Source organism: Lampris incognitus, chromosome 20, assembly GCF_029633865.1.
Source record: "Lampris incognitus isolate fLamInc1 chromosome 20, fLamInc1.hap2, whole genome shotgun sequence".
Taxonomy (NCBI): domain Eukaryota; kingdom Metazoa; phylum Chordata; class Actinopteri; order Lampriformes; family Lampridae; genus Lampris; species Lampris incognitus.
In genome coordinates this window covers 15,160,225-15,304,403 of record NC_079230.1, presented here as the reverse complement: position 1 = coordinate 15,304,403, position 144,179 = coordinate 15,160,225, and the positions used below count along the sequence as shown (strand labels likewise).

The 144,179-nt window shown below is 44.0% G+C and overlaps 3 protein-coding genes across 3 annotated transcripts; all 3 read left to right on the top strand.

Moving 5' to 3' along the window:
• The first annotated feature begins 61,174 nt into the window (after positions 1 to 61,174).
• lratb.1 (lecithin retinol acyltransferase b, tandem duplicate 1) lies at positions 61,175 to 98,813 on the top strand. Its single transcript, XM_056300154.1, has 19 exons — positions 61,175 to 61,539; positions 62,002 to 62,102; positions 62,329 to 62,398; positions 66,261 to 66,391; positions 67,305 to 67,393; positions 68,773 to 68,872; positions 69,477 to 69,520; positions 70,311 to 70,507; positions 73,423 to 73,487; positions 73,822 to 73,928; positions 74,118 to 74,220; positions 75,515 to 75,614; positions 79,847 to 79,886; positions 81,881 to 81,932; positions 82,228 to 82,336; positions 88,568 to 88,651; positions 88,843 to 88,960; positions 92,394 to 92,484; positions 95,754 to 98,813. The coding sequence occupies exons 1-19, from the start codon at positions 61,269 to 61,271 to the stop codon at positions 95,826 to 95,828; spliced, it is 1,947 nt and encodes a 648-aa protein (XP_056156129.1). The 5' UTR covers positions 61,175 to 61,268; the 3' UTR covers positions 95,829 to 98,813.
• An 11,458-nt stretch (positions 98,814 to 110,271) lies between these two features.
• Positions 110,272 to 116,143, top strand: LOC130130813 (lecithin retinol acyltransferase-like). The gene is given in 3 exon segments (XM_056300647.1): positions 110,272 to 110,761; positions 110,764 to 110,876; positions 114,581 to 116,143. Coding segments are annotated over 3 exon segments (708 nt in total). The 5' UTR covers positions 110,272 to 110,319; the 3' UTR covers positions 114,734 to 116,143.
• A 5,076-nt stretch (positions 116,144 to 121,219) lies between these two features.
• On the top strand, positions 121,220 to 126,060 carry lratb.2 (lecithin retinol acyltransferase b, tandem duplicate 2). The gene is made up of 5 exons (XM_056300742.1): positions 121,220 to 121,428; positions 122,319 to 122,424; positions 124,074 to 124,148; positions 124,394 to 124,546; positions 125,905 to 126,060. The coding sequence occupies exons 1-5, from the start codon at positions 121,220 to 121,222 to the stop codon at positions 126,058 to 126,060; spliced, it is 699 nt and encodes a 232-aa protein (XP_056156717.1).
• The last annotated feature ends 18,119 nt before the right edge of the window (positions 126,061 to 144,179 follow it).

Sequence of the window (144,179 nt, the reverse complement as noted above, 5' to 3'; positions counted from 1 at the left end):
ACTTTTTCAAACTCCCTGAAACCACGATCAACTCTCTGCTCAGACAGGACACTTCCACCAGAATGCCTACAGAAATACCTACCACCAGCAGGGAAATCTGCTCTGCCACCAGCAAAGCCATAATTGTGGGGTCTTATGTATACTTTAATTCTATATGCTACTGAGTTTTTGAACTGCTCAAGCACAATCAAGTTACACAAATCCTTAAAATCACTCACCTCGGACACAGAACACCAGTGATTAACCCGGTTCAGCAAATCACGGACAAACTCTATATGTTTTGTCACCCTTTCTCCAACTTCTAAACTGCAGGCGGTAAGCCTCGGGAACCAGTTCATAGGCTTTTAACACAACACATTTAAACTTCAGGTAATCACTACTGTCACTTGTGCTCTTCCAGAAAAAAAGCCTCCTGGGTTTTAATCATTCCAGCCCTTTGTGTCTGCAATGTGCTCAAACAAAGTGAAAACATTTCAACATCCTTTTTGTTAAATTTAGGCACCAGGTGAAAACTACTCAAAATGTCAGCCTGATTATCACTGCCACAAGACGACTCACTCCCAGACACACCTGACAATTTACCATCCTTAATTAACCTCAGTCTTTGGTGTTCCAAATCCAATTTTGCCCTTTCCGTCTGTTTCCTCATTTTTTCCAATGTCAATGCTTTATCAAAATCCGCTTGCTGACGTATTCTTTCCAATGCTAGTTCCTTTTCCAGCTCCAGTTGCATCCGCAAGAACTCTTTCTGTTGATCCAAGTCAGATCAGATTGGGATTCCTGATACAAAGAGACACCAGCCAAATCAGTAGAACTAGGTGACAGTTCTGGGGATATCAAAATGTCCATTCCATACAAATTTGCCTTTACAATATCCTTAATAGTATGTTCTTTTAATCTCTTATCACCATCACATTTTATAATGTTCGGCTATCTTCATCAACTGCTCTCTTGTACACTGATCCAGAAATGCCTCTGATGGAGGTTAATAAAGTCATCTACACCCACCATGACTAAGGAAATAAATGACAAATGTTCAAATAGTAAGTCCCCAGTAAACAAAAGAAAGTATGGTATTGACATTCCCAGTGCACAAACAGGCACCAGAGCAGCCTCGTAAATTAAGTGTTCCCTCTGACTGCCTACCCCAATCTACCTAGCTCAGCCATGGTCTTCAAGGGCTACTGACGACGGGTATTTATGCACTAAAACCTGCTGGTGTGGCAAAGCAACCAGTAAATGGCAACACTGCCAACAACCAGGGATGTGCTCCTGAGCCACTGCTCCAACTGCTTTCATCCCACACTACATATGTGAACAAGCAGATCCCAAAGGGGAACACCTTATTCTTGACAGGGGAGTAACTCAATCATGGTACATTGCGCTACAAACAGATCAATGCTTACCTTCCCTTGTCATGTGACTCACTTGGCCGAGCAAACAAAAATTTCGCAGGCCCAATGTAATTCTCTCACCCTACAATCGAAAAAAAATAATAATAAAAGAAATAAAACAATTCCTACACTCCCAACGCAAGTTTCCCACACAAGTGCAACAAAAACGAGTCCCAGTGCAGACATCACTACATGGGGAACCCAATCAAACTAGGTCAACCCCTAGCCAGCATCTATAGGAGGTGTGAAATTATAACAAAGCGCTCCACAATAACAAGACCAAAGTTGCCAATGACTCTCTTTCCAGCAACAATTTATCACTTCAAAAAGTTAACAACCTAGTTCGCCAGTTGAACGGGCCCCCAATTTGTTATGTGTCGGCCATTTATCTCCAACGAGCTTTTGGAAAATGAGCAGCGGCGGTTCGGCAAATTCGCCGGTGCTTTCAAAACCGTCAGTCTCGGATGTAAAGATCCAAGGCTGAAGCATGTTCAGTCACTCAGGAGGCAGGTGTTTGCGTTTTTGGAGTCTCCGACACAGAGTTTGGAAGTTTCGTTTAGAGTTAAACATGGTAATGGCTCAAAAATGGTGTATGTTACTTCGGGACAGTTGAAATGTTTTGTGTGTGGCGATGTAGACCATAAGCGGTTCACATGTCCACATAGACAGCAAGCAGAGGCAGACACCACAGATGCTTATACCCCCCCCCCCCATGTCTCTGAGGCGTTGAGAGGGGAACAGAGTCAGTTAGAGGAACAGTGTGCTCCGCTGGTTGTACATTAGGAAATACCCTCCCAGACTATGGCCTTGGAGCTGGGGGCAGAGCTTGCAGAAACATCTGTAGCTGAACAGAAGGTTGCATGCATCCAGCAGCTCAGCAGGGATTGAGGATGTCTTCAGTGGTGAGTGAGTGACAGAGTGTGAAGGGTGGCGGTATGTCTACAAACGGAAATACCGAGTGTAGAGAAGAATCCCAGTAGCCAGGAAACAGGTGAGGCTGAGGATATGGAATATGATTCAGAGTCTGATAGTGTGTCAGTTGGTGAAATATCATACCGCAGCACAGATCTCTATGCTCTGGAGGACATAAATGGTCAGCAAAAAGAAAAGATTATTTTAATAATACAGAGAAGTTCATCAGGTCTGTTAGTTTTCTGCAGAAGCTGGTTAATTTTGAGTTACTTGATGAGAAAAAAACGTTTTCACCTTAAGAAGTGTCACAGCCTTGAGAAAGGCAGTAAAGGACAACATTTGTAAAATACATTATGATCATGTATCACAAAGTGCTTTATTCTTTTTTTCTGTTCCGTGCCGGTCTGTTTCTGTCCCTCTCTCTCTCTCTCTATCTCTCTCTGCTTTATCCTTCCTATGCGGGGGCTCAGGGTTGGATCTCTCAACATTAATGGAGGGAGGGACAGATTTAAGAGGGCTTTAAGTGGCTGAGTTTGTGAAGCAGAAAAAGATGTTTTTCTGCAGGAAACTCATAGTGACCAAACTAAAGACATAGATTGGGGACGGTTGTGGAAAGAGTCGTATACACTCAGCCACGGCACCAACTTCAGTGGGGGGGGGGGGGGTAGCAATGTTGCTAAATAAAACAACCAGTCCAAGGGTTTTATCAGTTGTAGAGTTAGTTAAGGGGAGGTGTCTGGTTGTAAGGGTAGACATTTAAGGGTGCTTTTCTGTTTGGTCAATGTCTACGCCCCAATTCAGCGAGCTGACAGATTAGAGTTTCTCAGTGTTTATAGGGATGAGCTGCAGAAATATGGACAGGAGCAGCTGAACATAGGTGGGGATTGGAACTGCAACATTGATTTAAACATAGACAAGACAAGTGAGGAACCACCACATATTCAGTCATCTGGTAACTTAGGTAGAACAGTCACTAAGTTAGACTTGCTATATGCATGGATGTTGAAATACCCCACTGCTAGACGGTATACATGGGTCAAGATGAGCAAGACAGGGTAAGTGCAGCCAGACTAGATAGGTTCTACATTTCAAAGTCACTTGCATCCAGTCTAGTTAGTAGTGCCACTATTCCAGTTGGCTTCACTTATCACCATCTCATCACTGTAGATTTGATAATTTTTCCTTGGCAAAAAAGTCAGGTCATATTGGCATTTCAACAACAAGTTGCCTAAGGATAGCGTTTTCTGTTAGAGCTTTGGTTTGTTGGCAAAGCAAAAAAAGCTCATTTTGATTCACTGAGGCAGTGGTGGTAAGTGGGCAAGGCACAGATTCGTATGTTCTATAAGTAGTATACATCTCACTCCACTGCTAGGATTAAAGCAACATTTCAGGAGCTGGAGGACAGTATAAAGAACATTGAGTGTGCTATGAACAGTAACCCAGACTTTGCTGCTGACAACCTGCTGCAAGAAGAAAGACTGGGGCTCAGGACTTGCATGCAGGAGAGAGTGAAAGGAGTCCTTGTTAGGTCTCTTTTCCTCAACATCAAAGACATGGACGCTCCAAGCTCCATCTTCTTCAGTTTGGACAAAACTGTTGCCAGGGGCAAGCTGATGGCATCCCTAAAGCTACCCAGTTGCAGGGTGACGAGCAGAGGAGTGTGATCAGGACAGTGCTGCACAGCTGTTGAAGAGGCATCCTCAGCTCAGTCCTGAGGAAAAGGCAGACCTGGATAGAAAACTCAGCTTTGAGGAGCTGACTGTAGCTGTTGGTGAGATGGTTTCGGGATGGGCTCCAGGAATAGGTGCGTTCACCACTGGCTTTTATAAGGCTTTCTGGTGTTCTTTTGGATCTGATCTACATGAAGTACCCTTGGGGTGCTTTCATGCAGGGAATATAACTGTCTCTTGTAAGAGGGCAGTTCTCCCTGCTCCCTAAAAAAGGAGATTTAGCTTTGCTGAGAAACTGGAGCCCAGTGACCCTTTTATGCTCAGACTATAAATTGCTTTCTAGAGCACTGTCAAACCGATTAAGCTACTATCTGGATATACTTGTTCATATAGACCAAACATAATATGTACAGGGCAGAACACTAATGGAAGATCTCTATTATTCGAGAAAGGATTGACCTATCTGAACTTTATGAGCTTGACATTGGTATGCTCTCCTTAGATTAAGAAAAAGCCTTTGACTGAGGGGACCATTGCAATTTGTTTTCAGCACTTAAGGGTTTTGGTTTTGGTGACTATTTTGTATCATGGATGGGTTTATTGTAAAGTGGTGCTGAGTGTTTGGTGAAGGTTGAGGGAGGGTTGAGCTGAACAATACCTGTGCAGACCGGTATAAGTTAGGGTTGTTCCATCTCAGATCAGCTTTACAGATTGTCTTGAACATCTGCTGTGTTGGCTGAGAAGCAGAAAACAGAAACGGAAAAACGGAAATGGAAAACAAAACAAGCAGAAGTCCGTGTTTGATGAGCAGTCAATGGTGAGCAGGTATATGCACTGCAGGTGAGTGGCGGGGGGTCGGGGAGATTTGAATTGAGGGTGGGGATAATTTGCATATTCACAAATTTTGGAATTTAATTAGGGAGAAGGAGTAGATGTGATTTTGGGGATTTTAACAAGATAATTGAATTTATTTTGCAGGAAAGAACACATCAGGCAATTTATATATCAAGCAGAGCATTTTCAATGTCTTAAAACATGACTAGAGGGGGGCTTTAAATAAAGGTGCTTGAAACCATTCTCTCTCTCTCTCTCTCTCTCTCGCTGCATTTTTGGCTCAGGAGCTGCGGTAGAATGCACGTGCTGCAGTTGTCATGGAGAAGGTGTGGAGTGAGCTGGTGAGAATTAGGGAGAGAGATGATGGGGGAGAAAATGTGGTACAGATTATTATTCCTCTAATAATAGAACCTCCTGTAGCTTTGACTGCAGTCCTATACCTGCTCTTTATATCTGTGCTGATCTCGCTCTACCTCCATTAGTCATATTAAGTCGAACTATTGCTGTTATCTTTTTCGTCTTCTCTCTATCTGCCAACATTTCCTTGTCTCTCGTCTCCCCCCTGGTGTCTGCCTCCCGATTCTATACTGTCTCGCTCTCTCTCAAATTGTCCGTTTTCATGTTGTTATCCCTCCTTCCTCCAGATCCCCTCTTTTCTACTTTTCTTCTGGTCTTCTTTCTCTCTCTACCCCTTTTTGGTTGTCTCTCTAACACGCCAGCCTCCTTGGCTCCTTTCATTCTCAGTTTTTTTTCTTTCTGTCTCTCTCCCTCATTCTAACTACGCGGCAGTTCCAGATGATCTCTATGCCCCATAGAGAATACCAGTAGAACCCCAGAGTGCACGTGTGTGTGTGTGTGTGTGTGTGTGTGTGTGTGTGTGTGTGTGTGTGTGTGTGTGTGTGTGTGTGTGAACTTATGAGAAAAGGCTATTAAGTACTAAGTTATTACCTAGTAAGTACATGGAGACATACTAGCAAACTATATGGGAAAAATGGCTATTAAGAAAGTACTCAAATAAATGGTCAGTAAGTAGGGACACATTACTTACTTACCATAAAAATTATAACCTTAAGATGGTTGGATTTATTAAAGTATTAAACTGTTTTCTTTAACATTTACACTTCAGATAATATAACCTCTTAAATTATGTCACCCCTTGTAAAAAGCTCACATATTCTTTCTGTTTAACTGAACATTGCTTATAAAATACAAACTGACCTTAAAACTTTGTTGGGCAGGGTTACTTATCGTACCCTAAATAAAGAGGGAAGAGTATGGCGCGATTTCTGGAACTTCTTTGTGAAAATTGATTTTGTGCTACACCTTATAGTCCTATCATGCTATCCTTGTGATGCCTTCTGAGCCAGTGGTTTCACACTATGAAACGCAAATTCATTTTCAAAGCCTTTGGAGTCAAATTCCACCTGTTATGCCATGCATGTTCAACATGCTGTGTTTGCACACCAGTCTGTGGATGCACAAAGTACCACCTGCGGTTGACCTGGTAGTGGATATAGCCTTCCTGGGATAACCTTTGATAGCCATACCAAGAGTCACTGATGACTTCACTCCGCGCAGGTCGCACATGCTTTCTAATAATTGGCAGTAGCTCTCTGCTTGACCTCTGTCTGATTAGTCTCAGCATTGGTCTTCTTCGCTGCCCTTTGACCTCCCAAGCATCCCAAAAACTCATGACCGTCTCCTCCATGTTCTTCTGACACATTCCCGTGCATACGAATAAAAACATAATTTGGAGACTATACAAAACATCAATCATGATGTAGAAATATCAAGTCAAAAAGACTACTTTTAAAGTGTGACATGAACTAACAGTAATACACTAGTCAACTTACCTTCCTTACATGCCTGAATTTGCTCTCATCAATTGCTGCAAAAGCCCTCCTCCCTCCAACTCTGCCTCTCCAGACATTTGATTGCGTAGCATTGTTGTCGTCTTGCGGCACGGTGGCACAGTGGTTAGCGCAGTCACCTCACAGCAAGAAGGTCCTGGGTTGGAGCCCCAGGGTAGTCCAACCTTGGGGGTCATCCCTTGTCATCCTCTGTGTGGAGTTTGCATGTTCTCTCCGTGTCTGCGTGGGTTTCCTCCAGGTGCTCCGGTTTCCTCCCACAGACCAAAGACATGTAGGTCAGGTGAATCGGCTTTACTAAATTGTCCCTAGGTGTGTGTGTGTGGGGGGGGGGGGCCTTGTGATGCCCTGGCAGCCTGTCCAGGGTGTCTCCCCGCTTGCCGCCCAATGACTGCTGGCATAGGCTCCAGCATCTATGCGACCTTGTGAGCAGGATAAGCGGTTTGGATAATGGATGGATGGATGTTGTCATCTTCGTGATTGAGATGATACTGCCACATACACCATCCTCTATCATGTCTAATTGTCCTTTCGTTAACCACTGAGCTAAACTGTTGGAGAAATAAAGAAACAGTCTTGGAAATGTGCATATTATCATCCTTGACGTCATTTCCCAATGGACTGGCGGCCTGTCCAGGGTGTCTCCCCGCCTGCCGCCCAATGACTGTTGGAATAGACTCCAGCATCCCGCGACCCCAGCTGGGATACGTGGCTTGGATAATGGATGGATGGATGTATTCAAGTGTTGGTGTTTGTTGGGGCAGTGTGATAGTGACTGTTAGTTCCCCCAACAATCTGTCACCCAGCTGCCAACACTAGATAGAACAGGGGTGTTGGTGTTCATTGGGGAACTGTGGAATGGTCCAACAGCAATGACCAGACCTGTAGATTACACAGGGAATCATTTAATACAAGTACTCATGAAAAGTGTGCATTCAAATAATTTACTTGGTCATTTATTTTGATAGCTAGGTGTATGTTAAATTTCAAATTAGGTGATGATTGTTATTCTAGGCATTGATTTGGAAAGGTGAGAAGGCTGATATTATGTCATAATAGAGTACTCAGCTAAGCCATCGTGTGTGTGTGTGTGTGTGTGTGTGTGCGCGCGCACGTGTGTGTGTGTGTATTTCTTATATGTGTATGCGGTAAAGGTAAAGAAAATACTAACCTGTGCATACACGCTAACCATGATGGCACAGTGAGATGAGATCTGTAGAAAATAAAGCCCTTTCTGACAGAACGTGAAATGCTGTGATAAGATTGCCTGCGTCTCCTGAAATACATGAACAATTAATGAACTTGCGTTGTTATCGTAAAATCAAGTTACTGGTGCCAATTAAAACTGGAGTTATTAGGCTACAACAGACCATCTATAACCATCCTTTGTGGTATTGGTCCTTCTAAGCTTCATTCAATGGTTGCACTCAGGGCATCTCCTTTTGGTGTTGGAACATCTGGAATCCATCCCGTGGGGGAGGGGTCCTGTTCCGATGTCTCCTAGTTTAGTCTCCCAGTTTAGTTCAGTCAGTTATTTTCAGCATTCATTGTCTTCTATAGTTTGAACCAATCAGCCTATATATCCTCTATCATTGTCTGTTGTTTGTCCAGTTTTATTTTGAGGCTCACCTGTCTTGTTGTGTCAATTCCTACCCCTGGTTTTATCCTCAGTCAACTCCGTGTATCCCACACCTGTTCCCCATTCCCATCATTTGCTCCCCAGCTCTTGTACTCCCCTGGTTTCCCTGTTCCCGTCAGATTGTCTTGAGTCTTTTATGTATAGCCAAGCTATCTAGTGTTTCATTTACTCTCGTTCTACCAGTCTACCCATGTTTGAAGTCTTTTGCCTGTTTCCATGGCCTTGTTTCTCTTGTCTGCCCCTTGTTTATCTGGTCTCCTGTCAGACTAATTTCCTATGTACTGACCCCTGGCTGCCTTCGACCATTTAACTGAGTGTTACTGTAACCTCCCTGTCTGTGAGTCATGCGTTTGGGATCTTACCTGTCGGCAGCCAATGAAGACAATCGTAGTAAGTTTACTGTTCATTTACTGACACTTCCTCATTGACATTTTAGTGAAAACTGCAAACAAAAAACTACAAAATATTCAGTGTCCATGCCTTTCAACATTACTTTGTACACAGCTGTAAATATGAATACACACTGCTTCACACAAGTTTTAAAAATGACCAATCCAACATAAATGTCAACAAAATCCTTACTAATACACATTCTTTAACTTGTCTTATGTAAAATGCATCTACTTACGGCATTGCGACTATGATGCTTGACAGTGGATGCAAGTGGATTATCTTTAGAGTATGCACATGTCTGTCTCATTTGCCGTGTCCCAATTCAGGGTCTGCATCCTTCGGAAGGTGCATTCTTCGGCCAATTGTGTCATTGCGCTGCGCAAAGGCTGTCCCAATTCGCAGGCTCCGTCAGATGCAGCCCACAAATGCGGCCTTCTTTCCCTGTTTTGGAAGGATGCACTGCTACTATCCTTCGCGGACTTCCATATCCCAAGATTCTTTGCACGCTGCTGCTCCGCCCGTTCTCCCCAAACACACAAAAAAAAAGAATGGACGGTGGACGAATGTCTAGTCAAAGCACCGAGCAAGATTTCACTTATAAATGTAAGTATTGGGTTTCTACTCATCTGAACATCTAACGCCAGATATGTTAAACTTCAGGGGACCTTAAAACCTCAAAATTTCTGTTAAAATACGTGATGTTAGATGGAGAGGCTCTTCTCCCTGCTCGAGAGGATGATAGAGAGGCGTTGATTTATTTTTGTTTTTTGTGTGTGTATTAATTTTTATGAATAAGTTTATTGTGCAAAATGTTAGATGTTTTATAAATTAAAATATTGTTACTTTGTTATATGTGTTATCTATTCTTTTTACTATTTACAACTAAAGTACAACCATTTATAAAAGGGTTAACAAACATTTCACAGACAACAAAGGATTAATTTTTTCTTTTATTATAATTAATAATTAAGCAACAGTCTTAAAATATCCAACTATTTACAAATTAGAGAAAAAATTACTATTTATAAATTACTTATTTAAAATTACATATAATTAACATGATTAGCTGAGCATGATTAGCTGAGCAGGAGTCCCTGGCAGTGCTGCTGGACTGGATGGAATGCCACAAGAAAGGCCCTGGTGTCTTCTGGCTGCCAGTGGGACTCATAAAGGGCGGTCCCCAGAGTTTGTTTGGGGGTGCATGTCTCCACTGTCCACCACATCATCCATCTACCTATCTAATAATAACATTACCATAGATTAAAATAATAGGTTTACCTCTTCACGGTCCTCTCTCAGCCGGATATAAATCAGCCACCGGCTATGACGGCGGCGCAACTCCTCTTCCTCCAGCATGAGGCAAATTAGAAAAACCAAAAGCGGCAGCTCTGGTTCCATAATGTTTCAGTAGTAACTCCCAAGAGTAATCGTGACGTAAGGATAGGTGACACAATCAGGATATCCACCGAAGGCTAGACCGTCCCATTTAACAACCGTTGACGTGGTATACGGAGGAGCCTCCGGAGAATTCGGCTTCGTAGACTGTGAAGGCTGCACCCTCCGAAGCATGCAGACCCTGAGTTGGGACACAGCTACTCTCTGCCGAACCAGGAAGGTGCTAAATAGAAAGTGACTACACCAGACGTGACTAAACAGGAAGTAGCACCACAGAATGCTGCAAGTAGAAAATATCAATATTATAAGTTTAATAATTATCAACTTCTCATAGGTACCAACAAATTATTTTAATTAGACATTTGAGAAAACAAACGCCTTAATGGCAACACACTCCTCGCCTGACCTATGTGAGGTCACTATGAACTTGCGTGAGTCCAGACCATTAGTCTCTAGATTAGTATTTGGATAGGAGAAGAACAGTTTCTGCAATTGGTATAAGAAAGGTTTTCACATTGTCTTGGTCAGTTTTCTTCACGTTGATCGTTCTTACATGCCCGCCCTTTTCCAGGGATGTAGCGGTGATCCTGGCCATGGGCCAGCAGTTGTGGACAGGCTGCTTGTTTCTGAGCAGGGCTAGATCTTCAACTTGAAGGTTTCTGTGATGCACTGTCCACTTATGTCTGTGTTGCAAGGACGATAAGTAGTCACGGCTCCAGTGAGTCCAGCACTGGTTTGCAAAAGCCTGAACTTGTGTCCATTGCGTTGTGTACATGTCCTTGTCCGTGAAGTCTCCAGGTGGAGGTTGAACTCCTGTCTTCTGTGTAAGGAGCATGGACGGTGACGGTATGAAGGGATTTTCTGGATCCACAGACACAGGTAGGAGTGGTCGAGCATTTATCATGGCTGTGACCTCTGCTATAAGTGTGCAAAGCACTTCATGGGTTAGGCATGTCCTCCCTCACCACATCTATAAACCTCCTCTTCGGCCTTCCTCTTTCCCTCTTCCCTGGCAGCTCCATATTCAGCATCCTTCTCCCAATATACCCAGCATCCCTCCTCCGCGCATGTCCAAACCATCTCAATTTTGCCTCTCTTGCTTTGTCTCCAAACCATCCAACCTGAGCGGTCCCTCTAATATAATCGTTCCTAATCCTGTCCTTCTTCGTTACTCACAGTGAAAATCTTAGCATCTTCAACTCTGCCACCTCCAGCTCCACCTCCTGTCTTTTCGTCAGTGCCACTGTCTCCAAACCATGTAACATAGCTGGTCTCACAACCATCTTGTAAACCTTCCTTTTAACTCTTGCTGGTACCCTTCTGTCGCAAATCAATCCTGACACTCTTCTCCACCTACTCCACCCTGCCTGCACTCTGTTCTTCACCTCTCTACTGCACTCCCCATTACTTTGGACAGTTGACCCCAAGTATTTAAACTCAAATGCCTTTGTCATCTCCATTCTTTGCATCCTCACCATTCCACTGTCCTTGTTCATGCAAATGTATTCCGTCTTGCTCCTACTGACTTTCATTACTGTTCTCTCCAGTGCATACCTCCACTTCTCCAGGCTCTCCTCAACCTGCACCCTACTCTCACTACAGATCACAATGTTATCCACAAACTTCATAGTCCACAGAGTCTCCTGCCTGATCTTGTCCGTCAACCTGTCCATCACCATTGCAAACAAGAAAAGGCTCAGAGACAATCCTTGATATAATCCCACCTTCACCTTGAACCCATCTGTCATTCCAACCACAAACGTCACCTCTGTCCCACTACCCTCATACATGCACCACTCCTGCATACTTGTCTGCCACTCCTGACTTCCTCATACAGTACCACACCTCCTCTCTCAGCACCCTGTCATATGCTTTCTCTAAATCCAAAAAGACACAGTGTAACTCCTTCTGGTCTTCTCTATACTTCTCCATCAACATTCTCAAAGCAAACATCGCATCTGTAGTGCTCTTTCATGGCATGAAACCATACTGTTGCTGGCTAATCATCACCTCTCCTCTTAACCTAGCTTCTATTACTCTTTCCCATGTCGTCACACTGTGGCTGATCAACTTTATACCTCTATAGTTGCTACAGTTCTGCATATTGCCTATTCTTGAAAATTGGTACCAGTATGCTTCTTATCCACTCCTCAGGCACCCGCTCACTTTCCAAGATTGTATTAAACAATCTAGTTAAAAACTCCACTGCCAACTCTCCTAAACATCTTCATGCCTACACAGGTATGTCATCTGGACAACCGCCTTTCCACTCTTCATCCTTTTTATAACATTCCTCACTTCCTCCTTGCTAATCCACAGCACTTCCTGATTCACAATCCTCATATCATCCAAACTTCTCTCTCTCAGTTTCTTCATTCATCAGCCCCTCAAAGTGCTCCTTCCACCTTCTCAACACACTCTCCTTGCTTGTCAACACATTTCCATCTCTATCCTTGATTGCCATAACTTGCCGCACATCCTTCCCAGCTTGGTTCCTCTGTCTAGCCAATCGGCACAAGTCGTTTCCGCCTTCCTTAGTGTCTGACCTCTCATACAACTCACCATATGCTTTTTCCTTTGCCTTTGCCACCTCTCTCTTCACTTTATGCTACATCTCCTTGTACTCTTGTCTATTTACTTCATCTTTCTGACTATCCATCCCACTTCTTTTTTTGCCAACCTCTTCCTCTGTATACTTTGCTGTACTTCCTTATTCCACCACCAAGTCTCCTTGTCTTCCTTCCTCTGTCTAGATGACACACCAAGTACCTTTCTAACGGGCTCCCTCACCATTTCTGCAGTAGTTGCCCAGCCATCCAGCAACTCCTCACGACCATCCAGTGCCTGTCTTAACTCTTCCCTGAACACCACACAACAGTCTCTCTTCTTCAACTTCCACTATTTGATCCCTGGCTCTTCCTTCACTGTCTTCCTCTTCTTGACCTCCAAAGTCATTTTACAGACCACCATCTGATGCTGCCTAAGCTACGTTCTCTCCTGTCACCACCTTGCAGTCTCCAATCTCTTTCAGATATCTCCTGCATAAGCTATAGTCCACCTGTGTGCACCCTCCTCCACTCTTATACGTCACCCTGTGTTCCTCCCTCTTCTTGAAATATGTATTCGCCACGGCCACTTCAGTTCTTTTTGCCAAATCCACTACCATCTGTCCTTCCACACTCCACTCTTTGACACTATACCTACCCAGCACCTCCTCCCCACCTCCGTTCCCTTCACCAACATGCCCATTGAAGTTCACGCCAATGTATACAGTGCTGATATGATGGGATTTTCACAGTATAGTACTTACTTGCAAATATTCATAGTGCGGTTCTTTAACCCTCTCTGAGTTTCACTCAAATGGCACCCTGTTTCTTCAGGATTCAGGATCTGTTTCTTCAGGATTCAGTTGCGCTGTAATATGCGGTCCAACATAGACAAGTCCACTTGGTGAATGCTATTGAATATTGTGTTCTCTGCAATTATATGTGGTTCTGGATATCTCGTAGTCTAATGGTATTGTTTGCCGCCACCATATTTACAGTAGGGGTCTCCTGTTGTGGTGTGAACAACCAGTGTCTTCTACCATGGCCTGGTCATCTCTCAGTTCTGCAGAAGATCCAAAAATGTGTTATGATGGCTTACAGTAAGCTAAAATAACTTTATTTTTTCAATATGAAACGACATTATTGTAAGATTTGCCAACAACCACTGAGTAACAGGCCTACTGATATGTCGGACTGCAATTCTATACTACGGTACACATACATAAAGATTAGTGGCATAGTGTAGATAGTAGGTAACTCGCCAGTTCTCATTTCTGAATTTAAGAATGATAGATGCAACCATATAGCGGCTCAGTTTTGACTGAACTCTCTGCCCAGCCTCCCTCATACTCAATCCATTGTCAACCAGTATGGCCCTGATCTCATCTGAGACAGCTGTCCTCCCTCATGCTCGACCTCCTCTTACTCTTACTCCTTGACCTCTAGCTCTTGCTTCACCACTGACATCCATTGTCCTCCAAAACACGAAAGTTCGTCTGTGGCCTTTTTGTAGTGCTAAAGCTCTGATTTCTAAGTGAACCTGTGAGGAGTGAGTCTTGCCAATTGGTAAATAAAGCTTTGCAGGGCATCCGAGTAGCATGGCAGTCTATTCTGTTGCCTACCAACACGGGATATCACCGGTTCGAATCCCCATGTTACCTCCAGCTTGGTTAGGCATCCCTACAGACACAGTTGGTCATGTCTTCGGGTGGGAAGCCGGATGTGGGTCCTGGTCGCTGCACTAGCGCCTTCTGTGGTTGGTTGGGGTGCCTGTTTGGGGGGAGGGGTAGCTGGAGGGAATAGCGTGATCCTAGCACACGCTATGTCCCCCTGGCGAAACTCCACTGCCAGGTGAGGAGTTGGAAAGAAGCAGCTGGTGACTCCACATGTATTGGAGGAGGCATGTGGTAGTCTGCAGCCCTCCCTTGATCGGCAGAGGGGCTGGAGCAGCGACCGGGACAGCTCTGAAGGGTGGGGTAATTGACCAAGTACAATTGGGGAGAAAAAAAAACAAAAACAAAACCAAAGCTTGGCATTGTGATTGACGTTGCTTTCCAAAGGAACTCAAGAGATTTTAATTTTGAATGTTGTGCCTAATGAAGACAACTGTATGTAAAGTTTTGCAAAAAGTGGGATTTAGAGTTGAAAACTGAGTGTTAAGCAAAAATTGGGCTTGCAATTGTGCAGACTTGGTTCAGGGATTTGGTACATGAATTTCAGTTTTCAGTGAGTGTGTTTCAAGTTCACATTTTAGTATGTAAACAATTGTGAAGAACTATAAATCAAACCACCCAAGAGCATGGAACTGTGATTGATTCCTAAAAAACATTACATAAGCCCCTATGACACATCATCAAATAACAACAGGATATTTTTGGATTGGCAGTAAATGGTATATGAATGTAAGTAACTCTGAACTCACCACTATATTGAAGGAACATTGAAACTTATGCTATTCACATGTAATACTGGGGTATTTCTTAGTAACTTATATGTACCTAGTGGGTAATAACTATGTACTTAATAACCATTTATTGGGTACTTTCTTAGTAACCACATTTTTACCATCTACCTAGTAGGCTTCCTTATACTTACTAGGTGTAATTAAGTATTTAGTATCTTTTTCTTATGAGTACTTCACTAATACCTAGATTTTATTACCATGTAGTTTCCTGGTAGGTTTCCATGTACTTACTAGACAATAACTTACTTCAAACTCCAGTTCTCTTGTTATTTTTTTTTCGTCCCCTTTTTCTCCCCAATTTTACATGGCCAACTACTCCACTCTTTTGAGCCGTCCTGGTCGCTACTCCACCCCCTTTGCTGATCGGGGGAGGGCTGCAGGCTACCACATGCCTCTTCCAATACATGTGGAGTCACCAGCCACTTCTTTTCACCTGACAGTGAGGAATTTCACCAGGAGGACATAGCGCGTGGGAGGGTCACGCTATTTCCCCCAGTTCCCCCTGCCCCGAACAGGCACCCCAACCGACCAGAGGAGGCGCTAGTGCAGCAACCAGGACACATGCCTACATCCGGCTTCCCACCCGCAGATACGGCCAACTGTGTCTGTAGGGATGCCCGACCATGCCGGAAGTAACACAGGGATTCAAACCTGAGATCCCCAAGTTTGTAGGCAACGGAATAAATAGCTACGCCATTTTTGGTACTTTCTTAGTAACTGTATGTTGATACCATCTAGTTTCCTAGTAAATACCAGGTAATTAGGAGACTGTAAAATAAATGGTTGCTGAAAAGTTTTTCGGGCAGTATTTATGCACTGCCAACCACTGTAAAAGTGCTTAAGCCGCCGTCCCTGCTCCATCGCCACTATCTATTGTCACCGATAAGAACCTCCCCAAGGGCATTACTGTCACATTCATATTCCAACATGTGTGAATATACCCATGATTACTCTGAGAGCCAGTTTTTAATCTTACGCAGACACAATCTAGATTAAACAAATCTTTTTATCTGATTTTGAATTTTTTTGACGACAGAATTAAATGGGGTTTGCGTCCAGTTCGGTCTATGTAAGACGTTTGTTTCCAAAACAGAGATATCTATCATCTGAAAAAAAAGATGCCATCCAATCTTACAAAATGATTGATAGCTCAAAATGAAACCAGCTGGTGGGGGTTTACATGTAATAGGAAATTTAGTTTCGTTGTTGACAAAATGATGAACAATTCCCCTGCATTAATCCTGTAGATTTTAGAGATATAATGATAAACTTTAGCTAAAAATTTGCTATATATAGTGGATATAAGACATTTTGAAGGGATCAGGAAGCAAAGATAGCAAGTAATTATAATTTTAGATTTCCAAATGAGTCGTGCTTTTGTTGCATTGGGGAAGAGGGTTGGATATTTTTCATTTGGTTGATATCTCACTTTGACAGAAACCCTTATCTGTTCCAATTTGATTTAATGGTTCTGCCATTCATCCTCTCCACACTCACTCTTATATCTACACACACACACGCGCACACACACACACAATATAGTCGCACTTTATTTTACAGTACATTAATAAGATGTAACAAGCCGTACTTTGTATCAAATTAGACAAAAACTAGAAATACTATGTTCTTTATTAGACAGTAAACAAACGGTTATACCGTAATTACACACCATTCCTAAATTATGCTGTAATTGCAAACACTATATGATGCCATATTAGACCCAAAATATACTATAATTAGATATAATTATAGCAAATTATACTCTTAATTAGAAACCAATCACATCTGGTCACTACTTCAAATGTCCCTCGTAGCCTGGATGTCATCTGGAGTCCCGTGGAGTTTGTAGGTAGTAATACATATAGTCTTAATACATGCTTCCTCGACACTCCCATACCAGTTCAGACATCAGACCATTTAATGCCATGTCACTATCCAACCCCAGTAGCATTCGGCTATGGAAGCTGCCAGGACACTGCATCTTTATTCCCCCATGAGACACTCATCAGACTTTCTTAGAGGGTAGTTTGCGACACATTACAGCAGAAATGTACTGTAAACTAAAGCAGGGTTACTACAGCTTAAAACATGTTAGATTTAAGACTTTTTTTCATGCCACTTGGAAGTTTAAGACCAGTTTTACAATAACCAAAATTGAAAACAAAAAACAAAAAAAAAACACTTCAATTACTTAGGGCTAGGGACAATTTTGCCCAAATGTTCTTTGTAATGTAAAACGTGACTCTTTTGGTACAGTGAAAAAGTTAGATGATCTACTTCAATTGTTAAGAAAAAATGTGACACTTTCTAGAGTGGAACACATTGAAAACAACAACATAAAAAAGTCACAATTGGCTGAGAATTATAGGATAGTTGCACTACTGCATTCATCAAGTATTTTGTCTTTTAGTGAAGCCTCACATCATAGGTCAACATGCTTGCAAAAAAACTGAGAGTATGTCCTGATCTGCAGGCTTTCGCCAGTTCTCGGTCAGCCGGTTGTAATTTTGCCATTTTTCGTGCCAGCCTTTCCCTCAGCTTGTGTGGTGAGCTGGTTGGCATCATCCTGCAGGATGTTTGCCACCTCAATTTGTTTTTTGTTTTTTTTCCCATCATGCTGAATTTGAAACAGTTCTTGCACAAAACACACTGTGCCTTGTATACATTGCCTGGTTCTGGTTCAGCCATGCCACGATGTCGGTGAAGAGCCAGTTTTCATTGAATTTGCGCTCACGGTGTAGAGACAGTGGCTCTGCTGCTCTGAGCGTCACGGCCACAAACAAAATATGAGTGTTGCTGGTTCCACTACCCTGAGCTGTGTGATGTTAAACTAACGTATGTAATTTCCCGTGTTCTCGCAGATCCTTAAAAAGTCTAAAAAGGCATTGACTTCTACCACTACTACTTTTGGCTGCTCCCGTTAGGGGTCGCCACAGCGGATCATCCGTTTCCATTTCTTCCTGTCTTCTGCGTCTTCCTCTGTCACACCAGCCACCTGCATGTCTTCCCTTACCACATCCATAAACCTCCTCTTTGGCCTTCCTCTTTTCCTCTTCCCTGGCAGCTCCATATTCAGCATCCTTCTTCCAATATACCCAGCATCTCTCCTCCACACATGTCCAAGACATCTCAATCTTGCCTCTCTTGCTTTGTCTCCAAACCGTTCAACCTGAGCGGTCCCTCTAATATAATCGTTCCTAATCCTGTCCTTCTAAATTACTCCCAGTGAAAATCTTAGCATCTTCAACTCTGCCACCTCCAGCTCCACCTCCTGTCTTTTCGTCAGTGCCACTGTCTCCAAACCATGTAACATAGCTGGTCTCACAACCATCTTGTAAACCTTCCCTTTAACTCTTGCTGGTACCCTTCTGTCGCAAATCACTCCTGACACTCTTCTCCACCCACTCCACCCTGCCTGCACTCTCTTCTTCACCTCTCTACTGCACTCCCCGTTACTTTGGACAGTTGACCCCGAGTATTTAAATTCAAATGCCTTCGTCACCTCCCCTCTTTGCATCCTGACCATTCCACTGTCCTCCCTCTCATTCACGCATAGGTATTCCATCTGGCTCCTACTGACTTTCATTCTGCATACCTCCACCTCTCCAGGCTCTCCTCCATCTGCACCCTACTCTCACTACAGATCACAATGTCATCCGTGAACATCATCGTCCACGGACACTCCTGCCTGATCTTGTCCATCAACCTGTCCATCACCATTGCAAACAAGAAAGGACTCAGAGCCGATGCTTGATGTAATCCCACCTCCACCTGGAACCCATCTGTCATTCCAACCACACACCTCACCATTGTCACACTTCCCTCATAAATATCCTACACCACTCCTACATACTTCTCTGCAACTCCTGACTTCCTCATACAATACCACACCTCCTCTCTCGGCACCCTGTTGTATGCTTTCTCTAAATCTACAAAGACACAATGCAACTCTTTCTGGCCTTCTCTATACTTCTCAATCAACATTCTCAAAGCAAACATCGCATCTGAAGTGCTCTTTTGTGGCATGAAACCATACTGCTGCTCGCTAATCATCACCTCTCCTCTGAACCTAGCTTCTATCACTCTTTCCCATATCTTCATGCTGTGGCTGATCAACTTCATACCTCTGTAGTTGCTACAGTTCTGCACATCACCCTTGTTCTTGAAAATCGGTACCAGTATGCTTCTTCTCCACTCCTCAGGCATCCTCTCACTTTCCAAGATTGTGTTAACAATCTAGTTAAAAACTCCACTGCCATCTCTCCTAAACATCTCCATGCCTCCACAGGTATGTCACCAGGACCAACTGCCTTTCCACTCTTCATCCTCTTCATAGCTGCCACCACTTCCTCCTTGCTAATCCACTGAACTTCCTGATTCACAATCCTCATATCATCCAAACTTCTCTCTCTCAGTTTCTTCATTCATCAGCCCCTCAAAGTGCTCCTTCCACCTTCTCAACACACTCTCCTTGCTTGTCAACACATTTCCATCTCTTTCCTTGATCGCCCTAACTTGCTGCACATCCTTTGCAGCTCGGTCCCTCTGTCTAGCCAATCGGTACAAGTCCTTTTCTCCTTCCTTAGTGTCTAACCTGTCATACAACTCACCATACGCCTTTTCCTTTGCCTCTGCCACCTCTCTCTTCGCTTTACGCTGCATCTCCTTGTACTCCTGTCTACTTTCTTCATCTCTCTGACTATCCCACTTCTTCTTTGCCAACCTCTTCCTCTGTATACTTTGCTGTACTTCCTTATTCCACCACCAAGTCTTCTTGTCTTCCTTCCTCTGTCCTGATGACACACCATCTACCGTCCTAGCTGTCTCCCTCACTATTTCTGCAGTGGTTGCCCAGCCGTCCGGCAACTCTTCACTACCACCCAGTGCCTGCCTGAACTCCACACAACAGTCTTCCTTCTTCAACTTCCACCATTTGATCTTCGGCTGTGTCTTCACTTGCTTCCTCTTCTTGGTCTCCAAAGTCATGCTACAGACCACCATCCGATGCTGCCTAGCTACGTTCTCCCCTGTCACCACCTTGCAGTCTCCAAACCCTTTTAGATCGCACCTTCTACATAAGATATAGTCCACCTGTGTGCACTTTCCTCCACCCTTGTATGCCTCTAAAAGGGCATTTACTTCATTAATCTAAAAATAAGACCTTAATTGGTATCAAAATGTCTTAAGTCAATCTTTCAAAAGTCTTAAAAATGCCAAGACGTGAAGTAGGATTCAATAAAAAAAAATTCTGGCGTTGCAACTTAAAATGTCAATGTAATTGTTGCTATATAAATATCAATGTTGTTGAATGAGCTGCACCACATCATTACAACTTTAATATCTATTTCTTAAATAATTTAGCAAATGTCTCTCTCTTTAATGTCACACAGCTCAGGATAGCAGAACCAACAACGCTCATATTTTGTTTGTGGCCATGATGCTCAGAGAAGCAGATCCACTGTCTCCACACTGTCTCTATACAGTCTCCACACTGTCTCCACACTGTCTCTACACAGTCTCCACGCTGTCTCCACACCGTCTACACAGTCTCCACACTGTCTCCACACTACACTGTCTCTACACTGAGTGCAAAATCAATGAAAATTGTTCACCAAGATGTCGCATCGCAGCATGGCTGAAAACGGTACCAGGCAATGTTTATAAAGCACATTGTATTTTGTGCAAAAAGTGTTTCAAACTTGGTGCAATTGGAAGAAGAAGGGAAAAAAAACAAAACAAAAACAAACTCTGTTTGAGGTGACAAACATTCTGCAGGAAGATGCCCATCAGCTCACACAAGCTGAGGGAAAGGCTGGCACAAAAAATGGCAGATTACAATAGCTGTTTTTGTTGCTTTATGTCATTGTTTTTCATGTTTTCCACTTTAGATAGTGTTACATTCTTTTCAACAATTGAAGTAGATCGGGGTGTCCGGGTAGCTTAGTGGTTGCCTACCAATGTGGGGACCTCCGGTTTGAATCCCCATGTTACCTCCGGCTTGGTCGGGCATCCCTACAGACACAGTTGGCTGTGTCTGCTGGTGGGAAGCCGGATGTTGGTATGTGTCTTGGTCACTGCCTCCTCTGCTCGGTCGGGGCGCCTGTTTGGGGGGACTGGGGGGAATAGCGTGATCCTCCCATGTGCTACGTCCCTCTGGTGAAACTCCTCCCTCACTGGCAGGTGAAAAGAAGCTGCTGGTGACTCCACGTGTATCGGGGGAGGCATGTGGTAGTCTGCAGCCCTCCCCGGGTCGGCAGAGGGGGTGGAGCAATGACCGGGATGGCTTGAAAGAGTGGGGTAATTAGGCAAGTACAATTGGGGAGAAAAACAGGGAAAAAGGCAAAAAAAAAAAAAATCAAAAACAATTGAAGTAGATCATCTAACTCTTCACTGGACCAAAAAAAGTCACGTTTTATGCTACATTAAACATTTGGGCAAAATTGTCCCAAACCCAAAGTAACTGATGCGTTGTTTTGGTTTTCGTTTTTTTCCAGTTTATGTTATTGTAAGATTAGTCTTGAATTTCATTTCGAGGGGCATGAAAAAAGTCTTAAAAAGTCTTAAATCATGTTTTAAGCTGTAGGAACCCTGCTTTACTTTACGATACATTTCTGCTGTAATGTGTCACAAATTACCCTCTTAAGAAAGTCGGATGAGGGTCTCACGGGGGAAATAAAGATGCAGTGTCCTGGCAGCTTCCATAGCGTGATGTTACTGGGGTTGGATAGTGACATGGCATTAAATGGTCTGATGTCTTAACTGGTATGGGAGGAGAGCATTGAGGGAGCATGTACTAGACTATGTATTACTACCTACAAATGCCACGGGACTCCAGAGAACATCCAGGCTACGAGTGACGTGTGAAGTAGCAACCAGATGTGGTTGGTTTCTATCCATCCATCCATCCATCCATCCATCCATCCATCCATCCATCCATCCATCCATCCATCCATCCATCCATCCATCCATCCATCCATCCATTATCCAAACCGCTTATTCTGCTCTTAGGGTCATGGGGATGCTGGAGCCTATCCCAGCAGTCATTGATTAATTGATTGCGTGGTTGATTGAGCAGTGATTGGTTTCTAATTAGAATATAATTTGGTATAATTGCATCTAATTATAGTAAATTTTGGTCTGATACGGCATTATATGCGGTCTCTAATTACAGTATAATTTAGTTGTATGGTGTCTAATTAGGGTAAAACTGTTTACTGTCTAATAAAGAACATGTTATTTCTAGTTTTTGTCTAATTTGATACAAAGTATGGCTTGTTATGTGTCATTAGTGTACTGGAAAATGAAGTGCCATCTATAATACCTACACCATTACACAATCCCATCCTCCCCAAGTCTCTTGTTTTGGACAGTTTTGGCCAAACCAACACAATGATAACCAAAAGTTTTAGTGATACCTAGAAAGACTTAAATTAAAAAGAAAAGAGAGAGAGAGACATCCATCATCAAAAATCAGCAGTATGAAGTCACACACAATGCCTGATGAAGTGCGATTACATTTTGACTTTTTTTGAACTTTCCAAAATTACTTTTCAGGTACTACAAAAGGATATGAGTTGCATTAACTCTCTCTGACTGGTAAAACGACAACCCGTTCAACTCTTTGTTTGCATGATACTCAACAATACATTCCTGATAATGACTTTCTCATTGTCACTCTTTTTACTTTTTATTGCTGTTTTTGCAATAGCAAATATAGCGTGCTGGAAATGAACTCTTTTCATACTGCATATTCTGTACCGACCTGGATATCAATCAAACACATGGATTCGATCCCTGTTGTCCAGCCCCATCTCTCCGGCCTGCAGGAGATGCATCTAAAAGTTGCCCATATTTTATTTCATATTAATACTTTGGGCTTCTGCCAAAGACCCAGTAGCTGGATGAGTACTGAAGCTGTGAAAAATTACCTTACAGTTCATCCCCTGTCGCAAACAAAGAATTATAAACTCAGAAGAAGACATGAGCGTAATTTATCTCTTAAGCACATGGAGGTTTTCAGTGACATGACATATAAAGCACAAAGTGTAGTAAAGGTTCAGTAGTCGCTGCTTTTTGCCTTTGCAGGGCAATAAGGGTGTCAGTACTGGTGTGATTTCACTTGATGGGATTATATTTTTTATTCTGGCATATTTGACTCTATTCCATGTAGCGGTTTGTATAGTTCATCCTCTGAACAAGATGATCAGATCTCACCATCATCTCCATCTTGCAGAGAGAGAATGGTGGTTAAATGGTCTACGCAATGCTCAGCATTTTACCTTTCATAATAAAACATCCTGCACGATCTGCGCGTTCAACACTTGGCAGAACACGACCACTTCTGTGTGTGTGTGTGTGTGTGTGTGTGTGTGTGTGTAAACTGTTGAGAGGGACACTGCAAATAGCCTGTTCTCTCTCATTCTCCATCTGGTCACGAAAGACTGTGTGTGTGTGTGTGTGTGTGTGTGTGTGTGTGTGTGTGTGTGTGTGTGTGTGTGTGTGTGTGCGCGTGTGTGTGTGCGCGCGCGCGCGTGCGCGCGTGCGTGCGTGCGTGTGTGTTCATAAGTGTAATGTAATCCATCATAGCACAGACACCTGGTGCCTCTGTCATCCCTCCTACTTCAGTACAGACAATGTGTGTGTGTGTGTGTGTGTGTGTGTGTGTGTGTGGGGACACCTGATTCAATTACTAGATCACCACAGAAAGATAAATAGTTTGATGGATGAGGGAAGGAGGAGGATAGAGAGATGGAAGAAAGTAGTGGCGGAGGGCCGAACAGAAGGATGGAGGGAAGGCAGTTCAGTGAGAAGGAGAGAAGTAGCAAATGAACCAGGTGAGTTAAGCTGGTGAGAGAAATGAAAAGCTGATGAAGAGGAAGGAGGGAGTGCTGTTTGGGCAGAGAAGGACGGAGAGAAGAGAGGAAAGGAGGAACAATATCGGGGGAGGATCTATGTGGGAGACGGAGGGGAAGATAGATGAAAGATAGGAAGGATGTGGCGATAAGGATACATGGAGGAATGTGGAAAGGAAGGAGTTGATTTAGAGATAAATAGAGGAAGACTAGGAATTTAGGCTGGGGTTGGTAAGATGGAAGGGGAAAGATGGACAGATGAAAGGGATGAATCGTAGACTGAGGGGAAGACAGGAGGATAGGAGGATTTGACATACGTATACAAGTATAAAAGAAGAGTGATATTGAAATGAGGTGGAAAGAGAGGAGAGACAGAATGAAGAGAGAGGGGCAGAGGGAGGGATTAGGGACAGAAGAGATGGCAGGAAAGATGAGAGAGAAACGAAGCATTGATGGAAAACAAACTGGTGACTTGATAGATGCTGAGATGGAGGGATGGTGACAGAGGGAGAGGGAAGGGGGTCTGACAATAGAGTAAGGAATGAAGGGTGTGGGGGAGAGAGGAGCAGAGAGAGGATGGAGAGAAGGTAGGGGACAAGGAGGAATGGAAGGAGGGAAGGAAGAAAGGATGTGAAGGGACGCAGGGAGAATGGAAGGGAGCAGAGGAGAGGTGGATAACATGGCGAAAAGGACAGAGGGAAATGGAGGGATGATACTGATGTGGTTTGGAGAGAGAGAGAGGCAAAATAGCTAAAGAGAGGAACAAAAACAGAGAAAGTGAGAGAGGAGAGGGTGGGTGGTTGTTCATCAATGTGCATGTGACATTTTCCAGAACATGCGCTCAGTGGGATGAAAGATGTGTGTGTGTGTGTGTGTGTGTGTTTTGCGTTTTGCACTGGGTGAAGTGATGCATCTAGTGCAGTAGTGCAGTAGTTAGAGAAAAGTGCATGCTTGTTTACCGCCTGCTTTTCTAACCTCTTGCTTACAGCTCGCTTCCGTTGCCTTGCCCTTGTGATGAACAAGGAAGCAGCCCAGTGCGTAAGCCTTACCCCACCAGTACATAGCCTCTCCTTCGCCAAGACCTCTGCCAGGCCTCCTCGTGGTCACACATGGTAACTGGGCGCCTCGCGACCTCAGGCAAACTTGGAAGGGGATCTCAGAGCTGCAGTGGTCCCCAGAGGCTGTTCATGGCCAACCACTGCCACCCTGCCTTGTGGGAAGTCTATTGAGACAAAGGCTAGGGGAGAGCACCCTGAGAAAAAAGCCAACATGTTTGGTGGCTCGCATTAGATGGTTCTTCAACAGTCTGAAGTTTCTGGCAGCCTCCTTCAGTCATGATGGGTGACTGGTTGTCCTGGGTGTAAGCCCTTGCCACCAGGACCGATCTGTCATGGCAAAAGACAGTGCTACTGTGGACTGTGCAACCCCTGTGGCACTTTAAAAACCTCCTTGCGTAGGTCTCCACCTCTGACCATGGTGTATAATATCTGGCCTTATATCCGGTTGAAGTCTGGTAACGTTGGGGTGTCTGGCGACGGGAGCAGGGTAGAATGGCCTGGGAGTTCCTAGTCAGAGCCCTGCACATCAGTGGCATGGGGTATATGGTCGCTAGCAGCTGGATTGAGTGGCAGATGCTTTCGGCAGACCCCTGTAGACTTAGCACCCCTATTTGGGGACCACACGGCTCACCCCAATTGGGGAGGGTCCTAGAAAAGGGGGCCTAAAAATTGTCCACTCAACCAACCTCCTGGGTAGGGTACCACACCTACCAGGAATTCCGTCCTGCGGTAAAAACAAGAAAATGATCCCGTTCAAATTGGCAACATGTAATGTAAGGACTCTCCTTGATAATGATGGCAACAGACCACATCGAAGGACTGCACTGATTACTGAGGAACTAAGACGCTACAACATAGACATCCCTGCTCTCAGCAAAACCAGGTTCCTGGGTGAAGGCTCCCTGAGAGAGGAAGGTGGAGGGTACACCTTTTTCTGGAGAGGCTACCTGGGCAGCATCTTTTCTGAGGGCTGCAATGCTGATCACGAAACTCACAATAGAGTCAAACAAGCCTCTGTAGCATTGGACAGACTCAGGTGTAAGGTCTTCGAAAACAAACACCTCATCCTGCACACCATAATTGCCATATACAAAGCCATCTGCATCACAACTCTCCTATACAGCTGTGAAGCCTGTGTCACATACAGCCACCACCTAAGGTTGCTGGAGCGGTTCCGCGCAAGGTGTCTGCAGCGAATCATGGGGCTCACGTGGCGTGACCGTGTTCCCCGTGCCGAGATTCTTGCTAGAACAAACTGCAGGAGTTAGAAGCCACAGTCACTGAACACCAACTGCGCTGGCTTGGGCATGTCATCAGGATGCCTCAAGAATGCCTGCCACGTCAAGTCCTGTATGGACAACTTCATCTGGGCCGCAGGTGGTCAGAAGAAGCGATACAAAAACCAGCTAGAAACATTGCTGAAGAAGTGTTGTGTCGACCCCTTGAGACTGGAGCAAGTTGCCATCAACTGTTCCAACTGGCGGGGGATCTGCTACAGAGGTACAGAACAGCTGGAAATTGAGAGGAATGTGAAAAAACAACAGAAAAGACTAAGGAGACACATAACCATGCCTGACCATGCCTGCCCCCACTAGCTCAGACTTCATATGCCCAATGTGCAGTAAAACTTGTGGATCAAGAATTGGACTCTACAGTCATCAAAGAATACACTGTTAACAAGGAGGGATGTCATCATCGGACTCGATGGACTAGCAGCAAGTGTGTGTGTGTGTGTGTGTGTGTGTGTGTGCGCGCGCGCAAATGGTTGTATGTGTGCAAAATTTGTCTCCAAAGGATTAGTCCAACCTTGTGTATTATAAAGTTATACACTCTCTCTCTCTTGCTCTCTCTCTCTCTCTCTCTCTTGCTCTCTCTCTCTCTCTCTCTCTCTCTCTCTCTCTCTCTCTCTCTCTCTCTCTCTCTCTCTCTCTCTCTCTCTCTCTCTCTCTCTCTCTCTCTCTCTCACTCACTCACTCACTCACTCACTCACTCACTCACTCACCTCACTCACTCACTCACTCACACACACACACACACGTGTCCCTGTACTTGTGGGGACCTCTCAGTCCCTCATTGACTACATTCATTCCCTAGCCCTTAACCCTAACCTTAACCATTGTGACTACATGCTTTAACCCTTACCTTAACCTAATCCTAATTCTAACCTTAACCCTAAACCCAAGTCCTAATTAAGTTACAGGTTCCTGCTTGTAACATACCTGTCTGCCCGTCTGTGTATCCATCCATTTATCGATCGATCTATCTTTGTGTGTGAGTGTGTGTTTACTCTCTCTCCAGTACTGTCGGTGTGAAACTCACATGAGCATGAAACTCCCTCTGCTGGTGGCAGTGTTTAGTGCCACTCGAGCCGTCCCCGTTCTCCGCGTATTTCCCTTTGTAAACATAGGTCGTGTTTGACCTTTCTCTCCATCTTTCATTTCATTTCCTACTCGCCTGTGATAATTCTACGATCACAGTACGGCGAACAGGATGCCATGCACTCCTTACTGAAGTGAAACTAGCTTTGTGGCTTATACAGTCTGGATGAGATTGTTAGCCAAATGCTTTTAGTATAAAGGAAAAATGTTTTTATTGTGTGTGTGTGTGTGTGTGTGTGTGTGTGTGTGTGTGTGTGTGTGTGTGTGTCAGTAGGCATGTTCCTGATAGTATGGCATGTATGCAAAGTATGGGTGTAAAATCTCATTCCATATTCACGGTGTTACAGGAATCATTAATACAGATGGTTTCTTATCATCTGTCAGACATGGCACGCGAAGCATTGGCATTCAACCAAATCTAATGTCCCTATTAAACATACATCTCTCGCTCTCTATCTCTCTGTCTCGGTCCCTGTCAAAAGGACAATTCTATTCCTTTCATCTCCGCCCCTTTGTCTTTGTCCTCTCTTTCTTCAACTTTCTTCATCCCTCCATCTCTTTCTGATTGTCTGTAACGTTCTCCCTCCCACTTGCTCTATCTTTCATATGGGTCTTGCCCCCCCCCCCCAGATTCACTCTCCATCTTTCTGCACCATTGTGTCGTTTCTCTTCCTCTTTCTCGTCTCTTTCTGTCTCTTTACCGCATCTCTTCATCTGTCTCTCTCTGTCTGCCTTTCTTTCCCTTTATCAACGTCACTGTGTGCCTGCCTCCTGTCTCTTTTGAAAAATGGCAGTTGTCATTAATGCAAAGACTGAACGCTTGAATTTGTCGAGCTTTTTTCTTCCTCATATCTCCCCTCCTCCCCTCCTCCATCTTATCACATACTATCTCCTTCTTGCCTCCTCATAGCACTCATTCACGACTATTCCTTCTCATCTCGGCCTTTCTTGACGTTTGGCATATTTTTCTCTTCTCTCTTCCCCACTCCAAAATCTTCCCCTCATCCTGCCCCATCACTCTCTCCTCTTAACTCTTTTCATCTTCCTTTTTTGTTTCTTTTCCTCTTTTCTCCTCACTCACTCTTTCTCCGCCATTGCAACTCCTACCCTCCGTAAACTCCCTCATCTCTTCCCCTGTCACTCCGTCTTCTTCCTGTCCCTGTCTTCCTGTCTTCTTCCTCATTATCTTTCCTCTCTTATTCCTACAGGCAGAAACTAAAATCTGCCAGGCCTATGGTTAAAACTGTGAGGAAATGGCTCAGCGAGTCAAAACTGGAGCTCCAGGCCTGCCTTGACTGCACTGACTGTAGTGTTTCTGAGGCTGCAACTACAGACTTGGATGAACTTACTGACACTGTGACCTCTTACATCAGCTTTGGTGAGGACGTGTGTGCCCACCAAAACCTCCTCTACCTTCAACAACAATAAGCCCTGGTTCACAGCAAAACTCAGGCAGCTTCGTCAGGCCAAAGAGGAAGCCTACAGGAGTGGAGAAATCACAGGCCCCCTGCTTGACCCCCTGCAGTTTGCCTACCAAGTAAACAGGTCAGTGGATGATGCAGACAACATGGGATTACACTACATCTTCCAACACCTCGACTCCTGTTTGTGGACTTCAGCTCAGCATTCAGCACCATCGTCCCAGATATCCTCCACTCCAAACTCACCCTGCTCACTGCCTCCCCCATCTGCCTGTGGATTAAAAACTTCCTGACAGACAGGAGGCAGTGGTGAGGCTAATCACATCCAGCATGTGGACAGTCAGCACTGGCGCCCCCCAGGGATGTGTGCTGTCCCCTCTACTCATATCCCTCTACACAAATGACTGCACCTCAGATGACCTGTCTGTTAAACTCCTGAAGTTTGTGCACAACATATCCATCATTTGCCTTAGCTGGGATGGTGATGAGTCTGCCTATGGCCCGCTGGTGTGGCCATAACAACCTGGAGCTGAACACGCTCAAAACAGTGGCAATGGCAGTGGCATTCAGGAGGAGTCCCCCAACACTGCCCCCCCACCATACTAAACAGCATGGTGTCTACAGTGAAAACCTACAGATTTCTGGGTTCCACAATCTCCCAGGGCCTAAGGTGGGCATCCAACATAGATACAATCATCAAAAAGACCCTGCAGAGGATGTACTTTCTCCACCAGCTCAAGAAATTGAACCTGCCTCAGGAACTGTTGATTCAGTTCTACACTGTAATGCACGTTCATCACTGTCTGGTTTGGTTCGGCCACCAAACAGGATAGGGACAGACTACAGTGGACGGTTTGGTCTGCAGAGAAAATCCCTGATGCCAACCTGCCCTCCATTCAGGAATTATACACCTCCACAGTCAGGAAACGGACAGGCAACATAACTGCAGACCCATCACACCCTGGCCACAACCTGTTCCAACTCCTCCTCTCTGGCGGGCGCTACAGAGCACTGTACCCCAAAACAACCAGATATAAAAACAGTTTCTTTCCATGGGCTGTCATTCAAATGAACACTTAACACTGTCAGTAAATTTAACATTTTGTATATATTGTACTGTACATTTTACGTATACTGGTACGCTTTGTCATCTCCATCTACCTCAGACATGTAAGTAACCTGCTTACATCTATTTCAGCATCTTTGATATATTGTCTGCACCATTGCACTTTATCATCTCTTATTTCACCTGTATATAGTCAATCCCTGTGTATATATCTGAAGATTGTTGTGTTGTAGAGTTGTTATTCTATGTTAAGTACACTGAAGGAGCTATGAAACCGGAGTCAAATCCCATGCATGTGCAAACCTACATGGCCCATAAACATGATTCTGAACCTCATTCTGATTACCTCTCTTCACCTCCTGGTCCTGTTTCTCTGCTTTGTTCTCCTTCCCGTCTCGTTCCTCCTCCTATTCCTTCTCTTTTAAGCACGGTGGTCTTGCATCCCCGTGTCACTGAGGGGGGAGTTTCATCATAACCTCAGGACACGGTGCAAGGTGACTGTTTACAACCACTTATTGAAATCAGCTGGTTTGGATCAAATTTATGTGTGCGTATGACCCTCAATGCTGCATGGCCAGATACCTCCGATTAAACGGCTGAAAATATTACAGTGAGAGGAAACTTGAAGGCAACTCAATATCGTTGCCTCTTTTACCCGTCCTCCTCTTCACCTTCACCGATACCCGGCAGGCATTAACAAGCCGTGACGCTTCAGTTGAATGGCGAGATTTACCATGCTAACCATTTAGCTGTAGTCCGCCAAGCAGCAAATTAGGCCTTCACATGTTTATGCTTCTGTGTGTGTGTGTGTGTGTGTGTGTGTGTGTGTGTGTGTGTGTGTGTGTGTGTGTGTGTGTGTGTGTGTGTGTGTGTGTGAGTGAGTGTGAGTGAGTGAGTGAGTGAGTGAGTGAGTGAGTGAGTGAGTGAGTGAGTGAGTGTGTGTGTGTGTGAGTGAGTGTGAGTGAGTGAGTGAGTGAGTGAGTGAGTGAGTGAGTGAGTGAGTGAGTGAGTGAGTGAGTGAGTGAGTGAGTGAGTGAGTGAGTGAGTGAGTGTGTGTGTGTGTGTGTGTGTGTGTGTGTGTGTGTGTGTGTGTGTGTGTGTGTGTGTGTGTGAGTGAGTGAGTGAGTGAGTGTGTGTGTGTGTGTGTGTGTTAATGTGCTTGTGTTAACAAAACAAAAAAAAAGGATGCCTGACTTGGGAGGTTATCATGTTATCACGGTGACATCCAATTAAGGAGAGGAGAGGAAGAGATACAGAGCGATACTGAGAGAGACAGAGAGAGAGAGAGAGAGAGAAAGAGAGAGAGAGAGAGAGAGATGGGGGGGCAGAGCCTGGTGAGTTGGAGATAAACAGGTGAGAAAGAGAGATAAAGATGCAAAGATATGGAGAGAGAGGGAAGCAATATAGGGAAGGGTGTGTGTGTGTGTGTGTGTGTGTGTGTGTGTGTGTGTGTGTGTGTGTGTGTGTGGCATGGGTAAAAGCGGACAAATCTTGGATCTGTCATTTTCCAGCACCGTTGCAAAAGGCTCTTTAGAAGATGGCGTACTACTCCCGAAAATGAGAAGCTGAGCGCCAGGCTCCTGGATGATCTGATGATTTATGTTTCATAGTATATCATGGCCGACCAGAGAGGTCGTCCGAGTGTGTTTTGCCCTCAAAACCACCCGAGTCGCAGAGAGATAGAGGTAGAGAGAGAAAGAAGACCAAAACCCTTTGACTCGCAGTGAAATAAACGCTAAAAGAAAAGGAAATGGATTAAATTTAATGGAGAGATATTAGAATGCACAAGGGAAGATGGAAAGTGGCATAGAGGGAGATGGGGGTGAGGGGGGGGGATAGGGAGCGCAATCCTCATTCTTTGATTATATCTTTGGACGAAGCAAGCTGAACCAATTTGCCGATGATGAGAGGCTGCATGTGTAGAGGAGGGGACCAGACGTTGATTAAATCACCATGGTGACGGTGGTGGTGGTGACGTCATCAGCAAGCCGACAAGATGAGGTCGGCAGGGGGCATCCACTACAATATACTGCTGCATGTCACTCTGGTCTCGAACTGCAGCAGCTTCTTCTGTCTCCACAAATACATCACAGCATTGTAAGATGGTGACAGATGCACTCTTAGCCCCCCCCAGTACAGGGATGGTCGTTCTCTCTTAATATAGATGGCCTCTTTGGCTCCCCGTTCAAACCGTCGTTCCTCCCTATCAAGGATGTGCACATCCTCATCCCTGAAGGAGTGGCCACTGACCTGTAGATGGGTGTAGAAAGTGGAGTCCTGGCCTGATGCGTTAGCTCTCCTGTGTCATGCCATCCTCTTGGCCAGCATCTGTTTAGTTTCTCCAATGTGTAAGTCACGGCAATCCTCCTGGCACTTAACAGCGTACACTATATCGCTCTGTTTGTGCCGGGGGACCTGATCCTTGGAGTGGACCAGTTTCTGGCGCAGCGTGTTTTGGGGTTTGAAAGCAACTCAGATGCGGTGTTTTTGGAAAATACGCGTCTCAACTTTTCCGACACTCCCACCACATATGGAATCACCACTGGTTTGAGCTTAGACAGCTGTCGTCCTTCTCTCTTCGATTGGCTGGTGCACTGTTTGGGCATCTTCCTGGCTTTGACAAACGCCCAATTAGGACAACCACACTTAACCAGGGCCTGTTTAATGTGGGGTTTCTCCACTTCCCCGGCTGCTGTGTCGGTGGGGACGTTGTCAGCTCGGTGGTACAGCACCCTGATGACTCCTAGTTTGTGCTCCAGTGGATGATGAGAGTCAATCCTTAAGTACTGATCAGTATGTGTTGGTTTGCGGTAAACATCAACAATCAAGTGTCCCCCATCATCAGTTGCAATTTCACAGTCTAAGAAGGCTAACCTGTCATTTCTCACATCCTCCCTGGTCAACTTGATGTGGTTGTCCACAGAGTTAATGTGGTCGGTGAAATGTGGTACATCCTGAGATTTAATTTTAACCCAGCTGTCGTCCACAAATCTGAACCAATGGCTAGGTGGTGTCCCTGGATAGGTCATCAGCAGCCTCTTTTCCACTTCCTCCATGTACAAGTTGGCCACTACAGGTGAGCCTAGGGAACCCATAGCACACCCATGCCTCTGCCTATAGTACTGCCCCCTATAGGTGAAGTACATGGACTAAAGATGCACTTGTTCAGTGTTAAGGGTGGTCCTAGTGCCAAGGGTGGGGTCGTTTTGTAATTTCACGCAGACTACGTCCACTGCTTCATCATGCACTACACCCACCTGTATGGAAGCACCTGCATTTGTCATGTTTCTCCACTCGTTTATTCGGGTTTTCCCCTTTAATTTTTCACCCATCTGTATATAAATAAAACATTGGAAATCGTGATGGATTCCCTTTAAGTTCCAAAAGCACTCACGCGAAAAGTGTAGACGTTAATGTGCATATTTTAGAGCATTTTTTGCAGAGGACAGTAACAGTCTGAGACAAACCAATACCAACAGGAGTCGCATAGGAGGAATTCAGCCTAGTAGGTTGCTCACATTAAAGAGGATGGATGCAACACATGACTGTGGGGGTGGTGTACCTACCTTAAGGAATGGGAAATAAAATAAATGATGGTGTAACAGGAGTCTCATGAACAGTGTGTGGACAGATTGACGGGGGGAAAAAAGTCGAGGCAGGAAATTTCAGGTGTCACCTGTGCCTCATTGAGCACACCGCCTCTAAAGGTGCAATAAATCCCGACGAATCAAATGCCCAGTGTCAAGCGCTCGGTAGTTCTTTAACCTCGGGAGAAGGCAGAGGTTGACGGGGGTCATATCTAATTCCAGGAGGTCCTTATGTAATACCATGATACAAGTCTCCTGTGGATTGAGACGGATAGAAGAGGACTTCATAGGGGACACTCAGTCTGTTTGAAGATGAGAAGCCGCAGTGCAGCTCGCTCTATCGCTCTATCATGCTATCACTCACTCACTCTTCCCCTTTTTGCCTCATAGCCTGCTACTGTCTCTCTCTCTTGTTCTGTCTCGCCACTGCTTTTCTCTCATTCTTTGTGTGTTGCTGTTTCTGTCTTTCGTGAGCTGCGTCTCATCTTTCTGCCTACATTTCTCTCTTGGCATTTACCCCTCTCTATCCTTCCCTCTTTCTCTCCTCCTCCGCCGGTCATTTTGTGTGTACCTCTATTTATCGGGCATACTGTCCATCGTGTCTGTCCTTCCTCCTGCCTGTCTGTCTATACCTCACACTGTCATTCTGACTGTATTTTTCATCTCTTCTCACCTCTTCTCCATCACTCTGCCTAACTTTCTAACGCCATTTATTTTTCTGTCTTCCCTTCCTTCTGTTTTTTTTTTGTCCCCCCTCTGCATGTTTCTCCCGTCTCTGTACCTCAGTCTGCAGCTGTCTATCCTTGAGTTCGTCCCTTGGTAGGTTTCTGTGTGCAAAAAAATAAATTACTGGATTACACAAAAGTCACCTTGATCTCCCCACTCTTGCATAATGATGCATGCACGCACACACACACACACATGCATGCATGCTCACACACATTCATGTATGCACACACACACGCATGCACACACAGATGCATAGACATGTACAAATACATAGACTCGTGGAGACACTCCTTCTTCACCTCCATCTTTCACACACATGCACACACGTGCAAAATCATAAACACGCACAATATAACATAGATGTCCACGGAGTGACACAGATATTCATGGGCAGACATAAAGATTCACTCACACACACACACACACACACAGTCCCAGGGGGGATAAGTGCACTCAGTGGGGAGCCGCAGCGGGGAAGGACAGAAGGACAAACTTTGAAAAAACAAAGACAACAGAACATGTCACGGCCGAGCTTGTTCAGCCACATTATTACCGAGAGAGGTTGATAGCAACAAAGGAAAGGGAGAGAGAGAGAGAGAGAGAGAGAGAGAGAGAGAGAGAGAGAGAGAGAGAGAGAGAGAGAGAGAGAGAGAGAGAGAGAGAGAGAGAGAGAGAGAGAGAGAGAGAGAGGGTGAGAGCAGTGTGAGATACAAAGGAATTAGGGGGGAGGAAGAGAACAAGTGAGAAAGGCAGAAAGGGCAGAGATTATTTGAAAAGGGGAGACTTAGCCACAGAGAAGTGTTGTGAAAGGAAAGAGTGAGAAACCAGGATGGACGGCACAGACAGGAAGGAGGGAGACGGAGAGACACAGAGAGGGGAGGACAGGATAGGGGAGGGGGGATGAGAGAGCGAGAGACCGTTAACTAAGTCAAGTTGAGAGAGGGGGGTGGCATTATAGAAAGAGAGCAACAGGGAACAGGGATGACCCGCCTTCAACCTTCTTCAAAACAAAACACAGTTTGATCCAAAAGGGGCTCTGCATTGTTTTCTCCTTTCACATGTGTACCCCCATTTTGATCCGATGTTAAAACGGTAACTTCACATGCATTTCTCTTAGGAGTGCTTCCTTCTGTCAAACAAGCTGCGCATTTTGTCTAAAAACCGAACAACACGGGGTTGTTCCTTCTGTCCAAAGCATTTGGACCCTAAGCAGGAAGCACAGCGCTGACAGCCACTCTCCTCTGTCTGTGGATGACCATCGTTTAGATCAGCGGTGGGTTGTAAGGTTGGTGTGATGGCGGGACTTCGCATGACATGGTTAAACTGTGTCGAGTAGTAAAAAAGGCTGTAAATGCAGTTGCAAGAACAATACTTCCCACTCATATCTTGGGGACGTTTGACTTGAAAGAGAACTTCTGCTGGTGTAGGACACGGACACTCGGCCCTCGACACCAGGCGGTGGAGTTCTTCCATTCAGTATTATGCTGCAACTTTAGCACACCTTCTACAAATCAGTTTGCAATATTCACCACATCCAAATTAATTTGCAAAAAATCAAAACTCAAATAAAAATCAAAAGATACTTGGACTTCAGGAAACTCAGCAGTCTCCCTCCGTTGAGGACAGAGGGGGAGACCTCCCCAGTCACAGATGGAAGAGACTTATGAACATCTGTAGGAAAGGACAAGGCCTTCTTTGTCTGGTTTCTTACTGTTAATAGTAATCATAATAATGGATTACATGTATATAGCGCTTTTCTAGACACCCAAAGCGCTTCACAGAGAAGGGGGGTAAGTGACTTCAGCTACCACCAATGTGTAGCACCACCTGAGTGATGCACGGCAGCCATTTTGCGGCAGAACGCTCACCACACATCAGCTTGAGGTGGAGAGGGGGGACTCATGGAGCCAATTACATGGGGGGACGATTAGGTGGCCAGATAGCGAGAACCAGGTTGAGAATTTTGCCAGGACACCGAGGAACCCTCTACTCTTTGAGATAAGTGCCATGGGATCTTTATGACCACAGTGAGCCAGGACCTCGGTTTAACATCTCATCCGAAGGACGGCACCTCCTACAGTGTCCCTATCACTGCACTTGGATATTTGTTGTTGTTTATTATTAGGACCAGAGGGAAGACTGCCGCCTACTGGCCCATCAACACCACTTCCAACAGCAACTCAGTTTTCCCGGGAGGTCTCCCATCCATATGATAAGAATAAGATGCTTTATGGTCATGTGTGCACACAACAAGATGTTGTTTGGTGACTCCCAGACCAGCAACACTAGACAAGGTTAATGATTAAAAGCAAGATAAAAACAAGGACAAATAACATTTAATATAACAAGTGAGGTAGTATATACTAGCCAAGCCCATACCTGCTTAGCTTCTGCCATTCGGCAGCGCCAGGGTACATGTTGGCATGGCTGCTGGCATTTTGTTGTCCGAAATCCAGCAGCGTCGAGACACCTGAAGATAAGTGCTTGGAAATCGGGTATTTGGCGTGTTTTGATACCTTTGACAGTTTTCCACAAAAGGGAACTCGGGTCATCCATTGAATTTGAGACTGAATCAATAGACTTAGACTGAGACGTAACTCTCAAATCTAAGTACTCTCACGCCCGTGGTGCCCTGTCATTTTATTCTTAAATCCTATTAAACATTTAGTCCCGGTTAATTGTGGCCATCTTTATTGATTGTGCTTCTCTGTCTACTTCTGTCTGACTCTGCAAAAGCTTCTTTTTTTTTCTTCTTCCAAATTGACCATCATTTGCAGTTCATCTCCCCGATCAATAAAGAGTTCTCCTTCCGCTAAGAAGACTTCATCATCCTCTCTGGTTTTACTGTCACGTTATCGACCTCATCATCATCATCTTGTGGGTACAGCGTGTTTTCCTATATTGACGTGGAAGTTATTTATCAGAATCAGAACACCTTATTTCAGAATCAGAGTATTCTGATTCTGATAAATGAAGGGTCTTATGGAGGCTCTGCATTACGCCTCTCTTGCATAGGCCTCCATTGTTAAGGCTGAGGGCCCTCCCATTTGAAACCGAAGGAATACTTGTTGCTACAGTACATTCTCACATGATTATGACATCATATCTACAGATAGCTAGCGTCTTCATATGATTAGAAAAATGAAGTTATGAGCACCTGAAAGTAGAAAGCACAGGTCAATAGAGGAATTTGATTTCTATTTTTTTTTCCATTTTGGAATCCCGCAAATATTTTGGCGTATCTGTCTGTCAAGAGAAACTGGGACTACAGGCCGGGAACAGTCATAACTTCCCATCTCACTTTCAGTTAAAGTCCTGAGCGAACTGCTTGGGCCTGATTTTCTACGAGAGGCCACAATGCTAGGTGAGATTTGATTGTTTAGAAGGGAGAATATGAGAGAGAGACAGAGAACAAATTAAGAAGGAAAATACACAGAAAAAGGGGAAAGATGAAAATGAGAAAAGAAGAAGGAGCACTGCAACAGATACTTTTCACTTTCCCACTTTCTTTTTTCTCTCTCTCATTCACTTGCTTGACCTCCCTCGGTCCCCCTAAGACACGCTCCTCATCCTCATCCCTCGCTCTCACTCAGACGGAGAGGACTCTTGCTTCCCCTCCCCCTTGCAGGGATGTGCAGTGAATGAACTCTCTCAAAGGTGGTTGGACATTTAACGAAGGAGAGCGAGTCGCACACCGTCAGTGTGTGTGTGTGTGTGTGTGTGTGTGTGTGTGTGTGTGTGTGTGTGTGTGTGTGTGTGTGTGAGTGTGAGTGTGGGAGAGAGAGAGAGAGAGAAATTTGGGAGTGGAAGAGAGTGTGAGATGAATGTTTGGTAGCAATGCATTTTTTATTTTCCATTTTCATCAAAATATATTGTATAATTGTCTTTTCTATTCTGCAGCCATGGCTCCCCCATGGCATTCGTCACTTTTCATTTCCTCTCTTGTTTATATTCTATTCTATTTTAACCTGTTATAGCAAGATGTTATCCCGGCCTAACCTAGCTTGGCTAACTTGATGGAATTGTCCATATGAGCCCTGGTCCTGAAGTTTCCCAGATACGTGCTTCAAATTTTGAATCGCCATGACTGTCAATGCTCAATGTGTCTCTGCCAACAGGGGGAACAATAACAGCGATCTTGCTGTTGCAGCCCGGCTAGCCGAGCCTTTCTGCTGCACCACTTAGGAGAGAAAGTTTGGGTGCATGTCTCACCTCCTTCATTTACCTGCTGCTTGATAGTAATGCCTGATTTATCTGGTACCAAAGTTTTACCACCATGTGACCTCCTTTAAAGAGTAGTATTGGGGGGTGTCCAGGTAGCGTAGCAATGTATTCCATTGCCTACCAACACGGGGATCGCTGGTTCGAATCCCCGGGTTGCACCCGGCTTGGTTGGGCGTCCTTACAGACACAGTTGTCCGTGTCTGTGAGAGAGAAGCCGGATGTGGGTATGTGTCCTGGTCGCTGCACTAGCGCCTCCTCTGGTCGGTCGGGGCGCCTGTTCGGGGGAGAGGGGGAACTGGGTGGAATAGCGTGATCCTCCCACACGATACGTCCCCCTGGTGAAACTCCTCACTGTCAGGTGAAAAGAAGCGGCTGGTGACTCCACGTGTATCGGAGGAGGCATGTGGTAGTCTGCAGCCCTCCCCGGATCGGCAGAGGGGGTGGCGCAGCGACCGGGACGGCGCGGAGAGTGGGGTAATTGGCTTGATACAATTGGGGAGAAAAGGGGGGGTAGTATCAAACAGGGATTGGATGGTGTTAGCTGGCAGTGGTCCTGAATCATTGGACCACTTTTTGTGTCTCTCTGAAACAAACAAGCTAGCACCTTGTCTGTCCTCGGAGCAGAGTTTAGCTCCAACTAATTGTGAATTGTCCTGTTGCAGGTCAAGGCGAGCCATTCAGCACTTATTTTCTTATTTGGTTTACACGCTGCTAGCTGGTCTAATTCATATTGCTAAACTCATTGTTTAATCCACTTATTGGTTTACCTGTGAGAAACACATTCACATGCACCAATCAAGGATGCCATTTGAATTGCCCCTCTCACATAGTCAGTGAAGACACATGGGCACAACAGGAGACTACTGCGAAACCTAGTGATGTTTGCAAAGTAGCAGATAATTTTCTGCTATTTTAATTATACAATAGCTCACAGGCGGCGGTATAGTGTGCTTATATAACCTCTAAGGGGCGTTGTTCGGCCCGACAGGAACTGGAGCTAAGGATGATTATATCATCCCTTAGCTGTGATATAATCACAATATATCATTGCCTGGAGCGAGCTATTGCTTTTATAAAAAGGTTACCAAGTATGGCGATGTGAAAGATAGTTTTTATTAGCATGTTCGTGGCGTGTTCATAAAACGTTTTTCTTGAGAGAGAGGCTCGCCTGGCTGTTTGCACATAGTGCAAGGTGGTTGCTGCAACATGCGGAGTGATACTGAATTGCTTGATTTGAGCTATCGATTTATAATTATTCTATTCTATTCTGCTGTCTTCTATTTTCTAGAAAAGGCTGGACTGCAACTGTGCAAAATGGCAAATGGACCGCGCTATATAAAATGGAGTCCATTTGCCATTTTGCACAGTTGCAGTCCAGCCTTTTCTATTCTCTTCCATATTCATCTTTTTTTTAGGTTCCTTTAGGTCAACCACTTCTTTATCACTCTGTTCCGCTCTTGCCTGTTTCATCGTGTCTATTTCTCCTCCGATCTGGTTCATCTCGCCCCATCCCATCCCGCCCTGTCCTGTTCTGTTCCAGCCTCACGCATGACACTCGTCCCCCTTTCACCTGAGCTGTTAAACAGATTAGCGCAACCCTCCTGAAAACACCATGGCACCAATCCCATCAGCTGGCACTTCCTCTGCCCGTTACATCTGACGCCCCCCCCCCCGCTTATCCAGAGACAGAGAGTCTGTCCTCATGCGCTGCCTCGCTGTAAAACCACGGTACAGATATTGAGTTGAAGAGTGGGTTTGTGTGTGTGTATGTGTGTGTGTGTGTGTGTGTGTGTGTGTGTGTGTGTGTGTGTGTGTGTGTTTGTGTGGAGGGGGGGCAGTTTCATCTGATCAATGGAGTTTCAATTTTTCATTTCCGCTGGGTGAAAGCACACAGTGATCAAGGATTGAAAGATAGAGAGAGGGACAGGTGGATGGCGCACAAAAGTTGTGTGTGTGTGTGTGTGTGTGTGTGTGTGTGTGTGTGTGTGTGTGTGTGTGTGTGTGTGTGCGTGCGTGCGTGTGCGTGTGCGTGTGCGCGCGCGAAGAAAGAAGATGGAATGAGTGAGTCAGCTCATTTATGAGTGAGCGAGACGGGCAGATAAATTCTATAGGGGGCATGACAGGAACGGGAGACTGGCAGACAGACAGACAAATAGTCACAAAGACAGATAGGTTGTCAGTCAGACGGAGAGTTGGCAGACAAACGGGCTGACAGAAAGCCAGTTTGACAGACAGAATGGAGGGTCTATAGATAGATGCTGACATCTACGGTCGTCTACTGCAACTGCCTGTTTTTCACAGCGTGGAAGTAAAGCCTTCTGCGACCGCAACTGTGATTTAGGGCAACACAAATAAACTTAACTCGATATGAAGATGACCAGTCAGTCAGACAGTTGGGACAAACGGCCAAACAGATGTCAGTCAGTCAGACGGACAGAAAGACAGTTTGACAGACATCTTGAGACAGATCATCATCATCATCGTTGTCATCATCACTGCATAGGGCCAAAGAGTTTCATTCCAAAATCATTTAAGAAAAATATCATGCAAGTCATTTTACAGCATCATTCCAGCTCCCACATACACTCACCGGCCACTTTATTAGGCACACCTGTCCAACTGCTCGTTAACGCAAATTTCTAATCAGCCAATCACATGGCAGCAACTCAATGCATTTAGGCATGTAGACATGGTCAAGACGATCTGCTGCAGTTCAAACCGAGCATCAGAATGGGGAAGAAAGGTGATTTAAATGACTTTGAACGTGGCATGGTTGTTGGTGCCAGACGGACGGGTCTGAGTATTTCAGAAACTGCTGATCTACTGGGATTTTCACGCACAACCATCTCTAGGGTTTACAGAGAATGGTCCGAAAAAGAGAAAATATCCAGTGAGCGGCAGTTCTGTGGGCGAAAATGCCTTGTTGATGCCAGAGGTCAGAGGAGAATTGCCAGACTGGTTCGAGCTGATAGAAAGGCAACAGTAACTCAAATAACCACTCATTACAACCGAGGTATGCAGAAGAGCATCTCTGAACGCACAACACGTCGAACCTTGAGGTAGATGGGCTACAGCAGCAGAAGACCACACCGGGTGCCACTCCTGTCAGCTAAGAACAGGAAACTGAGGCTAAAATTCGCACAGGCTCACCAAAATTGGACAATAGAAGATTGGAAAAACGTTGCCTGGTCTGATGAGTCTCGATTTCTGCTGCGACATTCGGATGGTAGGGTCAGAATTTGGCGTCAACAACATGAAAGCATGGATCCATCCTGCCTTGTATCAACGGTTCAGACTGGTGGTGGTGGTGTAATGGTGTGGGGGATATTTTCTTGGCACACTTTGGGCCCCTTACTACCAATTGAGCATCGTGTCAACGCCACAGCCTACCTGAGTATTGTTGCTGACCATGTCCATCCCTTTATGACCACAGTGTTCCCATCTTCTGATGGCTACTTCCAGCAGGATAACGCGCCATGTCATAAAGCTCGAATCATCTCAGACTGGTTTCTTGAACATGACAATGAGTTTACTGTACTCAAATGGCCTCCACAGTCACCAGATCTCAATCCAATAGAGCACCTTTGGGATGTGGTGGACCGGGAGATTCGCATCATGGATGTGCAGCCGACAAATCTGCAGCAACTGCGTGATGCTATCATGTCAATATGGACCAAACTCTCTGAGGAATGTTTCCAGTACCTTGTGGAATCTATGCCACGAAGGATTAAGGCAGTTCTGAATGCAAAAGGGGGCCCAACCCAGTACTAGCAAGGTGTACCTAATAAAGTGGCCAGTGAGTGTATCTGAATACATTCATCTGGGGACAAAATGGGATGGGATCAACAGTATTAATGAAACACGGAGTCATTATTTTCTGAGTAAAACACTTTTATTTCACTGCTTACAAATGAAAACCTCACATATCGTTTTTGAGTCTGGTCTCGGGAATCCTCATCTTGAACTTGGACGATGTGGACTCGGGATAATTTTTTAAGACCGGTTGAGTTCAAGACTATCATGCATGTTTTATATTTTTTTAAATGAATACCCAACATTAGAGTACAATCTAATTCAGTTTATTTTTGCTCTGAAACATTGGAGAATTAGAATCTGAAACATTACTAATTCCTTGGCGGAAGAGTCTAAATAGAAATTGCAGTGAAGTGAAAGTTTAACTTTTATTACCTCGATGTAAATACTAACTACAATCAGAGTCATAGATGGGGTTTCATTGGACTTGCACTGCTCTGTTGTCATTATTTACACAGGTTTTGGCCCCAATCGCCATCTTACAGTAGTGGATTTGACTTGGTCTCGCCTTGGGTTGTCTTGACTACAAGGCTACTACTTAATGCAGTATTTATGGAGGCTGGAAGACTTACACTGTAGTTACTACTGTTGTATCAATGCAACATCAATGCCCCGAATTACCAAAGTAATTTTATTGTATAATATATTCATTCTAAAATAATCTTTCTTGGTCACATTGGGGATGAGAAATGTTACGGGGAGGACCCAAACACAGACACAGGCAATTGAACTAAGTGATAAAAAAGGGGTTTGTTGTTGGAATTAAGGGGCATGGGGAGGGCAGGCAAGGCAGGAGGTGGAGAGGCGATGGGGGATGGCAGAGTTCAGCTGAGCGGGATGGTGGACGAGGGAGTGGGCGTGGCTGGCTGAGGATAAACTCGGGGGTTTAGGAAGCGAGCGGGCGAGGCAGGCGGACTGGAAGGTAGTGCACAAGGAACCACGGTAAATACAGGTTACGCAAACAACACGAGGAAGAACGCTGAATAATCGGCTCTGTGCATAACTGTAGTCCGCTGACTTCCGGTTTCTACTGCAGCGGTCATACCAGTTTCCTGTTTGTTGGCACATGCTATTGACAATGGCACATTTTTTCGCGATGCCTGCAAGATTTACCATGGATAAATGTCAACGACATGCACAGAATGGTCGACAAACTTTCACCTGCACCTACCAGCAAACGGGTGAAACGTTTTAAGTTGTACATATCAAGTTACAGGCATTGCGAAAAACATGCCATTGTCAATAGCGCGCGCCAACAAACAGGAAACTGGTATGACCGCTGCAGTCGAAACCGGAAGTCAGTGGACTACAGTTACGCACAGATTAGTTGAAACAACAATCTGGCGATGAGTGGATGGAGAACCGGATCACATATACTGATGAGTTGATGAAAGGCAGGTGTGCAGGCTGGGCAGGTGAGGTGAATGAGCCGCCAATCAGGAGGGAGCCGGAGAGTGCCAAGGAAGGAAGCCACACACACACACACAGACGGACGCGTGATTTTTTTTCCGTACCCGTTTTCCGAAATCTCTGCCTCTGATTGGCTAATACTCGTTGCCTCCGTTGATTAGGTTTGATAGAGTAGGTGCGGGTCTTCCCGGAATCCAGCCGTGACGGAGGCGCGTTCTTGCGGAAAACGGGTACGAAAAAAATCAGGCCAGACGGACAGGTGAAAACAGGGGACATGGAAATAAAAGGGAAATAATCGGAGGCACGGCTTGGGCCGTGACAACATATTTAAAACTCAAAGGGTTTGACTGCACAAAGATAACAACGGAATTCAAATTAGGTGCAACTCCTTCACCACATGGGTCAGTGCTTAATCAAATCAAACCTCAGCCACACACTTGTTCACTGTGTATAGAATGTGTAAGTGAGTCTGTGCAAAGCTCTCCCACTCTTGTGTGTGTGTGTGTGTGTGTGTGTCTCTCTCTCTCTCTCTCTCTCTCTCTCTCTCTCTCTCTCTCTCTCTCTCTCTCTCTCTCTCTCTCTCTGATAAGGAGAGATCAGTTGATCAGTTTCACTCTTCATGGTTTTCCTGCTCAGTCTGGGACGTTACGCTCAGAAGCCTGAACCTTCAAATGAAATCTTCTCGCCCATGATTATTGATTGTGAGAAAAGTAAGAAAGTGTAGCCCTGTTTTCATTTACCGAATCAGGAGGAATGTGCATACATTAAATGGAAACTGATTCACTCTGTTGTATAAAAGAATGTGGTTTTGTATAACAAAAAGAGGTGTGGAAACCCGTCATTCTAAGGATTCCCTGTCCTAGTTGTTATCCAGGGGACTGAGCTTCATTCTTGCAGTTGAACTTGTTTCTATACTACAGTAATCTACTGTAATCTAATATCAAATCAAACTAGAAGTTATGTAATCTAATTTAATTTTATCTAATCTCACATGTCTACGTCAGATTCGGATTCAGACAGCTTTATTTAATCCCATAAGGGCAATTCAATTTCACAATCTACCCAGACCATACACAAACTCATAGACAAGCGGCAATCAGCAGCGTGTCAGAGACAACAGACTGAGCAGTACATGGGCAGGAGAGGCACACCGTCACCCTCGTGTGGCCATGCATGCAGACTCACACCAGGACCAGGTGAAGGATAAAAAGTCACACAAAAGAATAGAACGAATTAATAAATAAAATAATAAATGATGCATCCTAAGATGCATTGCACGCTACATTCCAATGCAACATTCCGGGACGTATGGGCCCACAAGCCATGTGAAAAACAGACAAAGGTATAAACCAACTGTTGTGGTTTAAAACAAAATAAAGCATTCATTTAAAATGACTACTCTCGGCATTTAACAGCCTAATGGCAGAAGGAATCAAGGATTTAGAATAGCGATTTGTTTTCCTAGGGGGCGCTATATAGCGCTGGTCTGAGGGCATTACAGTGAATTCACTGGACAGGACGTGGTCAGATTGGCTAATAATTCCTTTTGTTTTCTGGGCCACACGTTTCCCCCAGAGGGAGCACAAAGCTCTCTGCTGGACTCCCATTATCTTGGAGCAGACCTTAACGAGACTGTTGAGGCTATTCCTGTCCTTCACTGTCAACCCATTAAACCAACAAATAAAGGGAAAAGTTAAAAGACTTTCAGTAGATGACTGGTAGAAAATCCACGAGATCATGTTACAGACATTGAAGGAGTTAAGCTTCCGCCGTAAGTGAATTCTTTGTTGTCCACCTGGACAATACAATCTGTGTTCACGTCGAACTTGAGTTGGGGGTTGAACACAATTCCCAAGTACTTATAAGTGTCAACAATTTGAACATCCTCGACATGTATAGTGCTAGCTTTGGCTTTATCGCTGTTTCTCCTTAAATCAGTGATAAGTGCCTTAGTTTTAGGCACGTTAAGGTCAAGGAAGTTGTCACCGCACCAATCAACAAAGGCAGGTAGGGCACAACCGTGATCTGACTCCGAGCCCTGAAGAAGAGGCAAAGGTGTGGTATCGTCAGAACTTCACCAGGGAGCTACCCTCTTTAGAGGATCTGCAGCTGTCTATATACAAATAAAAAGTAAAGGGGGAAAGAACACAACCCTAGGGTGAGCCTATGTTTGAGACCAGGACATTGGACATGACTCCATTAACTAAAACCTGCTGGGTTCTGTCTGTTAAAAAGTTTAAAAGCAACATTAAAAGCTGATCAGGTAAATTAAAATAAGAAGCAAGCCGCTCGATCAAAATGTGAGGTTGCATCTTGTTAAAAGCCGAAGAGAAGTCAGCAAATAAAGGTCTCACATGAGAACTGGGTTTCTCCAGGTGCTTATATACTCTGTTGAGGATAAAGAGTTTTGCATCCTCCACACCCATGCCAGCTTAATAAGCAAACTGCAAGGGGTCTAAGTTTGCCATCAACTAGGGAGACAACCTCATCTTTTAAAAATGTCTCAGGGGCGTCCGGGTAGCGTAGCGGTCTATTCCATTGCCTACCAACATGGGAATCGCCAGATCGAATCCCCGTGTTACTTGGTCGGGCGTCTCTACAGACACAATTGGCTGTGTCTGCGGGTGGGAAGCCGGATGTGGGTGCGTGTCCTGGTCGCTGCACTAGCGCCTCCTCTGGTCAGTCGGGGCGCCCGTTCAGGGGGGAGGGGGAACTGGAGGGAATAGCGTGATCCTCCCACGCGTTACATCCCCCTGGCGAAACTTCTCACTGTCAGGTGAAAAGAAGCGGCTGGCGATTCCACATGTATCGGAGGAGGCATGTGGTAGTCTGCAGCCCTCCCCGGATCGGCAGAGGGGGTGGCGCAATGACTTGGACAGCTCGGAAGAGTGGGGTAATTGGACAGGTACAATTGGGGAGAAAATGGGGGAAACCCCCCCCTCCCAAAAAAAATCTCAAAAGTTTTTCATCGTAATTGAAGCAAGTGCAACAGGTCTGAACCCATTTAGTTCTCTGGAATTTTTTGATTTTGGAATAGGGATTAAAGTGGAAGTTTTCCAGATTGAAGGTAACTGGCAACAACCGGCACACATCTGAAAGAGTTTAGTAAAGACCTCAACTGTGGCATCGGGGCCAGTAGACTTCCTTATGTTCATTTTCTTAAATAAGTCCGACACGTTCTTGAGACATCACATTGTTATCCTGAGGTACAACAGACTCCCTCAACCTGGAAACATTATGAGTAAAATCACACCTTCAGTTCACTTTACTTGCTGTAATCTAATCTAACATTTTTTTATGTTCTAATGTATCTAATTTACTCCAACCCATTGTAATTATCTAACTCTGTCTGCTTTTTCTCTTTTCTAACCTGCTCTACTCCAATCTAAACTAATTTACACCCATCCCCTCAAATCTAAACATTATGGTCCCACGTTGTTGCAACACCAGGGGAGTTTCCCTGCTCTATGCAGGAACAACAGTGGTAACACCATAGTACTTGGCAGGGTAACCCAGTATACAGCAATCAGTAGCACGCAGACTTCCTTTGTCTTGACCATGATATAGATCAAACAGCTGATCAGGAGCATCGCAAATTTAACTAGAAGCACTCCCCATATGGCTCCCATTGTGCGGAATACCCTCCGCTTCAGCTGGTTGGCCTTCTCTCGGTCCCTAGGCCCGCGGCGGTGCAGTGCCCTGAGAACGCTGAGGCTGAAGAAGGAGACCAAGAGCAACAAGATGGAGAAGATGCTGAAAAATGAGTATATCGGATAATATGGGCTTCTGTGCACAATCAGAGCCAGCCATCCGAGGCACAGCAGCCAAACACACCCAATGAGGACATTCCTGAGCCTGACCCTGCCAGCCGTCCTCAGACTCTGGTAGGTAATGGGGTGCAGCACAGCAATGTAGCGCTCCATGCATGTCAGGCAATGGAACAGCGGCCGTCCAATTAAGGAAGTACCAAAGATGTATACGCCTATCATGGACATTAGCTGAATGCTCACATAGACTCCAACACAGTATAGCACCGATCCCAGGCAACTAATCAGCTCCATGACGACCATTTGGAAGGTTATGAGGTCCGTGGAGTTCATCACAGCGGTACCCTGTCGCTGCCGTCGTTGGAGGCCAAGATGGAGAATGAAGGCAGAGAGAGGGAGGTGGAGGAGGGCGTTTATGCAGGTGAAGACGATGATTGCGATGTAGCTCATCACAGAGTTTAGACACAGATAGAACAGTGGGAAGGAGGAGTTGAAGGAGTCGGAGGAGATGAGGGGTGAAAGATGGGGAAGGGACGGCTCGTTTGAGGAGGAGGAGTTATCGAACATGGCTGGTGATACGGGGACCTGAGGATGAATGAACGATGGATGAACAACAAAATTCAGTCATTCAACTTCAAATGTCAAGTCCAGGTAAATAAGATATTCAGGATCAATACTAAAAGTACCAGTCTGTTTTTGCCGTGTACTCAGGAAAGCAAATAAAAGAATAGTCTGTCACACTCCTTTTAATAGCTTAACCATATCTGAACAATGATATCTGTTCAGATATGAGAAGACAAAGAAAGATATGTAACATTAATACCACAAGGGCAGTGATTAGTAATCATTTAGGAGTGTATATTCAGTGTTTATAATTTGGTATCAGATATTTCACCATTTTTTTCCCTCGATCTAAGTAAAATGCCACTAAAGTGGCTTCTCCCTGTACTATATTTACTCTCCTGATTTTGGGGAGCAGCTGGTGATACAGACCAGCACATCTGCTTTAACATGTAAATCTGAAGATTGACTTTCTTAATCATAAATGATGTAGCTTCGTTTTTATCTCTGCAACTGCATTTTTCTCATGTACAGTTGTTATAAACGGTAGGTCTACTTGCATATGCTACTCTTTGTGCTATATTTGCACAACCCATCCAATCCGATAAAAACACAAATATCCCACAGAGATCATTTAAAACGACATTATGTAACGTTTTACCTTCAAATAACAGCTTCGGAATTATTTTGATGGTACACTGACTTATAATAGGAAGAATGGTGCCCCTTTCATTCCCACTCGGTGTCCTGAACGCCTCTTCTTGCACTGTGTAATTTGGGTTGCGCGGTATGATCTGCCGCAAGTGATATTGCTTTTCGTAGGATGGTGAAGTCATGACCTGCCCGAAACTGCCTCTGATTGGCTTACTCTGATATCCTAACGAATGTCACTCGTGTGACCAACCAAGAACCAACCAATCCAAACAACAAAGGCAACGAGTACTAGCCAACCAGAGGCGCAGTAGGGCGGGTCATGACTTCGCCATCCTAGGAAAAAAATCGTGGAGATCACACCAGCTAATCCCAAATTACATAGTGAAAGAACAAGCGTTCAGGGCGCTGATTGGAATGAAAGAGGCACCATTCCCCCTATTACAAGTCAGTGTGCCATCAAAATTATTTTGAATGTGTTATTTTATGGTAAAAAAAGTTACATAAAGTTGCTTTAAATCTCACCTGCTCTTTTTTGTGTGATTATTACAGCTGTATTAAAAGAAGTAAACGTGACCAACCTTCTCAGAAGTTATCATATAATATGCCCTTTTCCCTGCACATATATGTATGGCTGACCCCTCTGTCTGCATCCACAAGTTGTCCAGCCAGCTATGCACAAGTGTCCTGTTACAACAGATTAAAACTGATGCATAGATGGATGGATGAATGAAACGTGTGTGTGTGTTTATATGTAAAGCACCGGGAGCAGGACTGTGGGGATTTTGCATATTACATAGCGAGAGAGAGAGAGAAATAACAACAACCTGTCGGGAATCTCATCTCAGTGAAACCTCTTTGAGAATGGAAACATACAGTGTCATTAATCTTGATCACTGTTTCTGCACCTTTTTTTCCAAAAGCAATGCACAATGTTAGGGTCATGTTCATCTTAAAACAACGGTTTTTCACCCACTATAATTCTCTATAAATGCACAAAACACAAGATTTACAACGAAGATTCAAACTTCTGAGCGTTTCAGTGGCAACATGGTGAATAGTACACATGGCCATTGAAACCCTAGTTACTGCTCACGGCGAAATGCATACGAAACCGATCGTTGGTTTCGGTCGTTATGCCGCTGTGTTGTTTGTCAGGGTGGGGGTACACGCAGTCAGGTGAGACTGAAGAGGTCACTTAGATGAGTGATGAAACGTTTCTCTCTCAATAAACGTTGTGTCCAGATGATCTGATTCAACTTTCTTTGAGCATGTGGCTCGTCTTTCTCCAACCAATCATTGTTGTAACTTCAGCAAAGCTATCATCGACGAGGTTAGAGCATCTATCTGACACACGTGGGGCTCTAGTTAACGCAGAGGTTTGGCTTCATTAGAAAAATCATCACAGATTAAACTCATATTTTGCCATACACCAGTCTCAAGAGAAGAGAAGAGGGAAATAGAATAGAATACCTGTATTATCAGAACTGTGACAAAAGCCGTTCTTTTGGCAGGCTCAGTCTTCTCTCTGCTGCCCTCCCGTGGTCCAGACGTGCATACAACATGCAAAAATGCTTTTTTTTTTTAACTTTTCCTCAGCCTTCATGAATTTAATCTGCTATCAACACCAATGTTAATGTCATGACGTCCTCTCCGGTTATTTGTTTGTTGAGAGGGGGGTTGTTTGCTTTCACACACCCACACATCACCTCAGTCGCATATACACCATATTGCCTCTGATATAAACACTCAGGGCTATATTTTAATGATCTAAGCACATGGTTTAAAGCAGGGGTTTTCGAAGTGTAAGATAATGAGCATCCCTTCAGAGAAAATCTACTCTGTTTTAAAATAAAGGGTTGTAACCATAAAGGGTTCGAAAATGTTTATTTTGAACGCTCAGTCCTAGTACAATCTCTCGCATTTTAATTGACGTGTTCCCTTGTTTACATGCGCCAAATGTGCGTGCGCAGATTGTGAGGCAAAAAAGGGGCCGCGAGTCTTGTGTTATCCAAAGGAGTTGAATCAAGTGCAACTGGACTTGGTATATATCCGCGAAGACGTTTCGCCTCTCATCCAAGAGGCCTCCTCAGTTCGTGCCTTTCTGACTAGACCAAGCTAGCCTGACTGGTTGGTGATGAGACTCACAATTTATCCTCTAGGAGTCGTTGTCAGAGCTATTGATATGCGTGGCTCTTTGTGATCCGATGTTTACCAACGCCCGTCGCTAACAGAGCCATAGATATGAGTGGCTCTTTTGTGTGCCGATGTTTGGCCGTGCCCGTCGTTATCGGAGCTATTGATTTGCATTTGTTTAGCAGCGACGGTCGTTGGGGGTGTTAGTTTCGACTTCATTATTCAGTGGTCATGAGAGTCGTTGGAGCCGTTAGTGGCCGACTGTTGTTCTTGGAGGCTAGGCTTCTTGAGTCTCCTGGGTAGAGATGACCACTGAATAATGAAGTCGAAACTAACACCCACAACGACCGAATGGGGTTAGGGTTTTTAGAGAAAAAAATCAGAACTAAGGAGCTGTAATAAATTCAGTTCTAGTGTACAATTCAAAGTGAACTGACTCAGTTCCTGGATAATGCTCATGTAACACATAAATGGCTGCGTTTTAGTGTCTATTATGTGAGTTGTCAGTGTTTTTTTGTAATGCTGTTGGTTTTAACATGCAACTGGTAGTCCTAACCAATTTAATGGTGTCTTTATACATTTTTCTTTAGGTAGAAGTCAGTATCTCAGTGGATGAGTGGCAATGAACCATCAGAGCCAGACCAGGCTGGCCCATCATCTGCCACATCTGAAGAAGAAGCCACACCAATGCTCAAATGTGCAATGCTTGATGGGAAATACTTCCAAATAGTGAAGCAGATCCCAAACGGAAAGGTAGAGGCTGAGTGTCAGCTGTGCACTAACGAAGAGGTCATAATATGCGGCTCTTTTGCAGCGACATCAAATTTTAAAACCCACTTGAAACGAAGGCACCCTGACAAAATAGAGGAATTTGAAGACCACACAAAGGAATTTGCCAGTGGGAAAGCAAATAATCCAGGACCTCATGAAAACCAACTACTCTCTTTGAACGTGGTCCAGTAACACAAAATAAAATGGACTCTCTCATCACATCCTTTGTCACTAAAGGCATGTACCCATTGACCAATGTTGAGCATAAAGAATTTATAGACTTGGTACAGGGACTTTGCCAAGATGCTCAAATTATGTCCAGGAGGACACTTGGGGGAAGAATCAATGAAGACTTTGATAAGGCAAAAAATTTGAAGGAGAGACTTAAGTGCATACCACATGTTTGCAGCACTGCAGATATCTGGTCAACTAAAAAAAATAAGTTATATGGGAGTCACTGTACATTGGATACAAACAGACACACTAGAATGTGAATCGGCTGCTCTTTCTTGCAGACATTTTCCCAGTCCACATACCTACACAATCGCATTGCAGAACTACTGGAGGAAATCCATTCAGAATATGGACTCACAACGGACACTATTGTGGCTACTGTAACTGACAATGCATCAAAGTTCTCAAAAGCATTTCGAGAGGTCGCAGTCGTTTCAGAGGAACAGGATGAGACAGATGAGCAGGAACAGGATCTTTCATTTGTAATAATAGATCCAGAGGGAGAAGAAGGGTCAGAGTGTGCTATCGTTCTACCACCTCACGTCAGGTGTTCCACTCACACACTGTTTGGTTTCAACCACTGATGCCAAAAGGGCAATTAAAGACAATTCGACTCTCTCCAGACTGAATCATTCATCCATGGCAAAGTGTTCCGCCCTATGGAATGCTTCTGGCACACCAAAATATGGGGAAATACTCAATGACTTCACCAACCAGCAACTGAAGATACCCTACATTTCTAGGTGGAATTCTCTTCATGACTGTCTGAGTCAGCTGAGATTTATTGGGGAGAAGCTTCCTGAGATCATGCTTGCCTTGCAACTCCCATCGTTCAAATTTTAGAGCTTGATTTCCTTGAGGAATACTGCGGAGCCCTCAAGCCCATTCCCATTGCAATTGACCGCCTTCAAGGTCAGACCTCATGCTACTATGGTGAGCTCATACCTACCGTCTTTGCTGTTCAGGCTAAACTACATGACCTGCAAGCTTCAAACTGCCTCATCAAACACCGCTGAAGAGAATGAAGACGATTTCATCATCTTTTCTGACCAGGGTACTCTCACTTCATTGTCTTAAAGTTAAACTACAATTTAATGAATTAATCATCAAAAATGAATATTCATCAATTAAAAAAATAAATGAGTAGCTATGTCTTTATGCATGCTCAATAATCCAGGTAAGAAAATCAAAGAAAGTTGATTCAGTTCATCTGGACACATTTATTGAGAGAAATATTTCATCACTCATGACCTCTTCAGTCTCAACTGACTGCAGGTATCCCCACCCTTATAAACAATACAGTGGCATAACCACCGTAAACAGCGATCAGTTTCATATGCAAATTGCCGTGGCCATTAACTAGTGTTTCAATGGCAATGTATATTATTCACAGAGGATTTGGGAATGATTTGCAATCACAGCATTGTAAAATGGCAGCAAAAGGTGTCTTTGACTCATTTCGGCGGGGATTGCCTTACAATTGTATGTGAGTACCAGCGAATGGTGTGTAAGATGGCAGACTACAGGAACCACCTGAGATGCAGACAGAGCGGGATTACACCTAAGAGCCTGCAAATGAAATCTTCGGTCAAGGGCCACTGAGCTAACGAGATCCTGCAGCCCACTAAGGCAAATTTGTAATTTGTGATAATGGGCTGTATATATGAAACTGACTTGACTTATAGCTTCTTATTTATTTTTACAGTTGACAGAGTTTTTGGAGTTTTTTTCATTACCCAACACAGAGTTCAAATTTTCAAGCAAACTGTCACGTAAAAGTAAGAAAAGAAGTCATCTCCCTTCTCGCTGTAGATCCTCAGGATTACCATGTCCTCTTCTGCAAACACTACAAAATCACACCACTCCATTCTTGTAATCAGGAGCTGGCCTTGGACTTGCCAGTAGTAGCTGTGCTGCTTTTTCAATTTTATGGTGTCACTTTGCAATTTCAGGTATCTAGTCAGCATAACTTTTGGCATTTGGACATTTGACCTCCAGCAGGCCAAAGGGTGAATTTTCAGTTGGGTCAAACACAACCCTGTTAGGAGATAACTCCTGATACTAATTCAGCTCTGTCTGACAAAGATATACTGTAAAAACAAGATGTCTGTGAATGTTCTCATTCATCCAGGTCATGGTTATCCAAAGGAATTGAATCAAGTGCAACTGACCAAGCTAGTCTGAGACTAGCTTGGTCTAGTCAGAAAGGCACGAACTGATGAAGCCTCTTGGATGAGAGGCGAAACGTCTTCATGGGTATATAACCAAGTCCAGTTGCACTTGATTAAATTCCTTTGGATGTAAAAGCAAGGCAGGGAACATTTATGTTACCTACTTCAGACCTTAATGTTATAGAGTTACAGAACCTATCCTAGCCACATCAAATCCCCAGAGCACAACTGGAATTGGCTTGGAACTGACAAACAACTGAACCTCACAAACCTCACAACTCTGAGGTTGTGAGGTTTCTCATGTTTCCTCACAGACCCATGACAGGTAGCTTGAACACCCACACTCTCTGTTTGTTGATCTTTATTTGATACTGGAGACAATATCACGTTATCATCAACATTTAAAACTGGGTCATATGAATCAAATTGTTGTCAGATTATCAAACGCAAGATAGCAAAGTTAGCTGGTTAGCAAGATAGCTAATCCTCTGTGGCTTACTAGCTTAGTAGTTACCTAACAAACAGTGGCCCGTCTCAACTACTATTACTACTACTTTCAGCTGCTCCCGTTGGGGGTCGCCACAGCGGATCATCCGTTTCCATCTTTTCCTGTCTTTTGCCTCTTCCTCTGTCACGCCAGCCACCTGCATGTCCTCCCTCACCACATTTATAAACCTCCTCTTTGAAAGAAAGAAAGCCCCTTTATTTTGTCATTGTATTGTTAGAACAAATTGTATTGTTACAATACATTTATTCTCTTCATTTAACCCATCCTATTGTATAGGAGCAGTGGGCAGCTGCAGCACCCGGGGACCAACTCCAGTTCTTCTTTCCATTGCCTTGCTCAGGGGCACAGACAGGAGTGTTGACCCTTCCTCTTTTGATGGAGCATTTAATAGAATGGAGCATATGATAGACGGAGCATTTAATAATGGCATCAGAGTTCAGCACAGGTCTTCTAGCACCAATTTTCCCTTTTTTGGATGCTTATTCTTTTTCTCACCCACATACGTACATCTTGACGGGCCTGTTTGCACCTGATTGTGAGCCACTGAATTTACATTAGCTTTTATCAGTTTTGATATCGAAATTGCATTCATAGTCAATTTTCTGAGTCTTGATATGATGGCGATGTCATTTGAAATAAATATAATTTCAAACTAAACCATTTTACACACAATTTTTTTTCTTTAGTTGTCATTTTACGCTTTAACTTGATTTCTAGAATGGTCTTTATACTTTGCAAGAATGGAGTACCTTAATTTTTACATTAAAATGGAAATCCTAAAGTCAAACAACTGCACTTTCAAAGTTAACTTTCAACACAACATAACATGCTGAAAGCAGGGGTGTCGTTCAATGATAAACAGTCGGCTTTGAAGATGGCCTTTTCTGAGGTCATTATGTGTACATAATGATGCTATATCAGTACTGGATGAATGAATTAACAGCTCCGTCTTGTAATGTAGAATAACATTCAGTCAGAGATTGATACAGTTTAGTTGAGCCACAAGCTATGTTATATATTCACTGTAGTGTGGAATTGGGAGGATGACAGAGCTATATTTTTTTTTTTCAAGCAGTTTGACAAAGATGATAATTCAATGATAATTTAGCCCTTTTGTGATTAATTATTCTGCGGATGTTGTCTGGATATGTTTAAGTAGTTCTTTCAGTTTGGGGGTTTTCATGATGCAAATGCTTTGTTGTGAGGCCACCCAGCATCGCACTGCCTCCAATAGAGAAGTAAAGTGACATTGACTGTCATCAGTAACCAAACTTCACACCTCTCAGTCACTCCATTTATCTTCCTCAACCCTCTTTTCCCACCTCGTCATTCCCCTCTCAAGACCTGTTACACCACCATGAAAATGAATACATTGCTGTTAGCATCCATCACCATGCCTGACTTTTAATCTTTCAGTTAGTATCTAGTACTACTCGATATTGTTCTTGATGTATAAACTGTTCAGTTATATGATTTACACCCAATCCGTTTGCAAAAATATTAATTACACAGGCACTTTTCAAATCTGTATGGCAATATTCACATTCCCTCAGATCCCTTTGCATCTTCAGTGTTTTCATAGAGAAACACTGAAATGTGTGTGTTGAGGTGTGTGTGTGTGGGTGGAGTAGATAATCAACAAGCAGTTGCAATGCCTCTGTTTTTGTGGACCAACATTTAAAAGATAAGATTTTGCTTGGAGAATGTTGATTGAGAAGTATAGAGAAGGCCAGAAGGAGTTACTTCTGGCCTTCTCTATACTTCTAAATCAACATTCCACCTTTATTTAGAGAGTGCACATGACAGGGTGCTTTCTCTAAATAAAGTGGATTTAGAGAAAGCACATGACAGGTGCCGAGAGAGGTGTGGTATTGTATGAGGAAGTCAGGAGTGGAAGAGGAGTATGTAGGAGCGGTGCAGGATATGTAGGAGGGTAGTGTGACAGTGATGAGGTGTGCAGTTGGAATGACAGATGGCTTCAAGGTGGTGGGATTATATCAAGGATCGGCTCTGAGCCCTTTCTTGTTTGCAATGGTGTTGGACAGGTTGACAAACGAGATCAGGCAGGAGTTTCGGTGGACTATGATGTTCACGGATTTCATTGTGATCTGTAGTGAGAACAGAGAGCAGGGCGCAGATTGAGGAGAGCCTGGAGAGGTGGTGGTATGCACTGGAGAGAAGAGGAATGAAAGTCAGTAGGCACAAGATGGAATACCTATGTGTAAATGAGAGGGAGAACAGTGGAATGGTGAGGATGCAAGGAGTGGAGGTGATGAAGGCATATGTGTTTAAATACTTGGGGGTCAACTGTCCAAAGTAACGGGGAGTGCGGAAGAGAAGTGAAGAAGAGAGTGCAGGCAGGGGTGGAGTGGGTGGAGAAGAGTTTCAGGAGTGATTTTTGACAGAAGAGTACCAGCAAGAGTTAAAGGGAAGGTTTACAAGTTGCTAGTGAGACCAGCTATGTTATATGGTTTGGAGACAGTGGCACTGATGAAAAGACAGGAGGCGGAGCTGGAGGTGGCAGAGTTGAAGATGCTAAGATTTTCATTGGGAGTGACGAAGAAGGACAGGATTAGGAACGAGTATATTAAAGGGACAGCTCAGGTTGGACGGTTTGGAGACAAATCAAAAGAGGCAAGATTGAGATGGTTTGGACATGTGCGGAGGAGAGATGCTGGGTATATTGGGAGAAGGATGCTGAATATGGAGCTGCCAGGGAAGAGGAAAAGAGGAAGGCCAAAGGAGGAGGTTTATGGATGTGGTGAGGGAGGATATACAGGTGGCTGGCGTGACAGAGGAAGGTGCAGAGGACAGGAAGAGATGGAAACGGGTGATCTGCTGTGGTGACCCCGAACGGGAGCAGCCGAAAATGGTAGAAGTTTTCTCTTCTACCCTCAGTAGCTTCATGTAATCGGAAACGATTGTTTTCAGGTTAGTTTCAGTCAGAGAAGCACTTCTCCACGGGAGTGTGTAGGGACCATCATAAAAGTGCTATTTACGTATATTCAACTTGCAATAACTTTATCTAATTTATCAAAACAACACAGACCAGTTATGCTTTGATTCTCCCTCTACCTTTCACAGCCATTGGATTGCCACTAGCCCATGTTTTATATTATAAATAATGGGCATTATATGTTATAACCCAGCCACTGAGGATGCACAAGCCAGTGCATCCTTAGTGCCGGTCCCAACCCCCGACAAATGGGGAGGGTTGCGTCAGGAAGGGCATCCGGCGTAAAATCTTTGCCAAATCAAATATGCGGATCATAAATAAGACTTACATACTGGATCGGTCGAGGCCCGGGTTACCAACGACCACCACCGGTACTGTTAACCAGCAGGGTGTCGGTGGAAACTATGCCACTGTTGGGCGAAGGAGAAGGAGAGGGGGAAAGCATGTCCAGAGGCAGCTAGAGAGGAGGAAGGGTAGGCATGTGGAGGTGAGAGTTGGAACTTTGAATGTTGGCACTATGACTGGTAAAGGGAGAGAGCTGGCTGACATGATGGAAAGAAGAAAGGTAGGCATACTGTGTGTGCAAGAGACCAGGTGGAAGGGGAGTAAGGCCAGGAGTATCGGAGGTGGGTTCAAACTCTTCTACCATGGTGTGAATGGGAGGAGTAATGGGGTAGGGGTAATTCTGAAGGAAGAGTATGTCAAGAGCGTGCTGGAGGTGAAGAGAGTGTCAGACAGAGTGATGAGTATGAAGCTGGAAATTGAAGGTTTATTGCTGAATGTTATCAGCGCATATGCCCCGCGAGTTGGGTGTGAGATGGATGAAAAAGAAGAATTCTGGAGTGGGTTGGACGACATGGTGGAGAGGGTACCCAAGGAGGAGAGAGTGGTGATTGGAGCGGACTTCAATGGACATGTTGGTGAAGGGAAAAGAGGTGATGAGGAGGTGATGGGAAGGTATGGAGTCAAGAAGAGAAATGTGGAAGGACAGATGGTGGTCGATTTTGCAAAAAGGATGGAAATGGCTGTGGTGAATACATATTTCAAGAAGAGGGAGGAACACAGGGTGACGTACAAGAGTGGAGGAAAGTGCACACAGGTGGACTATATCTTATGTAGAAGGCGCCATCTAAAAGGGATTGGAGACTGCAAGGTGGTGACAGGGGAGAACGTAGCTAGGCAGCATCGGATGGTGGTCTGTAGGATGACTTTGGAGACCAAGAAGAGGAAGCGAGTGAAGACACAGCCGAAGATCAAATGGTGGAAGTTGAAGAAGGAAGACTGTTGTGTGGAGTTCAGGCAGGAGTTAAGACAGGCACTGGGTGGTAGTGAAGAGTTGCCAGATGGCTGGACAACCACTGCAGAAATAGTGAGGGAGACAGCTAGGAAGGTACTTGGTGTGTCATCAGGACAGAGGAAGGAAGACAAGGAGACTTGGTGGTGGAATGAGGAAGTACAGCAAATTATACAGAGGAAAAGGTTGGCAAAGAAGAAGTGGGATAGTAAGAGAGATGAAGAAAGTAGACAGGAGTACAAGGAGATGCAGCGTAAAGCAAAGAGAGAGGTGGCAAAGGCAAAGGAAAAGGCGTATGGTGAGTTGTATGACAGGTTAGACACTAAGGAAGGAGAAAAGGACTTGTACCGATTGGCTAGACAGAGGGACTGAGCTGTGAAGGATGTGCAGCAATTTAGGGCGATCAAGGATAGAGATGGAAATGTGCTGACAAGCGAAGAGAGTGTGCTGAGAAGGTGGAAGGAGTACTTTGAGGGGCTGATGAATGAAGAAAATGAGAGAGAGAGAAGGTTGGATGATGTAGGGATAGTGAATCAGGAAGTTCAGTGGATTAACAAGGAGGAAGTGAGGGCAGCTATGAAGAGGATGAAGAGTGGAAAGGCAGTTGGTCCTGATGACATACCTGTGGAGGCATGGAGATGTTTAGGAGAGATGGCAGTGGAGTTTTTAACTAGATTGTTAACACAATCTTGGAAAGTGAGAGGATGCCTGAGGAGTGGAGAAGCAGCATACTGGTACCGATTTTCAAGAACAAGGGCGATGTGCAGAACTCTAACAACTACAGAGGTATAAAGTTGATCAGCCACAGCATGAAGATTTGGGAAAGAGTAATAGAAGCTAGGTTAAGAGGAGAGGTGATGATCAGCGAGCAGCAGTATGGTTTCATGCCACGAAAGAGCACCACAGATGCGATGTTTGCTTTGAGAATGTTGATTGAGAAGTATAGAGAAGGCCAGAAAGAGTTGAATTGTGTCTTTGTAGATTTAGAGAAAGCTTATGACAGAGTGCCGAGAGAGGAGGTGTGGTATTGTATGAGGAAGTCAGGAGTTGCAGAGAAGTATTTAGGAGTGGTGCAGGATATGTACGAGGGAAGTGTGACAGTGGTGAGGTGTGCGGTTAGAATGACAGATGGGTTCAAGGTGGAGGTGGGATTACATCAAGGATTGGCTCTGAGCCCTTTCTTGTTTGCAATGGTGATGGACAGGTTGACGGACAAGATCAGGCAGGAGTCTCCATGGACGATGATGTTCGCGGATGACATTGTGATCTGTAGTGAGTAGGGTGCAGGTTGAAGAGAGCCTGGAGAGGTGGAGGTATGCACTGGAGAGAAGAGGAATGAAAGTCAATAGGAGCAAGACGGAATACCTATGCGTGAATGAGAGAGAGGACAGTGGAATGGTCAGGATGCAAGGAGTGGAGACAAAGGCATTTGAGTTTAAATACTTGGGGTCAACTCCAAAGTAACGGGGAGTGCAGTAGAGAGTTGAAAAAGAGTGTGCAGGCAGGGTGGAGTGGGTGGAGAAGTGTGTCAGGAGTGATTTGCGACAGAAGGGTACCAGCAAGAGTTAAAGGGAAAGTTTACAAGATGGCTGTGAGACCAGCTATGTTATATGGTTTGGAGACAGTGGCACTGACGAAAAGACAGGAGGTGGAGCTGGAGGTGGCAGAGTTGAAGATGCTAAGATTTTCACTGGGAGTAACGAAGAAGGACAGGATTAGGAACGATTATATTAGAGGGACCGCTCAGGTTGGACGGTTTGGAGACAAAGCAAGAGAGGCAAGATTGAGATGGCTTGGACATGTGTGGAGGAGAGATGCTGGGTATATTGGGAGAAGGATGCTGAATATGGAGCTGCCAGGGAAGAGGAGAAGAGGAAGGCCAAAGAGGAGGTTTATGGATGTGGTGAGGGAAGACATGCAGGTGGCTGGGACAGAGGAAGACGCAGAAGACAGGAAGAGATGGAAACGGATGATCCGCTGTGGCGACCCCTAACGGGAGCAGCCGAAAGTAGTAGTAGTAGTAGTAGTAGTAGTAGTAGTAGTAGTAGTAGTAGGGCATTATATGTTACAATTGACTGTCGGCTTTCAACATATCAACCTTAAATCACCTCTTAACTATTTCACGTCTAGTTTATGAGTGTTACTGGCTGTTAACAAGTCTAAAACCACACATCAGTTCAATAATCCCTAATTATGAGTATTCTTTGCAGGTTTTTCCCCCAATGGCTTTATCAATTCAAAAGATCATTATATCAAATCACCTCTTATATGTTATTCAGGTCCTCTCACAAGTTTCGCAGCTGTTACTTTGTCCAAAAGCCTTTATTAACTGTCATAAGATCCCTCGGGACAGAGGTCATATACCCAGCATTGCACAATGACAAACAGTGAGCGGGCAATAACTACTTAGCGTCGTGATTTCACCCTCTTGCGTGGATCCAACCTTCACGGAACGATTCCGACAAGAAATTGTTCCACATCGGACTGTTTATGGCGACGGACAGCTGTACCTTGAACTGTAGAGTTGACTTTCTAGCGTTTTTCGACTTTTAATAATCTAACAGCAATGTCTAACTTTCCGAATTTATGCCGTGTCGCACATCCGTTGGCTTTGAAACGTTTTCCGAACGGAGGAAACACAAAATCTTTGGTCGTCTGTTGTAACCCGAGGTATTTGCAGTCTAACTCAGCTGTCAGGGAATCGCAATCCACATACACGAAAAGCTGTCAAAGAAGATGGAGCTGCTACCGGAGTATCAAACATTACACAACCTCCGTCAATAAAACTGTCAGGATCGGATGCGCCTCTGGGTTTTGGGGAGACACTGCCACATCAGGTAAAGTGATTTTAATCCTCAATGTTGGCAATACCCCCCCCCCCATCTGAATGTCATGTGACGAACGGGTTGCCAATTGGAGGCAAAGTTAACGGCGCTTCACTTCGATTTCAACCTTCATGTTAAATTAATAAATTAATAATTCAGTTCTGTCGACGTACTCTCCCGACCCATTTTGCAACTTTAACGTGTATCAGTTTCATTTTCCGTCATTTGTTTCGCCCTATAATAAGTTGTTATGCGCTTATGGTTGGTCCAACAACTGAAGAAGTGACATTTGCTGCTTTCAATGACGTGCTGTACAATTGGAGCTACAAACGACCTTAATGTCCACTCAATAATTCAATTCATCGAGGAAAGTGAATAAACATGAGATGTACGAGACTTAAACCTACTATATTTATATTTGTGTGTGTGTGTGTGTGTGTGTGTGTGTGTGTGTGTGTGTGTGTGTGTGTGAAGTGCCCCAGTTGATATACAGTGGGAAGCTGGATTTCCTGGTGTTTGACTACCTCAGTGAGATCACTATGTCTCTGCTTACCGCAGTCAAGGCCAAAATGCCTGTGAGTTACACATTATGTGCACAGTGGTGTGTGTGTACCCTGTGTGCTGAATTATCTAAAAGGAAATATAGATTCATGTTTGTGTGCATGACAAATGGCTATAGCAGTATGTGTGAGTTCTATATAGGCCCTGTCACTCATTGTGTTTTTCATGCTTCCTTACCAAATGATGAGCTAACATAAGTTTTGTAACTTGGTAACTTAATGTATTCCTCTCATCCTGCAGAATATGGGTTATGCACCTGACTTTGTCCAGATAGCTCTGGCCCCCTTCATCAATGACATCCATAAGAATGGTGGGTTAGTTTGGTCTGACAAACAAAGATAGATGAACACACAAACACACACACACACACACACACACACACACACACACACACACACACACACACACACACACACACACACACACACTTTTCATTCACAATGTCCTGAATTAGTACTACAGTCGTGGATACAATATCAGCCGCCTTGCTGCGTCTGTCTTTCATCATGCAACAGTGGTTGTATTATATCCTAGAGCAGGGGTGGGTAATCTTATCCAGAAAGGGCCAGTGTGGGTGAAAGTTTTTGTTCCAATCAACCAGTTACACACTTGATTCTACTAATCAACCAGTAGAGTCTTTGCTGAGGAACTTGGATTAGGAGACACAGGTGTGTAATTGCTTGGTTGGAACAAAAACCTTCACCCACACTGGCCCTTTCTGGATCAGATTGCCCACCCCTGTCCTAGAGTCTACTACTACTACTTTCGGCTGCTCCCGTTAGGGGTCGCCACAGCGGATCATCCGTTTCCATTTCTTCCTGTCTTCTGCGTCTTCCTCTGTCACACCAGCCACCTGCATGTCCTCCCTCACCACATCCATAAACCTCCTCTTTGGCCTTCCTCTTCTCCTCTTCCCTGGCAGCTCCATATTCAGCATCCTTCTCCCAATATACTCGGCATCTCTCCTCCACACATGTCCAAGCCATCTCAATCTTGCCTCTCTTGCTTTGTCCCCAAACCGTCCAACCTGAGCGGTCCCTCTAATATAATCGCTCCTAATCCTGTCCTTCTTCGTTACTCCCAGTGAAAATCTTAGCATCTTCAACTCTGCCACCTCCAGCTCCGCCTCCTGTCTTTTCGTCAGCGCCACTGTCTCCAAACCATATAACATAGCTGGTCTCACAACCATCTTGTAAACTTTCCCTTTAACTCTTGCTGATACCCTTCTGTCGCAAATCACTCCTGACACACTTCTCGACCCACTCCAACCTGCCTGCACTCTCTTTTTCACCTCTCTACTGCACTCCCCGTTACTTTGGACAGTTGACCCCAAGTATTTAAACTCAAATGCCTTTGTCACCTCCACTCCTTGCATCCTGACCATTCCACTGTCCTCTCTCTCATTCACGCATAGGTATTCCGTCTTGCTCCTACTGACTTTCATTCCTCTTCTCTCCAGTGCATACCTCCACCTCTCCAGGCTCTCCTCAACCTGCACCCTACTCTCGCTACAGATCACAATGTCATCCGCGAACATCATCGTCCATGGAGACTCCTGCCTGATCTTGTCCGTCAACCTGTCCATCACCATTGCAAACAAGAAAGGGCTAAGAGCCGATCCTTGATGTAATCCCACCTCCACCTTGAACCCATCTGTCATTCCAACCGCACACCTCACCATTGTCACACTTCCCTCATACGTATCCTGCACCACTCCTACATACTTCTCTGCAACTCCTGACTTCCTCATACAATACCACACCTCCTCTCTCGGCACTCTGTCATAAGCTTTCTCTAAATCTACAAAGACACAATGCAACTCTTTCTGGCCTTCTCTATACTTCTCAATCAACATTCTCAAAGCAAACATCGCATCTGTGGTGCTCTTTCGTGGCATGAAACCATACTGCTGCTCGCTGATCGTCACCTCTCCTCTTAACCTAGCTTCTATTACTCTTTCCCAAATCTTCATGCTGTGGCTGATCAACTTTATACCTCTGTAGTTGTTACAGTTCTGCACATCGCCCTTGTTCTTGAAAATCGGTACCAGTATGCTTCTTCTCCACTCCTCAGGCATCCTCTCACTTTCCAGGATTGTGTTAAACAATCTAGTTAAAAACTCCACTGCCATCTCTCCTAAACATCTCCATGCCTCCACAGGTATGTCATCAGGACCAACTGCCTTTCCATTCTTCATCCTCTTCATAGCTGCCCTCACTTCCTCCTTGCTAATCCGCTGAACTTCCTGATTCACTATCCCTACATCATCCAACCTTCTCTCTCTCTCATTTTCTTCATTCATCAGCCCCTCAAAGTATTCCTTCCACCTTCTTAGCACACTCTCCTCACTTGTCAGCACATTTCCATCTCTATCCTTGATCGCCCTAACTTGCTGCACATCCTTTGCAGCTTGGTCCCTCTGTCTAGCCAATCGGTACAAGTCCTTTTCTCCACACTTAGTGTCTAATCTGTCATACAACTCACCATATGCCTTTTCCTTTGCCTTTGCCACCTCTCTCTTTGCTTTACGCTGCATCTCCTTGTACTCCTGTCTACTTTCTTCATCTCTCTGACTATCCCACTTCTTCTTTGCCAACCTTTTCTTCTGTATAATTTGCTGTACTTCCTCATTCCACCACCAAGTCTCCTTGTCTTCCTTCCTCTGTCCTGATGACACACCAAGTACCTTCCTAACTGTCTCCCTAACTATTTCTGCAGTGGTTTTCCAGCCATCTGGCAACTCTTCACTACCACCCAGTGCCTGTCTTAACTCCTGCCTGAACTCCACACAACAGTCTTCCTTCTTCAACTTCCACCATTTGATCTTCGGCTGTGTCTTCACTCGCTTCCTCTTCTTGGTCTCCAAAGTCATCCTACAGACCACCATCCGATGCTGCCTAGCTACGCTCTCCCCTGTCACCACCTTGCAGTCTCCAATCCCTTTTAGATGGCGCCTTCTACATAAGATATAGTCCACCTGTGTGCACTTTCCTCCACTCTTGTACGTCACCCTGTGTTCCTCCCTCTTCTTGAAATATGTATTCACCACAGCCATTTCCATCCTTTTCGCAAAATCGACCACCATCTGTCCTTCCACATTTCTCTTCTTGACTCCATACCTTCCCATCACCTCCTCATCACCTCTGTTCCCTTCACCAACATGTCCATTGAAGTCCGCTCCAATCACCACTCTCTCCTCCTTGGGTACCCTCTCCACCATGTTGTCCAACTCATTCCAGAATTCTTCTTTTTCATCCATCTCACACCCAACTTGCGGGGCATATGCGCTGATAACATTCAGCAATAAACCTTCAATTTCCAGCTTCATACTCATCACTCTGTCTGACACTCTCTTCACCTCCAACACGCTCTTGACATACTCTTCCTTCAGAATTACCCCTACCCCATTTCTCCTCCCATTCACACCATGGTAGAAGAGTTTGAACCCACCTCCGATACTCCTGGCCTTACTCCCCTTCCACCTGGTCTCTTGCACACACAGTATGCCTACCTTTCTTCTTTCCATCATGTCAGCCAGCTCTCTCCCTTTACCAGTCATAGTGCCAACATTCAAAGTTCCAACTCTCACCTGCACATGCCTACCCTTCCTCCTCTCTAGCTGCCTCTGGACATGCTTTCCCCCTCTCCTTCTCCTTCGCCCAACAGTAGCATAGTTTCCACCGACACCCTGCTGGTTAACAGTACCGGTGGCGGTCGTTGGTAACCCGGGCCTCGACCGATCCGGTATGTAAGTCTTATTTATGATCCGCATATTTGATTTGGCAAAGATTTTACGCCGGATGCCCTTCCTGACGCAACCCTCCCCATTTGTCCGGGCTTGGGACCGGCACTAAGGATGCACTGGCTTGTGCATCCTCAGTGGCTGGGTTCGCCACCACCCCTGTCCTAGAGTATATTAGATTATTACAGCCATGTACAGCCATTATGGAGGTCCCCCGAGCTTGTTCCTGTTTTACATTCATTTTGTGTGCAGGCATTGAATATCCCCTGTGTTCTCATACTCTCTCTCTCTCTCTCTCTCTCTCTCTCTCTCTCTCTCTCTCTCTCTCTCTCTCTCTCTCTCTCTCTCTCTCTCTCTCTCTCTCTCACTTTCTTCATCTGTTCATCTATCTCTGTCTCTTTCTCTTTACCTCTGTCCTCTGTTTGCCCAGGTATCCGTGTGGTCAGTAATGCGGGTGGTGTCAACCCTCTGGCATGTGCTGAGGCCATACAGGAAGTCATCAAAAAAGCAGGACTTAACCTCAAGGTTGCTGTGGTGACAGGCGATGACCTTATGCCCCAGGTAAGGGCTACCACCAGAACTGTTGTTATGATTCACTTTTTCATCAGTCAGTGTGGTGGACCCTTATCCAAAGAGCATCAGTGCCCTGAGTGTGCACATATTCAACATGATTTCACCATTGGAAATTGAGTCCTTAACCCTTGTAGTGTTATTCAGACATGCACTGCAAACCTGAAGTTATCTAGACATTACCCAGTGGAGCTGTATGTGAGAACACAAATGGCTGAATTAAACTGACCAGACATTAAATAGACTTTACCCACCCAGCTTCCCTAGTGCCAAGTCTGCATAATGTCCGATTGAGCTCATGTGAGACTAGAGCAGGTCATTGTCCAGCGTATTCACAGTGAGCAAGTGGGTGTGTTGATGACATTTCTATCATTCAAATGGCGCAAAACCACACCAGTTGTATGCTCTTTTTTTTTTTCGCTTTCCACTCTTTCGTTGATATGGCAGATACATCCAAATACATGTAGTATTGATATCAACGCAAAAACAGTCATCATTACAAATGAGTCGGTAGCCTCATCCATCATCTCCGTTATGTCCTGCCTCCTGGACGCTTTACCCAGGCGCCCCCCTCGCCTAAACCAAATACAGTATTTCCAGTAGATGAGAACGCATCTGACACGGACTATCCTGTTGGGTTCATTTAACATTAGACATGTATGAAAGAGCAACTCCGGAAAATGCCTGGATCTGATTTTCCGGATATTGTCTGAGGTTCATATGTGAAAACGGCTATAGTGTTGTGTTTTGTCCATTGAGCCACACAGGGAATGGAACCCATAACTCTTTGCTAAGTCAATATTAGTATGATGTTTAAGTGTACGTCAGAAAAATTGCCTCCACAGTCATCTGTCATTTTATTTCTCTGTGTCTTCCTCTCCTCTCCTCTTCTCACCTCCTCCAGAAAGACAGTCTGTCTGAGGTGAAGATGGCCGAAGGAAACAGCACACAACAGTTGCCTAAAATGCTCCACAGTATGAATGCTTACCTGGGGTAAGGGGACAAAGACTCGCACTCCTACATTCCAGTGTTTCTGGTGGGTGGAAGGAAGGAGGGAGTGAAGAACTAACTAATTTTATTGTCACAAAGAGGTACCCAGCCTTGGTCATGAAACCCACACTCATTCCCAAGGCACAAGCACAGTGGATGCGATTGTTGACATGCGTCATTTGCAGGCCTCAAACTCAAAGTGTTTGCAGCAAAGGCACCTGTACTTCACCACAGCAGCCAGTGAATAAAGTGACAGTATGATATTTACATGGCTTATGTGCTTTCTATAACTGGGGAGCAGCTTAGACTATTACTTCCCATTTTGTCCAAACTGTACACACACGAACCAACTTAATTGTACTTATATATAAAAAATTAATTTAACATTTGTATTATATATGTCTACCTTTACTTAATTTTCCTGTTTCTTACCTCCTTGACTGAAAAACATACACAATGTCCTGGTAATAACTGATGGTCACTGTAGTTCAGGCCACCTAAAGATCAAATGCACAAAAATAATTAAAACTTAAGAAAAAAAAATGCATGATAGTTCACAAAAAAAAAACAACCCTGAATGTCCATCTCAAAATTGCATTAAAACTGGAATCTGCATTTGTGAGCTTGAGCTCGTTGGTCCACATCTTTCCAAACATTTTCAGCTCTCAGTAACAGGAGGGAAGGTCATTTAAAATTGATTCACTCTAGAGATTTTGTGAATGCTGTCTTTTTGATATCAGGTAAAATTCCTACTGGGAATGTACAGAATAAGCTTTAAAATGGCATCGTGTGTTGATATACCTTTCATTACCTTTAACCACTAACACCTAACACACAAAAAAAACCAGTCGGCCTTTGTAAGTTGGCATAAAGGAGTGGTTTTGCATGGGGGTCAATGGCTAGAATCCTGTAGAACAGTACAATAGTAGAATATTCCACACTGCTGCTGAAATGATAGTGGTGTATTTAGAAATGAAGAATATGTTCCTCTCTCCCTCTCCTTCTCTCTCTCCTTCCCTTGCTGTCAATAATACACAAAAGAAAAGTGTCTGTCATTAGTAAATTTAACTTAAAATGAGTGTGGGTGACTCCCTTGTTGGTTTCCTTCTTATATTTTTCTCTTTTTATCCGTCTTCCTGTCATTCCCCAACCAGCAGGCTCAGATGCAATCTTCTATGTGGTCGTACATGTCGAAATACCATTAACCAAGATATGCAACCCAAACGTGCCACACTTGGCTGAACCTGCACCCCAAGTAGTGGGATAAGTGGGAGTCTGTCTTGTGGGAGGGGGGGGGATAACACATCATGTAGAGTATAGTACATCAAGCCAAAAATTCTATCAAAATGTGTTCCTTGTAGCCACTATCTCTGTGTTTTCAGGGCAGCTTCTATCAAGCGCTGTCTGGATCTAGGCGCTGATATTGTGGTCACAGGTCGCTGTGTGGACAGTGCCGTGGCTCTGGGGCCACTCATGCACACGGTACAGAGTTGGTGTGTGTGTGTGTGTGTGTGTGTGTGTGTGTGTGTGTGTGAGAGAGAGAAAGCATGTGAAGTGGGGCTAAAAACCATGGCACCATGTTGTACCTGCGTGAGGGTGTGCTTCATAAAGAGATGCATAGATACCCACCCACACACACAAACACACACACACAGAAAGAGAAGAAATGAGAGTCATACACACATAGGTATACATACACATAAATAGAGGGAGAGACACAAACAGAAAAATAGTAAGTGAGGGGGGCACTAAAACGAGTGTTTTTGTATGAGTGTGCTCAAATGTGTTCAAGTCAGTGTAAAAGCAGAAGACTGTAGTGCCTACCCTGTTGATGTGTCTATGTGAAAATGTGCATGTGTTGAGGTATGTATAGTGCCCATGTGCATTTGCGCAAGAAAGTGGAGAGAGCTTGGATTTTTATGTGTTTATATATACATGCATGTATGGGAAGCTCTGTGTTTTGGCAGGAGAAAAGAAGCACTGTCAACATCATGGAGTGTGTGTGAAGGGGAGGGTGAGATTGTGGGAGGCAAGAGAGGAGGAATGTGTGTATGTGACTTGTCTGTGTTTTGTCAATCTGTTTCAGTTTGGCTGGAAGAGGAACGATTATGACCTACTGGCAGCTGGAAGGTACACACACACACACACACACACACACACACAGCATGCATAACTTCTTTATCCCTGTAGTCATACATTTAGGTATACACACACTCGGGTACACACACACTCATGCACCAGCACACATACATGCATTTTCACCCATAAAACTAGTGCATAATACTAGTACAGTGGATTTGAAGTACCAGTCTATTGTAGATAGAAAGATCATTTGTCTGTGCAAAATGTATTATAGTGATTAGTGATGCCACTATCTGCCTGTGTGGTTTTAACACCATTGTGTGTGTGTGTGTGTGTGTCTGTGTGTATCATAGTCTTGCAGGCCACCTGATAGAATGCGGGGCCCAGAGTACAGGTGGAATATTTACTGACTGGCACAAAGTGCCTGACTGGTAAGACAGGACATCATTCCTCAGAGTTGCCATCTAAATACAGTGTGTGTGTGTGTGTGTGTGTGTGTGTGTGTGTGTGTGTGTGTGTGTGTGTGTGTGTGTGTGTGTGTGTGTGTGTGGAGTGAGAGTTAAGACTGCAAGTCTCAGAGGTAGAGAACCAGGGACTCAATCATACCCACTACAGTTACACAAGAGAATATGGTGAGGTATATGAAATGGTGTTTTTGCTGTACAAGAAGTTTGAATTTTCCACTGGCGAATCAGATGATTATCATTTCAGAGCATTTGACTATCTGTTTGGTCTTATCAACTGATGTTTGTCCGTTTGGTGTTTTCAACTTGTGTTTTCAGTTTTTCAAATATACGTTGTTGTTTCTTTACCCCCTATCTGCTCTTTCTTCTTTTAGGGACAACATGGGCTTTCCGGTGGTAGAATGTTCCAGCGACGGCTCCTTTGTTCTGTGTAAACCGCCCAGGACTGGTGGCCTGGTGTCATTTGGTACAGTTGCTGAACAACTGGTATACGAGATTGGGGACCCACGGCAATACTTGTTGCCAGACGTCACCTGTGACTTCAGCAAGGTGGTCATCAAGGAGCTACCAGGTATTGGGGACACACACACACACACACACACACACACACACACACGGACTACTTGTGTGTTCAGCAAGTAGGAACAAGAAAAATATACATGTCCATCAAAATGCAAAAATATGCTAATACATACAAATATACATGCAAATAAACATAAAAATATATGACTTTTATATCATATTGAAGGACAATGAAACTCATTTGTGGGATTGGGCATACCTTCTTCAACATTTAAAAACTACAACATGTTCATTCACAGTTATGCACACTCAAATCCTCTCACTATACGACAAAAACACACAAAAACACCCCTCCACACACACACATACACATCCATGCAAATGCACTAGCAGACTATCTCACACACTTAGAGGGTTCATCTGCTGCTGACCCAGTTATGTTGTTACAGTGCATGCACACACACACACACACACACACCCACCCTACACAAATTCAGCAAATGTGCTGAGGACATGACCATAGTCTGAACCACCAACTGTTTTCATAACCCCTTAAGGGTTCATTTCTCACCCCTAAGCAAACGCATTGGGAACTCCACTCCACCCCTAACTGAACCCTTAACCCTTTGTTCAACCGCCAGCAAACACTTTATCGACTATAAGCGGTTGTTTTAGTTTCGTTTTTTTTTCTATTTTAAACTAAACAGGGCTTCGTCAACCCCAAGTGAACTCGTCTGCGGCTCTCCCCCCAACCCTCAGTCGTTAAATGAACCCTTAATCAAACCCACGACTCTTACATGATCCCTCGGTGAACCCTGTCCTGGTGATAACAGATTTATATTTATGAACACTGGCAGGGCAAGGGGCTCCACTCCCTGTGTATCTCTGTGTGGGCAGTAATGCAACCACGTATTTCATTCCCACTTAGACCACCCGTGTGACAGATGTAGGCCAACGCTTTCATTGTATTGTGGGACTCTGCATGAAAGAATCTATAACGGGGGCTGATGTTAAGGTTGTGTTTATGTTTTCATTGGTGTTTATAAGTACCAAATATTCTCATGTAGTTTAATGCCCAGATGAGCCCATTACTCTTATTCCGTCCTGTGCTGACCCCCATCTGAACTGTGACACATGCTCTAAACCTGGGAGATGTTACTATTTAGTCTGGTGCAGTATGGTCTGTTTCAGGTTTTTGCAACCGTTGGTGGTAAAATCCCAGTTATTCCAGTCCAGCTAAAGCCTTAACCCACACATGAACCTTTAGTGACCTCTGGCTTAAGTGTTTTTCACCTTGGAGATGTTTTAATCTTTTTTTTTTTCGGGGGGGGGGGGTGGGTAGGCTGGTATCTTTGTTGACAGGAATGTCCAACTTCAGATTGTCACACCGACTGTTTTTTCTTCTTTTTTCCACTTTAACCTTTCATTTTAACACTTAAAAAAAGGGGGGGTGGCAGCTCAGTGGTTAGCGCTGTCGCCTCACAGCAAGAAGGTCCTGGTTCGAACCCCTGGGGTTGTTAAACCTTGGGGGTCATCCCAGTTCGTCCTCCGTGTGGAGTTTGCATGTTCTCCCTGTGTCTATGGTGGGTTTTCTCCATGTGCTCCGCTTTCCCCCACCATCAAAAAGACATGTATGTTAGGGTTAATACTCCTGTCTGTACCCCTGACCGAGGCATGGCAAGACAAACTGGAGTTGGTCCCCGGGTGCTGCACAGCGGCTGCCCAGTGCTCCTAGCTACACAGCTAGGATGGGTCAAATGCAGAGAAAGAATTTCCCCACGGGGATTAATCAAGTAGTAAAAGAAAAAAACGTTGGCAGGAAAACTCCAGGTCGTTTACCTTAGCCGGGTGTTCACATACGTACACATTTAACCCTTATTGGACTCTAACCCCAAATGTAGCTTATACTTTATAAGCTTATCACTCAATGACAGTTGGGTCTCCTTCATCCCAGCCAACTGGAATGTTCCACTTGTAGCGCGGGAGGTTGTGAACTCAAGATGAACCGGTCGCACGTCTTGCACACAGTTCAGGCTGGGGTGAACAGAGCGCTGCATGATGTTCCTTCCCAGCGTGCTACAAAGCTGTCAGGATAAGACAGGCGGAGTACAGTAGAGAGAGATTTGGGAAGGGTTGAGATAGTGTGAGATGGAAAGGAGGACGGGAAGGAAAAAAGGAAAAGAGATGCAGAGGAATGAGAAAAGATGAGGAAGGCAACGAGGAGGACGGTCAATGAGTGTATTAACTAGTGCCGCACAATTTGGTGAAAAAGTCATATAATGATTATTGTGGACAATATTGCAATTTGCAATTGCGATAAAATAAACAAATTTATACATATACAAATAATACAAATTTGTTGTGTTGCCACGACACATAGCAACTTTAATTTTGCATGTTTTACACAGTACCTCTTTCTGCTCAATATCGCTAAGCTTGAATCCAAAATATCGCCATATAACAGAGGACGCGTTTTTTTTCTTTCTTTTTTTGCCACCAGTTCATCGGCGTTAACCTGCTCGTTGTCGTCGGTATCCGTTTTTTCCTTCTTTCTGGTCTGCACAAAGCACAGCGGATAGTTATGTGACTGTAGGCTGCACACGTTCACTGCCTAAACAGAGACTGATTGGTCATCTCTTAATTATGGCCGTAGATATGCAGACTGCACACAAACAGACGTTCACACATGCACATTTTGTTATTTCATTAAATCACAGCCTTTTGATGGAATTGCACAGGCTGACATCGTGATTGCGATTAGATGAATCGTGCAGCATTAGTATTAACTGTGACAAAAGTTTTCACTTCCAAAACTACTCAAGAAATCAAATAAATCTTGATTCACAAAATTAGCAGTTATATTCTTGATTCGGTGTTTTTGCTTTGATTGTATGTTCAGCGGTTGGATACATGGGCTCTTGGCTGTGAAAAATGTTATGTGTGTGTGTGTGTGTGTGTCCACAGGTGTAGAAGGAGGTGCTGTCAAAGTGACTGGGGCCAAGGGCCAAGCCCCATCAAAATACTACAAGGTAAAAGAGCATCACTGCTTTGTACTGTGCTGCTTAGTGATGTTTCCAAGTACAGAAAAGATGGATGTCATGTCGTGATCTCCATGTCTTTAAAAGCTTAGCAATGGTACAACATGCACAGAAAACAAAGTTGCTTAGGTTGGCATTTGTTTTTGTGAATGTTCAGCCGTATAATAAGGCACTAGCTAATAGTCACACTGCACTCCTACCTTCTCTCCTTACTTCTTACATCACACTTTCTTTTCTATCCTGTTCTGCCCATCAATTTTTCCTATTCTCCTTTTCTCTCTTCATTTTTATTCATGCTCCTCTCCTCTCCTCTCCTCTCTCCTAGGTGTGTGCTACCTACATGGACGGGTTCAGGGCCACAGCAGTGTGCCCAGTAGGAGGGCCCAGAGCCACAGAGAAGGCAAGACGAACTGCAGACAGCATCATCAAACGGTGTGTGAATGTGTGTCTGTTTCAAGAGAAGGGGGGGGGGGACTCAAGTTTGTGTGACTGTGATGTATTCTTATAAAGTTGTTAAAGTTATGACTTTTTAAAGAGTATTTTTAAACGTGGTATTTCAGTAACATGTAGCTTCTGTGTGTGTGTGTGTGTGTGTGTGTGTGTGTGTGTGTGTGTGTGTAGGACAAGGCGTATGTTTAAGCAGCTAGGATTTGAAGATTTCAGCTCTGTTAATGTCCAAGTTTTGGGAGCTGAGGACACCTACGGAGACAATGCTAGCAACAAGGTAACACACACAGAATTCAGGGGAGAAAGAGGAAGCTGTGCACGACAACTATTTGTCAATGGTGAAATTTGAAAATTCCATTTCCATTGCTCACTATCGTAAATCCAGTTTAACTGCACGTCAGCTTTTCCACCTCAAGTATTTATTTGAAACTTGGTATTTTGATTCAGCTTTTCTTTATTCCAAATTCAGAGTTTGTGGCATGAGGGGGTGTTAGCTTCTGTCTGCCTGCGGGTGACTGTCAGGAATCGGGAACATTTTGTTATTTCACTTCATGTACTTGCGTACATGAAATGAAATGAAATATCCTTTTCCCCAGCCCACAGCAGTGCAACACAAAGACAAAAACATATCCAAATGCTACTAGAACAAATATATCCAAACTAGAACACATATATTCAAACTAAGAACACATGTATCCAAACTAAGAACACATATATCCAAATTAGAACACATATATCCAAACTAAGAACACATATATCCAAACTAGAACACATATATCCAAACTAAACACATATCCAAACTAAGAACACATATATCCAAACTAAATACATATATCCAAACTAAGAACACATATATCCAAACTAAGAACAAATATATCCAAGCTAAGAACACATATATCCAAACTAAGAACAAATATATCCAAGCTAAGAACACATATATCTGAACTAAGAACACATATATCCAAACTAAGAACACATATATCCAAACTAGAACGCATATATCCAAACTAAAAACACATATATCCAAACTAAAAACATATATATCCAAACTAAGAACATATCCAAACTAAGAACACATATATGCAAACTAAGAATACATATCCAAACTAAGAACACATATATCCAAACTAAGAACACATATCCAAACTAAGAACACATATATGTAAACTAAACACATATATCCAAACTAAGAACACATATATCCAAACTAAGAACACATATCCAAACTAAGAACACATATATGTAAACTAAACACATATATCCAAACTAAACACATATATCCAAACTAAGAACACATATATCCAAACTAAGAACAAATATATCCAAGCTAAGAACACATATATCTGAACTACGGACACATATATCCAAACTAAGAACACATATATCCAAACTAGAACACATATCTCCAACCTAAAAATAGATATATATCCAAACTAAAAACATATATATCCAAACTAAGAACATATCCAAACTAAGAACACATATCCAAACTAAGAACACATATATGCAAACTAAACACATATATTCAAACTAAACACACAATCTGTCTGTCTCTCTGTCTGTCTCTTTAGGGCACAAGAGAAGTAGTCATCTGGATGTCTGTTAATCACAGACAGAAAAAGGCTCTGGAAATCTTCTCTAGGGAGATCGCCCCAGCAGGCACGGGCATGGGTAGGGTGAAAACACACACACACACACACACACACACACACACACACACACACACACACACACATTCAAGCGTCAGCTCTTTTTCTGCTTAGAATAGCCTATTAATATGTTTCACATGAGCACCCAGTATTCAGACCCAAACCCAAGCATACACACACACATAGGAAAGAATATTTATCAACACAGTCAGCTGTGTGTTACTGGAGATTGGAAAGGCTCTGACCCAACATCGTGCACTTGGAATTTGTTTATGGTGACAAGTTCAAATTGAAGGATACACACAGCACAACCAGGCACATTCCTGCATGTTTGTGGCTCCAGCACCCACATAACTGCAAGGCTTCTGTCTCTCTCTGCATAGTGGGAGTTTGCCCATAAAGGGGGCTGAACCGGGGTCCTCCATAACCCTGAATGACCCTGCCATTTTTGTCAATTCTCGCCCCAAATATTTCAGAGAGCTGTGTCTGTTTTTGCTGTAGTGACGGAAGATGAACTCTGCAGGGCAATGTACTGATTAGAGAGGAAAGCTTGTAAGTCAGAACTTACTAACTGACAGTGTTCTGCCAATGTGTCCTTTTAGCCGGGATCAGACTAAACAATATTTTTGTCTTTCACGATGGTGACCATGTCAGATTAGGCCAGCATTTCTCAAAGTGTGTGGCGTGCGCGTGCCCCCCCCCCCCCGGGGGGCACAGAGGCATGACAGGGGGCCTGCATGACTGGGGGGGGATGTAGTGCAGAACTACTGTTTTGACGTCGGAATCTTTTTCTCGGTGGATCAACAAAACTTGCTTTCATAAGACAGAGAAGTCTGTAGGTTCACAGAATGGAAGGATACTTGACAGGGATGAAAAGAAAGACGGGCGATGCTTCCGAGCCATACAAGACAAAGTGCTTAGCTAACGGTAATCAACCAAGAACCAAGTTAAGAAAATATGACGAAGCCTATCTTGCATTTGGGTTCACAGTGAATGTGGTGGGAGATGAGGGGAGACCAGTGTGTATTTTATGTCTAAAAACTTGACAGCTTGTAGTATGAGACCAAAAAAATTAAGAAGACATTTAGAGACATTACACCCCAGTCACATCAATAAGCCACTTGAGTTCTTTCAGAGAAAACTTGGTGCATACCGTCAGCAGGAACATTGCTTTGTAAAAGCTGCATCAGTGAACAAAGCACGAATCGCATCATACAAAGTTGCATACAGAATTGCCCAGTGCAAGAAACCACACACAATAGCAGAAGAGCTCATACTTCCCACGGCTTTAGATATGGTGTCAACTATGATCGATGAGACAAGCAGCGCAAAATTGAAGGTTGTCCAATGATACAGTTGCAAGACGTATATGCAACATTTCAAATGACCTTGAAGAACAACTCATTGAAAAACTGAAAGACAAACATTTCGCCTTGCAAGTGGACGAGGCTACTGACAGCAATAAAGACTGCTTGTTCATTGCTTATGTTCGCTTTGTCATTTCAGAGTCACTGTGTGAGGATTTACTGTTTTTCAAGTACATCCCAAGTAGAGCGACAGCTGACGAGCTCTTTAGGCTTCTTGACTGTTACCTGACAGAACATGGGCTGAAAGGGAGAACTGTCTGGGCATTTGCACGGATGGCACAGACCATGGCAGGGAAAATGAAGGGACTGCAGGCACTAATCAAGAGGGTCTCACCAAATGCACTATGAACACACTGTGTCATACACAGAGAAGCGCTAGCATCAAGACAGATTAGCCCTGACCTAAATGAGGTTTTGACCGATGTTGTTAGTGTGATCAATTTAATCAAAACAAGACCCCTGAGAGTGTGGCTGTTCTCTGCACTTTGTGTGGAGATGGGAGCTAAACACTCAGCTGTGTTGTTTCGCAGCGAGGCTAGGTGGCTCTCGCAAGGTAAAGTGTTATCGCCAGTCTTTGAGCTCAGAGAGGAAATTCGGGTGTTTCTGGAGCAGGAGCGTATGCGTGAAGTTGCAAGCAAATTTAGTGATGAACAATTTCTGATGAAACTGGCCTATCTCAGTGATATATTTGGAAAGCTGAATGAATTAAATCTTCAGCTTCAAGGCAGAGGCAAGCACCTTCCTCACCTGGCAGACATGATCAGTGCATTCACTCAAAAGCTTGAGATGTGGGGCAGGTGACTTTATCAAGGGAATACTGATTTCTTTGAGAATCCGAGTGAATTTATTGAAACCAGTGATTCTGAAGCCACCACAATGATTTCATGTCTTAAGGAGCACATCTCTTCCCTGAGATGATTCTTTCAAAAATACTTCCCAAACAACATTGCTCAATATGACTGGGTGACAGATCCATTCATTTCAGTAGCACCTGCTGATTTCAACTCTGCTGAAGAGGTTCAGTTCATCAAGATCACATCTGACTCCACCCTGAGGCTGAGTTTTACAGCCCAGACACTGAGTGAATTATGGCTTGGTGTGGAGAGGGAGTATCCACTCATAGGAACAGAGGGCTGTGGGCATTCTGCTTCCCTTCGCCACATCCTGTCTCTGTGAGATGGGCTTTTCTGCTGTTGCCTCACTTAAAACAAAGTACAGATCTAAGCTCAACATTGAGCATGACTTGAGAGTGGCAGTATCAAGCCTGCAACCCCGTTTTGAAAAGATGTGCAGTGCAAAACAGGCTCATTGCAGCCATTAATGCAGTGATAAGACTTGAGCTCTCACAAATTGGCTTGCTCATCGTTTTTCCCAAATAGCTGCATTTGTTTTTTGTTTGCACAGATTGAACTTTATTGTTATTGTTCTAGCAAAGTGATTTTTAAATGTTATTTAATTTTTCTCTATTTTTTAAAAGGACACAATTTGATGGAGCAATCTAGTGACTAATGTCACAAAAAGAGGTTTGATAAAGTTGAAGTTGAACTTGCGTTTGTTATTTGCACAACAGAAATTTTTGAAGTAAAGTGAAAAGAATGTTCATGATCTCGATGTTATTTAAGTTAAAATTGTCCCATTTTGTCACCATTTTGTTGGGGCAGGGGGCATGAAAATGTTTCCTCCTCCAAAGGGGGGCATGACAGAAGAAGTTTGAGAACCACTGGAGTAAGCAATCATAATACCATAAATCCTTGCTGTGTCTTGGCCGGGAGGCTGGCAACACCCTGACCAATCATTGTATGCTGCCTTTCACCATCTTGCGCAAGTTCATAGGTCATCGGGGAGGAGGGTCAAGAAATTGTCCATCATGGCTACAGAAGCGCTATGTGTGATGCTGGTGGTCTTGTGTTAGGTTACCAGTACACATAAGATCTGCTCAGACCCTAGAGACTTTTAAATCTTTGTTAAAGACCTACCTCTTCTCACTGGCATTCAATTCAAGTTGAGCTTGACACCGTGATTTTATTGCGCAAATATACTTTTTTACTCATGTTTCATTGTTTACATTTTATATTCCTTATTGTATTATGTCTTCTTTATATTTTTATATTCATATGTGTCACTTATTTTATTTTGTATTTTAGGCTTGTGCAGCACTTTGGTTCAACTGTGGTTGTTTTAAATGTGCTATATGAATAAACTTGACTGGACTTGACTTCACTTGACTTATGAAAAGAAAAAGGTAAAAGAAAAGATTGTGGATGCTGTTGCGGCTAGTGCTACTGGGGAATGCTAACCTAGCATAGCTTAACCAGCTACTCACTGGGTTGCTAAAGTGCCTCTGCTATTTCTTGCCAACATTTAGCCTATCTTTTTTTACTCTGTCATGGTCCTCCCTCTAAGGAACATCAAAAAGGCCTGCAGGGCCATTCATAGGTATTGTTACCACTGCTCAATGAATCTTCCCTCACTTTTGTTGTTTGACCTGAAATAGCAAAAGCAGCATCCCTCTTTCTCTTTGCCATATTTACATATGTGCGCCAGAGAGCACTCTGTCGTCCTATTGGTCAATGTCAAGGAAATGTCGTAGGAGTTGTCAAGACTAGGCAGGAAAATACAAAACGGGCTGAATTCATGTAGTCTGATCCCGGCATTAGCAAGACACTGAACCATCAAATGTAGGTACTCTGGATACAGTTCTCAGCTAATCACTTGAAATGTAAATTGCTTTGACATTTGAATGGAAGTGAAATGTTGGCCAGTAGTGCTCCCTCTACAAATCGAGGACATCGTTAATTTGTGTTTCTTTCTCATGAAAAAGACAGTTCACGTCTTTCTCTGCCTCTCCCTTCTTTTTCCCTTTTATTCGTTGCTGCCGTACTCCCAGCCCCTGGACTGATCGGCATCGTGGGTGGACGCCCGAGAGTGTGAGTTTAAATAATGCACGCAAAATAAACACAATCTTATCCTGGAGATGTCAGATTTGAAACACCAGCTTCACAAACTATACCCTGCAGATAACCTACACAGCTGAACAGCTGTCACCAGAGCCACCTCCGTGTGTCCAAGTATCATGAACAGCATGTCGATCACAACAACCAAAGAAATAGAAAAGGATACTGACATGAATGTAATGATAATATAGTCACGTATGTGCAAACTAGATTGAAAGATTCCAAAGTTTTATTTATCTTATCTTTCTTGTACAAGTACAATGAGCACTAAAGTGCCTTTTTGGGGAAACTCCAAAATTGTGCAAGAAGAAGAAGAGGGAGTAGAGACAACGCTGGTAAAAATATATCTACAAATATACAAGTGTGCAAATAAAATACAATGTGCAAAAGTCTGTATGGAGGGAAGTAATAGTGACAAAGTGACAGTGTACACACACATAGTATACACAGTGTAAGTTATTCATGTTATTGTTGTTATTTGGTGTTCTTTGGTCTTATGGCCTGGGGAAACAAACTCCATCTGAGTCTGTGCTGGCCTTGTGGCTGCGGAGGCCTCTGCCCAACCACAACAGCTGAAACAGTCCTTTGTTTTGATGGTGGGTATCCATAATAATCCTTTTAGCCCTGGTCCCGCACCACCTGTTTTTTAAGTCCTGTAGGGGGGTGAGAGTTGTCCCAGTGGTACGCTCAGCCAACCATACCACTCTCTGCAGGGCTTTTTCTTGTGAGGTGCAGTTCCCATACCAGGCAGTGAGGCACCCTGCCAGGATGCCCTCAATGGAACCAGAATAAAATGTTTTCTGGGTCTGGGAGGAGACACTGAATTTTCTCAGTTGCCTTAGGTGATAAAGACACTACCTCATCTTTTTCACCAGAGTGTCTGTGTGTTACATCCATGTTAGTTCCACAGTGATGTGAACACCAAGGTACCTGAAATTGCTCACCTTCTCTACTGGGACCCTGTTGATTGAGAGAGGGGTATAGGTTCACTGCTGTATCTTTCTAAAGTCCACAACAAGTTCCTTGGTTTTACTGATGATCAAGGAGAGGCTGTTGGCCTGGAATCACAGTGACAGATCCTCCACCTCTTCCAGGTAGGCCATCTCATTGTTACTGGTGATCAGGCCCACCACTACTTAATGATGGTGTTGGAGCTGCTTGTGGCCACACAGTCATATGTGTACAGAGAGTACAGCAGGGGACTCAGGACACGACCTTGGGGGGCTCCTATGTTGAAGGTGAGCAAGGTGGAGGTGTAGCTACCCACCCTAACCACCTGGGGTCTGCTGGTCAGAAAGTCAAGGATCCAGTTGCACAAGGAGGTGTTGGGCCTAGTTCCCTGAGCTTGGTGACCAGTGTGTGTGTGTGTGTGTGTGTGTGTGTGTGTGTGTGTGTGTGGGAGGGCACTATGATATCGAAGGCTGAACTACAGTCAGTAAACAGCATTCTCGCATAGTTCCCCCCATTTTCAAGGTGGGATATGGTGGTGTGCAGTACATGGGAGATGGCATCCTCAGTGGATCGGTTGGGGTGGTAAGCAAACTGTAGGGGGTCCAAAGCGCTTGAGAGAAAGGAACAGATGTAATCCTTAATAATCCTCTCAAAATACTTCATGGCCACAAAAGTGAGAGCTAAAGGACGTGGGTTGGTTTTCTTCGGTACAGTGACAATAGTGGACCTCTTGAAACGCGGGGACCACGATCTGGGCCAGGAAGAGATTGAATATTGTGATGAATACTGGGGCTAGCAGGTCAACACAGGTCTTTAGTGCTACTCCAAGGATGCCGTCCGGACCTGCCACCCTCCTGACATGCACTCGCCTCAGAGCATCAGTAAGGTGGCAGGTCTAACACAAACACATATACATGTAGGACTGTCACACAACTGACGCAGACATTCTCTTTCCATCTGTCCGTCTAAAACAGACACACCCACTGTCTCACTCTCTCTATCTTTGGGTTTTGCAGGTCCCCTGTCCTGAAGCCTTTTTTCTTCCTGCACCCTAAGTCTCAGCTGAAGGTGAAGTTTGGCTCAGATGGCCGAATATGAATACTGAATTACTTTATCCGTGCTCTTAATACTGGGCATCCACACCACCAGCAACTGTAACATAACAATAACAATACTAATGATGGTAGTAATGACAACAATGATGATAATAATGTGGATAATAATGATGAAATTATTAAAAGCAAAAATGACACTAATGATGTTAATAATTTATTGCATTCCTGTGGCACTAAGCAGAGTTTACAAAGCTACAAAAGGCATAAAGACGAGGAATACTAAGCACCCTGTGGTGACATCATGGCAGGTGGATGTGCATATTGGTGGAGAGCTAGTGGACGCACTGTCAGAGGCAGGGCCGGACATACCTGACGAGGAAGCACCGCCCACCTCAGCAGAGGAATTACCTGACACAGGTAAACACACACACTGTTTTATATAAAGCCCTTTTCACCCCACAAGAGAGGTAAGGGGATGAATCCTGGTTCCAGCACACAAAACTGAGATAACAGAATTCATTCTCTACTATTTTAACCCCAGTGCTGTTGAATTAATGTTTACAGAAACAGTGATTCAGGTGTCCAAGATGTCTGAACTTAGACTCCTTTTATTTGTCATTGCCTCATATGCATGTCTCATACATACAGGGGAACCAAATTATATTTCACATGGACCACAGTGCCACATTAACATAAATAACATGCAATAAATATCAAAAACAAAGTGCATTTAAAAAAAATTTTTACTTTGCAGACCTAAACATCGCAAACACACATGACACGGACAGTGAGTGAGAAGGTCAAAAAGTCATTTTGTGGAAGGTCTACGTGTTCAGGCTGTTGAGGAACCTCACAGCCTGAGGAATGAAACTGTTGCATCATCTTGGTGGAGGCAGCGCGGATGCTCCGGTACCTCCTGCCAGAGGGTAGGAGGGTGAAGTGGGAGTGGGAGTGGGAAGGGTGGGTGGGGTCCTTCACGATGCCGAGAGCCTTCCGGGTGCACCGTGCGTCATAGGTGGCCTCGATACGGCCGGTCAGAAAATATTACATTCAGAAATCCTCTATTATAAAGGTCTTTGAACAACCCTGGATTTAAGCTAATGAAACCTGCAGACATAATAATGGCATGTAGTTGAATTGCAGTAACTGAGGTGTACATGTGGATGGCGATATGCTCCCATACACCATTCATTTGTGTACAGCTACTTTCCCATAGAACTCGCCACCGGCATAAAACCAGCTTTTGTAAAATGGGGTCATGGAACTTCGCTACAAAACCTGCGCAGCTCTCTGACGCACTAGAGCGACTCAAACTAACGGCTTAGAAAGGATTTGGCTGATGAGTCTAGTTAGCTGGGCCCACAGATGAAAAGAGGCTGATGAGGGAGATGTGGAGACAGACAGAAAAAGAGGTTGAAGGGGGTACTCGGAGATTTGAAAAGGGAGACGGATGGAAAAGGTGAGACGGAAAGGCCAAGCGAAAAAGCAATCAAGGAAGAAGAAAAAAAAGTGAGCGATGCTGTGAATTGAGGCAGACGGAGGCGGGAAGGAAAAGATGGAGACAACAGAAAGGAGAGACATGGTCAAGAGTGAGAAAGAGAGAGCAGAAAGAGAAAGAGGGGGGGGAAATAAGCAGCAAGGGGGCAGAGGAGGTGAAAGGTTGTGAACAGGAGCAATCGCAGGCTGTGAGAAACATCGGTGTTTCGGCTGAGTTTCATGGCTAGACAGGATTACCAAGCCATGTTGAAAGGGTGTGTGTGTGTGTGTGTGTGTGTGTGTGTGTGTGTGTGTGTATGTTTGTGTGTGGTCTCTTATTCCTGAAAAGCACCAGTTCTGCCAGTTCTCCTTTCCCCATTGCTTTTTCTCACATGGCCCTTTACAAAACACACACATAAAACTCAGACCGCTCACATGGCACACAATGACCAGATCCCCGCATACACACATGCACTTACAAAGGTACGAGCGCATTCACGTGAAAGGTACACACAAGACACAAATAGACACACACACACACTCACAGACATCAGACACGTAGCCGAGTTTACCAGAAGACATCGGTGTAATTATCTATTTGATCATTTATTTATTTATTTTAGAAATTCTGGCCCTCTCTCAAGTGTTGCTCGTGTTTTTCCTGAGGGTTATGAGAAGACAAATGTATTTATAAAATCCTGCTACGCAGAAAACAGAGGAGCAGAGGTTGGATTCTGCCTTCGCTTTGCCACACCACAAAAAAGCACTCCGAGTCCTGGCCCGCTCCCATACCTTCACACTGTAGGAACACGAAAGGAACTGCAAACCACCACACCAACCAAACTAAGAAAATAACACAAAAAAAAATCAACTTTAAATTAGAAGAAAAAAGAGGAAGAAAGTTGTTTTTCATTTTTTACTGGAGTGGACTGGTCCATTTTTTGTCTTGGCTGCTCAGCTGGGTCTTTCAGCAATTTCAACAAAGTCCTTAGTTCTTCAATTGTCATATATACACTACCGTTCAAAAGTTTGGGATCACATTGAAATGTCCATATTTTTGAAGGAAAAGCACTGTACTGTTCAATGAAGATAACTTTAAACTAGTCTTAACTTTAAAGAAATACACTCTATACATTGCTAATGTGGTAAATGACTATTCTAGCTGCAAATGTCTGGTTTTTGGTGCAATATCTACATAGGTGTATAGAGGCCCATTTCAAGCAACTATCACTCCAGTGTTCTAATGGTACAATGTGTTTGCTCATTGGCTCAGAAGGCTAATTGATGATTAGAAAACCCTTGTGCAATCATGTTCACACATCTGAAAACAGTTTAGCTCGTTACAGAAGCTACAAAACTGACCTTCCTTTGAGCAGATTGAGTTTCTGGAGCATCACATTTGTGGGGTCAATTAAACGCTCAAAATCGCCAGAAAAAGAGAACTTTCATCTGAAACTCGACAGTCTATTCTTGTTCTTAGAAATGAAGGCTATTCCATGCGAGAAATTGCTAAGAAATTGAAGATTTCCTACACCGGTGTGTACTACTCCCTTCAGAGGACAGCACAAACAGGCTCTAACCAGAGTAGAAAAAGAAGTGGGAGGCCGCGTTGCACAACTGAGCAAGAAGATAAGTACATTAGAGTCTCTAGTTTGAGAAACAGACGCCTCACAGGTCCCCAACTGGCATCTTCATTAAATAGTACCCGCAAAGCACCAGTGTCAACATCTACAGTGAAGAGGCGGCTGCGGGATTCTGGGCTTCAGGGCAGAGTGGCAAAGAAAAAGCCATATCTGAGACTGACCAATAAAAGAAAAAGATTAAGATGGGCAAAAGAACACAGATATTGGACAGAGGAAGACTGGAAAAAAGTGTTGTGGACGGATGAATCCAAGTTTGAGGTGTTTGGATCACAAAGAAGAACGTTTGTGAGACGCAGAACAAATGAAAAGATGCTGGAAGAATGCCTGACGCCATCTGTTAAGCATGGTGGAGGTAATGTGATGGTCTGGGGTTGCTTTGGTGCTGGTAAGGTGGGAGATTTGTACAGGGTAAAAGGGATTCTGAATAAGGAAGGCTATCACTCCATTTTGCAACGCCATGCCATACCCAGTGGACAGCGCTTGATTGGAGCCAATTTCATCCTACAACAGGACAATGACCCTAAACACACCTCCAAATTGTGCAAGAACTATTTAGAGCAGAAGCAGGCAGCTGGTATTCTATCGGTAATGGAGTGGCCAGCGCAGTCACCAGATCTGAACCCCATTGAGCTGTTGTGGGAGCAGCTTGACCGTATGGTACGCAAGAAGTGCCCATCCAACCAATCCAACTTGTGGGAGCTGCTTCTGGAAGCGTGGGGTGCAATTTCTCCAGATTACCTCAACAAATTAACAGCTAGAATGCCAAAGGTCTGCAATGCTGTAATTGCTGCAAATGGAGGATTCTTTGACGAAAGCAAAGTTTGATGTAAAAAAAATCTTATTTCAAATACAAATCATTATTTCTAACCTTGTCAATGTCTTGACTCTATTTTCTATTCATTTCACAACATATGGTGGTGAATAAGTGTGACTTTTCATGGAAAACACAAAATTGTTTGGGTGATCCCAAACTTTTGAACGGTAGTGTATATATATATATATATATATATGTATGTGTGTGTATATATATATATATATATATATATATATATATATATAATCCAGCGATTCAAGTAAATCATACAGTTCACGTTGTCCAGCGTGGACAAAAAAAATCTTCTTTCCTGTATCCATGTTGATATTCTGCTCCTCATTTGTTGAGCACTCACAACACCATTGACGGTTTCGGGAAAAAAAGCTATATATATGTATATATATTTAAATATATATATGTATGTATGTATGTGTGTGTGTATATATATGTGTGTATATATATATATGTGTGTATATATATATATATATGTATATATATGTATGTATGTATGTACTGCTCAAAAAAATAAAGGGAACACATAAGCAATGCAATGTAGCTCCAAGTCAATCACACTTTTGAGATATCAACCTGTCCAGTTAGGAAGCAACACTGATTTGTGAATCAATTTCACCTGTTGGTAAATTGTCTAATTTCCACCAGGTGGAAATTAGACAATTTGCAAGACAACCCCTATAACAGGAATGGATTTGCAGGTGGTGGCCACATACCATTTGCCTGTCCTCATCTTTTCTGGCCGATCTTTGGTTAGTTTTTCATTTTGCTAGTGCCCTCACCACTAGAGGTGGCATGAGGCGGTATCTGCAACCTACAGAAGTTGCTCAGGTAGTGCAGCTCATCCAGGATGGCACATCAATGCGTGCTGTGGCAAGAAGATTTGATGTGTCTCCCAGCACAGTGTCCAGAGCATGGAGGAGGTACCAGGAGACAGGCCAGTACACCAGGAGACGTGGAGGGGGCCGCAGGAGGACGCCAACCCTGCAGCAGGACCGCTATCTGGTCCTTTGTGCAAGGAGGAACAGGAGGAGCACTGCCGGAGCCCTACAAAACGACCTTCAACAGGCCACTAATGTGCAGGTTTCTGCTCAAACAGTGAGAAACAGAATGCATGAGGATGGTATGAGGGCCCGACGTCCACAATTGGGGCCTGTGCTCACAGCCCAACACCGTGCAGCCCGATTGACCTTTGCCAGAGAACATCTTGGTTGGCAGATTCGCCATTGGCGCCCTGTGCTCTTCACAGATGAGAGCAGGTTCACACTGAACACATGTGACAGACGTGAGAGAGTCTGGAGACGCTGTGGAGAACGTTCTGCTGCCTGCAACATCCTCCAGCATGACCGGTTTGGCGGTGGGTCAGTGATGGTCTGGGGAGGCATATCCTTGGAGGGCCGCACAGACCTCTACGTGCTAGCCAGAGGTACCATGACTGCCATTAGGTACCGGGATGAGATCCTCAAACCCATTGTCAGACCATATGCTGGTGCAGTGGGCCCTGGGTTCCTGCTCATGCATGACAATGCTCGTCCTCATGTGGCCAGAGTGTGTCAGCAGTTCCTGTATGTCGAGGGCATTGATGCTATGTAATGGCCTGCACGTTCCCCAGACCTGAATCCAATCGAGCACCTCTGGGACATCATGTCTCGTACCATCCGCCAACGCGATGTCGCACCACAGATTGTCCAGGAGTTGACCGATGCCCTGATCCAGGTCTGGGAGGAGATCCCTCAGGTGACCATCCGTCGTCTCACCAGGAGCATGCCCAGACGTTGTAGGGAGTGCATACAGGCACGTGGAGGCCACACACACTACTGAGCCTCATTTTTGAATCGTCTTGAAGAATTTCCACAGAAGTTGGATCAGTCTATGTTCTCATTTTCCACTTTGATTTTGAGTATGATTCTGAATCCAGACCTTAATGGGTTAATGATTTTGATTTCCATTGATCATTCTTAGGTTATTTTGCTCTAAACACATTCCTCTGTCTAATAAATAAAGATTTTCAGCTGAAATATTTCATTCATCGAGGTCTAGTATATTGTGTTTTTAGGTGTTCCCTTTATTTTTTGAGCAGTATATATGTATGTATGTATATATTTATTTATTTGTATGTATGTATGTGTGTGTGTGTGTGTGTGTGTGTGTGTGTGTGTGTGTGTGTATGTATATATAAATTATCTCCATCCATCTATGATCCAAACCACTTATCCTGCTCCAGGTCACAGCGATGCTGGAGCCTATCCCAGCAGTCACTTGGCGGCAGGCGGGGAGACACCCTGGACAGGCCGCCAGGCCTGTCTATTAATGAATAATGATCTTCCTGGTTAGAGACAGATGCAGAGAGAAGGGAAATAGAGACAAACAAACAAATTAGAAGTAAGGGTGGAGAATGAAAGTCATCTCATTCTAAATACTAACTGTTGACACAGAGAGGGGCGTTTGTTTTGACCGGAGATGATGTTGTCAGCTCCTCGCAATTTTGTTTTTTTGTTTTGGTTTGTTTTTTGTTTTTTTTTTCATTTTTGCATGTGTTTATTTTCCCGTTTTCCTTATTTTCCTTCATCTTAATTGCTACTTTTCAGCATTTTCTTGTTACTGTATGTCTCATCAGCATCTGAGTAAACTAAACAAATGCTGTAAAACCAGTGCCCAGTTTGTGACGGTGTTTATCTTGTCTCTGTGTTTCTCTCTATCCAGACCTGCCCAGCGGACCACACAGCTACAGACTGGAAGAGCTGGCCTACACTCGGAGTGGAGACAAAGGAGACTCGGCCAATATCGGTGAGAAACTCGCCTCGGAAGCAGAACATTTCCAATACTCCTGCTTTCATAGGACAGCCGTGTCCTATTAGGCATCAGTTTGGGTGAGTCAGTTTCTTGTCATCATCATTCACAAGTCACATCCTGAACATTCACCTGGTGTCCTCCGTCACTCTGTCTGTCTTCCTCCGTCACTCTCTTGCTCTCCCTAGGGGTTATCGCACGGCACCCTCTGTTCTTCCCCTATCTCAAGAAACACCTGACTTCTTCTGTGGTTGAGATGTACTTCACCCACCTCATTCAGCCCGGCACACAGAACGCTGTCACCCGGTAAAGTGAGAAGGCAGAGACATTCAAAAATAAAGGGTGGGGGTGGGGGGGGTCCGAGATAGATGGAGGGAATTCTGAGATAATTTGAGTAAATGGTGCGTTTGTGTGTGTGTGTGTGTGTGTGTGTGTGTGTGTGTGTGTGTGTGTGTGTGTGTCCTGTTTAAGACAAGTGAGTAATGGGCATTCCTCCAACCAGATTTCTGAAGAACTTACACACACACACACACACACACACACACACACACACACACACACACACACACACACACACACACACACACACACACACAGAGGCAGTATGGCACGCAACTCCAGTGATTAGATGGTGTGGTTAGCCTAATCATTGTCAGACGGCGAGTCTTCGGTCTACTGCAGCCAAGGCCTTCCAGACACACACATACCACAGCCCTAGTCTCCAGCTCTATGACGATGCAGACAAGGGAAGATGCAAACTCAACCAGACATATGATACAGGGTCATAAAGGTATTAGTTGCAATCATGTCATGTCAAGACTGGCCAGAAGGATCCCGCAGCGATGGCCATAAATCAACCACTTAAAGCCAAACGGATGCCACAGCACTCTGGGAATATACCACAGGGCAATAAGGTTGGAGATAGCATGATATTCAAACCATTCAAATACCGCAGTGACAAAGATAAGCCCCCTTGCAAGATAACTGATTCATAAAGGTGCTGTGGGGCAAGTGTAGTTGAGTCGAACATATTGAAGTCAGGATAATTTTACTTGTCAGAAATTAACCACAACTCGGAAAGACAACTGGGAAACTTTTGGAAATTGCAGCAAGCACACTATTCAAACCGCTGGAATACCACAATGACAAAGATAAGCCCCTTTCCAAGATGACTCACTTGTAAAGGCACTTAACAGCCATCTAATGCCAAAACTAAGATATTCACAACTGGATTGAGCTCATAGTAAAGATAGCATTATGCTCAAACCATATTAACACACTGCAAGGTAGCCACAGAATAAGTTGAAGTACTACAAGTCATTTAAAGTGTTAATGATAATAATCTAGTACAATATCAAAACCACTTAGATACCACGCTAAAAAAGATAGTCGCCCTCCATGATCACCAAGTGAAAGACACAGCAAGAGCACTATTTTAGATGGTCGTGAGGAAGTAATTGCAACCTATCAAGTAGTAGAGGTAGTGACGTTGAGCCTGTTACCACCAACTTTTAATCACATCATCTAGGGACCAGTGCCCAACTTTTATCAGAAATGTCATGTCATTTGCATCATCCTTTTTTCTTTTGGACCCCCCCCCCCTTTTTTTTTTCTCCCAATTGTACTTAGCCAGTTACCCCACTCTTCCGAGCTGTCCCAGTCGTTGCTCCACCCCCTCTGCCAATCTGGGGAGGGCTGCGGACTATCATATGCCTCCAATACATATGGAGTCGCCAGCCGCTTCTTTTCACCTGACAATGAGGCGTTTCACCAGGTGGACGTTGCACGTGGGACGATCACGCTATTTCCCCCCCCCCCCCCCCGTTCCCCCTCTCCCTTAGACAGGTGCCCCGGCCGACCAGAGGAGGCTTCCCACCCGCAGACACGGCCAATTGTGTCTGTAGGGACGCCCGACCAAGCCGGAGGTAACACAGGGATTCGACCCGGCGATCCCCGTGTTGGTAGGCAACAGAATGGACTGCCATGCCACCTGGACGCCCCTTGCGTCATCTTTTTTACTGTAAAGTTGTTGACAGACAAACAAGCCGTTCCAAAAACAATACCCCGTCTGGCTGGGATATTTAAAGTATCACATTATCGTCATAACCACCACCACAACATGCCACACCTAAATTCACATTTCCATTTCGGACATTTATGTCACACGCTTATCCCATGTAACCCACAATGAGTTAACACAGCCAGAACCTTCGAAAGGTGCTCCACAAAGCTGTGCATTCCCTAAGACGGGGGGGCAACACACCACCTGTTTCCCCCTCATTGTAAGCCACGCAGATGGAGGCGGGGCAAGCCAACAACGCCAACAGAGTAACACCACCAGAGGCAGGTTAACAACCGTTTTTCGAGGGGCCCCAGACCTAAATGTAAGAAACCGGGAGGATGTGGATGTATATTACAGGCCAGACACTTGGGGAATTAGTCAGGGGTGTGTCGGTTGTTGGAGTAACAAAGAGGTTGTGCCTGTAAAGCTAGCTGACCTGTGTCTCCTCTCACACCCGGCCCTGCGTTCCCACTGAGGCAGATGGATCATTAGTGCACCTCCAACGCTAGTTAAAACAGTGAGGGGGCTGTCAGAAAGGGCGCACATGCCTTCACTCATGCACGAACACACACTTAACTCTCTCACACGTCTTTTTTTTTTACTAGTTCTCTCTCACTCACTCTCACACATAATTGCTTGCTTAATGTTAGCAATGACAATCAAAGGTTATTGTGGCCTCTCCTCTGCAACTGCAGAGAGGCTTGTGCACACACTAATGCACAGACTCATGCCTTAACCCCTTTCATATACAACGCAGGAACAAATACTTTCACACTTCAGACATGTGATACAGTTGTGGGTTACTGTGATGCACACACACACACACACACACACACACACACACACATACACACACACACCCCTCTGTACTGAAACACACACACACACACACACATACATACTGAAACACATACACACACATACTGAAACACATACACACACACACCTTGTAAACCAGATGGAACAAGTAACCTAAATGGTATTCTGTGCACACGCAAACACATACACACATGCACACACACACATTCACATTCTTGTGTGAAAGCCACGCTGAACGTAAATTGTTAATTGCGGCACACTCATACTCACATGCGAGTACCTCAAATAAACCACTGTTGTTAACTGTGGAGCTAGAACACATGTTCGATAGGCATAAAGCCTCTGTTGGTCTTTGTGTGGGTGTGGGTGTGTGTGTGGGTGGGTGCATGTGTGCGCACATCTCGGTTATCCATATTTGTTTAACATCAAGAGATATAAGTCAGTCTGTTTTGTTAGCTGTAGATAACAGACAGGCTGTGGCACGTCTTAATGAAAGTAGAGTAAGCTGAGTGGGCAGGGGAAATGAAGACATGTAGGGAATAGTGGGTCTCCCGTTACCATGTGCAGAAAGACCACCAGAGCACTTAAATTAGTTCAACTCTGCAAACAGTGGATGCTTCCAGTATGCACAGATAAGCTAGGGTTATGAGATGATGCTGCTATGTGGGTGTTGTTCAGGGTGGGGGTTAACATTGTCCATGCGTGTGTGTGTATGTGTGCGCACATATATTGCAGTTTACTATACATAGTGTGTGTGTGTGCACGTATATTGCAGTTTACTATACATAGTGTTTGTGTGTGTGTGTGCGTGTGTGTGTGTGTGTGTCCTCATGTTGTGATCTCTCTTCTTTTCTTTAGATACACTCTGCCAGGGATTCATGGTCTAAACTTTGTCCTGAAAAATTCTCTGGGTGGGGGAGGGGTGGCCTCCCTACGCAGTGACCCCCAGGTACCATTTACTACACACAAACACACACAAGCATATCTTTGTAAATGTTTTGTTCTCCCATATATTCTACCATTGTATGCTCCTCTGATTTCTTCCCTAACTTATATACTTAGTCAAATGCAGTGACACGTTGGCATTGCACAATAATATTTCACTCACGTACGCTCCAACAAACACATTCACCTCAGACACATTGCTCATTTACTAATTTGCTTATGTGCACATACAGAAACTTTTTTCAAAGTCATAGTGCAGAGCGCAGTTCAGTGCAATACACACACACACACACACACACACACGCACACTCTCTCTTAACAGTCACATTGCACAATTATAGTTAACACCAGAAAAAGAAAAGGTGCTGACTCCTCTATGGCCTCACCCTGAAATGAACTTCTTAACTTCCCCCTCTTTCCTCACTTGCTGTTTTCCTGTTTGAAATGTCTGTCTGTCTCTACTCAAGTCAAGTCAAGTCAAGTCAATTTTATTTGTATAGCCCAATATCACAAATTACAAATTTGCCTCAGTGGGCTTAACAGCAACACAACATCCTGTCCTTAGACCCTCTCATCGGATAAGGAACAACTCCCTAAAAAAAACCCTTTAACAGAGAGAAAAAATAGGAAGAAACCTCAGGGAGAGCAACTCAACCCCCATGTTAATCTTTTTTATCTGTCTATCTATATCTACTACGTCCCCTCCTTCAACTTTTTCCCCTTGTGTTCCTGCGATACCTACAGATTTTAATGCATTGAAATAAGTTGGTCGCTAACACTATATATTTATCAGGGTTTTTTTTTTTAAAGAAAATGTGCAAAATTATTCAAGCCCCTGGAGTCAGTACTTTGCAGATATAGGCCTTTGCCATCCTCCACATGATTTTGTTTCTGTTCAGATTTTCAGTGGGTTTTAAATCCGAGTTTCGGCTGGGCCATGCTAGAGTTTGAGCATTTTCTTTTAAGCCATCCCTCAATAGTTTTTGCTGTGTGCTTTGACTCATTGTCTTGGAACATGAATCTTTGATCTCCGGTTGACTAAAACAGATTTTACCGTGCTCCTGGGGAAGTTCAGAGCTTTGCCAATGTTTTTAGTACCTTTTCTGACTGTTTGCCTCCAGACAACTTTATATCAGCTGTATTTATATAGCAATTTTGAAAACACACATTTATACAGAGTGCTTTACACTAAATCCAGAAAATACGAGTAAATACATAAAATAAATTGAATGAATATAAAACATGGCACAGGGAGTAACAGATCAAGCTAAAAATGAACCAAAACAGAAGGCAAGGGTGGGGATCTATAAAAAGGCTTGACTGAAAAGATAGGTTTTTAAAAGCCGCTTAAAACAATCCAAAGATTCGGCAAATCTAATGGATTGGGGACGATTATTCCAGAGGCTTGGGGCTAAAACTGCAAAGGCGCAGTCACCTTTTGTTTTGCAGTTGGTAAAAGACCGAAGTTGTTTTGCAGTTGATAAAAGACCGAAGTTTGAGGAGTGGTTGGGAAGTGGAATGAGGAATGAGAAGATCAGAAATGTAACTGGGGGCAAGATCATGCAGTGCTTTAAATGTAATCAATAAGCTCTTATAAATTATTCTGAATTTTATGGGAAGCCAATGGAGGGATGCGAGATTAGGGGTAATATGGGACCTGTGGCTAGTTGGGTCCCATATTTTTCATGTCTTGAAAGTGACTAAAGAAATGACCCAGAGGAAGCATGTATAAAGAGAAGAGGATTGGCCCAAGGACAGACTCCTGAGGGACTCCACATAGTAGGGGAGATTAGTCAGATTAGTCTGTTAGTCAGATAAGAGTGAAACCAATTTAACGCTGTACCAGAAATGCCAACCCAGTTCTCCAACCTACCAAGTAATATGGCATGATCAATGGTATCAAAGGCAGTGGTTAAATCTAGGAGAATAAGAATAGAGTATTCAACTTTATCAGCATGCATAAGAATGTCATTGGACACCTAGTATTGCAGTCTCAGTACTATGCTTGTGACAAAAGCCAGTTTGAAATTATCGAAAATGTTATGACCCTCAATCAGCTGCAGGATTTGGTCCGCAACAATTTTTTCAAGGATTTTGGATAAAAAAGGTCTGATCTGATTTGCTGTTTCAGCTGAGAGACCTCAACAATTTGGTGATATTTATTCTAAAATCATGCAGTTGAGTACAGGTGGATTTGATATCACTGCAGGTAAAATTTGCCCATTTTTTGTGATCTGTCAAGAACATTGAACACATCTAGCCCAATTAAATTTGTTAATACAAAGGGGGGTAAATACGTATCAATTAAATAATCTTAAGGTTTGTTATTTTCCATATGCTTCATTCCATTCTTATAGGAGTAGAAAAAAATTAATTCAGCTTTGTTGAGTAGAAAAAAACTTAAGTCATCTTTGTTAGTCATCTATCTATCTGTCTTTATAGTCATCTGTCTGTCTTAACTGGTTGTTTGTTTTAATTTTCTTGTACTCTGCTCAGTTTCTTTTCTCTTTCCTCTCACCATTCCTCTTCTCCTTCTGTCTCCCAATCCCCATTTGCACCTCCTTCGTCTACACTCCCAACACAATTCCCTCCCTGTATCCCTCTTTCATCTCCCTCTTTCTCTCTCCTCCACCTCTCACCCCTTGTCTCTTATTCCAGACTGGGGCGACGGTCCACTTGTAAAACATTTTACCACCTTGCTGGAATCTGCAGCACATCAAATAAACACACACACACACACACACACACACACACACACACACACACACACACACACACACACGCCTCGTTAGTGCACACTGCACTAACAAGCATGCTAAGAGGAATGTAGCCAACATTTACAGAAAGGGACTTTATGGGTTTTCATTGCATTTGACTAGATCGCTTTGATATTATTTAATATCATTTCCTAGAATTTTCCTAAGTTTGGATGTCCTTCTTTCACCTACTAACTCCCTTTCTTTAAATTTGTCTCTCTCATTCTTTCTTCCTCAATTTCTCTACCTCTCTCTCTTTTGTTTCCTCTCTCGCTCTCTCTCTCTCTCTCTCTCTCTCTCTCTCTCTCTCTCTCTCTCTCTCTCTCTCTCTCTCTCGTCTCTGTCTCTCTCTCTCTCTCTCGCTCTGTATCTCGTCTCTCTGTCTCTCTCTCTGTCTCTGTCTCTCTCTGTGTCTCTCTCTGTGTGTCTCTCTCTCTCTCTCTCTCTCTCTCTCTCTCTCTCTCTCTCTCTCTCTCTCTCTCTCTCTCTCTCTCTCTCCCTCCTCTTTATTTTCCAGGGGAAAGCTTACGGCCAGATGCTGTTGGACTTGAAGCTAAAAGGACTGCCTGACCTCAAATCATTGGTGGACTAAGATACACACGCAAATAATGAAAGACGATGAGGTGAATGGAGAGAGATGAAAAAGAAAAGGGATTACAATCAGACCACGCCATGCTACAAAAATGTTTCACCTCAAATGAGGCCAAGGCACAATAATTAATTAAGGTTGATTTTGGATGATGTTTTTCTAAGTGCCTCTATTTGTTTGCTTGTTTGGTTTTGTTTTTTTTGTTTTTGTTTTTTTGGATAACGACATGCGAGATGATGCATATAACTCAGTCCTTAAAAACCTGAATGGAGAAAATGCAATTCACAAATTATTTCCACTGTATTAGTGACAGTGTACTCCGATTTTTAAAGGGGCACATTTTTAACAGACATATCCACAGTGCTAACTGATAGAGAAAATACAGGTAACCTGCAAAATGTTCACAAAACACCGACACAATGTGCCTTAATGGATGCTGGGCCACTACAAGCCATCAGAATAGCCCGACTGCCCTGTGGCACAGATTCTACAAGTGTCTTGAGCCTTCTTGTCTGGCTGATCCAACTTAAATATGAAGGGATGTGAACTGTTTCATGGTTGCAGGGATTTTGGTACAGAAGCAGCTTCATACAGTAGTCTTTGTGTGCCTCTTTTACTCGTGCAGAGACCATAGAGTTCAAACATCATACCACCATTTTCTCAAACACAGTTATTTTTGTCGGCGCAGGTTCATTCCTAGAGGGAACTATAAACTTGATGAGAGGGCAGGATGAGAACTACAATAATCCGCTGGATTTTGGGCGTCCGGGGTTGCGTAGCGGTCTATTCCGTTGCCTGCCAACACGGGGATCGACGGTTAATATCCCCATGTTACCTCCAGCTTGGTCGGGCGTCCCTACAGACACAACTGGCCGTGTCTGCAGGTGGGGAGCTGGATATGGGTATGTGTCCTGGTCGCTACACTAGCACCTCCTCTGGTTGGTCGGGGCATCTGCTCGGGGGCTGGGGGGAATAGCGTGATCCTCCTTCACACTACGTCCCCATGGTGAAACTCCTCACTGTCAGGTGAAAAGAAACGGCTGGCGACTCCATAAGTATCGGAGGAGGCATGTGGTAGTCTGCAGGTCTCCCCGGATTGGCAGAGGGGGTGGAGCAGCGACCGGGATGGCTCGGAAAATAGGGTGATTGTCCAAGTACAATTCGGGAGAAAAAGAGGGGGAAAAAGCCAAAAGAAAAGAAAAGAAAAGCAATCTTCCGGATTTGATATTACAAATGAAAAATACCCTAAAAGCCACATTTTCTTTCACATCTGAGAGGTATTAGTTGTCAGATATCTGAGTGACGCCGTGTGCTTGGCCGCATGTCGAACTGGTATTTAACGGTGGGCTGCAGCACCGTGTTTTCCTCTCCCGGCATGCTCACCTCAACGTGACCCCGCCGACAGTCAATCGCCGATGTTAGTGGAGCCCCGGGGAATGTGCGTATTCACCAAAGCAGTATTCTGGCTTCTATTCCGACTCTGTTTATCCTTAATTGCAAGCAGACAAAACCGAGCTCCCACTCCGGTCAGGACAGGGCGAGTCACTCCTGATATCCGGTTTTAACCTGAGAACTCATCCTTTCACAGATGTACCTCACATCAGCCTCTCCCATCCCTCCCGCCCATACCTGCTCTGACATGATCTCATCTTGGAAGATTTAAAAAAAAAGAAAAGAAAATCCTCTACCTCGTTTTGGATTTTGTTTTATTGTCCGAGCATACTTCGTCATTGAGCAGTCAAGGATTAAAGAAATATTTGAAGGATAAAACGACCGCAACTTTTTGGTGTCCTTGCTGTTGGTTGCTCATAATGTTGGTGACTTACATCTTAAACCTTATTGTGCTGTTGGTCTCGCTGCAAGTTGCCCTGCATAACCGAATCGGCTGGACGGCCTGTCCTGAGTTCGACGAGCAAAACACAGAAATAAAATACAGTTGTGTTGCCTGTCCGTTGTTAAAACAATAAATAAACATGATGGTACGGCACTTTTCAAAACGCCCACAAAGCACTTCACAGACAGTAAAACCAAATTGAAGCCAAAAAGGTAAACAGTGTAAACGCTTCCAGCCATGAATTGAGAACTGGGTTGCATGACAGCAAAACGGGCAAATACGAGGTCGAAACTGGTCAACAGATTATATAAAAGCCAGCCTGTAAGAATGTTCTCAAGAACTCACTTGTCATATGAAACTGCCAAATCTAGTTGCACGCATGTGTGTGCACATGTGTGTGCATGCACGTGCGTGTGCCTAAGTGCATGCATGGTATCAGCGGTGGTGGGTGGTAGCCAGGGAGGAGGGCATGCGGGAGCGAGCAGACCGTGTATGTAGTTCTCCACTGTCTTAATGCTTTAGGTGGTAATTAAACCACTAAATCATAAAACTATATCACTTACACACTGATATGCTGGAGTTTTGTAATATACAAAATGACACACGACACAAGGAAAATACGAGCACAGTTTTGAAGTGACAAATTGGGGCACCACAAGACATGCTAAAGACAGTTGTCTGCAGACATGGCATGCATCATATTTAGTCACTACGACTTATTTCGACACGTGACTTGCTGCAGCCGTGCCGTCTTGGGTGGTCAGAGGAACTTTTTCCCATAGAGTACTGCTAGCCACTTGTTGCTATGCTAACTCTTGTGGTACACAGACAGCTAGTTACTTAACCGAGTAACTAATAAAACTAATTAAATTTGGATGGTTTTATAGATCATGTAGAACGTTTTTTGTTTCCCACAGTTGCCTCTTGAATCATGTTTCCGAGGTACTAAAAATCATACAGCAGATTTTTTCCTGTTTGTGTAAAACCCCAAATTAGATAAAGATGCTATGATTTCAGCCCCATTAAGATTTCCCTCAAGGAAAAATAAACATTGTGCTTTAAATAAAAGAAAGAACCTAACATTCAGCTGATGTTGCCTCTACATTGTCGGTTCCCAAAATTTGGTTGCCTGCAAAAGGCCCTTTATGGGGATGTACCTGGTCCCTACCCATTTGATAAATACCGTATCACACATCTTTAATCCATCTGTTTTTGTTTCCAGTTGGAGAATGTGTGATTTTAGCTATTTCAGCAGGTTTCACTTCAACCACTGTCTCCCAACCAGGAGTTTTAAATGTTGTGCAATTCTGTACTAAATCATATCAGCCCACAAGCAGACTGCCCAGATTGGGGATTTTCTTAACTTATTATTCATCGTCCATGGGATAATGTGGATGTACATGATCCACTTTGGGATCAAACATTTCGACAACCCTCGTTCTGTGTTAATGGTCAGCTTGCACACCGAGCCCTGTGGAGTCACATTATTAAAGACATTTCTTTTGCAGCGAGCAGTAATAGAAAACATTTTGATGGACAATTTCTACCCAAACTCCTTGTAGCTGCACGAGAACCAGGAAAGGCAAAACATTTTTTTTTTGCACGTTTGCATGTCATATAACCTTTTCCATTGTACTTTTTCAGTCCACCTTATATAGTGATTTGGAAAGGCATGGCTACACAAGAAGTTGGTTGTGTAGTCCGTATAAGTGTAGTATAAGTAGGTTGGGGTTGTAAGTCGGTTATTTAGGACACAAACTTCTGAATAATTTCGGAGAAAGTTTCAAATTATCCTGCATCCAATTTGGATGTCGACCGCAGAGTTTGGAATTGGCTTCCTTGCCAAATTTAAAGACGCTATCAGGCTTTACTTTATAGTCTGCCTTCACTTTGTATTATTCCTCTCTCCCCATCCTCATTCTCAGATTTTTTTTTCTAAATTTCATATAAGGGAACTAAAACCAACGCGATGCTCTCTATATGATTCTAATCGATGAAGCTGTGGTTTACTCCACCATACAATTTTTTTCTTTAAATAACCCCACAATTTTTTGACTGTCAATGGAGCGCTATACTTATTCTTTACTGTCTTTAGAGCCACTTTACTAATTCAAAAGGTTGGTTATTAAGTTGTCTGCATTATATGAAGGTAATCCAACACTGACATTAATGTCTCTCTGCTAAATTTGCTATCTATCATTTACGGTAATGTGTGCTAGCACGCATGCTAATGCTACGACATCAGACGTGATAAGACAAGTCGGCCATTCACTCTACCTCCCAATTAACACTTCCAAATTGTGTTATTGCTAAAGAATTTACATCCATACTTAGGACAGTGAACCTGTGTGTATGTGCTACACACTACTGTAGACTTTGGGTGGTCTTTTGTTTGGCAGTAAATGTTGCCCGTATAGTGGGTGCGGTCCATTCATCATTCACTTCCTGTGCCCTGCCAGCAAGTCAGGCGATTAGAATCGGTGATCTCTGTGTGTCTGGTCTTCAGTATCCTGCAGAAACCTCGCACTGACATTTTTCTTAACGCTTCTGACTGACTCACTGTGGTAGGAAATGTTTAAGGACTCTGTGGTGGAGCCAAACCCTTACATTTCACAAAGAGCGGAAGCATCAAAACAGAAGTTTGTGCCGGTTCATGAAAAAGTGGTTTGAGTTTTGTTGATGATAGGAGGGATGTAAAGGTGAGATCATTTCTAATCATGCAACAGCGTAAAAGCTTGTCATACAACCAACCACGTGTGCTTTTTGTACGGCTCTATTGGGTAAATGGAGCTCGCCTCTGTGTTAAGGTCTCCCATGTGTTGTTTCCACTACGTGGGTTGGGCCGAACAATATTCAAAGCCATCTCATTCAAAGTTGAAGTCTGTGATTTCACTGAACTCTCCCTCCCTCTGGCAGTGAGGACTACAAACAAGGTGTAGCAGCCATTGTCACTCACGGATGCCATTTGTAGCTTGTACAAACGGCATCCTTGGACTAAAGCACATACAGCCAATGTAAAGTATTACACACTACATCAAACTCTATGGGAACACTGTACTGCAATGTTGAGTGTAGACATGGTGGATTAGCTGTCCAACAGACGCATGTTGAGTCTCAGAGAGGCTTTCTTATGAGGAACAACTAGGTTACCCCATCTCTCAATTCCTTTACCGAGGGGCCAAAAACTTTCTGACACTACATGTGGGTTTGGGGGTGGGAGGTTGTTTTGTTTGGAAGAGAGTTGCTCATGAGCAGATTGAATGGTAATGCACAACTGAATTTACATTTATACATTTCCTAAACTGAGTGGTGCTCCACGTAAAGGTGGATTCTGTAATGTTTTCTAGTTGGGGTTGTTTAGAGCATTGATGACTAATTGTGTCTGAGGCATGTAGACGCAAACAAGTTAAATGCATTACACATGAATTCTTAATGGGAATAATGTCATAAATACTAAACAAGAGATTTGAAATATTTTTTAATACCAAGACAATTACATTTTGATTAAAGTTTAATTTGCATAATTTGTTTTCCTGTTGTAATGTGTGTGTGTGCGTGTGTTGTGTGTGTGTGTGTGTGTGTTAAAAAACAAGGTAGGTGATAACATTCTCTTTTCTATGCCCTTCATTACATGCACAGCATAACTCAGAAATAAATGCTAATGTGAAATCTATGGTAATGTGGAGGTAATGAAAGCTATTAAAATACAAGTAACTACTTTGAAATGATTCCAATGACCTATAATTGTTCTGTCTTCGTATCTGATAGGTATCTGCATATATTATATATATATATATATATATATATATATATATATATATATATATATATATAAACTGACTCAGTTCTGCTTTTGTTCCACCAGTGCTCTCTCTCGCTCTGTGTGTGTGTGTGTGTGTGTGTGTGTGGCCCTCCCCTGTCCCATTACTTTGCCCTTTTTTGACACAGGAAGCGGAGAGGCAGTGGGTGTTGACAGTGAAACTTTTAACAAGACAGAGAAAAAGACCTTTGTTTGTGTGTGTGTGTGTGTGTGTGTTTGTGTGTTTTCCTATTTTATCGGGGCCAGAAATACTTCTTCATCGTTCACACCAGGATCACAATCACTCATGTCTTTTACATTTGTTTTCCAACGCAGTCGTTCCCAGGACACATTAACAGTAACTTTCTTGACCTTAGAAAAATCTTTATATGACAGTTTTTCAATTTTTACATTTCCAAGTTACCAGAAAGCCCCGCCGTCAAAGTGCTGGATTTGCGTCTCATGATATCAGCACAAAGATCTGTCACTATCAATTATCAGTAAAGACGTTAGGCATGCATTTTATTTCTAACTTTTAGCGTTTATTTATCCAAAGAGAATTGGATGCACACCAGTACAACCACAGCCGTCTTGTGTTCGCCAGTGGGAGTTGCCAGTACAACCACTGGTTTCTAATGTCGACCTCAGTGCAGCTGCGGGTGAGGTGTTTCATTCGTTGGTCGTCATTTAGGAAGTAAAGAGCCTAGCTCTCTCCATCCTGGTTCTCCCAGCCAATCTGGTCTCGGTAACATGGCTCGCGTCCAGTCACCAGCCCGCCTCTGTAGCGTCTCTAACTTTGAGGTTGGTGCTGTTGAAAAGTCACACTGAACTGCCAGATCGTGTACCCGCCATTTTGTTCCCTCTCTGAAAACCTTGTTTTGACCTTGCAGACATTCCCGCTGGGAATCCTTGAACGCCCTCGAGTTGGGGCACAAAGTTTGCACGTAATTTAAAAGTTTGTCACAGGACCGGTGTCCCTCTGTCTGCAGCCAGCCAGCCACCGTGTGGACGTCCTGTTCTAGTTCAGCTGGTTTGTGAAGAGGCACGAGCGTGAGTAAGTCTGCTCTATCAGCTTAGGAGCCCATCCGGTGTCCGGATGCCCCAAAATGTTTTGGATCTGCATCAAATAAAAAGATGCTGATGAAAGGCAACAGATTTATTCAAACTGAAGAGAAACAAGAGTGCAAGAGTGTAAATGTTCATATGGTTATTAATGAAATCCTGGGCTATGATATACCTATGTCATGTATGGTACTGTACTTTGGTAATATGACAGGAGATATTGTGCTAATAGAAGACATATTTATTTTGAAAATCTTGTTGGCAGCTTGTAAAAAGGCCATTAAGAAAAGATGGCACAAGGCGGAACCACCAACACATGGTGAATGGCTGAAAATAGTGAATGCAAAATATGAAACTAGCAGACGTGCCCGGTGTTGCCCGGGGAAAATGTTCTCACCAAAACAATCAACACGATCTGACCCTTATGATATAATCGATGACGAAATATAGTATAATTTATGATATGATACATGTGATAAACGAATGTCGAATAAACGCATCTTATTAACGAAAATGGTCAAATGTCATAATTTTCAATCCATTCATCAAGCTTCTTTGCCAATGTGTGTATTAATCGCTGCAAATCACCACAAAATAAACTTAATTTCGCAAATTTGTCAAATTTTTTACTTGGTTTTTGAAATATTTTTCGAACTGTGCAACCCTTGGAAAGTGCTAATTTTAAAGATACCTTTCTTTTTGTTCTGCAGTGAGTATTTCTGGAGTTTTAAGCAAACATACAAACACACTCTTGCTTTATATATATATATATATATATATATATATATATATATATATATATATATATATATATATATATATATATATATATAGATGGAACTGTTAACTCACAGGATAAGAACTCAAGAAGAACAATGTCAAGAGAAATGGACGATGTTTTCATGTCAACAACTAGATAAATAAATGAAATAAATAAAAAGCCTATATACTTCTGAGACTGAATGTCACAGAAATATAGAGGCTTCGTGGAAACACTGCAGGCCAGGCCTTTTTATGTTTTTGTTTTTTGTTTTCCTTTTGTTTTCTTTGGTGTGTCTTTATATAACGAAAAACGATAAAACAAAGGAAGTATTGTGTCCGGGTAGTGTAGCTGTCTATCCTGTTGCCAACCAACACGTGGATCGCCGGTTCGAATCCCCGTGTTACGTCCGGCTTGGTCGGGCGTCCCTACAGACACAATCAGCAGTGTCTGCGGGTGGGAAGCCTGGTGTGGGTATGTGTCCTGGTCGCTGCACTAGCGCCTCCTCTGGTCGGTCAGAGCACCTGTTTGGGGGAGGAGGGGCTGGGGGGAATAGCGTGATCCTCCCACGCGCTACGTCCCCCTGGCGAAACTCCTCACTGTCAGGCGAAAAGAAGCGACTGGTGACTCCACATGTATCGGAGGAGGCATGTGGTAGTCTGCAGCCCTGCCCGGATGGGCAGAGGGGGTGGAGCAGCAACCGGGACGGTTCGGAAGAGTGGGGTTATTGGCTAAGTACAATTGGGCACAAAAAGGGAGAAAAAACAAGTATTTAAAAGAAAAGATGCTGGTGGTTTATTCATCTCTACAAAGGAGATGATGTGACAACCCGTCTGTCACACCCCTAATCAAACACTCATGCAGATGTCCAATCAGGTTGTTGTTGTTGATGATGATGTTCTTCTTCTTTTTTCAGCTTGTTCCCTATTTCTCAGGGGTCGCCAACGCTCGGCCCTCCATAGCTTTCTGTCTGACGCATCCCTCTCCTGCAGTCCAACCCTCTTCATGTCCTCCTCTATCTGGTCTTTCCATCTTTTCTTTGGTCTCCCTCTTTTTCTTTTGCCAGGTATTTCCAGGTCCAATACCTTCTTTCCTATATAGTCCATGCCTCCTCTCTGTACATGTCCAAACCATCTCAATCTTGTCTCTCTCAACTTCTCATCCATTCCTCTGATCTTGAACGTAGCTCTCTCTTCTTCAGTCAGGTTGCTCCTCTCTTTTCTGCAAAATATATTTGGATGGTAAAAATCATGAAAGTGGTGGGAAGTGCTTCTATTCCACTCGCCACTTTTTCAGGTTTACACAGAGTTTGGCTTGGCTAATTAAACAGTGAAAGTGGCCGGGAAACACTGGCAGGCGCCTGCGTAAATGGCTGCCGAATGAAAAGGTTAGTTTCCAGGCCGGTCTGGATCCCCGCCTTGTAAAACCCTCAAATCCTCCCCCCCCTCTTTTTTTTTTAAAGGATAGGACCCACTAGAAACAGACAAGTGACCCACTTTTTGAGAAAGCGGCCCCGGCTCACAGACACAGAGCAGCATATGGACCCGGGTTGACGTCGCTACCTTTGGTGCAGAGCTAGCTGGCTGATATGATCTGCATCTGCTGTGAGACGGAGGATTTGATAGATGGTTATCCTATTGGCATGGTGCGGGGTCTGAGAGTGTGTTTGTCGTCCAAAGGACCTTTTACCACAGCCATTAGTCATGGCATCGCCGCCTTTGTGTTGTTCTGACTGTCACGACATGCAAAGAGACCAAGAGAAAGAAAATGTTTTGGTCAAAGGACAGTTCATTATTTATTATCAGTCATCTGTATAACTTTGTCATGCTATCCCTGTCTTTGTGTAGTTGATGCCGACATTCTCTCTCGCTCTCGCTCTCTCTCTCCGTCTCACGCTCTCATGCTCGCTCTCTCTCTCTCTCTCTGGTGGAGGGATGTCAGCGAGGATAAAAGGAGATAGATTGCACCTCATCTGTCATCACTGTGGCCTCTGTTTTTTTCCCCCTCTCTTCTTTTTCCTCTCTCTTTCTCTCGGCCTGGCTAATTTGTGTGTACTTCTTTTCATATAAATTTCACTCACACACGCTGACAAACAGTCTCTCCGGCTTTCATTCGACTCAGTTTTCTGAGTAAATCTTACTTATTCACACAAACGCTCTTTTCACTGGCACACAAATTCTCTAATCCGTGCTCGCACGCACACACACACACACACACACACACACACACACACACATTCACGCACACACGTACACACAAATGACAAGTGATTTCCAATGATAGGTTCTGAAGCCCTCCACCGCCTCTGACTGACTGCTGGAGAGCATCAACCCCATGCTTGGAGGCATTGTTTAGTGAAAACACACACACACACACACACACACACACACACACACACACACACACACACACACACACACACACACACACACACACACACACACACACACACACACACACACACACACACACAAAACGGCTAAATCTTATCCTCTTGCTGTCATTCAACCCCATTGAAAGGTCTTGGCGGGGGTCACTGTGTGTGTGTGTGTGTGTGTGTGTGTGTGTGTGTGTGTGTGTGTGTGTGTGTGTGTGTGTGTGTTGAAAGGGGAGGTTGTGAACAGCCTTCTCTGTGACCATAATCTTCCCTAATCCCCCTCTCCTGTGAGTGGAGGCAGCAAAGGAGGACGAGAATGAAAGAGAGAGAGGAGTGCATGAATGAATGATTGACAACTGTACAGCGCCGCCTGGCAGAATGTTTGCTGAAGACGTTTTTAAAGATTATATAACATGGCAGCACTAACTGAGCACATTCTTCTTTTTTATTTTCAATCACACGCTTCTGACATTCACACCATAAGCTTCTGAGAACAACCAGAGTCCGCCTACCGTCCACCACTCGGACCACAACCTTCTCCTCTTTGCCCCTGGGAACGTCCTAGAAAAACCACAGTTTTCTTCTTTAGGCTATTGGGACCATAATCGTGTGGTCATGGATTTGGAAGACACAAAGCTGGCGATACCCAGCTTTGTGTCTCATTAAAGCCCCCAGCAAACCTGAAGTCGTATTGTTTTCCCCACACTGACTCCATCAATCCCTTTCCTGGCCCAGTGGTTAGCACTGTTGCCTCACAGCAAGAAGGTCCTGGGTTCGAACCCCAGGCCGTCCCAGGTCCTTTCTGTGTGGAGCTTGCACGTTCTCCCCACGTCTGCATGGGTTTCCTCCGGGTGCTCCGGTTTCCTCCCACCATCAAAAAGACATGCATGTTAGGGTTAATACTCCTGTCTGGGCCCCTGAGCAAGGCAATGGAAAGAAGAACTGGAGTTGGTCCCCGGGCACTGCAGCTGCCCACTGCTCCTATACAATACGATGGGTTAAATGCAGAGAGCAAATTCATTGTATGTGTGTACAACGAGAAATAATAAAGTGTCGTCTTCTTCTTAAGATCTGGACCCAATGGTCTCCTTTATCAGATCCTATGCCAAAATGTTTAGTGTGGTTTTTGACAAATACCTTAAATTTAACAGTTGACACAATAGTGAAAACAAGCTTCTGTTTTAAAAACCATTTCAAATTGTCCAGGTCCAAGGCTTGGGGGAAGTTGTTTGTGTCTTCACCTCAGCAAAACCTACAGTAACTTATCAGCCAGGCCTCCCGGTCCTTCATCCAGCTGGTCCAGAAAATGTCAATAGTCTTCTTACCAACACCAGGAAGGAAAAAAAAAAGATCTTTTTTACCTCCACACTTAATTCTCTCAATCAGCTCCCAGTGTGCTTCAGAATCAACCTCATCATCAACCTCTGTTAGATTTGAAGGCCTGAGATGGCAGGGGCCTGACTTGAGATGGCCAGGGCCTGACTTGAGATTGCCAGGGCCTGATATGAGATGGCCAGGGCCTGACTTGAGATGGCCAGGGCCTGACTTGAGATGGCCAGGGCCTGAGCTGAGATGGTCAGGGCCTGACTTGAGATGGCCAGGGCTTAACTTGAAATGGCCAGAGCTTAACTTGAGATGGCCAGGGCCTGATATGAGAAGGCCAGGGCCTGACTTGAGATGGCCAGGGCCTGAGCTGAGGCGGCCAGGGCCTGAGCTGAGATGGCCAGGGCCTGAGCTGAGGTGGCCAGGGCCTAAGCTGAGATGGTCAGGGCCTGACATGAGATGGCCAGGGCCTGAGCTGAGGCGGCCAGGGCCTGAGCTGAGGCGGCCAGGGCCTGAGCTGAGGCGGCCAGGGCCTGAGCTGAGATGGCCAGGGCCTGAGCTGAGGTGGCCAGGGCCTAAGCTGAGATGGTCAGGGCCTGACATGAGATGGCCAGGGCTTAACTTGAGATGGCCAGGGCTTAACTTGAGATGGCCAGGGCCTGACTTGAGATGGTCAGGGCTTAACTTGAGATGGTCAGGGCTTAACTTGAGATGGCCAGGGCCTGACTTGAGATGGTCAGGGCTTAACTTGAGATGGCCAGGGCTTAACTTGAGATGGCCAGGGCCTGACATGAGATGGCCAGGGCTTAACTTGAGATGGCCAGGGCTTAACTTGAGATGGTCAGGGCCTGACTTGAGATGGTCAGGGCTTAACTTGAGATGGCCAGGGCTTAACTTGAGATGGCCAGGGCCTGACTTGAGATGGTCAGGGCTTAACTTGAGATGGCCAGGGCTTAACTTGAGATGGTCAGGGCCTGACATGAGATGGCCAGGGCTTAACTTGAGATGGCCAGGGCTTAACTTGAGATGGCCAGGGCTTAACTTGAGATGGCCAGGGCTTAACTTGAGATAGCCAGGGCCTGACTTGAGATGGCCAGGGCCTGAGCTGAGATGGTCAGGGCCTGACATGAGATGGCCAGGGCTTAACTTGAGATGGCCAGTGCCTGACTTGAGATGGCCAGGGCTTAACTTGAAATGGCCAGGGCTTAACTTGAGATGGCCAGGGCCTGATATGAGAAGGCCAGGGCCTGACCTGAGATGGCCAGGGCCTGAGCTGAGGCGGCCAGGGCCTGAGCTGAGATGGCCAGGGCTTGACGCTTTGGGGCGACTTTTATTCTTAAGCTTTCATGTCCCCTTGACCCATGTCTTTGTTTTGAAGTCTTTCTTGTAGTTTTACATATTGTGGCTGTTTTTTGTTTTTCATTTTTGAATTCTGCAGTACTTTGATCAGTGTAGCTTACATAAGTCAACTTAAATGACTCAAGGGATCTATGTCTATCCGTCTGTGTCTTAATGGATGGCCATCCGTTCTGCTCTGAAATAGCCCGCTGACCTCTTCAGGAACCTCGATGCACCAACAGCAGTAGCGCTAAATGGGATGAGAGAGCTGTGGGACATAGGTGGGGAATGTATTCTATGCTAACCAAATGATTCAGATGGACATGCTGCTGGCTCAGACTTACCGGCTGTATTTTGTGTGTGTGTGTGTGTGTGTGTGTGTGTAGTGAGAGAGAGAGAGAGAGAGACAGAGAGAGACCATTTGGTGGTTTGAGGAAGCTACACCACGGCGACCGCAGCATCGCTCAGTTTGAATGTCAACCAAGTGGTTGAAGGTTTCCCATGCCATAAGTGAATAAGTGACTAATGTCTTTGTAAGTAAGGGTAATGTGTTTGCATGTTTGTTTTTACAATGTATTTTTGGATGTATTTGTGTCTGTGTGTTATCTGTACATTTTTGCATGTTCCTGTTGGTCTTCCAGTTCGTGCATGCACGTGTGCGGGCGTGCATGCATGCATGCATGTGTGTGTGTGTGTGTGTGTGTGTGTGTGTGTGTGTGTGTGTGTGTGTGTGTGTGTGTGTGTGTGTGTGTGTGTGTGTATGCGCACGCGAGCGTGTGTGTGTGGTGAGTAAGGTCAGACATGGCTGTGGTGGAAATTGTGAGCACCCTACATTTGGATGGTTTGGCTTGATGAAACTGTGGAAATGGGCTGCGCTCTATGAGCATGTATGTGTGCGTGCGTGCGTGTGTGCGTGCGTCTGTGTGTGTGTGGAGGAGAGGAAGGTGGAGAACGGGCCATGTGGCACTCATTACTTCAGGGAGAGAGGAAGGGGGGCATACAAAAAGAGGGGGTGTAAAGGAACAGAGGGGGACATAGAGAAATACAAAGAGACAAAATCAGGGAGCGACAAATAGGAGGGCGGGGGTGGAGGTGGGGAGGAGGGGGGGAGAGAATTCCACTCCTCCAGGTTGTTGTGGTGAGCTTCTGCTTGTTGACCCGGGTCAAACAGTTTGACTCTAAATGCTAGCTCGTTCATTGCCGCTGGCCACAGAGTGTCTGCAGCAGTCACCGGCCGGCGTGCACTCCAACCTAACACCTCCAGGAGAGCTCAGTGGTTTGTACTGTGCATGGACACGTGTGTAAAAACGGGAGCTGCAACTGGTGGAGCATCTCTCTCTCTCTCTCTCTCTCTCTCTCTCTCTCTCTCTCTCTCTCTCTCTCTCTCTCTCTCTCTCTCTCTCTCTCTCTCTCTCTCTCTCTCTCCCTCTCTCTCTCTGTAGTTCACGCTTTTTCTGCGCCCCTCCCATGTGTTTGAGAGACAGAGGCTGAGGGAATTAGAAGGAAAGGGACACACTCTATTTCTCTGCAGGCTTCTGCTTCCCACCTTTCTTGGATGCCATCTCTCTTCTTCCCCCCTGCTCTTTCTATTTCACACTCTGATTTTCTCTCTCTCCCCCTCTTTCTCACACCTCTCTCTCTCACACACACACGCACACACTTGTTCTCGCTTTCTCACACACGCACTTCCAACAAAAACACCTCTCCCTCAATCTTTCTCTCTGCCTCTCTCTCTCTCTCTCTGTCTGTCTGATGGTCTCTCATCCTCCCTCTCCTCAGACCGTTACTTCATGGCCAAAGCCAATTATGCTTCGCGGGACATCACGCCCCTTCTCCTTCTCCTCCTCCTCCTCCTCCTCCTCCTCCACCCCCTCCTCCTCCTCACCAAACTTCTCTGCAGAGCCAAAGATGCTTCACTTGAGGTGAGAGGAGGAGGAGGACCAGGACAAAAACAGAACGAAAGATACATTTTCCCCCCTCTCTCTCTCTTGTCTTTCAACCATGTTAGACACCCTCACGTTCCTCCTGGAGAGGTTGTTCTTGCTCGCCCACTTCAAGGTGTTCAGTCTCCTGTCCCCGGCCGGGAGAGAGAGGGATGACAAGCCGGCGGCTAGGCGCATGGAGCGGGACGGGCTCCCCGCGACGCAGCGCTTCCAGCGAGGGGACCTGCTGGAGGTCCCCCGGACTCTCTTCACCCATTTCGGCATCTACCTCGGCGACAACCGGGTGGCGCACCTCATCCCGGACATCCTGCCGGCGGTGACGAGTGACCACCGTCAGATCCAGGAGATGGTGACCAATACTCGCCTGCTGCTCGGCGTGCTCTCCAAGTGCGCCAGCGTCCGCGTAGACACGCTGGAGGACTTCGCGTACGGCGCCGTCGTCCTTCTGAACCGCATGGACGGCGACGTGCGGAGGCGCCCGCTGGCCAACGAGGAGGTGGCGGCCGGGCGGAGAAGCTGCTCGGGGCGATACCGTACAGCCTGCTGTGGAACAACTGTGAGCACTTCGTCACCTACTGCCGCTACGGCACGGCGGTCAGCCTGCAGACGGAGAAGGTGAGAGAGAGAGAGAGAGAGAGAGAGAGAGAGAGAGAGAGAGAGAGAGAGAGAGAGAGAGATGAGAGAGAGAGAGAGAGAGAGAGGTCGCCTCAGGTGACTTTTTTTTATTCCCATTTACATATGTTAGCAGACACAGCGCTTAGTAGCGCTTAATGATGTCAGTTATGACACCATTAAGCTATTAAAGCTATTAAACTATACTATAGCCGTGACATTTTCTACAATTTAATCATATCATAGAAGTACTATATAAAGTAGTAATTGTGCTATATGCTTATGTTTATTTAGATCTGAATTGTATGAATTATATTGTACTGTATGAAGTAGTAGTACATTTCTTAAATAGTCATCTATGGGTACTATGAAGTAGAGTGTACATGTATTCACAAACAAATCTATCTAGCTAGCTATCTGTCTAGTAGTAGTATGTTGGTAAATAGTAATCATATCATAGTAGTACTATATTGTAGCGAATTCGGGGGGGGGGGGCAACCACAGGAACTGCCGCGGCTGGGACGCGAACCCGTATCGTCCGCACCGCGGAACACATCGCTGACCGCTCAACTAAAGGGTCAAAACCGTTAGTTAAGGACCAACGTGTCTACTTATCCATGCACGTTACAATATAAAGTAGTAGTTGTAGTGCATTTGCTAGACAGTCATATATATATATCTCATAGTGATACTATATGAAGTTGTAGTAGCAGGTCATTTTCTGCATAATCATATGTAAATTAGTAGTAGTAGTAGTAGTAGTAGTAGTAGTGTTATATTTTATCATAGTATCTCATATTATCAATGTAATAACGCTTCAGACCATCAAGGGCAATCAAAGTATGCTAAATTTATTTACGCTGACGCATATCAGTAAAAATGAACATACTGTCATCATGAAGTGCATAAAATGTCTGTTGAAGGTAGAGGAAGGGCACAATAGTAGACACTAATAAGAATGGTGTTATGCACAACGGTAGTGGCCAACATCAACAACATTATGAGACGCTTCGTGTTTGCTGCAAAGTGGCACCAGAGACTGTGCCATACAGATGTTAAGTGTTTCTCAAATGTACAAACGGCTGCGTTTGAGAAACACTTAACATCTGTATCTTGAGTCACTTGTCCATACTTGTGAAATTAGTAAATTTATTTATTTGGGGGGGGGGCTATGATATGATGATGATGATGATATGTAAAACTTGGCTTTAGAGGGGAGGACTGTGTCCCGCACTGTCAGCAAATACAGGATGCAAAGGTAAAAGAGAATCTGCAAGTGTGTGCAGATTGATTGCCACAGGGTCATGATTCACTTCCCTTTATGGAATTAGTCAGGCTTTAGTTTATTTACACAGAGACCAAACAGACGATAAAAGCTCACAACGAAGAGAAAATCCTTCCTATATTGCTCCCTTTTATTTTCTTGATTGTTTTTGCTTTTTCTGGCCTACTGTAGCCTTGGTTCGCTATAGTTGTTTCATTATTATCATTATTATTATTATTATTATTATTATATTTTCACACCCTCACTGAAATCCAGCAGTCAATAGAACACTTCTGACAAGGTTTGACGTTATTTTCAGTCCACTTTTCTTCAAAGTATTTAATAGTGTATATCCCCCCTTCTAAGTCCCTTTCCTGCTTTCTTTTTTTTTCTCTTCTTTGCAAAGATGTTTTCATTGAAACACCTGAAACACCGTTCTCGTGTTTTCCAATGAGAAAACAAAATCTAACAGAACAACCCCCCCCCGGTGACAGAACCCCCCCCCCAGCGACAGACCCCCTCCCCCCCCGGCCAGTGTGGTACAAAGTTCTCTCTTGGTGACAGTGCAAAGTGGGGTGTCGCCTAATGCACAAAAGCACAGAGGTGTAGTAGCCAGTAAAAATCAAAATCAAATAAAGATGAGGCCTTCACATGCAGATAATAAAGTCTATTTTCTTGGGGGGGGGGTTAGATGCAATGAAAACTCAACGTCACCAGTTCTGGACGCTCTGTTTTTAAACTGAGGGGAAAATCTGGGTCGCTCCTTTGGAAGCCAAGAGAACAAGGGCTTCTTTGAAAGCGGTGTCGCTGTGCCAAATCATAGCCGTATTTTTAGGGTGGAGGCAGGCAAACAGACAGGCAGGCAGACAGGTAGACAGACCGACAGACAGACAGACAGACAGACAGACAGACAGACAGACAGACAGACAGACAGACAGGCAGACAGACAGGTAGACAGACAAGCAGACAGGCAGACAGGCAGGCAAGCAGATAGACAGACAGGCAGACAGGCAGACAGATAGACAGACAGACAGACAGACAGTCAGGCAGTTAGACAGACAGACAGACAGACAGACAGACAGAAAGGCAGGCAGACAGGCGGGCGGGCGGGCAGGCAGGCAGGCAGACAAAGTCTTAAGCAGCAGCAGGCAGTTGAACAGCCAGACACACAGAAATTGACTTGGAGACCTGCAGCCAATGACTATTAATGGCAGAAAACAGCCCCCCCCCCCATCCAGTCATGCAGAAAACTGAGAGAGAGGCAGAGAAATTCTCAGACTTCAAGTTGCCGTATCGAGTTTCCCATACTGAAATTGCTAACCTAAATATTTTACTTTGAGTGCCATTCAGTATCCAAAGACTCAACCTTCAAGGTGACTTTTAGTTTTGAGTGATGGTATGACATCAACAAAAGAAGAAAAAAAAGAAAAGAAAAAAAATAATAAATTCTAGCACAAACCTAAAATTGATGAGGAAAGAAAAGTTAGGTAGGAAAATATGTGTTCAACTCTTCCTGCTCCCTTTTGATCATGTTGTGTGTGTGTGTGTGTGTGTGTGTGTGTGTGTGTGTGTGTGTGTGTGTGTGTGTGTGTGTGTGTGTGTGTGTGTGTGTGTGTGTGTGTGTGTGTGTGTGCGTGCGTGTGTGTGTGTGTCTGATTCAGTACTGTTGAGTCTTCTCAGTTCAAGGCAGTTAAACTCCAACTGGTTCTTGAAACTGTTGAGAGAGAGAGAGAGAGAGAGAGAGAGAGAGAGAGAGAGAGAGAGAGAGAGAGAGAGAGAGAGAGAGAGAGAGAGAGAGAGAGAGAGAGAGAGAGAGAGAGAGAGAGACATGCCCAGTCGATCCTACCCAGTTAACCTAATCTTTTAAGCAGCACAATGTCGTTTTCAGACGAAAATAATTGTTTTCTGACTAACAAGAGGTGACCTTGATCATCGAACCCAAAAGTCCTCTTTCATGATTTTAGCATTCATCGGTTCAAAACATACGTGTAAACATCCTTCTAGACATATACGTTAGATTACACATATCAAGTTACTTCTCAACAGTAGTTAATTCTCATATATGTGCAGTATTCTGAGTACACTTAATAGTAGTACTATTAGTAGTAGTAGTAGTAGCTCTCTACATGTGTTTGCTATACTCTTTCACTTAAAAGATTATTCAAAGTGATGCATTTTCGTTTATCTTAAGGGCAATTTTTTTGAATGGACAACTAAGTTGTGTAACTGCCCATCTACTTCTGTATATATGAGTATAGGAATTAAGACATAATATTAGTAAATAATGTTTATCATTACAATAAAACAGCATCTGGATAACATGTTGTCAAAGGGGGGGTGTGTGATTACCATTAAAGTGCTTTTATGCCATTTTGAGGGATATCAGGATAACGTTATTAAGTCCTGATTGTTAACCAAAACCTCTTCTTCCTCTCCTCCCCAGTTCTGTGAGTGGCTGAAGTCGCTGATTCGGGACCGGCGCAACGTTTTCCTGACGGCGTCCTTGGGAGTCCTGTCCATGGTGTGTTTGGGGATATCCTCCGGCACCGCCCTGCCCACGCTCCTCGTCCCCTTCACCCTGTGGATGGCCAGCTAGATTAGCCCGGATACGACAGTGTTAAAAGACTGTGGAGCCGCCGCCTCCACGCCGTCCCTGATAGCACAAAAACGAGGAAAACGGCTAACCTTCAGCGCAGCCGGGGGTCTAAATTATTCTTTCAAAATGCCAAAAAAAAAGATGTTTGTATAAAACCCGGAGTCACGTGAACCACATAGCGCTGTCACCAGGAAGGACGAGCTTGGTTACTTTCTTAACTATGTTTTCACGCCGATGTGGTGGCGTGTGGAGAAGGGTCTGTCTGCGGACTGCACGTCATGGACGAAACATGAACTGGGCGACATTTTGTTTTGTACTGGGGAGTATTTCTTGAACCGGCAAGTGGGCGTTTCCTGTACTGATGTGGGCGTGTGTTGTGCCGTGGGGGCGTGGCTTGTGCATCCCGCCCCTGTCTTGCAGTCCACAGACAGATACCGTTGGGCGTGTCCGTGTCGCCGCTTGGTGAAACGTTTCCGTGCCAGGTTTCTATCGGGGGAGGGTAAACGCTGTGCAGTCCCAAAACCACAGAATTAAAGTTAACAGACCAGGCATTTTCTTTTCGAAAACACAGCCTTGAACGCCATTTGTGCGGCACATTTGATTAAAACCCTCCTTGAAATTTTGATGTTTCTGGTCATGGAAATAAACTGTGCTGAAGGGTAGAGCGCCCAGAGAATGTGCCGTTTTAACCGTGGCCTGGGGGCATTATCCGGTTTGAAAATCCCAAAACTGACGTAACTATTATACCGACCAGACGTTTAAACAGCGTATCACTTCCAGAACAAATATTCTCTCTACCTTTAATTCAATCCGAAGACCGCATCTTTCGACCCAATACAACCTCCCTGTCTTGGCGCCGTCCTGCTCTGTAGTTTCGTGGCGGCCATCTTAGCCGGTACCAGTAGAGACCGACTAGACGCGCTAAAAGGGATTTTTTTAAAAAACACATTTTCAGGGCAAGTTTATTCGTATAGCCCAAAGTCACAAGGTAGTCCCGAAAGGCTTTACAACCAGTACAACATACGACAATATACAGCATACGAGTACGACACCCTCTGTCCTTGGGCCCTAAACCTGAATAAGGAAAAACTCCACAAGAAAATCCTTCTCAGGTTTTTTTGTTTCCTTATTTTCCTTCTCGTTGCAAAACAGAATGTAAAACATTTACACTGACTCTCTACTAGAAAGACAACTACTAGCTAAAAGGTCCTATGAGCTTGTAAAATGTCATCCATCCTGTATCATTATGCCACTTTAGACGGGCTAAGTGGTTTTTATGTTTTTTTTTTCTTTTCTGTAAATAGGTGTAAATATACCACTCGACTTGACTGTTGTCTAATAGTCAAAAGCTTTTCTAAAGAATTTATATTTTTGACACCATAACTCTTTATACTGCCATTTTTATGTGAATAAACGAGGTGAAAATAAACGTAACGTGTACTGTCCTTATTGACAATGTTGAAATATCTGCACTTACCGTTTTTCTAAGCTATCCTGCTTTTCCGCTTAAAGAAATGCCGTTCTTAATGGAAATAAGCTCTTATATATTTTCACACAAAACTTCTACGCCATTTTATATAACTTCATTCCTGCTTACTGGTGTTGTTTTAATCAGCATTCCCCTTGGTGTTTTTTCATTTGTTTTTTTTTATCCAATTTTAATCCCACAAAGCCTTTGTTTTATCTTGAACCATGACTTTGCTCTGAATGCATTAACTGTTATTTTAAGACTGAAAGCCATTTGGAAGTTATATTCACTTGCTGCCCCACTCTCCGAGGAGATCAGAGGTCACGGTCAGCTTCAAAACAACGCTCCTGACGCGAGGGTGGAATCACTGTCTTGGCTCAAGGACACTTCGGCAGGGCAGATGTGTGCCAACGCAGGGTCTCCAGGGGATGAGCTCCCCTGCCGGCTGTCATCCTAGTACACCCCCCCCCCCCCTTTGTATGTGTGCGCAGCGGGCTTTTTTTCTTTCTTTCTTTCTTTTTTCTTGCATATTAAAGCTGTCCCGCAAACCTGAGAGCAGGATGGGCGGTTTGGATAATGGAATGGAATGGAATATTAAAGCTGCAGTAGGCAACATGAACATTCCAATGGAAAACCTTCCACCTCTCTCTCTGCTGGACATGGCGAAAATCTGATAAAGCTGATATCAACTTCGGAGGGGACAGTTACATGAAATTTTCTCAAGAGCTATTCCTGAGGGGACACCAGAAGTCATGTTGTAACTCTTCTAATGAACACTCACCCTGCCAGCTAAGGAAGACTACATTGCATTGCCAGCTTCTCTCATTGACTCGAATTCAAACAGCTGCAAACACTGGTTGATACTACTTTGGCTAGCTAGCAAATGTCAGCTAACCGGTAGCTAACATAAAGAGTGGCCTATAATTAAACACAGCGAAAATGAAGACTGGTGATGACTATAAATGTGTTTTATTGTATTGGGTGGTAGAAGTAAAGACATTTCTAACATATCCTTTGTTTGAACTAGGGTTAATTTTGTCAGCTATTTTTTTCATTTAGTCTTAGACTTAGTCCTGTGTCAAATGCCCTTGTTGGTGTAAACTACTAATAAGACGCTAACAGGTCTGACCCTTTAGCCGAGCGGTTAGTGACGTCGCCTTGTGGTGCAGTACACCCTGTATCGAATCCCGCACCGGGCAAGAAAATAACCGCTTACATCAGTTTTTATCATATTCAGTCAACCTCATCCCATTTTTGTTAAGTCAAGTTTTAGTCGTCTAAAAGTGTGGGCATTTTAGTCTTGTCTTAGTCAAAAAAACAAAAAACAAAAACGTAACTGTTTTAGTATAGTTTTAGTTAATGAAAGCTGCTGACATTTTAGTCTTTTTTTAGCTGTCGGATTAGTATATTGAACATTTCAGTCAATCTAGTTTAGCCAAAACCATTTTTTGTCAATTTAGTCAAACTTATTTCGAATAAGATTGTATCTTATTATATGATAAAAAAAAACACAAAACAAGAAGGCTATAAAAAAACAGCCTACATAATGTAACACCAGTTCTTTAATAGTTGGTTTAATATAGCTAAAAAAAATAATCAAACTAACGTTTACCTAATTTTACCACCAAGACGTTAACCTACCTCAGTGTATTTGTGGTGAAATATGCAGCACTAGATAAACTGGACAATTAAAGCAAGACCAACGGCAATTTAAAAAAAAAGCTCTCCTGGAGAGTTTTTGTTAGCAACTTCGTTGTCTTTTGTCTGGCATTATCATTTTAAGTTAATGTCATATTTCATGAGTTGCAATGTGTAGCACCCGGATGACCCTCGTTTAAGAATTGCTGTGATTGGCTAGTTACATGCTAGGTAACATTGATTGTTTGTTTGAGTCAGACCGGGTCTAGTTTTTTTTTTAAAAATTTAACTAAATACAAAGGGCAGTTCGCTCACAGACAGACATTTTTTTAAAGGAACCCTTCAATTAAATATTCTAAACGACATACAATGGTCAAAATTAGTTATTTCAACCAAAATTATTATGAAATAATATTGCCTACTGCAGCTTTAAGTCTTGGTCTGACTTGTGAATGAACCGGTAACCGTGTGCGCAACTTAAAACAAACGAGGACACACTTTTAGTGGACAAGTTGCGCACTAGGAAGTGCATGTGTGTGTGTTTATGTGTTTTTGTTAGTGTGAGTTTTCAGTCTGTGGCCTGTGAATGAACTCATTAAAATAAGCAAAACTTAAAACAAATGAGACCACAACTTCAGAGCCCATGTTGTGTAATGAAATAAAATGTGTGTGTGTGTGTCAGGGAGGGGGGTGTTTTTCTTCCTCCTAACTTTGACTCAAGGCTAACTTTTATTAATCAAACATTTCAATTGCTGCAATTCTTCCCCCTCCGTCTGACTCCTCGCTTCTCTCTCCTCTCTAACTCCTTTCTCCTCCTCCCCTTCTCTCTCTCGTTCCCTTCATTCTTTTCTCTCTCCCAATTCTTTCCTTCTTTCCTCTCTGGCTCTCTTTTTCTGTCTCTCGTCAATCTGAGCGTTCTCCTCTCTCTCTCTCTCTCTCTCTCTCTCTCTCTCTCTCTCTCTCTCTCTCTCTCTCTCTCTCTCTCTCTCTCTCTCTCTCTCTCTCTCTCTCTCTCTCTCTCTCTCTCTCACATTCTCTTCTGTCTATTCTTCTCTTTCTTTCCTCCCAACATAGGTCTTATTCTCATTCCTCCTGAAGCCTGCTGCTCACTCTCCACCTTCTGTCTCTCTCTCTCTCTCTCTCTCTCTCTCTCTCTCTCTCTCTCTCTCTCTCTCTCTCTCTCTCTCTCTCTCTCAATTCAATTCAACAGGGCTTTATTGGCATGATCATATTCAGTTACACAGTATTGCCAAAGCACAAGGTGGTACAAAACAGTACAGTACAGGTACAGTTTATAGCAAACAAACTATAAAAACAATTTACAAAAAAAATCCACATCCCATCTCTCTCTCTCTCTCTCTCTCTCTCTCTCTCTCTCTCTCTCTCTCTCTCTCTCTCTCTCTCTCGCTCTTTCTTCTCATCACCTCTCTCCCGGCCCGTGACGTTCTGCCTTGGCATCACTGACTCATATCAGTGTTGTCTCCAAATGCTCGCCAGTGGCACTGGCGCTCTTTAATTACCGCGAGACAGGAAACAATGCGGCGTAAATCAGCCTGACCACTGCTTGTTTGTGTTACGTATGAATCCGCTTCAAGTGTTCCTGTGGGAAGACGGAATTGTGAAAGAGTTCTGGATGACATTTAAAGAGCTAATTGTCTCAGTTTGTTGCAACCTTCAGCTCCAAGACCTAGTGTGTGTGCGCTTGCGTGCGTGTGTGTGTGTGGTATTTAAGTGTATAAGGATTCACCTGTGCTTTTACCCGACACTGTATGGGTGGGTGTGTGAGCACGTGCGTATGCGGTGAATGTCAGCTTGCAAACATTTCGGAGTGTGCACGAGCCAGACACCTGCAACAATACGGATTTGTGCGTTCGCCCTCGTGTTTGTGTACACATGCATGTGTGCCCACACATGTTTTTTAATTAAAAGTGCTTGCAGAAATCTGCCCAAAAATGTGTTTGATTTAGTCAAAACACCAGCAACATCTGTGTGTGTGTGTGTGTGTGTTGGCTTGTGTGAGAGACAAATGAGAGGAAATGAAACAGAACTGTAGAGTTACGCACACATCCATTACAGTCAGGTGATAATCATTACGTCGATCGAAGCTTGTCGAACAAAGCGTCTCTTGCATGCGTTTGTTCCCTCTGGTAAGCCTGCAGCACCGGCTGCCTCAGGTAGCTTTTGTTTTTCAGTGGTTAAACCAGAACAAAGGAGCCCAGGGCACAGAACACAGCAAGCGTTGGGAAATCACTCTAACTCATGAATGTCAATGAACACGTGGCCTTGAAATTCGAGAAATTGCCAAACTTTAAACCTGCTTAATGATAATCCACAGCTCTCACCGGGCAGCCATTTCTTTTTTCTTGTTTTGTTAAGGAAAGGTCCCATTTGCACCTATGCCACACAATCAAACCTAAAAACTGCCCCATACAGATATGGTGCTCTGCTGTTGGTCATCAAGCTGCTCTAATGCGGCACGTTTGAGATTAGTGCCTTGCTCAAGGTGCGTTGACGGTTGAGGTTAAAGGAAAATGTCAGACGAGGTCACTCGGGTGAGGGATGAAACGTTTTCTCCCACTAAACGTTGTGTGTCCAGGTGAACCGATCCACCTTTCTGGGATTTTCTTATATGGATTATTGCGCATGCGTAAAGACATTACTACTTGGAGCTTTACCTGTCTGCGCGTGGGGAAGGGAGGTTCAGACTAGTTACGCGGGGCGCGTAATTGGAAGACGTGGCGGCACCTGGTCACACTGCGATGGCGCCATGCTGCTAAATGAACCCTCGCTGTGTAAATATCCATCTGAACAAGTCATTAATCAAGCACGCATAAGAGACGGAAAATGTATTGCAACGTGCATGGATAATAACACACGTTGGTCCTCGCCTAACGGATCTAACCCTTCAGTCGAGCGGTTAGCGCTGTCTTCCGCGGTGCGGCCGATACAGGTTCGCGTCCCGGCCGCGGCACTTCCTGTGGTTGCCTCCCGTATTCGCTACAATATCAACACGTTCCTAGGAAAAGATAACTGATAAAATGAACTGTTGTGATGAATATTTTCCCTCCACAGAAAAATTACTCTGTAAGAAATAATAATAATAATAAAAGTTATTATGGGGAGGTACTCCTAAACATGCACCCCCCCCCCCCAGTATTTCCAGTTTACAACATGGTATTCTTGTATGATAGCCTTTAGCTGTTAGTGATCAAAATAAACAGCCCTGGGTCGGATTTACCACATTTTTTTAATCCTCTCTCCCGCCCCTCCCACCCAGGGAATAAAACCATCTATGAGGTGACTGCCACGCTTTCGCCCACTCATTTCCTATTTTTCCGTCTCTCTCTCTCCCCCTCTCGCTCTATCCTTCCCTCTGTGCCATGTTTCCTCTGCGGCTCATCGCTCTGCTCTTCATCACAGTTCAGGAGAATGACCAGGAAGAGAAAGAGTGGCCTAGAGAGAAAGATAGAGAGAAAAACTCAAAGAACGGTGGAGAGAGTAAGTATGACTTGCGCTTTCAGAGGGGAGATCTGTTGGAAGTCCCCAGGACGCTGTTCACCCACTTTGGCATCTACCTCGGAGGAGGAAGGTCAGTCTGGCTGGATGGACAGTCCTGTGCGGTAATTCATTGATGAGCAACAGACCTCTGTAGTGTTGTCGTCATATCGGGGCTCTCAGGCTACATCCACATCTATTTATCTTTTACCTGCGGTGAAATTAGGGAGGGTTTCGGATCCTGCTTGCCAATCATTTTGCTTTTTGAAATACGAGTAAAGTAAGTAGAAATTACATATAACGACGATATTACTTATTTTAACGTTGGGGCATTTTCTGTGAATTCATTCGCTAACAGCCGTGGTGCGGATGTTGCGTCATCGGGTGATGAGCTTGTCCCCGGTTAGGAGCATCTTATGCTAAGCTAACAATGTGAAACGGTTTTCAGCTTCACTTCAAAACTGATCAAATTCCACCTCACACAATCTAGCAATCCTCAAATGTGAAGCATCAATATAAGGCCTGGACATATAGTTAAAGGCGATTATTTCACATGGACAGATGTTTACACTGGACTGAAACGGGATTGGATCCAGAATCACTTATTCGAGACCGAAATTTACGTCACGCTTCAGACCGGCCAAGTCACAGACATGTTTTACACTAACCCGGAAGCTATGCAGTGATGCATGTTTCCCCACTTTGAAAGAAAATGCAACACTTTTCACGTGCATCCTTGACCATTTAATAAAGCCTGTGATACTTGTAAAGATGACCTTTACTGTGACTTTTGGTACAACATAGATTAGGCTTGAGTGTTAAAATTGAGATGAATTTGGCTCATCCATCAGTTTCAAAATAAAACAGGTAATGCCCACCTAACGTGCGGCCTTCTTCTCTTCCCTTCTCTTTTTGTTCTATCATTTAACTTATTCTCTCCTTTTTCCTTGTCTTTTCTTCCTTCTCCTCTCCTCCCCTCTCTAGAGTAGCTCATCTAATTCCAGATATCCTGCCCGTGGTCTCCAATGACCAGTGTTGGATCAAACAGATGGTCACCAACAACCGACTCATAATGGGAGTACTGGCCAAGGTAAAGTACCAATACCCATTGAACCCAGTTCATTGTGAATCTGTTCCGCCAGAGCTAGGTGTCCACCCTTTCACATAAGTACAAGGAAAATACTTACGATTAATATTACTTAATTTATGACTTTTATAAGACAGCTTGCACAAATATGCCGTCTTGTATGAGTTGCTATGTGGTGTTCCGTATGTAATCTAAACATGGCTGTTTCCCTCACATGGAAAGAGGAAGGTAAAGAAGCTAAAATAGGGAATCAAACTTAAAGTCTGACCCAAATTGTAACACTAATAGCTGCTAACATCACTTATTACGCTAATCGTCATGCATTTTATGCTCTCTTCTGCTGGGGGGGGGGATAAATATAAATGGTAGAATCCAGTTTTTCCATTTTTATTTTTTTTAAGAGAAGAGCGCCCCACCTGTTCAGCTTCTCTCAGTCAATCTTTACTCTCCTTCTCTCTTCCCTGATACTCATGATGCTTACTTAGCCTGGGAACCAAATGAATCTGCGAGCTTATGTTTTACATTTGCTCTGGCACACATGCCTGGCCCCCAGCCCGTTCGGACAGATTTCCAGCTGACCTGGCCCGGGTCGGCCCAATTACGACCGTTTATCTATTATGGCACGGGTTTGATAGGATTACGTACAGCCTTATTTCTTTTCCCACCTGCATTCCTGGAACTCTGCCTCTGATTAGCTAGTACTCGTTGCCTCCGTCACCCTCCCCCCTTCTCCCCAATTATACTTGGCCAATTACCCTACTCTTCACATCCGCTTCCCACCCGCAGACACGGCCAACTGTGTCTGTAGAGACGTGCGACCAAGCCGGAGGTAACGCGGGGGTTCGAACCGCCAACCCCCGTGTTGGTAGGTTACCCGGGCTCCACTCGTTGCCTCCATTGGTTAGGTCCGTTAGGATTAAGGTTACGGTGGGGTCGGGGATAGGGTTAGCCAATCAGAGGCAGGGTAGGGGCGGGTCTTCTCGGAATGCGGGTGGGAGAAATGACGCTGACGTACAGAGGATCGCAGTTGGCTGCCGCTGATGTGGACTGGTCTATTGAATCCACCATCGCAACAGTACTAAACGAGCTGGACGGTATAGTTTATCTAAAAGAAGAACAAACAAGTGCACTTCAAGCTTTTGTTGATAAGACAGATGTATTTGCCGTACTTCCGACAGGATTTGGAAAAGCTTAAGCGCTACGTCAGACCATTGGTTGCTCTGATTGGTTGTAGGTCTATCCAATTGCATCCAGAGGCATTTGGTCTGCGCCCGTTGATAACACCGCTTGGAAATCGAAAATGGACGGAGAGGAGCCAGACTAATTAGCATCTCCGAATTCGTCTGGTTCCCAGGCTACATGACGCCATCAGTCACAATCGTCAATATAAAACCCTGCCCACCCTTACCATCAGACCTTGCCTGTACTTGTCACTCAACCGTCAGCTCATGAATATTAATGACACTACACCACGCCCTCCCCGTGCTTGAGACAACGGAAAACAATTATTGCTAAAGGTATTTAAAAAACCAGTGTTCGTCATTTACGTCACATCACTGAATGTTTTACTATGTCGTGTTCAAAATTCTCAGACATTAAAACTTAAATCTGACCACTGATTTCGCTCCAACTTTACTTCCTCCCCTGCGCAGTGCGCCAGCGTGAGAGTGGACTCTGTGGACGACTTCGCTTACGGATCCGAGATTCTCATTAACAAGATGGATAAGGTAATCTAGGAGGAAGACTGGGGCGTGATAGGGGATGGCTAGGGGGGGTTACAGCATATTCACAACGCAAACAGCTTCACACGAACTCCATGTTGGGGGGCAGGTGTGTGACGTCAGAGGTAGCTCGATGTGCAGACAACCCCGCAGCCGGGGAGGTTGTATCGTTTTGCTGTGTCCAAGATTCCTTTTGAATCAGAAATATTCGCACCAGTTTCCTTAACTTTCTGTACCTTCCGCTTGGACAGGTGTGCAGCCGCCCCCCACTGCCGGGAGAGGAGGTGGCTCGACGGGCCGAGAAACTACAAGGTTCAATCACCTACAGTCTGCTGTGGTACAACTGTGAGCACTTTGTCATGTACTGTCGCTACGGCACCGCCATGAGCTTCCAGACATTTCAGGTAGATCCTGTTCGGCTCAGGCACAATAGTTAACCAGCCAAGTGTCTTTTGTGGAGGTATTGGTGTACAGATAGGTTGGCAACACGACACATGCATGTGCACTGAGAGTTGATAGTATGTCAAATATTACCCACAGACTAAAATAGGAGCCATAGATAGAATCAGTCAGTTGTGGCTGAGCAGATATAACCAGGGTTGTGGTTAACTTGGATTGATAAAGTACACTGAAAATATGAATAATCTGCCTCTGTGAAGATTGCTGTTCCCTTGGTTTATATCGTAAACAGGACGATAATCAGAAAAATTACTCAAGAGATGTAATCTGATTAGCAAATGACCCTCACATTACTACATTTGCCTTACTTAATGTACGGACTTATCCATAGAGATGTGTAAATCATAAGATGTTTGGCATGATTGCTTATTTTTGGTGAGGTTGCTTCAACAAGAGCTCTCCTTAGTGGAGTGTGTGTGTGTAATCTTTTTTTCTGTTTTTTGGCCAGTTTTCCATTGCATTACGCATTAAGTCACTTCAATGAGAGCATTGTGATGTGCTACTGTGAGTGGAAGTAACACTGTAAGATTACAACTGATTAAGAATAGCAAACACAAACCAAAAAAAAATCACCAAACAATAAAACACAGTCACACACACAGTCATATAGAGGTCCTCCCAGTGCGTCACGTTAATTCTCTTTGTCGGTAACACATTTTTGTTTTTGTTTTTAGCAACTCGCTCCAGTCTCTACACGGGGTCAGACCTTCGGGGAGATTAATACGGACTCTGAGATCAGACCGTGGTCTTTGTTCATTGGTTTAAGCCTCTCTGTTGCTGCAACAGCTTCAGTCAATAAAAGCTTTATTGTGCTTGTGGCATTCATTTTGGCCACAACATAGACTGCTGCAGATGATTGCTGCATTGTAATGCCTCTGAGACCTCCAATCGACTGTGTGATTAAGAGCGTGAGAACATCTTGTAAACAAAATGGCGTTGATATAGGGGATGATCTTCAATAAAGAGAGAGAGCACAAGAAAAGCAAAGAGACATAAAAAAGAGGGCGAGAGGAGGGATGGAGGGAGAGATCATGACATGGACAGAGAGAAGACAGACAGAAACTAAGTGATAGATAGATAGATACATAGATAGATAGGTCAGTTTTATGTTTAAAAATGCTCAGAAATTTAGTGAAAAATCAGATTTCGTAAAGTATTGTACAATCACTTCCTCTCATGGATGAATTTTGTATTACTCCTTTCTGTTGCTCCTTTTTCATCCTCTCTTGCTCATATTCTCTGTTTCTCTCTCCTACTTTCCTCTCTCTCTCTCTCTCTCTCTCTCTCTGTCTCTATCTCTCAGTTCTGTAAGACAGTGAGGAAGATGGTGCTGAGTCGTCGTGTTGCGAAGGTTACAGCAGTACTGGGAGTGGGTCTCATCCTCTACCTCAATGCTCTGTCTGTCTGCTCCATCCTGCTAGTGATCCTGTTACCCTTTCTCATATGGATGGCCTCCTAGATATGTCTGTGAATGTTCTCATTCATCCAGGTCATGGTTATCCAAAGGAGTTGAATCAAGTGCAACTGGACTTGGTATATATCTGTGAAGACGTTTCGCCTCTCATCCAAGAGGCTTCCTCAGTTCCTGTCTTTCTGACTAGACGAAGCTAGTCTGGGCCTCCTAGATAGTAATATCTCTCTCTCTCTCTCTCTCTCTCTCTCTCTCTCTCTCTCTCTCTCTCTCTCTCTCTCTCTCTCTCTCTCTCTCTCTCTCTCTCACACACACCTTCTCTTTCTAGATATATACAAAGGACTATGTACACACACACGCAAGCTGTAGCCGCACCCACCACTATCAGCCTTCAACTTGCACAAGAGCATACAAACATACACACATTTGAATAAGAACTGCAGCCCATATGGACCACACTAGCACGCAAAAGCTTATGGTTGGAGATAGGACAGATTAGTTTGTTTAGGTTGTATCTACACATTGTGTATATATATTCATAATGATAATATTAATCATAAACATTTTATTTAAAGGCGCCTTTCATGACACCCAAGGTCACCTTACGTCACATACAATAAAACAAATCAGTAAAAAAACATCAGTGTGATCAACAATAAAACACACAATAAGCAATAGAGCACACATCAGCAGGAGTTAAAAAAGATGAATTTGATGCTGTTAATGCAGTTAAAGTGAGTAAGCTAGTTTGAAAGGGCAGGTTTCAAGAGCAGTTTTGAATTCTGTAATGGAGTCCAGTGAGCAGATGTGACAGGGAATGGAGTTCCAGAGTTTGGGTGCAGCTTAGCAGAGATGCCTGCCACCCATTGTGCTGAGGTTGATGGAGTGAGATGGAGTGTAAGTCTGAAGGAGGTCTGTGAGATAAGCAGGGGATAGATTATGAAGAGCTTTGAATGTTAATAATAAAATTTTAAAATTAATCCGCTGTGACACAAGAAGCCAGTGTAATTGAATCAACAGGGGAGAGACAGGGTCAGTGGACTTTGAACATGTAATAATCCATGCTGCAGAATTCTAGATGAGTCAAAGTCAGTGAATAAGTTTGTTGGGGATGACTGCCAGGATCACATCACAGTAGTCAATGCGTGATGTGACCAAAGCATTGACTAAGTCTTCCGTGGGGTGTTGTGTTAAAACAGGGCATAGTCTGGAGATGTTTCGCAGATGGAAAAAGGCAATCCAGGAAACATTGTTTATATGACTGGAAAAGGAAAGGGTACTATCTAGGATAACGCCAAGGCTCTTAGCCTGAGCGGAGACCGGTATGGTGGCTCCAGCAATGAGGAATGAGCAAATATTAGTTTTTGAGAGAGTAGATTTAGTGCCAATGAGGAGTAGCTCAGTTTTTCTACTGTTGAATTTCAGATAATTGTTTGTCATCCATATCTGTATATCATGGAGACAAGCAGTGAGGGTATTGGAGGGGAGAGTGGAAGTGGGCTTAGTGGACACATAAAGCTGTGTCTCATCAGCATAGCAGTGGAAATGGATACCATAGTGCCAGAAGATATTAGCAAGAGAGAGGAAGTAAATAATAAACAGAAGTGGCCTCAACACTGAACCCAGTGGAACTCCATGAGGAACTATCAAACTTTCTGACTGGTAATTCTGAATTTGTACAAAATGTGCCTTGTCTGTAAGGTAGGAATTAAACCACGGATACACAGTGCCCCCAACTCCAATGCTATCCAGATGATACACGAGGAGCTAATGAGATAGTATCAAAGGCTGCAGTTAGGTCAAGGAGGATGAGCATAGAGAGTAGACTGGAGTCAGCTATACGAAGGAGGTCATTAGTGAGCTTAACCAGGGCTGTTTCTGTGCTATGTTTGGGGCAAAAGCCAGATTGGAACTGTTCAGAGATTATCATTAACAAGGTAGATCTGGAGTTGAGACGCAACTACCCTCTCAAGGATTTTGGCGATGAACGGTGAATTGGAAATAGGCTGGTATTTGTTTTGGTCAGTAGAATCTAAATTTAAAAAGTTTTCCCAGAATTGGTCTGATAATGGCAACCTTCAGTGAAGGGGGAAGTGTACCAGTGGACAGAGAGGAGTTGATGATGGAGGTTATCAGGGAGATGATAGAGGGTAGGCATGTTTTAACTAGGGTGGTGGAAATGTGATCCAGGTGACATGTGGATGTGCTGGACTTAGTAATCAAAATTCATAAATGTGATTTTCAATTGGAAGACCGAAGTCACATTGGACAGTGGATGGGAACAGTTTCATGGGACTTGCTAATGGTAAGTCAGTCTGCATGAAGTTAGCAGAGGCGAGTTGCTCATGAATGGTACTAATTTTGGAGTTGAAAAACAATATTTACTAGATTCACGCACAAAAACTCATCTAACTAGCCTACCTGTGTGTGTGGGTACAATGTTGTAAACATATGTACATATTTTACAATGTATGGACGAACACACACTAGTAGACTTATGTTGCATGCACATACAAATGCACACAGTCATACGTATAAGCATTCACAAACACACATACACAAACAAAAACCTGACAGGGTTAAACACACTACTGATCAGCAAAATAAAATAAAATAAAGGCTTGAGAAGGGTCAATAGGAGGTGGGAATACAAAAATGATCAAGGATTGTCTTAAAAAACTGAAATGTGACCAAGCTTGGCCTGCCCTAGCTACTGCCAAGCATGTTTTAATAGTGTTTAATTTTGAGTCTTAGACCTCCTTACTCTCACTCTCCGGTCTGTACTAATGTCCTGTCTTAATGAAGCATAAATTGACATGAGACTGAGATTCAATATTTTTATTCAAAGTTAACGTCAGACAAAATAGAATGAAATGTAGGAAAGTTTAGCACGTGGGCTCTCTAAGCCATTAGGTTGTTTCTTTTGGATCACATATTGGTGACTGTGCCAGCCGTTCAAGGTTTTTGAATGATTTAGATATGAAAGTGTGATAGCAGTCCCATGGAGCGATCAGAAGATGCAGACTTGTTGGGATTCCAGGATTAAGAGATGCTGTCTTTACCTGTCAGCAACTTTTCACTACATTTTTCTCTGGACACAAAGATCAAGCTTGAGGTGTCAGGTTATATAGATAGGGTGGAAAGAGTCGAACGATTCAGGTTAGAGGTCAGATGCTCAGTAAAATGGGCGAATGTATTTTGGCATATACTGTTATCTCTAATGTATTTAAACATAATATAATATTGACTGTATAATGCAACATACTCTAAAACTAATGTGTTGTTTTCAATCTTCTGGGGCCTTGTGGCATTGGCCCCTTCTCTCAGGTCAGTAATCCATCTGTGCTTTTTACCTGGAGGACTGGAAAGGCTGAATACTGGACTGCTGCTTATACAGCCTTTCAAAGACAAAGCCTTTATTTCGGTGCCTTTTTTTAAGTCTAAAATTCTTCATGGGTCTCGGGCCAAAATGCCACTTCTCCAAGTGGGTCCCAGCATAATGAAGTTTGGGAACCAAAATTTGTAAAAGGATGCGTTACTGTTCATGTAGTTTCAGAGTATTGGGATCCGGATAGTAATTACAATGCTACCTCCTAGCGGTGAAATTTGAGTACTATCTGTAATGAAGTCAGTTGAATAAAAGCACTTGAACGTAAACCCTCTTCTGCAAGGTATTCAGAGTATCTTTTTTCAAACTTATTTCATTAAATAATCTTAAAGGATAAAAAAACATGAGGAATAAACTTAGTAATACAATAACAAGAAAAGAAAACTGGTGCATACACATTTAAATTAAAAAGAGGTTTTTAAGGCATTGTAGATGACCATAGTCCTGATGGCTTTGTTATGATATTCTCGTGGAGGTATTGGGATACCAAAAAATGTATTTAAGAATTCAGTATGTGTAAGTAGTAGAGGTTGCATGACTTCAGATTTTTTTTAAAGTCCACTGTTATGTGAGGAAATTCGAGTCGACCTTGACTAAGCGCTGATGACATCATGAATAAAACCACGGGAGAAGGTACTGCTTTGCAACAAGTGACAATCTGTATGAGCAAAACGTAATGAATATGCTGACAACAGGCAGCCCATAAACATCATTCACACGGAACAGAAACAAGTAGAAACAACAACAGGTTCCAACCCAGCTGCATCAATGTGTGCAACAATAACCTATGTGCACTACAACTCCCATGTAAGTGCAAAAAAAAGAAAAATTGAAATGTCAGTAAAAACACTTGAGGAAAACCAAAATCAGGCAAGATCTAGCCTGTAAGCCTACTCACAGTCATAGTCCTGCTCAGTCCCAGTTTTTGCTTCTCGATCCTGGCTGTCATAGTAGTGTTTAATAGTATTCCACGGCGTGTTGTAAGAGGGGACATCTTAACCACGTTCACAAAAACGCAGTAGGTCTCTGAAGCCTTCTCCATGTACTGCAGCGAAAGGTCTAATACAGGGATGGGCAACTTTGATGATAGAGAGGCCCAGAAAAAATTGATCCTCACTACCAGGGGGCCAGATTGTGACCATGCACTTCCACCAGTGGGATGCTGTAAACCCATCAACCAATTAACCAATTATTGCCCCTAATTTAATGAAAATAATAAAACATATACCGGTAATCAAAGTTTATTATACCGACATTTATATTTAGAGATGTTATATTTAACAAAGAAACAAAACGTCCACATTCCTGAGTGATATACCACTATTTCGGTGCAATGGGGGTCTCAAAAATCATCATTCAATAATGGTACAAAAGTTAACATTCACAGTAAGTGCAACAACTAAATCATGTTTGTAGAGCATTTCTGCCCTCCCATTCCATGACATGTTTCAAATAAACATGCATTTAGCTCAAAATGGTAAAATGGTAAATGGATTGCATTTTATATTGCGCTTTTCTAGTCTACCGACCACTCAAAGCGCTTTTTTACAATACTTGCGTACATGAAATGAAATGAAATATTGTTTTCCCCAGCCCACAGCAGTGCAACACAAAGACAAAAACACATATCCAAAAACTACAAGAACACATTTATCCAAACTAACACATATAGCCAAACTAACACATATACCCAAACTAAAAAAAAAACACAGTCCAGGAGAATGAACGCCAGCCGATGACTGTCGGAACTGCCGGTCTGCATGGGCTAGCAGTTAGCTTAGCCTAACCTGCTTCTGTGTCCTGTCAGACTGCCCTCAGTGTTTCCTCTTCGGACGCAGATCCAGGCAGGGGCCGTGGTCCTTGGGCCAACTGGATGCAGCAGACCAGGCTCCCTCAGCTGATCCAACGCTAGCTCTCCCAACCAGACACCTTCAGCAAACCTCCCCGCACTCCACATGGCGACACTAAAAACAGTCAACGCTAGGCGAGGCCGCCGCCAGACCACCCTCGGTGTTATTGGAACTTCCGTTCTGCATGAGCTAGAACTTAGCTTAGCCTGCCCCACGTTCACGTCCTGCCAGACCACCCTCGGTGTTATCTCTTTGGATGCAGCTCCGGACAGGGCCGTGGTCCCTGGGCCCACAGGACACAGCAGACCAAGCTCTCCCAGCCATCAAACGAAGACATAAACTTAGACGCAGACATAGACAAAGACACTGCATGGACGGTACTGGGTGAGGCCACCGCAAATGTGAATTCATGCCGCCATCTTCCCACACTGGTACTGGGTGAGGCCATTGCAAATGTGAATTTGCGTTGCCATCTTCCCACACCGGGAGCAGAATCAGTGCGTCTTCCTCGCATTGATGGTATACCATCAGTAACAACAGCTGAGAGCTTGTCAAAGTCCCCATGCTCACTTACAACACTTTTAATGGCATTGAAAACATCCTTGCCTTTGGTAGTATCATGCACAGACATCAATTTCAATAACTCCTTGTGCACTTCAAATGAACTGTCAATGGCTCTTGTGTAAATGAGAAGCTGGCTAACATCTATCACATCTGTACTCTCATCCAATGCCAAGGAGAAGTACTTGCAGTCATGCATGACTTGTTTTAGCCTTCCCTCAACATGATTTTGAATGTCAAAAATTCTTCACGTCACTGTGCGATGGGATAGAGAGACCGTTTCAATGTTCTTAGCCATGTTATCATCTCCAAAAGCTTTAGCCATCTCTACTGCACATCGCTTCATTGTTTCGCCATCTGACAAGGGCTTCTTTGCTTTAGCAAGCTCAAGGGAAACAGGATAAGACGCCTTGAGAGAGGACTCCTGTGTAGATGTGGCTTTGGTAAAAAGGCTCTGCTGTCGGTGTATTTTTCCTTTGAGGTCAGAGATGATAGTGTCTCTGGCACCTCCAGTGTACATGCCATATTTGTCTTTGTGTGTGGTAATGTAGAGCCGACTCAAGTTGAAATCCTTCATGGCTGATTTTGTTTCCAGGCACACTAAACACATAGGTTTGACTTTGAATTCCGTAAAAAGATATTCTGTTCCCCATCTTGCCTGGAAGACACGGTTCTCTAGGTCAAGTTTTCTTTGTTTGCCGCTCATGTCTCTCCTCGTCGTGTGTCGTTGCGGAAGAAGCCCACCGAGACCAAGACGAGACCATGTGCAAGCAATTGCTTGGCTACAGGCCTCTTGCGTTTCGTGGGAGCGCCCTCTATCAGTGGACAGTATAATTCAAATGTGGTCAAATGGCCCGCTTGCTTCCAACACCTGTGAAACCAACAATTTATTGATATTTGGAAACTGACCGGCCGCATTCAGCCCCCATCCTCACTCAGTACGGCCTGTACTGAGTGAGGATGGGGGCTGAATGTGGCCCATGGGCCGCCAGTTGCCTGTGTCTGATCTAATCTTTGACAATGAAATTCACCAGCAAATTGGTGATTTGCAGTTGTCTTTTCTCTGTTACGGCAGGGCGTTTGGGGAAGTCACTAATTGACTGCTGTCAAGAGCATTTGGATCGTCCCTCAGCAGCTGTTGTTAGCAGATGCCTTTTCAGATGAGTGTGAATGGAACTTGTACTTTAGCTGTATTTCAGAATGGACTTGCATATTTTGCAAGTGACAGTAGTACAGGTTTCATCTTTACTGAAATATTTCCACACACTTAATGTACCACTACTGCAGTGGTCAGCAAACTTTTGGATGTCCCGTGCCACTTTACAAATTAAAAAAAATAAAAATAAATCACAGACCCGAGTACCTGATCATCTTCATAATGAGCAGTTATCTATTTATTTATTTACTGCTGCTGCTTGTCTCCCCGTCTAGAATATGCATGCGAAAAGATCTGCGCTCTACACACACACACACACACACACACACACACACACACACACACACACACACACACACACACACACACACACACGCATGCACACTTACTTTATTATTTGTGCAAGTGTATGAAAATTACTAGGGAACAAAAGAAAATTAATTCAATCTTACCGATTTAGGGCCACCCTTTTTTGTCGCTATATCTGGTAACCACTGCTAGACATAGACCGTCGTTTACATCCACACACTCGTCAAGAGCTACACTGAATGCCAATTCATCTTTCAATGCAAGAGTTTGCTGGTGCCTTACATTTTCAGCCATGTCTGTAATGCGCCACTCTACAGTTTGCACAGAAACAGGCATTTCTTTGGTCCTGTTGATGATCGTGTCTTTGTTTGGTAACCCATCAAATATGACCTGCGAATTGTTGAGGACAGCTTCCTTTATATACTGTCCACCGGAGAATGGCTTCCTGTGTCAAGCAATGCACTGCATGACTTTATAGCCACCCTCTGTAGCTTGATTTCATTGGATAAAAAAAAAAGCCAAAAGTTTTGCTTCCTGAAAAAAGAAAAAGAGAAAACCTGCAGATTTCTAGGTTCCACAATCTCCCAGGAGCTAAGGTGGGTGTCCAACAAAGACACAATCATCAAAAGGCCCAGCAGAGGATGTACTTTCTCCACCAGCTCAGGAAGTTCAACCTGCCTCAGGAACTGTTGATTCAGTTCTACACAGCAATAATCCAGTCTGACCTCTTGACAAATAAATATATTCGGATCATATATTCATTACAAAAATGCTCTTTGAACAACTAACACATACTATTATGCAAATATCATCAGTACAGTTGAAGGGAATATAGGAACTCTCTTCTCCACAGTTAAAAGGTTACCCAAGCCACCTGAAACCAATATGAACAGTAACCTTTCTAATGAAAGCGCTCTGCTTTTTTGAAGTTTTTCAACTCCAAAATTAGTACCATTCATGAGCAGCTAGCCTCTGCTAACATCATGCAGACTGAATTACCATCGGAAAGTGCCATGAAACTGTCCCCATCCACTGTCCTTTATGACTTCCCTCTTCCAATTGAAAATCACATTTCTCAACTTTGATTACTAAGTCTAGCACCTCCACATGTCACTTGGATCCTATTCCCACAACCCTAGTTAAAACATGCCTCCCCTCTATTATTATCTACCCTCTATTCTACCCTGATAACCTCCACCATCAACTCCTCTCTGTCCACTGGTACAGTTCCCCCTTCACTGAAGGTTGCCATAATCAGACCAACTCTGGAAAAAAACCAAAAAACAATTTAGATTCTACTGACCAAAACATCTATTGGCCTATTTCTAATTTGTCATTCATCTCCAAAATCCTTGAGAGGGTAGTTGCATCTCAACTCCAGATCTACCTTGATAACAGTAATCTCTTTGAACAATTCCACTCTGGCTTTCGCCCCCAAAATAGCACAGAAACAGCCCTGGTTAAGAACACTAATGACCTCCTTTGTGCAGCTGACTCCAGTCTATTCTCTATCCTATAGACTCGGCTCAGTCCAGATTGTGATACTCTTATCTACCTCCTGTCTCTTACTCACTACTTCTTTAAGCATTTAGAGAATTTGTCTCAGGTCCTGTTACTCATTCTTGATGAGATTCTAATTTTTGGTGATTTCAATATTCATCTGAATAAGGCTGCTGATCCTCTAAGTAAAGCCTTTCTGGCGCTAGCTAATACTTCTGGGTTCACTCAGTTTGTTCAAGAGTTGACTCATTGCAGTGGTAACACCCTTGATTTGGTTTTATCTAAAGGGATAGCTGTTTCTGATCTGAATGTCTTGCCAACCACATCTGCTGTGTCAGATAATTTTCTCATCAAATTTGAAGCATTATTGGTCCGTCCAGTTAATGTCGGCACAGATGTAATTGACACTCACCGCATTGGTCCCTCCACTGTAGTTGCATTTGGCCAGCAGCTGCCTGAAGTCTTGGCTCCTTTCACTGTAGTGACTGAATCTGTTAAAAATTTCACTAGTGACTTAAATGTGGCCTTCTCTAGGCTCCTCAATTCAGTTGCCTCTCTCAACACCAGAGCTAGGCGACTAAAGAGGCCTACACCCTGGTTTAACAATGAGACTTGTGCTTTTAAGTGGGCCTGCAGGAGACTGGAATGTAAATGACGAAAATCAAAATAGGAAGTTTTTCACCTATTGTGGCATGCGTGTTTATTGAAATACAAGCATGCTTTATCTGCTGCAAAAGCAGCGTACCTCTCTCACTTAATCAATATTAATAAACATAACCCCAGATTTTACTTTGACACTGTAACTAAATTTACTAAAAGCCGCCATCCATTAGCTGCTCACCATTCATGGCCCATGAGTTTCTGGTCTTTTTCTGCAATAAGGTTGATGAGATCATAAACAAAATTAGTTCTTCAACTCCAGCTACTACTGCAGATCCTCCATCCACCCAAACCGCTTATCCAACTCAGGGTCGCAGGATGCTGGAGCCTTTCCCAGCAGTCATTTGGCAGCAGACAGGGAGACACCCTGGACAGGCCATCAGTCCATCACAGGGCTGACACATTCCCACCTAGGGACAATTTAGTGTGGCTGATTCACCTGATCCACATGTCTTTGGACTGTGGGAAGAAACCGGAGCACCCCAGAGGAAAACCATGCAGACATGGGGAGAACATGTAAACTCTACACAGAGGATCCTGCAGATCCTGTCTTACCAAATTCATATCTATACAATGAGTCACTGATAGTCCCTGTTATTACAACTTTTGACACTATCTCTTTTGATACTTTGACTGATGTGAAAGCTAAACCTGACTGGGAAAAGGTCAAATATATGTTTGTTAACAATGAGCCAAAAGACATCAGTGTCAACATACGTTGTGAAGGAACTTGAAATATCTAGCCTTAATGGAAAAAGGTACTACAGTCTACCAATAGTCTACCTATAGTCCCCCCCTCACACAGCATTGACATAAATACCACCATTCACCCAACTGTTATGCTTATTTCTGTTATTGTGTAACTGTATTGTTCGTGATGATAGGTGGAGTGTCTGTTGTTGTCCATGTATGTATTGTGTTGCAGAGTTTGTGTACCAAAAACAAATTCCACTGGCCTTGGTCGCGGGGCTAATAAAACAATCTAATTTAATCTAATCTAATCTAAATGTTAAAAAAAAACAGAAAACATCACCGAAACAGAAACCCTCAGAAAGTGGTTCTACCTTGATCACATTGACATCCCTGAAATCCATGCTGAAGTGGGGTTGTTAATTAGTACTAATGCTTCAAAGTTGCTGCAGTCATGGGAAGTTGTTAGCAGTCACAGGAGAGGGACCCTTTGCCATTAAAACCCTACTGGGGGGGGGATGTCTGTGGCACATGTGAGGATTGGAAAGGCAACCTTGAGGATGACAACTGTCATTTTGCCACTGTAAACAGAGTATCTGTGGAGTCACTGGAGCTGCTATTGGAGAAGCAGTACGAATAAGATTTCAAAGAGAGAATTGCTGAGGACAAAGAAGAAATGTCAAGGGGGGAGGCAATATTCATTGAAATTATGGAGCAATCTGTGAAGTTGCAAGAAGGACATTACAGTTTAAAACTGCCATTCAAAAACAAAGAGGTGACAATGCCAAACAACCATTGTGTTGCTCAACAGCGCCTCAAATGGAAAGTAATGAAAAATTCCACCCAGAGTACACGAAATTTCTTGAGGATGTCATCAACCGTGGTCCCACAGAATGAATTGCATTGTGGTGAAGACAATGTGTTTTACATGCCTCATCATGGTGTTTACCACCCACGCAAAGGCAAGTTGTGGGTCGTTTTTGACTGTGGAGCTAAGTACAAAGGAACCTCTTTGAATGATCAACTTCTGCAGTGCCCGAACCTTACAAGTTCCTTAATAGGAGTGCTCCTAAGGTTCAGACAAAAACCCACTGCCTTTATGTCTGATCTGAAGTCCATGTTTTACCAGGTCAAAGTGGCGGAGGAAGACAAGGACGTTCTTTGATGTCTATGGTGGCCCAACTGAGATTTGACCAAGGAAGTTGCAGAATACAGATTGACTGTACATCTATTTGGAGCAGTGTCGTCTCCCAGCTGTGCGTGTTACACTTTGGAGGCATCAGACACAGTACAATGGCAGTATATCCACACATCACAAAATCCTGCAGACGATGCGTCTAGAGGACTGACGGTCCACAAGCCTCTGAACAACAAGACATGGCTAACAGGTCCAGAATTCTTGTGGAAAGTGAAGGAAACATGGGTGCACTGCAAAGTAGAGTCCACAATTGATGAAGATGATCCAGAGGTCAAAAGGGAGATCTCCGCAAATGCAATGAGTGTACAGAACACCAGTGCAACCAGTCAACTCATCGTGTATCACTCTGATTGGAAGAGACCGAAAACTGCAGTTGCGTGAACGTGAAGAAGGCTCTATTGGAAATGAGTCAAAAGATAAAGCAACCTCCGTTGGATGCCCCTGCAGATCTCAGTCACATTGACCTGGAGAGGACGTGTGTCTCACTTCTGCTCAGATAATGGCACAAACGTCATGGGAGCAGAAAGGGAGGTGAAAAGAGCAATTGCAGAATTGAACAATGGGACAATTGAGAAAGCTTTACCGCATGATGACATCAAGTGGAGTTTCAACCCACCAACAGGTTCACATCACGGTGGTGTTTGGAAAGCACGATCAGGCTGGTTAGAAAGGTGCTGATTTTTGTTTTACATCAGCAGACCTTAACTGATGAAGCCTTGGTCACTGTATTATGTGAAGCTGAGGCAATCTTGAATGACTGACCAATTACCAAGGTCTCTGAGGACCCTAACGACCTCGAACCTCTGATGCCTAACCATCTACTCACATTGAAAAGGAAACCAATTTTTCCTCCAGGCCTGTTTGATCCAAAGGACCAGTATGCAGGAATAAGTTGGAGACAGGCTCAGTACATTTCAGATTTATTCTGGAAAAGATGGTCCAAAGAATATCTTGCTGCATTACAGGAAAGGCAAAAGTGGAACGAAACAAAACGTGGTCTTTCAGCAGGGACATCGTTTTGATTATAGATGCCACTGCCCCCGGGAATTCCTGGATGATCAGAAAGGTGGTCAAAATTTCATTGACAACTCAGGCATGGTCAGATCTGTTCAAATCCAGACAAAGACAAATATTATTGAAAGACCAGTGACAAAACTGTGCCTATTGATAGTAAATGGTGAGCTGTCAGCATGGAAATTTGAAAATAATTTCATTTATTCTAATTTATATGGCTCCATGTGGGTACATAATTGTAATTGTTATGTCTTGTATAGACAGCCATGAACAATTAGGGGCCGGTTGTCTTGGAGCCATGTCTATGATGAGTACTGGGGGGCGCTGTGGGTAGCATGGTAATCTACTTAAGTGTAGACTAGAAACAGGTGTGCACAGGAGGGTAGACTAGAAACAGGTGCGCACAGGAAGGTCTATTGTTTTTTGACCGTGATGCTAAAGACGGTGTGTGTTTTGAGTTATTATGAGAGATATACTTTTTTACACTTTAGAATAACTGGATTGACATATCCGGCTTAAGTTTTTGGCTTTGGACTTATTTTTTTGGTGACATCAGAAGACCCAAATGAGCCGGAAGCAAGCGCGCCAATCTGAACCGGAGCCACGCGTAATGGACCAAAACATACGGTGCTTCAACATCCTACGTGATACAGCAAACCTGAAATTATTTTTGTGTTCAGCTTGACGTATTGTCTATGATAATCACTGTTTTTCTTTTGTTTTCAGGGAGCAAAACGTTTGAAAAAAATCGTTGTCCGGTGTTATGGTCGTCGTGTTCGTGCACCATGTTTCATCCATGTAAGCACAAAGTCCGCCGCCTGGTTTCTTACGAGAGTCGGATGTTCTGACGGCGCGATGGAGCGAGCGGCCTGCAAGCTCAGCTGCGGCAACCGGTATGCTGTGATCAAGCCACGTCCCCGTGAACACCAGAACCCAGCAGTCCCCTCTCTGTGTGGCGATACTCGGGCTGAGCTCGTCCATGTTGGGGGTGAGCGACCTTACATTCACGAGAAAAACACTAGGGGGAGGAGTTTTACGTGGAGCAACACGTAGCCAGGCTAGCAAACCAGCACGCTTACCCCGCTCCTGTTTCCTCTACCATCTGCGCCCCCCCCGGGGGGGGGGGGGTAGGGATCCACGTTAGACTCGATGGTCTGAGAATCTCCTGCAGTATTGTTTTTGAGTTGAAATGGTCTTCTGTACAGTCCGTGCTAATCTTTAAAAGTTCTCGGAGACTGTAGGGAATGTTGGCCCTCATCTCCTTGACTAGGGAGATGATAATAGTCAAAAAGAACAATATCAAAGGCAAATTTATACAGCACATTTCAGCAGCAAGGCAGTTCAAATTGCTTGACATAAAACATAAAAGGCATCAAGAGAAGAAAGATGAGGTAAAAAAAAAAGAGGAAAAAACGAAAAACCAATAAAGTTACAGTGCAGTGTAAGATGAAAATCAAAAGCTTCAAGTTTTATTTAATAAAAGGCAGCTGCAAAGAGGAAAGTCTTCAGCCTAGGTTTAAAAGAACTGAGAGTTGTAGCAGACCTGCAGTTTTCAGGGAGTTACTTCCAGATATGTGGTGCATAAAAACTGAAAACTGCCGCCTCTCCATGTTTAGTTTTGACTCTCGGGGCACAAAGCAGAACTGTATGATCTGACTGGGCTGGATGGTTCATAGTGTAGCAGAAGATGAGAAATGTATTTTGGCCCTAAACCATTCAGTGCTTTATAAACCAAGAGCAGAGTTTTAAAATCCATTCTTTGACGGACAGGGAGCCGACCTCAGGACCGGAGTGATGTGATCCACTCTTTTAGTCTTATTACGGATTCGAGCACCAGCATTCTGAATCAGCTGCAGCTGTATGATTTTTTTTATTTTTTTTATTTTTTAGAAAGACCTGCAAAGACACTGTTACAGTAGTCGAGTTGGCTGAAGATAAATGCATGGACAAGTTTTTTCAAATCCTGCTGAGACATGCTACTACTACTTTCAGCTGCTCCCGTTAGAGGTCGCCACAGTGGATCACCTGTTTCCATTTCTTCCTGTCCTCTGCACGTTTCCCTGTCACACCAGCCACCTGCATGTCCTCTCTCACCATCCATAAAGCTCCTCTTTGGCCTTCCTCTTTTCCTCTCACCTGGCAGCTCCATATTCAGCATCCTTCCCCAAATATACAGCATCTCTCCTCCACACATGTCCAAACCATCTCAATCTTGCCTCTCTCGCTTTGTCTCCAAATTGTCCAACCTGAGCTGTCCCTCTAATATACTCATTCCTAATCCTGTCCTCCTTCATCACTCCCAATGAAAATCTTAACATCTTCAACTCTGCCACCTCCAGTTCCTCCTCCTGACTTTTCGTCTGTACCACTCTCTCCAAACCATACAACATAGCTGGTCTCGCAACCATCTTTTAAACCTTCCTTTTAATTTTGCTAGTACCTTTCTGTTGCAAATCGCTCCTGACACTTTTCTCCACCCTGCCTGCACTCTCTTCACCTCTTTTCTGTACTCACCATTGCTTTGGACAGTTGACCCCAAGTATTTATACTCGTATGCTTTCGTAACCTCTACTCCTTGCATCTTCACCATTCCACTGTCCTCCCTCTCTTTCATGTATGTGTATTCTGTCTTGCTCCTACTTTCATTCCTGTTCTCTCCAGTGTATACCTCCACCTCTCCAGGCTCTCCTCAACCTACACCCTACTCTTGCTACAGATCACATTGTCATCTGCAAACATCATAGTCCACAGAGAATCCTGCCTGATCTCGTCCATCACCATTGCAAACAAGAAAGGGCTCAAAGCGATTCTTGATGTAATCCCACCTCCACCTTGAACCCATCTGTCATTCTAACCGCACACCTCACCACTGTCACACTTCCCTCGTACATATCCTGCACCATTCCTATATACTTCTCTGCAACTCCTGACTTCCTCATACAATACCACACCTCCTCTCTCGGCACCCTGTTGTATGCTTTCTCTAAATCCACAAAGACACAATGTAACTATTCTGGTCTTCTCTATACTTCCCCATCAACATTCTCAAAGCAAACATTGCATCTGTGGTGCTCTTTCGTGGCATTAAACCCTACTGCTGCTCTCTACTCATCACCTCTTCTCTTAACCTAGCTTCTATTACTCGTTCCCATATCTTCATGCTGTGGCTGATTAACTTTATACCTCTGTAGTTGCTACAGTTCTGCACATCGCTCTTGTTCTTGAAAATCGGTACCAGTATGCTGCTTCTCCACTCCTCAGGCTTCCTCTCACTTTAAGATTGTGTTAAACAATCTAGTTAAAAAACTCCACTGCCATCTCTCCTAAACATCTCCATGCCTCCACAGATATGTCATCAGGACCAACTGCCTTTCAAATCTTGCTACAGTTGGGTCTGGAAATATTTGGACAGTGACACAATTTTCATAATTTTGGCCTTGTATGTTACCACAATGGATTTGAAATGAAATAATCGAGATGCAATTGAAGTGCAGACTTTCAGCTTTAATTTGAGAGTATTTACATCAAAGTTGGAGGAAGGGTTTAGGAATTGCAACAATTTTCATACATAGTCCTCTCATTTCAAGGGACCTAAAGTAATTCGATAATTGACTCAAAAGCTGTTTCATGAGCAGGTGTGGGCTATTTCATCATCAATTAAGCAGGTAAAAGGTCTGGAGTTGATTTCAGGTGTGGCATTTTCATTTGGAAGCTGCTGTTGTGAATCCACAACATGCGGTCAAAGGAGCTCTGATAGCAGAAACATTAGCAGTGGCCAAATCAACATTTTGGTACGTTCTGAGAAAAGGAACACACTGGTGAGCCCGGCAACACAAAAAGGCCCAGACGTCCATGGAAGACAACAGCGGTTGATGATCACAGGATCCTTTCCATGGTAAAGAAAAACCCCTTCACAACATCTAGTGAAGTGAAGAAGACTCTCCAGGACGTAGGCATATCATTATCCAAGTCTACCATGACGAGAAGGCTTCATGAGAGCAAATACAGAGGGTTCATCACAAGGTGCAAACCATTCATAAGCCTCAAGAATAGAAAGGCCAGATTAGAGTTTGCCAAAACGCATCTAATAAAGCCAACCCAGTTCTGGAACAGCATTCTTTGGACAGATGAAACTAAGATCAACCTGTACCAGAATGTTGGTGAGAGAAAAGTATGGCGAAGGCTTGGAATGGCTCATGAGCCGAAGCACACCACATCATCTGTAAAACATGGTGAAGGCAGTGTGATGGCATGGGCATGCATAGCTTCCAATGGCACTGGTCACTAGTGTTTATTGATGATGTGACAAGATGGAAGCAGCCACATGAATTCTGAAGTCTATAGGAACATTCTGTCTGCTCACATTCAGCCAAGTTGATTGGACGGCGCTTCACAGTACAGATGGACAATGACCCAAAACATACTGCGAAAGCAACCCAGGAGTTTTCAAGGCAAAGAATTGGAATATTCTACAATGGCCGAGTCGATCACCTGATCTCTATCCGATCGAGCATGCATTCCACTTGCTGAAGACAAAACTTAAGGCAGAAAGACCCGCAAACAAACAACAACTGAAGACGGCTGCAGTCAAGGCCTGGCAAAGCATCACAAAGGAGGGAACCCAGCATTTGGTGATGTCCATGGGTTCCAGACTTCAGAGAGTCATCGCCTGCATCGGTGAACTCATCTGGAAAACGAAAAGATGGATATGGACACATTACACCCAACGTCAATTTGCTTATGAAACCGATTGTTGTTTTCGACTGTTATGCCACTGTATTGTTTATAAGGGTGGGGATACCTGTAGCCAGTTAAGACTGAAGAGGTTACTTAGATGAGTGATGAAATGTTTCTGCCAGTAAACGTGTCCAGGTGAACTGATTCAACTTTCTTGGATTTTCTTACCTGGATTATTGAGCATGCATAAGGACATCAATTACACTAAGTCATAATCCGAGCAAATAGTGCCAAAACACATGTGCTGCGCAGAGATGCATATTCTGCACACTTATGAAACTTCATTTATATTTTCTTTGTAAGTCATGAAAAGTTTGATTTCTGGTTTGAACTGGTCTTTTGTGTAGTACTCAATATTAAAGTAGTGTTGTAGAAATTATTGTCAGGGTCAATATAATTTTCAGTGTCTTGTGATTTATATTTATTATATTTGAATGTTTTCAAGTCCAGTTTTTCATATTTCTGCGAATGAGTGATTTGTGTCCGAACTTGACATGGGTGTTTAGTGAGTTCAGTTACCTTTTATGTTGGTTTTCATACTGTGACATTGTTGAGATTGCTCTCCCAGCTTTCATACATCAAACCTGTCCAGTTCATTTATGTTCTGTATACCCGTGACCCCCAGAGCAGGATGAGAGGTTTGGATAACGGATTGATGATAAGCACTGTAGCTGCCTCTGGTGTTGAGCCATTCAGCTTAATTAATATTTTTGCAGCCTGCTGTCCATGTCGCCTGGATCTTGCTCTGTCATTTTTTGGTATGTGTGCTCTCCTTTCAATGTCTGAATTTTTCCCTGGTGAGGTGTTTATTTATGTAAGCCAGACCCCTTTAATTTCCATCTTTGTTTGAGAAGCTCCTGTTTTTTTCTTCCTATTGTCAGTGGTGGATCTAGAGATTTTTTCCTGGGGTGGCAAGACTGTGTCCCAGAGGTGGCAGCTGCCACCCTGTAGATCCGCGCCTGTGAGGGGGAGGGGGATTCTAAATCGGCGACTTCTGTTTGAGATGAGTTTGGTGCGGGTCTCATTGACCTTCACCATGCATGTACATAGAATATACTTTAAAAACATATTATCTGATTTATAAATGGGGTGGCAAGACTGTGT

Excerpts from the sequence above, each read along its gene's own strand:
- lratb.1 (XM_056300154.1), top strand. The coding sequence starts at position 61,269 with ATGTCTAACTTTCCGAATTTATGCCGTGTCGCACATCCGTTGGCTTTG. Across the intron at positions 62,399-66,260 it reads CAATGACATCCATAAGAATG|GTATCCGTGTGGTCAGTAAT; the intron begins GTGGGTTAGTTT and ends CTGTTTGCCCAG. Across the intron at positions 81,933-82,227 it reads ACCCTAAGTCTCAGCTGAAG|GTGGATGTGCATATTGGTGG; the intron begins GTGAAGTTTGGC and ends ACATCATGGCAG.
- lratb.2 (XM_056300742.1), top strand. The coding sequence starts at position 121,220 with ATGTTTCCTCTGCGGCTCATCGCTCTGCTCTTCATCACAGTTCAGGAG. Across the intron at positions 122,425-124,073 it reads TAATGGGAGTACTGGCCAAG|TGCGCCAGCGTGAGAGTGGA; the intron begins GTAAAGTACCAA and ends TCCCCTGCGCAG. Across the intron at positions 124,547-125,904 it reads TGAGCTTCCAGACATTTCAG|TTCTGTAAGACAGTGAGGAA; the intron begins GTAGATCCTGTT and ends TCTATCTCTCAG.